The following is a 115,155-nucleotide window of genomic DNA, read 5'->3' on the forward strand; positions in this document are numbered from 1 at the left end:
GCATTAAAAAAAAAATCAGGATCATTCTTCCAAATTACAACTTCCAAATTGTTCCGCATTGTTTAGGGCCTACGTTAGTTTATATCTGATGGGCTAATTTACAACAGACACTCCAGAGGAGTCTGAGCTGAAGAGATCTTGCTTCTCAAGCACTGGGGAGAATGGTCTACCATGAATGTGGTTTCTGAGCTGGATCTTCTGCATTCTCTTCTTTGTGGGAAGGTGCAGAAAAGCAAGACCAAAGAAAGTAGCTAGTCACTCTTAACAGGCTGTGGCTTCCTTAGGCACTTCTGTAATGACCCGCTATTACAGGCTGGGAGCTCTCAGCGTTACTGCAGTCCAGTCAGAGGGGAGGTTAAGCCTTCAAGCCCAAGATCATACCAGAAAGCAAACTTGGGACTGGGTGTTCTCTTTCTCTCATCTGGATTTTCTTTTTCTTTTTCATGGATGTAGAGGACTGAGCACTCCAAGTGCTTGCAGGGTAGTTAGTCCTGCTCAGACTGCTTTCATCTGCAAAGAAAAAAGCCCTTGCCTTGAAAAACAACCTTATGCCACATGTAAAAACTGCATAAATAGCTAAGTTTTTGCTCTGGCTCGGCAGGTGGGTGAGAAGAAGTAAAAATGGGGGGCTTTTTGTGCTTTTAAAGCTGAATGCACGGCATACACCAGGGAGTAGGCTTATGTCTGCCACCACCGATGCTCTCCGGCAAGCCTTCTGCCGCTAACACTGATTACACATGAGATGATAAATCCTGTTGTGAACATACACAGACACGAGTGCACAACAGAGAAGCAACTCTTCCTTTCATATTAGTGCAGTATATCCACAAAATCATTACCTAAAATAACTTTGAGGTTAACCACAGAAAAAATAAAGCATTACATTTTATGAGGTTCTGCTTCAAAGTTATTACAAAGTTTAACTCTCTGTTCAAAATATTCCCTAACGCAAAAACAATATGAGGCCTAAAAAAAAAAAGCTTTTTGTGATGATTGGACTGTGCTTGTACATCAATTTATCTAACACCTCATAAAAATATGTGTATTTCTATCGCAAAACTAAAAATTTTCCCTTATGAGTGCACAGATGTATATTATACAGCCACTTCTCCCACTGTGTCTACTGTAGGAAAGAACTCGAGTGAAGATATTCCTTTTGCATTGCTATGTGTGGTGCGTGGTGTTCAAATGGCAGGAAAAAATCACGCTGACCTACCATCATTTCCATTGCCATTAAGATTTTGTATGTTATCACATGGAAGGGGAGTTTCTTGTTCAGACTTTCAAAAGGAAATTAACTGCACGTTCATCAGCATGTATTCCAGGTAATGTCAAGTGGGAGTTCAATGTCTTCGGAGGAGTGGAGAGTTGAAAGAAGACTGAGCAAATGAAAAAAAAAAATCCTTGTCTCCCACCCCCCCCAAAAAAAATCACATTCAAAACCGATTTCTATAAATGCAATAGTTTGAAACCCTTCCAGGATCTGAAATGCTATTTTGGTTCCTAGGCAGCAATAATTTGCACAGCACTTGGACACATTAAAATGGAGCTAAAAATGTCCTTGATTAGCTATTAAATTTCCACAGGGCTGAGGTGTTTCTCACTGGGGATGCTAGATCTGAACTTTTTATCATTGCAATATTAGTCTTCTGAATGTCAGATTATACCTACGATTATTACATGCAAACACCCTCAATCTGGCCACCAGTTCCAGGCATTGCTCACAAACAGTTTTTGAGGTGGGTTTTTTTTTTTTTTTTTTTTTTTTTTTTTAGGCATCTTGGCAAGATTTCTTCACCGTGACTTGCAAAAATATTGCATTCACTGAAGACTGAAGATGCTTATTTTTTCCCTCATTCTAATACAAACACAATAGTTTGCGATAAAAATAGTAATGCTCTCTGTAAATGCAAGGGACATGATTCAGTTGGCTAAATATAAGCATTTGGCATGATTTGGGCCACGCTGCATTTCCACGGCTTGACCCGAGCCCCAGCAGACCGCGTGCACTGCTTCGGGGCGTTCTTGAGCTGGAGAGGCAAGGCGTAGCGCTGGCCTCTCCCTCACTCGCACGCTGAGTCGTTTAAGGTTATTATGTTATTTCTGCGCAGTAAATGTGAACAAGTCACATATAGCTTGCGGATTTACAAGTTACACCGTTTAAAAAAATGACTATCCTGTCTTCCTTAGGGATTGCTTGTCTTCCTAGAGTCTGAACATGTCAGAGAAGCACAGCTCCATCCCAGCATTATCTAGGATTTCTTCAGCATCCTATTAATTAATATCAGTGTCGTGGCACCTCTGATTTTAGAAACATGCCCTGCCTATAGGTAATTGAACATAAAGATAGATTTCAGTGGGACAAATAGTAGTGAGCAGGGTATATAATACAGCAGTCCCTTTGTCTGTTGCTCATTTAAGCAAAATTAATCAAAACACTTTAATATGCTAATAAACAGCAAAATTATTCATTGAGATGCTTTGTTCCTTCACCGTGTCACAATGTCAGAGGATTTGTCACCAAAGCTTCTATACAGATTATCAGTGCTTTTTTGCATATAAAAAGAAGTCTTAAAGGGAAACAGAATAGGATCTTGAACTGTAAAAAAACTGACCATACATGTCAGATGTATAAAAACTGTGAATTTAACATACCTTGAACACAGAATATTGTATCTGAGTCTAGCCATCTTATTTTCCTTCCTGTACTCCACAACTCTGAAACTGCTTTTAAAAATTATATGATTAAACTGAAGAAATATTTTTTTCCTCCATGTACAACAACCTAATTCTTCCTGTAAGTAACTAGATATTTAAGCGTATTCTGTAAGTGCTAAGGTGGCTGGCCAGAAGCCACAGAGCGATTGCTTGCAGCATTCTATTTTAATGTATAAAATCTATGTTATGTAAAGAATAAGGTAGGGGAGGATGCAAGGATGCTCAAGGTTGTTTGTTCCCATTCTACCCATTTTGGGAATTTTACACACAGATTTCCTTACAGCTGTTCACATTTACTTTACCACTGAAGTACAGAGTTTAATAAAGGTTACGTGACCTACAAACTACAGAGCTTAAGAAGGCAAGTTCAAGCCATCTTCACCCCAGTGCGTCCAGCTCTGCACCACGTGTTAAACCAGTGGACACAGTTGTCGTGCACTCTTCAGAGCGTAGTTCCCCGACGCTCAGCAGCTCACCGCTGCCCGAGTCGGGTGGTCCTGGCCCCCCGGTCCCCTTTTCCCCACTGCAAGCCACAGGATTGCCAGCCCTGCTGATCAGCAGGCATCTGCAGGAGCCAATTTAACTCACTGGAAAGACACTGAGCAGAAAAGTAACTCAACGGAAAAAGTTAGATACAGTTCGCTGGCTGTGGAAGGGTCCAATAAATACGAGGACGGGGCAGGGGCAGCGCTGTGTGGGGAGCAAGGCAGAAGGATGTTAAGAGCTGAACTGTCCTGTTTAATTGGCTTCTGACTCTTCAGAAAACATGGGTCTGATCTTCCATCAGTTAAGTCAACACTAATTGCCATATGCATATATTTTAAGAGCTGAAGCAGATGCACCAGAGTATCTCTCCCTCTCTTCCCTCCTTTCCTTCAGGAATCTGCTTTCCTGTGGATCTATGACTCTAACCGAGCTATTATAACAGGGAATTTGTGCAGGGCTCCTTTCAGGACATTCACTGGAATAATACCTTCCGGAAAGGCTTTTGCAGCCTCTCCTGTGTTCCCTGCTGTTTTGACATCATTGGGCTACTGAAATTGTACTAAAAATGAATTCTTGCTATGAGCACGGAAGCATTTGCTGAAATTCAGTATAGGAACATTATTGTTAGTTTGGGGGGACATGAAGTTCTTAGAAGTGAGATGATATCTATCATTTTTAACGTTATTTTCCTGGTAGGATATTTTAATTAAGGAAAGCCTTTTAGTTCGTACTTAACTGTTACCTCTGGGAATGCTACCAGGGTTAGACATCTAACTTGTAAATGCCAAGTATTTGGTTAATCCTGCTTAGTTTAATAAAGCCTGTTTATTACTTCTACCCTCAAACTGTCTCAGTTATTACAGTCATTTTGCTTCCCAGCCCACATTTAATAAATAAATGGAAGAAGAATCAACTTAATTCTGGCACTGGAGTCCTTGGGGGTGGACTGTCAAAGATGATGTTTCCCCCTGTGGCTGTGCACTTGAGCTCAGAGATGGCAGTACCTGTAGACAGTTCAAGGGTGCTGATGCTTCTCATGCTCTGCATGGACGGGCATACTGGGTCACATTTCTTGCCCCCTCACCTGCAAAGTCACTGGGTGAATGGGTGAAGAAAAAGGAGTGGGGAGCAGAGCCGGAATGTACCGTTCCCCGTTGTCGCAGGCAGGCGATTTCCCTTATTCGTCTGAGTGACTGTCCATAATGGACGTTCCACTGCGGGTGACTCCAAAGCAAGTCTGCAGAGAAGAGGTATGTCAGAGTCTAAGGAAAATGAGAAATATAAGGCCATTTCCCACAAAAATCTATTTCTGATTCAGGGTGCCTTGATAATGGCTTCAGGGATGGAAGGAATGGTGCTCCAGATAGCAATGCTGCAAATATCCAGGTTGGAAATACTACTGAGAAAGACCAAAGATATTATCTTAGTTCCTCTGCCAGTGATTAGTAGCATTGCCAAAAGGTCCATCTTCACAATCCTATGCCACACACCGATGAATGAGAGAATCACATATTTCCTAGCCAGAAACCTCTGTGCTATTTGATCTTTCCAAAAGGAATCGATCCAAAAACCCTGGTTCTTTGCAAGTAAAAAGCAAGAGCTATCCCAATGTACCATGTGAGCAGGAATGCCTCTGCCTTTAAACAATCATGTTTCTGAAAGAGTACAGGTATACAGATCTTATCACTAAAATGAAATGCCAGATAGTTTCAGGCAAGAATCTGAGGTGTACTCTGAAAAGCACTCCTGAAGGGATGCTGTAAATAATCCCGTTACACAGTGATTCCACAATCCTCTTGCAGATCCCAAAGCTACCAAAAAGGCTTGAGGCTTTGGATCCCTGGCCTGATGTCCACATTCAAAATTATCAGTATTGAAGGGTTCCAAAACTCTATTGTTGGTTTCTTAATTGTGAAAAGCAAAAAGAGGTAGGCTCCTACATGGCATCTTCATCTTTTTGGAGTCCAGTGTCTTTCATGCAGGGTTCCCTTAGCCTCTGTTTTACCTGCTGGATTATCATATCACTTGTCTTTGGAGAAGGGAACCCACATTTTTCAGTTGCATATCCAGAGGTGTTTTGAAACTGCCTTTTCATCCAATAGCTTTATGAACCAAACAGCCTGATTACCTGCTTCCCCTTCCAAGGCTGGGTAAGGAAACATTTGGGGATAAAGCAGTCTAAAATGTGAAACTCACCTAGGTAAAAAAAGGGTTGAGATCCCACAGTTTCCCCACTATTACTAATGTGTTTAGCTGCATCACAGGCAGGATAATCCTTATTGTCTGGAAAACTGGGAAAGAAGACATATAAAAAAGAGATTTTGCAGCTGCTTGGGCTAAGAAACCAAAAAAACATCACTGGGAAATGCTAGGTATTAAAGTATCAAAGAGGAAAAAGGAGCAGGGGGAGGGGAATGAATAACACCTATTGCAAAGATACTTTATCAAAAAAAAGTGAAATATAAGCAAGCTAGATATGAGGTTTTTGGGCCAAGAGCTGATACAAAAATAGCAGAAATACTCACTCTGGAGTCAGAAGGTGAGGGAGGGTAAGTGGAGGCAAGGAAGTGCACGCTTGCTTCTGTACCATCAGTGCAGGGCATGAAGAAGAAGAACATGGAGCATGCATAATGCAGGAGTGATGCTAGAAGAAAAAGCCCAAGGGCAAGAAATACACACTTCACAGGTTTGACCTACAGGCAATTACACAACAGACAGATAGTTCTACTCTTTTGCAGCTTACCCTCTTGATTTGAGTACAATGATGTGTTTAAAAGAGCCTTCACTGGATTGGAGATTGGAACCACAGTCTCTGCTCTTCTATGGGATATGGTATCTTGGAGGCTATACAGTCACTCGCTTCTTTTTTTGAGTTCTCTCCCCAGCAAGGCAAACATTGATTAGCACACACTCAGTGGGCCAACCCCAAGAGGAAGCACAGAAAGCTCCTCTGCAAAACATCCTGTAATCCAGTGGTTCATGCATCCTTGGGGATGATGGATGTAGAAAGGCTTTCAGGGAGAAAGGTTTTCTATAATTCGTGGACTAAAAAGACAGGAGTGGCAGCATCCATTGCCCTGGCTGCCTTTGGAATGAAGGAACTGCCTCATCAGTTTTAGAATAAAAAGCCATGAACATCAAACGTCAGGAGTCCCAGGAGAATGTATTTAAGTCCCAGAGGGACAGAATCGGTCACACTTTCCTGTCTGTTGAGATATATAAGTGTGTGTATATATATATATATGTATGTATGTATGTATGTATGTATATATATGTATATATATCTGTATGTGTATATATATATATATATATATATGTATATTTGGTGCAGGCTACTTTAGTATTCTGAGGACTGGCAAACATGGGATAGTTCTTAGGCATTTTATGGAGTGCTAAGTGTATATCTGATCCTAAAAATGCTGCCTGACATTAGTAAGCTGCCAGCTCCTGCTACTCCTGCCAGGCTGAGTAATGCTGAGTAATCCTGGTGTTAGCAGCTGATGAAAACAGGAGTCATTTGACCCCAGCTGGGCTTCTAGCTAACGAAAGATAAATTGCCCAGTTCAATAGGTCATTTGCAAACTGGAAAAGCTTGCAACGACGTACGTGCCAAATACATGAGCAGCAAACGTGGTGCTGTGTATAAGTGTGGGACACACAAACACACTGCATGGGCAGCCAGCAAGCACGTGGTGCACTGTCTGGCACATTAAGGAAGCAAAAGCTAATAAATTTTTATTTCTACCTGCCAGGCCCTGCCGGCTGTCAAAGGATCCGTCCTGGTGCTGACCTCTGAATAAGGCACCGCTGTGTAGCTATGCAATCCCCACACTCCCAGATAAAGTGGCAGCAAGAGCCCTGCTACTGAGCAGAGGTCTCAGATAGAAAAGTTCAGCAGCCCGGGCTGAAAGAAGAGCACATCCCAGGGGGAAAAAACAGCACTTAGATGCCTCGCAGTGATGTTAGGAACTCTACTAGCTAGGACGACACCATGCCTCGTATTTGGTACCGTGACCCTTAAGGCCATTATGTGATTTAAGCTCTCAGGCTGCATAAGCGTTTTTTTTTTCAAAAATGAGGCAAGAGAAAAAAAAATCTAAAAAAAAATCAGTCATAATTGTGTGTCTTACACCTATTAAGACTCATTATAATAATACTTATAAAAGAAATTTAGGTGTTGCCCAAAATTGAAAAAACCCCAACGATTTCTAATGGAAGACTGATGGTTACAATCTTTACACCCTGCTCAGTCCTAAGAGGCTGTTTATAAGTGAACCAGGGAATAATATTTTACTCCTCTGACCTGTTGACCTTGTAACTTGTTGGCAGGGAAAAGCCCCTAGTTTGTACCTTGTGTTTAAACAATCAAACAGTTTATAATTTCACGTATACAAGGTCTGGTGGTGGGCAAGGGAGTGTATCCAAACTGTGATCAACTGAAGAGCAAGTCATGCTCAAAGCACCTCTGCAGCAGATAAAAGTTACCAGCGCAGGCGCCTCGGGGAGTCCCACCTGGCCAGCCAAAGATGCTGCCATGAGACTTGTGGAGGGGGCTCCAGTCACCACCGCTCCTCAGACAGTGACTGGCCATCCTGTCCATGAGCTTTTTGATCGAGATGCATCCTGTTTCCAAGGTCCCAATAAAGCTTACTTAGCAAGACATCCCTGCAGTCAGGCATGTAACACATCATCCGTAAGAAATTGGAAAGGTGCACCCAAGTGGCAGGTAGGTGTGTGTGAGAAAGGGAAACAGAACGAAAAAAAGGGCTTGGACAGCTTGAACACTACTGCTTTTTGCTTGAACAAAAGAGCAAGGTCCTTTAAAAACAAACAGGGAGGCAGAATAAAAATCCTTAGCCATCTTTTTTAAATAGGAAGAAAAATCAGACTGCGCTATTTAAGAAACAATTGACCAAAAAACTCCAGTTTCCCCAGTGACTGAAAAATATGATTATGGACTCTGTTGCTGGATGCAAATTAGGCACTTGGCACTTTCCTCCAGGTAGACTGCAGAGTTGGGCTGGGGGAGTTCGGAGCTGGGACAGCAGGATCTGCTGTTAGCGGCTACCTAGAATCACAGATAATTTGGACTGGAGGTGCTCCAGTCCCCAGCTCAAAGCAGGGCCAACTTCAAAGTCAGGTCAGGCTGGGAGCTTTATTTCTTTTTACTTAGTACAGAGCCCTTGCCCTGTCCAGAATTTGTGGCATACGTTATATTGGAAGCATCATCATTTGCCAGATGAGATCTCAGAAATCAGACTAAATTCCAACATACAGCTAACATTTAATTTACTTTGTGTTAAAATAGCTTTAACTTCCTGATCTAACTACTCTGCCTTGCCCCTGTAAGCTGCTGAACATGTGCTGTGTTTCAAACCAGATTAATGACTGCAGTAATATTTATACCTTAATTTGTGAAATATGGAAAGGATTTTGGAGTATTTTGTGGAAAGGGGATTGTATAAATGTTATGTGACATCAATAGTCTTTGCAAAGTGAACCATAGAGGTCCTTGCTGTATTATGTACTTGTTACTGGTCACAGACTTCTTCAGTTTCTGAATTTAAGAATATTTAAAATATTTTAAAATTTCTGAAGTAACAACAAATACTAAAATATTTTAAAACAGGAATGCTATTTAAAAATCTCTCATTAAAAACATGCAACAGTATAATGCATCACATAAAAAGTCAACAAATCCTAATGTTAAGGTTATACACAGCCTTTATTTACGTACCTTAAAAAGTATATTCAATCTTTACTTTATTTCCACGTATATATGCATTAACTTATCAATTCTTATCAAAGGTGTTTCTCACTTAACAAAAAATCATCAATAATTGGTCAGAATGGGCTAACAGATGCAGTATGTCGTATCTGCATTATAAATCTGAACGTCAAACCTTTGAGATACAGGGTTCAGATCTAGGGTTTCAAACCGAAGCTTTGTCATGTGAAAACGTACAACTTCCAGCTTTCACTCAGGTCTCCATCATCTTCTTTCTCTACTTTCCTCTCCCCCACCCCCAATTTATAGTGAAGGAATCAACGCACCTGTTATTTACAAGCGCCTTTCAACAGACTCTGTTAGGCCCAGCACACAACCACAGACATCCTATATTGTCTGTACCAACATCTATCCACTTAGAAAACATGCATACGATTGCTGCTCTTCTTTTAATGTAGTTACAAGAAGCCGTTATGATCCTTTATTTTACCTATATTTCTTTAAAGCACCAGATAGGTGAACGGAGGACAGTCAATCCAACTTGAGCTTGTGCCAGGGCCAGATCATGTAAACATAAGTTTCCTTGGCTGTTGTTTTGTGGAAATTAGTATGACTATGAGGAAGAAAAGGCAACAAAAGAAAGCGACACTGTCCAAATATCGCATCTGACTGTACGGACACACAAAAACATCAAAAGGGAGTTCAGGGGACAATTGCTGAGTAGGGAAGAGCTTGGTCCTGTGGCTATGTGAACAAGTTCCTGCTTTTTCTTACTCCTGATAAAAACAGTGTGTGTTCCTTGTAAAGGTGGTATAGCAAAGAGAGAATTGACTCAGTTATTGAATTTGCCCTCTGATGGGAATACCCAGAGGACCCAAAACTTCCACTAATAATTGAGTTCAGCCCTGGAGCATGGACTGTGGACTTCTGAGAGGGAAGCTGTGAACTGGCTTTCCTATTGAACCAAAACAGAGCAAATCAGGGAGATGTCCACAGATAACAGCAGTTGCCAGAACTAGAGCTGGAAAGGATTCCAACGGGCTTCCCAACCCACTTTCCCTGCCCTGAGGCAGGATCGACTAAACATGAGCATTGTTTGGGCAGATATTCATCTAATCTATTCTAAAAGTTTCCAGTAAAAAAGATTGCACAAGCTCAAGTCCATTCAAGTGCTAAATTATCATTATCATTCATTAGAAAGACTTGCTTAACATCTAGCCTAGTTACCCCTTGCTGAAGTTTAAGCCCCTGACTTCTCACTGTATCTTTAAGAGACATATAGAACAGTTCATCGTCACCTTCTTTTTGACAGCCTATTGCATACTGGATGATTGCTTTCAGACCTCTCTTCAGTCTTCTCAAAGTTAAACAAACAACTTCAATTCTTTCAGTCTTTCCTCATAGGTGGTATTTTCTATAGCTTTGTTCATCCTTGCTTCTCTCCTGTGAATGCCAATTGCTCCAGACTTCTTCAGAAATGTAGTTCTCAAAACTGGACACAGCACTTAACTGAGCCTTGGTGGGGCGGACTGGAGCGGCGGGACTGACTCTTAGGCAAACACCTAGAAATCCCCAGATCTTTTCCTAAAATTGATAACTAACTCACTTTTCCCTACATTTTGGGAGAAATGTACCCTACGTTTGGGTAGCTGACTGTTTTTACTTTGTGTAACGCTTTGCACGTGTTCTCACTGAGTTGCTTCTTACTTGTTTTATTCTATTGTTCTACTGAGTATAAATCCCTTTGAATTACAATCCCGGTGGCCAGAAGAAATTAAAACAAGACTTAAATATAGTGACTCTACAGAAGCAATATAAACAAGATCCAGAGGCTTCCCAGAAAAGAAAGAGATGACTCATTAACAGAAAATATTTGTTTTCTCATGCAATTACAAATATATCTAGGAACAATGAGTAGCTCAGACTAGAAGGGTAGAATGAATTAAAAAGGTGACTACCAAGCCGCTTACCACAGAATGGAAGGTTTCAAGGAACATGGAGAAAGCTAGGAGAGTTTTCAGGTTTAGATTATATATAAGGTGAAGTGAGAAAACTAAGAAAAATCCCCGATCTCTGAAAGAAAAAGCAAATGCATGAGAAACCATACTATCACAATCCAGCCATAGAATTTAACTGAAGCACAACACAACACTTTTTAACCTCATCTGTGACCCACAGAGGCCCCAAGGGAAGATGTTGACTTCTCCCAGCTCAAGTGTTACAAAAGCTTATTAAATTTAAAGGAAAAACTCCCTGAGAAGCTTATTTAATTTAACTTCACAGTTCAAGTGAATGGACAGGAAGATAAACAGAGACAGGGACTGCTGGCTGGCAAGTAGGGTGGCCCAGCTTTCAAACCGCTGTAGAATATATTCACTGTAAAGAAATGAAGTTCTTGTAAGTGTTCTTCATATGCAGTTTGGAGCCAGTCATCAGTATGAGCCGGCCTGGGGCACAACTGAGAGTCAAAAGGAGAAGAAAAGAGAAAGCTTATGGTAGAAGTCCTGAGCAGACTTGTGCTCTTCACATGACCAGATACCAACAAGAAATTTAGGATAAATCAGCAAAGAGCCAATTTCTAGACTCCACTGGATTTGGACTAAAATATCAGTGCAAGGAAGCCAAAGTAGTCTAGGAAGATACATAATTTTCTTCAGCCTTTAAGTAATTCTGTGCAGAAATGTAGCACAAGAGGAGGCAACCGCTTGTGGGGACAATGGAAGGTTACTCAGGAATATCCAGGAGCTTGTAAATACAGGCTTAACAAATACGTTTGAAAATAGCATTGTAATTGGATGCATGACACTTTTGATTAATTAAAATGTGAGAAATGCAGTGTATACAGCAGAAGAAATTGCCAAAAATTGAAGGGAAAAAAAAAGCAGAGAAAATCTCTTCAGTCAATTTTTGAGGTTCTCGAAACACTGAAACAAATAACTATAAAAACTATAGAAAAAATACAGCTAGCCAGGAAATAGTGTCATGAATGCCATCTCTGAGTTCCTCTCTTAATTTCTGAAACAGAAGGGGGTATCAAGCTGAGGGCACGAAGGTTAGAAGTAGAAAGATCTGTAATGTTTTCTTTTTACTTTGGATAGTTAATAGTGAGAGCTTGACTATCAATAGTATCAGCATCTGTGAAGTGCAGGGAAAGAGTGCATACTGGATTAAACTTGTCATCAGAGCAGATAGTGAAAGGAGAGGAACAAATAATCTAAAAATTAGCTATCTGATTAGTCTTGAATGGAGATGATGACTTGGAAAAACACACCAAAAATCTGGAAAACTCAACTCAAAGTTGGACCTCCACAATTTAAAACACAATTCTGTGCAATAAAGACAGCAGGAAGGATAACAAATTGTTTGTACTTATAATGGATAATAAAGACATACTTGATACCAGGAGAGGGTCTTAAAAAAACGGATAGTAGAAGTGCACTTTAAAGATGTCTCAAGAGAATCAACTGATTTAGACAGCTGTTTTCACTAAACACTCCTCTTACCATGCTGTGGAAGCTTCCCAGAGAAAAGCAAAGATAGGAAATGACTGAAACCCATTTTAAATCCTAGGGATATTCTACCCTAAAACCATTGTAGAATGGTAGAAATAGGAATGAATTCCTTTCCATTTCCTGAATACTTCTGACAACCTGCAAATACCAAAAGGAAATATGCTAGCCAAAAGTGAGCCAGTGAATACAGTAAATGCTGACACAGGATGAGACAACATATGCGGGAAGGAGGGACAGCTTCTTCTGATACAGCACTGTATATTTAAACGCAGTACAGCAAAATACATGAAGGGAGTTCCTATTTCATCTTTCAAAGAAAAGATTGATGTGGTCCTGCTGAAGAATGATATTAGGATCATAGGATCATGGGAAAACTCAGGTTGGAAGAGACCTCAGCAGATCTCTACTCCAACCTCCTGGTCAAAGTAGGGTCAACTATGAGCTCAGAGCAGGTTACTCAGGGCTTCGTCCAATCTGATCTACCAATAGGGAAGACGGAAGAGATATTCTAGGCCACTGAGGAAGCATATTAGGAAGAAATAATTCAACCTTCAACACATCCTTTGTCATGTGAGGTTGAACACAACCTCATTTTCAAATCAGATTAAACAAGAAGATGTGAGGATCAGGCTCTATGGTCTCCCAGAAATGAAATTAATTACTTTTAAGGGCTTTTCTTTATCATTACCAAGAATAAATGATGTCCTAGATGCTCTAGTAAATTAATCCTCTTAATCTACTCTGAGACTTCAAAAATACATGTTAATACAGCCTTTGTTCACATGTAAAAAACTTCGTTACATAAAAAATCTGAGGCCAGTGTTTGAACTGCAGCTATTCTCAAGTTGGACCAACGCCGAGGATCAGAGTCCTCCTGTTCCACAATGCTATGTGAACATAAAAAGATTCAAGTCCTGAGTAGATGTGTCACTGGTCATGCCATGTCCATACAAACATCAGCAAATAGCTGTGCTCTTCTGGTTCTCACAATGAGTTTTTAAAGTGTTTTCAGATAGCATTCTTCCCCACTACTTCAAATGGCAAAACCAAAGATTTACATATGGTCTAAGGAAACATTCAGGCCACCAGTGACACAATCGAAACTGAACCCAAAGACACAGATCAGTTCAAAAGGGGTCATTACTGCGTTCAGAGACTCAATTAAGGAAATTTCAACATCCAAAAAGATAACTGAAGTTAAGCAAAGCTAGCTATTCCTTTCTCCCCATCGCTTCTGTGATTTCCAACATTCGTTAATCAGTACTTTTGTCGGATTCTGCACTTCAAATAGTTTGTTGCTCTCCTAGTACCATTTCGTATGTTGTGAGGAAAAAAAAATATTTTACAGATCCAGTTTAGCATTTTAAGGGTTGAAAAGCACTTTCATGATTGCTCTTATTCCAAACTACCCATGTTTCACAGTCTCTTTCATGCTGAACCAAAATAATCTGAAACGGTAGTCATTTATTACAGTAAGAGTCTTGAGTTCTCTGGTGAGAAATTATTTCGCCACCCAAAAGAAATTCCTGGCAGTGAATACAGAACATTTTCACCTTTATTTGTTTGGGAGGAAATTTGTGGTCAGGACTGATCCTGCTTCCCTATAATGGCTCTTTAGATTCAAGCATGCTGAGGGGTAGCTTGCCAAAGGCCTGGAAAAACTGCACTTATAGTAATACGTAGATCAGAACCCAGGAGTGGTAAAACTGATGCCTTGTCCAGAGGACCTTAAAACTAACTGCAAACACTACCCTAAATCAAGGAGCTTGTTGCTCTCCTAGTACCATTGCGTATGTGTCCATAATTTGAAAAACACAACTTCTTCTCAAAACTTACATTGCAGTACAGAATGGAGGGCAGCAGGAGTGGATTGCAAACCAGGAAAAATCATCCCGAAGAGTCAGCATTCTCCTCAATATCTGGGATCTTATATGAGTAAAAAACTGATTCAGAGAGGAACTTTGAAGCCAAAACTTTTCAGTGGGTTCTGAGAATCTAACAATCCACAGAATCTATACCTCAACACAGTAGGACAAGGCAAATAGTGAAGACCAGACATTTATCCAACTAGCCAAGGAGAACAGAACCAAAAGGTTGAAAACCACATCCTAATATGTGTTTTATAGTACAGCAGATGCTGGGTGAATGTGCAATATCAAAGAGATCTGGTCTTCACCTAACTACACTGGAGATACGCTAATTCACTCACAGGCCACAATCAGAAGAAATTAAATAATTTCTTGATCACGAACCCAGAGCACTGGAAAGATTCTTGAGCTCATGGTATGCATCCCATAGGTTCACTGCCCCAAGACTTGAGACCTCTGTCCAGAGCAATCCTCCAAAATTATTCCAATATATATACCAAACGCCTTTTGCCCTCACACCAGTATATGCATAACACTCTCAGAAGTGTGTTATAAAGCACTGCCCTTATTGTTTGGTTGTCTTCCTTTTGTTAGTTTACTCTTTAAAATAAGAAGAAAAGTTGTAAAAGCAGAGGGGGCGAACCTAGCACCTAGAGATCATAGTCCTTCTCTAGAACACAAGGTAGACGAAATCCCAACATCTTCCACTGTATGACAACCTTCACAAACTACATGTGTCTGGGGAATTTTGACTGACACTCTTCTGCAAAGGGCTCTGCTTGCAAATTTGTTCTATATGATGACCCTTGCATTTCTGTAGCTTCATATTCACACAAATGTTAACTCACAGGACAGATCAGGTTCTTATTTTCTTAAATGTGTATTTGCTTTATTGTTAGGCTGAAATTGTATGTTGAAAAAATACACTACCTTGTCTGAATGTATGCATCCTAAGAAATATATAAAACATGGATGCAAGCTCAGAGATGTACAAGAACCTTGACTTCTGTCATCGAATAGTGAGATTAGCAAAAAAGCTGTACTGTACAAGCAGTACAGTACAAGAAAGCAGACCTACTGAAAGCAGTAGGTCATCAAGAGGAACGAAACAGATGAGAGGGGAGAACATTTTATGCTTATGCTTATTCAAGTCCATTTCAACACTTTTAACTGCTTTTGGATTTAGTAAGATACGTTTATGTATTTATTTATATAAAAAGAAAACTTGTGAAAATTTCTTTGTTGGAAAGGTGCAGTCAGTTCCCTACTTGCGTCAACTGGTACCATGCCACAGCCGCAGAAGCAAGACTCACCTCCCTCAGTCGAAGATCTGACCCACACTTACTTACAACGCAGAAGGTTCTGACTTTGCTTACATGACAGCTCCTAATTTTAAAACTATTAGAATCAATTTTTAGAACCAACAACTGACTCACTTCAGGGGACAGGTGGATTATGATTAATACGCAACATAAGAATATGATGTTTAATAGTTTAATGCTTTTAAGCACAATGCAAAATTGTTTAATGATACAAATTAAAGCTGCTGCAAAATCTCTGTAACTGTACACATTTAAAATTCAAATGATATTACTTTGATCACTTGAGATCTAATGCTGTAAGATACTGAACACCTCTTAAAAGTTTTGTGCCTGTCTTCAGCTTCTAGACAGTTAACAGACTTTGAGGATAGTTTCGTCTTCCACAGGGGTGGATCAACTAGGATATGGCAACTAGTAATGTTTTAGAAAACAAACTTTTAAAGAACAAACTTTACAGAACCCTGAAATATCAATAACAAATAAACATTAAAGTACAAGGCTGTATCCTAAAATTTATCCAAACAAATACTTATTGCTATTTCAGTAACAAAAATAATAAATTAGGCAAAAGCTCCTATAGTTCTGCCTCTAATGTAAGCTAAGGCTACAGTGTACAAACTGAGTTTGAAATGAATTGACTTGACAATACTCTCACTGTTTTTAAGAGGCACGTAGGCATTCAGTTTTCGTTTACTTGTCCTACTTTAAAATCCTAAGTATAAATTAATTAAATCCTAAGTATAAATTAAATACTCATTTTTAAAGAAAGCTTTCTTAAGTCTGTGGAAAATGACATTCAGTATATGATCTAACGCAAACCAAGCAGCTGCCTTCTACTCGCAAATTATAAAATAAGCTGAACGTAACAGGTAAGCAGCTGCTGATACAGTTCAAATAGTATCTTTCTGCTGCCAGATTATATTTATAGAAGCACTTCACAAAATACTTAATATTAAAATCTAAATATCCATCTAATTCAAATATATCTTCTGTGTTCCCAAAGGGTTAATATCGCCTTGCTGCATTTCTTACATGTAGTAATTTAGCTGTGAACAAAAGCAGCTCCCTGCTGGTTACCTTGGCTAAAGGAAACACAATGAACTGGTAAAAACCAGTTTTATCTCACTGCTGTTGCCTAGGGCTACAGACAAAATGAAGTAAAAAAATTCACATGCAGAGTATTAGGTGCTTATGAAAGATCCAGCAGCGCTGTTGCCTAGCGATTCGGGGAGGAATCAGCAAAGGCCAATGAGGTGCGCGGGAGCTGAATAACGTCCCTGACGGCTGCTTTACATCTCCTGCAATTCTGTCATACACCCCCATGATTTCCCAGCGGTAAGAATCACTTTCAAAGGAACCTGTCAAAAAAAAAATTTTTTTTAAACAAACAAACACATCACATACAGCAAGATTACTATTTTTGCTTTTCCCTTTGGGTGTTGATACTGATCTAGATTATGTATCTGACCAATATGAAATGTTCTTCGCATCTATTAATGATTATCATTAAAACCTTGATTAAAAGGCCTTAACAATTATCCTCTGATTTTGAAACTGCAAATACATGCCACTGAATTGCACAAAACATGCAAATGTCCAAAGCAAAGTTCATCTTCAAGTATTCTATACTTCCATAGGTACCAAATAGGTACCAAAATCAGACTATTTATAATGAACGACTTTGTCAGGAATACAGGTTTTTCTCTTAATCCTCCACTGTTCTGGGGTATTTTTGTTGTTTTTGTTTTATTTCAGTTTGTTTTTGCACTTACTGGTGCTCTGTTATACTGTAGATGTTCTGACATGAAAGCTGTCTCATTAGCATGGCTACATTTTGGAAAAGAAGCTACTTCAAAGATAAAGCTGCTTTTTCCTCAAAGACGAAAAAGAAATCTCTCTCCATTTAGACTGCTTGTGTGTTCTACTTCAGTGACATTTTTCCTCCATATTAAAAATAATATTCATATTAACAAAGCACATATAATACATATTTAGTAAGTGTGCTGAAAGAAAGCAGGAACATGTCACATAAATCTTTTCATCTTTAACACCTCTAATCCTAAAAGCGATATTCTTACCGTACAGAAGGACAAAACCATAAACATAAATACGGATTTTTTAAAAAAATCACTTTTAATTTATTCTCCAAGATCAAGCTGTTTTTACTCTAAGTTTGATATTTGGCCTCTACATTAAGCCACTCTTGATGCTTCAGAGGATGATGAAATACCTTCATGACACATGTTGTCTAATGTGCAGTAGGGGAAAAAGTGTGTCATAACTCCTACAGTAATTTGCTCATGAAAAGGAAACCAAAGCAAGGGCAACAAAACATTTATCTCCGAATGCTTCTACTGCCAAAAAAAGGCCTAATATTTCAAAACACATGACTACCTACTGTCCAAAAAGCATTTCTCTTCACCCACCAAAAATGTAGCTTTCATTTAACACAGACTTGCCATTCTTTCCTAGAAACCGACCTACTGAATCCACTTACTAATGCATCTTTATGAATTCGTCCACGTGTGACAGTAGACACTTGAGAGGGAGGTAAAGGAAACCATGTTCTAAGATGATGTGTGACATTTTGTCCATAGGACATCAAAACCTTCTGCCAGTTAGTGGTTAGTTTGAAATATGCAACATTATATTCTGTACTCTCAATATCCATGCAAACATTTGTATTAGAAAAGCTATTATATCATTCATATTTTGTTTTATGTCAACGAGCTCCTCAGGCAAAGTGTTAATGTGCTGGCTCTGACAAAGTCCCCACAAAGGCTGTCTAAAACCATCAAGGACTATGGGGCTACTATTCAGTTTATATGCCATCAGTAATACCATATTTGTTCATTAAATGAATCTGACAGCAGCATGAGTGTCAGGTGTCTGATAATATGATTAAAGAGTTTATAGGTAGTATACGTTGAAAAACAGACTTGCTTCATTTTCTCAGGAAGTGGTAACAAAAGAAGCTAGGCAAGCAGAAGTAAGCGACCTACAGAAATGTAGTTTACAACATTTGGGAGTATGCAGTGGAAGAAAGTTAGAATCCCAGCATCACCAAAAGGTATCTCACGACCAAATCTGGTAAACAGGAGAACAAGCTCTTACAAGGGTTAATCTCCCCCGTCCCCTTACCAGGCAGGGGGAGATTCCAGCTTGGGGAAGGAGAAAGCAAGCAATTTAGATCTCAGTTGCTCCTCTTTCTCCTCTCTTGGCTTTTGCAAGAAGAAGGGGCTCCATAAGGAGCCAGAACCATGTAACTAAGAACCTAAGGGAAGGTCAGCCTCACAAGGTAGCTGAGATGTTGAAATAGATACAGAAGATCTGGAGGAAAGAATATTAGCCAGAACTTATCTGGTAATTTTCTTTTTTTAGTTGTTTTTGTTAGTGAAAGTCTGTTTTAACTGATTCAGAAGTAAATAGGAAGAACATTTTGGACCCCAAATCTTGTCCAATAATACTGCGGAATGAGAGATTTGGCAACACCAAGTCCCTCATTCCTCAGGAAATAGGAAAAACTATTACCTTTGGACTGTTACACACTTACTCAGTTTAGGGATTCCCAGGGACTATAGTCCTTTATTAAGCCACAAGAGCTGGGCACTAGGCTAGTAACAAAGGATACTGGTATTGTGGAGAGAAATAGAATTATTTTATTTAATAATTATAATTAGATAAATAGACAAATAAATAGATACATAGAGATCATAGTTGCATATTTATCTATTCAGTTTTAGAGATGCTGCTTTGAGAAATAATGTCGTATGCTTTAAACAGAAACTAATGATTTTGCTTTGTATGCTGGGCATCTACTCACAGAAGTTAGAAAGACCAGTTTTCTAAGTGCAAATTACTGAAGGAAGATCTTTTATAACAAATTTTTAATAGTAATGAATGCCTGGCACATTTTAGAAAGCCTCTTTAAGGTGTGTATTTCTGTACCACACCAACAAAAATTTCATGGCAACAAATGAACAGGATTTGGAAATTAATATACAGGATTGCTAATTGAAAGGGTAGACTATGACCGTGTGTTCTAAAATGGAGAGTTTCTTTGCATTGTTTGCATTTAGAATTTTAATACCAAATTTAAAAAGTTATTACCTGTAAATATGAAAATGAAACTATTGAAGTGAATTCCAGAGTAGCTGTCTTCAGGTTCTTAATATGATGACTGTAATATATAGAACCAAGTAAGACTGAAATACCGCTGTAAATTCAAAACTGTCCATACCTTTAGCGGCACTTCCAAGGCTGTGGTTTGCTGCAGGGATTCCATTGTTCTTTTTACAAGAGCTATAAGGCCAGAAAAGTTGAAAATACACAGCCTGAGCTTCTACATTAGAAATGTTAGATTCTTAAAACAATCACCTGCTTTATATTCTGTTACATAATACCTTGATTTCTACATAAAATAATAACCTAAATATTTATTTTTTTTCAGATAATTTTCTTACGTTAAACTTTATCTGTTGTGGAAGAGTTCAATTCCTTATTTTAAATTGAATTTTAGAGCAAAATTTGGAGAATTCTTTAATTTATACATGCCAGAATTATAAATATACAGCACTGATGTATTCTACATAGATGTAGAGAATGTATGACTGCTGTATTTCTCAGCTTTCAGGGTTATTAATCTTGGTTAATTGTTTGGTGCCAAATTACATATTTTAATTTTCTTGTGCAGCCATAAAAATCTAAAACAAAAAGCTAGGAAAAAACACAATATGTCTCAACTATCTAAAATATTTTGGCCTTCAAAGTAAAGAGAACAGTTCCTAATTTTTAAAATTTTTTCCTGTGGGATAGTTGAGCTACCAAGGATCTAAACCAATTAAACTTCAGTGTGATGTACATAACTTAGCAACTCATCACATCATAACACTGTGCTCACTATTACTGTGACAAACGTTTCTAGAATTATTCCAAATCAATCACATATGACTAGATTTGTCATCCTTGGTCATGCCAATTAATATTTTGGTTGACAAAGATTGCTGCTGCAATACGGTTATAGCTCTGACAAAATTCAAAGGGATACTCTATGGATAAACAGCTTTAAAAAAACAAGTGACTCTTGGCTAGTGAAAGTGAAATAGGAAGACCAGGCTGCCCCAGCACAAATGGTGCTGAGCACACTCCATTGCTCTGACAGCAGAGCAGGCCATATGTATAATGTATGTCATCACGTGCCTCACAGAACTGAGAAATACCAGAGTATGTAATACGTGGTGAAAACTGCTAGGCCAAAAACCGCATGATTACTTAGACATATTCCTTGGAGTTATCTTTAAATACACATTACAATTCTTTTGTAGCCGAGCTTAGACACCGAGAATTAAGTGACAAGAATCTAAGCAGCTGCATATGATTGTTGTTCTGGGCATTGCCAAAACCTTTTCTGATGATGCCAATACCAAAGAGTAATACGTGATGCTGTGTGTCACATCCATGACACTGAGGCTGGTTTGCTAATATTGATGAGGTTAGCTAGCTTCTGCATGAACAGAAACAGAGTGCTCACTGTGCTAGTTCACTCAGACTTGCACACTAATGAGCTGTCATAAGATGCTTTTCCATGAAGTTCAAATCAAATTATGCAGTAACTCAAAAAATCTGGGGCTGAAGTGCCAAGGCTGAGGTAACTGAGACATGTTTACATGTGTATTCACAGCTATACCTATACATTTGCTTCATGTTGGACCCAAGGTAGCTTATGGTTCAGGGTAGGACATAAAACTGTTAAGAGCAGGAAAAATGTGACAATCACAGAATGTGAAAGCATAGGGAAGTGCTGGCCTAAGTAAATATCCATTTAAATCCATTCCATGTCAATACGGCTTTTGGCAGAGGAGCATTGGATTGTCTCCTTCTTGAGAAGCTCGCTCTGAATTCAAACAAGCTGCCGACCGCAGGCAGCCAGCAATGTAGCAGACATCAGGGCACTCTGACCAGGCAGCATGCCTTCAGAAGGCTAAGTGCATTGCCTGTCCCTCGGTAAAAGATTTTTCTGTTGGATAAGCTCTGTATGAGACTGTGACTGTACAAAGCTTTTGTGAGAGCATATTCTGCACGTATAGTGCAGAACCACTCAGTTTTACATGTTCTGCCAAACAGCACAATCTAACACTCAGCTGAGTGCAACTTACTGACCATTTTTTGAGCTGTTAGACAAACAAGCAGCAATGGAGCAACAGGAGGAAGAGGCACCTTGACAGAAAGAATGCCAATGGGCAGCCAAGGAGGGACCACGAATCAGCAGCTCTGATTCACGGGCTCAAGGATGTGAGTAGTGCGATAAAAGATGCTTTAGGGCACACAGCTAGCTGCACACCCACAGAATAAGACTAGTTCTCCACCTAGTTCTCTAGACCTTTGAATGTGACTATTTCTCTTGCAAGTTCTTTCCCTGTAATTGTTATCTCCTACAGGGGATTCATGATGGTAATGACAGTTGCAACACTCTTCTCCACTGGTCCACACAGTTTTCACTTTAAGGCATCTGGCACATTCAAACTGCTGCTTCATTCCTAACTGCTTTTAATGTTGAAAAGTGCAGATTAAAGTGGCCACATCAATGAACAGATCTAATGGCTCCTCACTTACTTTGACAACGCCTTAAAAAACTCTCTATGGGTTTGTTCCATTTTCGTCATTGTTTTTTTCTCTCAGTTCTGCTCCTTATTTTCCCTGTCATGTCATACTGACTTCTCTGTTTCTCCCTAGAGTTTAGTGGGTGGTACGGTAAATCCAATCATTTCAAACAATCTGAATTTGTTTTGCCAGCATTTCAGCCTTTAGAAATCATATCTTTAAAAATATCCAAAAGCTTTGCCTGCATCTATTTTACAACAGATTTTAAAATAAAATAATAACTATAATGATAACGGAAATACCATTACAAAATGGCTGGATTATCATCCTTGTTTAGTAGTCTGCTAAAAGAGTAAACAGTAAAGAAGGAAGCATTTAAACTAAATGGCAGTCTTTGCACAAAAATAAATAGGCAAACTGCCTCCAACTTAGGTTGGAAATTAAATGTTCTAGCTTTTAAAGAGATGAAATTCTGAAACAGTCTCCCATGGGAGTACTAAGAGCAAAAAAGTTTAATTTTTCATATGGAGATGATCATGTATGAATGAATAAGATCATATAGCATGGTGGTATATAATTACAAGGGAGGTCCTCTTTAGTTCTCCATATGTAAAGCCTGGTTCTCCCTCTACTCTCTAAAATGTCTTTGAAAAGTTTCCTCTTCCTCGGTGTTCAGAACAAACAATGCAGTCATTCGTAACTTTATCTTCTTTACCTCAAATAGCTTACAGAATAGCAAAAGTGACTACAACATTTAAATGCCTCTAATAAACTATTTTGTAATCAAACTGCTGCATCTGTCTCTATCACTCTTAACTTTTTTTTTCTTTTCTAAGATTTAGATTGGAGGCTTTTGGAGCAATGATTATTCTTGGTCTGTCAAGAATCTAGTACATCCAGAGCACAAAAATCACTGATTTAAAAAATGTTCCTTTGCAACCCGCCATATACTGCAATAGCACCTCTAAAATGCTGTTCTCCCAATCTTTACAACCTAGCTTTAAAAGCCGCAATTGTCCGCAATTATGGGATTTGCTGATTATGCTCATCCTGGAATTTTTTGTAAGTGCTAAGTATGTCATATTGAAAATATTATATATTTTGTCACTACTTCCCCAAAAATTGATCACAGCAGGTGGTAAGATCATAGAGGAACTGAAAATTTCACATATATTAGACTTTCTTGATACCAGCCAGGATAAATCTGGTTACTGAAAGTGCTGTGAATAGGAACGAAGAGAAGGCATGCATGCCTGCTGTGGAACAAAAGCTTGTTTGTCCCTATTAAACTGAAGACATTTTTCAAGCTCATTCACCTATGAAATTATGACTCCAGAAACATGTCAAAGCTGGTCAGACACATGATCTATGGAATAGGGATTTGCAAACTGAAGGCTATCTGGAGGCATTTTTAGTTTACGCACCATTGTCTTTCACGTTAGAAAAAGACAGCTCAGGGAACAGAATATGTCACTGTCTTGTGATGAGCAGTTCACTCTTTTGTTCTGCTGCTGTTTGGGTCCCCTTTTGAACAAGTGCACTTTTTATGCAGCTGCCTCATTACCCATTAAGTCCAAAATTATAGCAGAATAAAGGGAAATTTCATGGAATTTGTACATAAGTCCAAGAATTTCTATTGGCAGTTTTTTAAGAAAATGTAAGAACAATAATCTCAACTCATATCAACTCACATAACAACAAAACACTTTTTTTTTCCTTAACAGGTCATTTTGGTGTTTTTACACTTAATAAAATGTCTGAAAATTTGTTTAAAATATATGTATTACATGTACCAAATAAAGGTAAATACAGAAATCAACTCCTTTAATTCTGTTAACAATGTGTGATTACAAATGACTTCTAAAAAACACCGTTAAAAATTGCCCTAATGCACTGTGATATTGAATGGTCCACATGAAATAGTAGAGCAAACATATTTCTACAAGAATATATATGTTATTTCAAGTAGCAAGTGGCTTTCATTTAATTATACTTCTCATTAATGAATGCAATTAAGCAAACAAAATAAGGAACACTCCATAGTAATCATTAGTGGCAAAGTTTACCTTTCAAATCCACCAGATATGCAGTGAATATAAAAAAACATAAAAATGTGAAAAATGTAAAGAAAGGTAAAATATATATTCTTCAAGTCTCTGTCCCCAAAGTATATTTCCCCACTTAGTAGTAACCCATTCAGGATAATACAAGGGCCAATTTTTCAGGATATTCAGGATAATATAAGGGCCCTTTACACAGAGTCTGGAGAGGCAGTTCTAATTTGGATTGAAAAATCTCAGGAATGGACATCTCCACAAAATAAAAAATCGGGTCCTGCAATTCCTGAGTACCCTCCTGGAGTCCCTATGAAGACTTGCTGCTTGATTTAGGGACAGTGTCTACCTGATCACACAGACTTCAGAACCTGGAGGTGCTGAGCCCCCTCAGATCCAATATGCCAGGTCCTGGCATTCCCAAAATACCATCTCCCTTTCTGCTTCCTGTTTGATGGGTTGCTTGAGAGCTCAGGATGTGAGGAAGTCAGACAGACAAGCTGGCTAGAAACCTGGCAGATTATTGATGGTAAAGCTGACAGCTTTCTGTCAAAACCAAACCAATCTCTGCCAAATGTTTTGATTTCATCTTTCCAAGCACCTCCAATAAAAAGATGAGGATTTTAAAAGAGCTCTTCTTTATCTTGTTCTCTGTCCTAAACAGCAAACTAAGAGTATAGCAAATACTGTACTGTATCTTCGTTGACACTTAGACAATTTAGAAAAGTATGTGCTTTTAATGTATACTAAATACATCAAATATATCAAAATTTGGACTCTCAGGTTAAAACATCATTATAAATAAATGATGTTTTGCCTTGTCCATTCAGAATGAATAGTATGCATACTCTAATACTGTGGGTGTTGGATTCTGTTTGAAGAAATTATTCTTCCAAAAAACAGATAATAGCTCATTTATGTTACATACAGTATTTTTTTAAAAAAGTAAATGCAAGAAAAACAGCACTTCATTGCTTGTCCATTGTTGATCAATCATCTACCGGACACAGCACATTAGGTGCACTGTAAATTGGATTTCTGTATACTAAAAAGCCTTTTTGCAGCCTACAAAGTTCTAATTGGGAATACAGAAAGCACCAGCACTCCAGTTGCCTTGTGGCAATTCCCAGCCTGCACTTACGATAGTCTTAGAAGCAAATAGACATTTTAATGTTGTAAAACAATATAAATATGTCCCTTTCATAGAGCAAAGAGAAGTTGAGAAGGGTTATGTTTTGTACTAAGTTCTAACTGAAATAATATTTACGTATATGTTCTTCATTTATAAATCTTAAAAATATTTTCAGATTTCATACCCATTCTGCAAACAAGAAGACTGATATACAGATAGGTGATTTTTTTTTTCTGAAGAAGTAGATCAGAAGCAAGAACGGAATCAAAATGCAAATATTCCGAATACTAGGCCAGTGCTTTACTGAATCACATCGAATGCACGAGAGTAACATGCCACTGAACTGCAGTCGATTAAAGCCACCAACCATTGCTCCTCAGCTCCAAGTTCATGTCTTTCCCTTACCAAGCTGTGTTATTGTAAAACTGAGATTTCTGGATCACTGACCTGCAGGCTGGAATCTGCAATTAGCACATTTTATAATTTAAAGTTTCTGAATGAACCAAACCTCATCAGATATGTAAAAACAAAGCTGACAGCTAAAGAATATCAGTATATAGAAGAGTGAGGACTTAGAAAAATAAAGAAGAGAGAGAGAGAAAAAACTTTGGGTAATGGTATTAACACTGTATATGGACTTTCAAAGCACTGAAGTGAATTAGGAGCACACATCCTACTGACACTCCTTTTCCAATTTAAAACTCACATAACTCACTCATCTAATTTATTACATCAGTTAGCAATTCCTGAAATAACTGGAAAACATTAGAAGAGAGTCTTCAATTTAATCTGTAAGTAATCTAGGTCAAATGCTCTTAGACTGCCCTGTGATGTGAACCAAAGCTTTCACACCATGGACTGGGGACAACAGGGAGATAATTGGCTTCTTCTTCTTTTTTTTTTTTTTTTTTTTTTTTTTTTAAACAGTGATTCCCAACCTCTGAGTCTCACCAAGGTTCAAATTTAACAGCAGTCACTGCTTCCCTGAGATGTCAGTCAGCTAATTGGCATTATCTTGCATCTTTGAGAGATGACATCTACCAGCTTCTGAGCAATTTCTATGCATGCACCTAAACCCTAATTAGGAAAATAAAAATACAATAGACACTTTCTTCAAAAGATTGCCGATCCCTGAGAGAAAGCATGCTGCTGGTCACTTCATTCTTTTTGAAGTTTCTTGTAAACTAGGTGGGCAAAGTGAGGTTTGATGCCCAGGTTCATTTCCTAAAAGTCATGTTAGCAACTTGATCAGTTAGCAGCTCTGATTGGTGGCAACTCTGATCACTTTTATATGGTAAAAGCTTTGAAGCAGAACTTAGGGGTATGTTTGTGCTGCATAAATGTAGGGGCACCCTAACTAGTTACACTGTAGCTGCAAAGCAGGTGTATCTGGAGTGTTTGACCTGGAGAATTCCAGGAGATAGAAAGATTCACGAAAAGGATTATCATGGCTTGAGCAGCGATGATTTAGCTGAGGTTCCCTCAAAGTGAATTTGCCACACACAAGGACACAGGCCTACGGTATTCTGTGGAAAAGGTAAGTGCACATGTGTACACACACACACACACACACACACACTCTTACACACAGAGAAATCTGGCTGCATTCACTGATTTCTCTTCCAAGAGAGAATTGACCTGCAAGACTTGGAACTCTATGGCAACGGAGGCGATAATACTTCAGAGATTTAAGCAACTATCTTGCATTCAGTGACAAAATGTATTAATGCTTCAGTGTCTCATTTAAAACTATAATTATCACTGAAAATGAGTTTGGAAGTCTTATCAAGGTCCCCAGGGTTTCTGTCAGTACCTCAAACAAAAAACTGTTTTCCAATCATCTGCCTTGAAAGAAGAGGAACTGAAGAGGAAGTAAGCTGGGAGCTCCTCATCAGCAAAGATATAGACAGCGGAGAAGTTGTGCAATCTTATAAATAAACACATTATATATCATATGTGTTATCTGCAACAATTAGAGCTACTGTTGTTAATTATTCATATTCACAGCAATTAGTTTAACTTCCTTTAAAAAAAAATAAATGCAGTTTTCTGTCTCCAACTTCAGAAAAAAAACTCTAGTCATGCTTTTATAATGAGATAAATTATTACTGTTAGTCACAAAGTGGCTAAAGGTTTTCTCAGGTATACTGGTATTCATTTTGCTGAATTTGCTACAAATTTATATTAGTAACAGAAATCAAAATTTGATCCAGTGAGTGTAGAATCTATGAGTTTCTACACACATAAGCAAGCATGAATAACTTTTATCTTTTGGCTATAATGTTGTTAGCTTTACAGTTAATGCAAATTGATGCGAGATAAAATCTTCTATGCTGCCTTTCAGATCAATATACTACACTTTCTAAGACTGAAACTATGACACTTTTAGACATTGGCCTTTTGTAACTAGACATAGCAACCTCTGATAAATTGTATTGTGGCTTTTTAATTTAAACCAGATTTGAACTCTTGTATTCGAAGGTCAAATGTTAATACAGTAACCCAATTCATTACATCGCCCCTAATAAACTGAACTTAAATATTTTCCAGATCCTTTGTTTTGATCAGATGGAGGGTTAACATTCTCTTTATGAAGTAATACTCACAGGAGGGATCTGTGGTGAAATGAGACTGATGATACAGCAAATTGTACTATTTAAATGAATGTAGTACAGGAAGGGAGAAATTAATTTCCACTTAGATGCTTAGGTTATAGTGGAAAATGCATCTTGTATTGGTTCATTTAGCTTATTTGTGACCTTACGCTGACTATTTTAGCGAAAGGTATTGGTCAGCTTCAAACTAGATCAAAGTCAGTGAATAAATACTCAGTGCTAACAGGAATAACCCTACTACTCATTGCAGAAGAGACTCAAAGGCCTTATATGTGCCCTCTTTCTCTAGCTAAATTTGTACCAGATGCAGAGAGAAACTGGCTTAGGAAATAATGTCTGGAAGTAAGCCAGATGAAAGGATAAAAAGGTAGGCAGGAACTTTTACTAACCCATAGCCTTGAAAGGCCCATCATAAATTTCTCTTAATACAAAAAGCAGTAAAATAAGTTAATTACATTCAGAATTTCGTACTTCTTTATATAAGTATTTAGTATATAATATGTCCCACCCTTAAGTATTTAGGAAGTTATTTTTCAAGTCATTCTTTTTAATCTGATTTATTTTCTTCTGAAACTCTCTGAAACCTTGGCAAAAGCATTATTATTTAGCTTTTTAGGATTCACACATTGGATAAGAGAATCTTGATAGGAAAATTAAAAACAAATAAGCATTTTGATTAAATTTGGATGAGGTTTCATATATAATGCTTTGTCTACATCAGAGCCAGTGATAGAAAATCTTCAGAAAAATCTGCATGGTATATATTTTCTTATTTCTGAGAAGCACTATCATTCTTGCTGTTATATTAACTATTCATTCTTTCAGAAATATCATGCGATGGGGAAAAAAAGGAGTGAGAGAGAGGAGATTGTACTTACCCGAAAATTCCTGAATTTGAGAATCTTCTACTTCAAACAACAACTCATCATGAATCTGGGCAATTAACCTAAAAAAATATATATTTCTTCCAGAGAATTTAGATAACATATGCATGAATTTTCTAACAGCACTTTCCATTAATATCATCAACTAGGTATTGTCACATGCACAGTGAATACTTCAAAGAGAAAATAAACACCCTAAGAAAATGAAGCTTTTGTTAGTGGAGTTAAAGTGATTGCCACTCCACATATTCTGAAAACATATGGGCTGTGGTCTTAAATCCAAACTGCGCTAACTTATAAATGTCATTCAGATTTGATGATGTGACAAGGTATTGCCTAAAACCAACGTAATTCATTGTCAAGAAGCCAGCCCTCTTGTAAGAACTTATTGTACAGACAGAATATGTTTCATTGATATAGCTTGTTTGTCTCAGGTTGAGGCTGCAATAAATCTGGTTACAAAGGGGCAGTTTTACTAATATAAGCTAGGTCAATGGTAAGAGTGCGTGGCTCACTGGTTTCTATTAACACCTACTGTAGGTTTGGCCAGCTCTTTCCAGGAAAGAAGCCTTTCACTTAAGTGCAAAGTGTCCTCACACTGACAAACAAGTAGGTTGAAGAATGAAAATGTAGGTCTGTGCAACCTGATCTGCTGCCTCTACTGTCAGGACAATTGTCTTCATCAGAAGAACAGAATATACAGCTGAGAGCAGTAACATCTCAAAACTCATGCAAGTAAATCTACCAGAGCACTTCAATTAGAGCTGCAACAAATTTATACCGTTGCGCTGCTTTCCTTTTTGTCTGTATTCATTCTCTATCTATAGGTCTCTCACATATGGACAGTTTCTTAATTGCTCAGTGCTTACAGGAATAGTACCCTAAATTATCGGTTTGTATGCAAAGGTACCTTTACAATGGAAATAATAAATGTATTTGTCTGAATCATGTCCAAACCAGAAATGATATATTCTAATACATGCAATCTTTGAGTCCAGTTCTCACTTAGGCAGGAAAAATACCACGTATCTAATCAGACTGTATTCCTACAAGGTTTATTATATAACTTCTTTAATCATTGTAGTTACCACCTATTTCTGAATTGCTCTGTAATTCATATATAACGTTTCAATTAAAAGTCCACTTTAGGCTTTTCTTAATACGTAGCAGCTATTCAAGTAAATCATTCCTTAGAAATGGTTGAAACATAAGTATAGTTACTACTTATAACTTTTCACAGCTTTTGGGAAAATATCCTAAGATAGTTTCACACAGCCTTAAATTACAATGTGACATTGACTAACAGTGTGGTGAGATCTAATAATAGAACTTAAATTATTAGTCACTTACACCACAATCAGGAGCAGAGTGAAACAGATTAACATATTTCTAATAGGAAATTGGGACACAGGATACAAAAAGAAATAGATGAAAAGACCAAGATCATCTGTAGCAAGACAATATGGTTACACAGAGTTATAATTTCCAATGTAAGTAAATTAATTAAAGCAAGAGATTCCTCATAATCATTCAAATGACATGCAAAAAGATAAAATCAGAAAAACTGTGAATATTAAAACCTCTGAATATACTGTGGATCAAGGGAATAAGTGAAAATAATTACTTTGATTAAATCAGTGCAATAAAAATCTGATAGACTGGTTATTATTTGTATCAGAGTAGTGTGTTATGCCTCCAGTTGGGATTGGAGCACCAATATTTAGTGAGAAACAGTTCTTTCTTAGAAGAATTTACAATATAAATTATATTTTTTATCGTCAGTTCATTAGGATTTAGGAATAGAGGAAAAAGAATTGGATTTTCAAAGACACTTGGAATGAGATTAACTGGCCACTTCATCTCCATGCTAAAAGTAAAAGTGAGTTCAGGAGGATCAGGGTTGGGCTGGAGATGCATACTTTTATATAGTTCTACCTGATGCAAGTCAGAAAACCTGTGGAAGCACTGTGAACTGAAGGCAAAATATCTGTCTAGACAGTCCAAAACACCTGATCCAACTCTTCATGTTCTAGTGCATCTACTGAAAGCAGCACAATTACCTTGTTTCTCCATCTGGGCTGAAATACGCTGTTTCTCAATGTTCATCAGACGGTATAGCACACTATCAACGCAGTTATATTGCCTACAGTTAGTTTAGTAACTACATATTGCTGTATAATGCATCTACCCACTCTTAAATATCTTCCTTCAAAGCTCAGGATAATATTCGGTGTCTGTTAAAACACACAGCTAGAAACCAGCATGGCTGGTTCTCTTTCTAGCTCTGTTCTGCTAAGCAACACACGCACCTCATTTCACACAGAAAATGGGGTCATTTATCTCAGAGACATGAGATTTAAAAAAACAGGATTTCTAAACATTTAAATTTTCAATTGAAAATTAGTACCTAAGTGTTTAATTAACACTAAGCATGATGTCCCAGTTTAAGGCCAAGAAGGGGAATTGTATATACTATTTCCTCCTTTTCATCTAACAAGTCTGACTTTTTTATGTTCTCAAATCTCTTTTCCTTGTCCCTCTTAGGTCCACATTACAGATTCTGCTTTTAAAGGTTTATAGTTCAAGGCCTCCTGCATTTTTGCAGAGTCGTTAAAGTAATAATATTCTCATGCAATGTGCTGTTCTATAGCAGGGAGCATTCAATGTGACATCTATACAAATAAAAGAAAAATCAGGGTAATATATGGGTTAAAAATTCGTAGCTTCCCCCATTCCAGTGGGTGCACACACATCTATAACACACCTTGAGTGAACAAGTATGGAAAAAAATCTATGCTTTTGTATAGCTTGACTCACCTCCACTATGAATCTTGAAATAGCAAGCTCCTACAGCTGTCTCTTGCTATGGTAAACCAGATTGAAGACTACAGGTCAGGTAGGGACCAATATTCTTTTTGTTCTACACATTATAAGAATATCTTTGATATACACAGTAATATTTCCTTAATTATTTTATTGATTGCCTGAAAATTGGGGATTATTTTTAGCCAATGTGCATGCTATTTCTTTTAGTGAAAAACATGTCCTGCATCTGCATTAGACTGTGATGTGGAATGTGGTTGTAACTAGAGCATGCATTTTCAAACGCTGAAGCTTTTCTGTGATTGCCAGTTTAAACTTGATACCAATTTAGTGCACCCTGCACACAATATCCTTGTAAAACTATTGTGCTGCACTACAGAATTTTTAAAAGAAAATCCTTTTAATTCTGTTAAACACTACATTCATGATTCTTCCTGTTTACTATGAAGTAACATAGAGATTAAACCACTGCTAGGGGTGGCAGAAGAGACTATGAATGAATTGTGCTCAAGATAGGACACCCACTGCAAAAAGAATTAAGTACTTAGCAAATTTTCAGGTCTTTAAGGATCCACTCAGTTATCATTACTGTATCATAATCATACAAGTGATTTGATATGCAAAAAAAATATTGTCATAAAAAGATTTTTTCCTAATGTCTATTTATGAGACCACGTTGCCTCTAGTAGAATTTTTCATAGGACCAGGGCAGTTTGTTTTCCTAATAAAAGAACAAGTTAAGATTTTGTATGTTACTGCAAAACAGCACACTCCAGATCTGGACTTTTGTTTTCTAAAGCACAAAATTGCGAGTTCTTCCTTGACTACCCGAAACGTGCTGCGTAGAAACACGCTATTGAACTGACTTCGACACAGCAGCTATCACATCATTGCCTAGCAATTGTATTTCTTTACCATTAAAGCAAGCAACTTTTGTCTATCTGTAAATGAGAATTCTGTGGCATGATATGTTATAGAGTGTATGTCTGAAGCTCTGTTTTAAACCAGTTACGAGCAGTTATTAGCCAAGGAATACTCACACTAATGAAACTTAGGCTCCTCATTTTGTCAAGGAACTACGGGAGATTCTAACTAACATGTTCTGAAGTGACATCTGGAAGATCCCACTCTGAGAACCAGCTTTGTAAGGATCCTAGCTCCTAATATACTTACCTGCATTGGATACTTAAAAGTTGTTCAGCGAGAACAGCTCTCTACATTTTCTTTTTGTATGTTTTTGTGTCATCAGGGAGATTTTTACTGCTGTTAACAACACATCCCAAACATAATATTGTCTAGTTTTCCACACGGAAGATAACATGAAATAAAAAGCACCTACAGAGTGACCAAAAGTATGCTAACGAATTCCACAGTTTGGAAGCAGAGAACATGGCAACTCCAGACCACTAAGTTGCAATAACTGTCCCTATTGGGTTTCCTCATCACGGAGGCAAAACTACCATGGGAGGTCTCATTAATCAGAGGCAGTACAAATGAAGAGGATGAAAGACAGCCTAAACCACAGGTATAAGGTACTAAGTATATTGCTTAAAGCGTATCAGAGAGAATCTCATATATTACATTGAGCCGAGTGCTGTAAGACTTTGAAAAGAAAATAATTTAGAATGAGGTTTCATACAGTGGGAAGCCTTAAATAATAGGGTCTGATTCACATGAAAAATAAGGAATTAAGGGTACCTTATTACGACTAAGAACCAAGCTGAGGAGCTCAGATTAAAATAGCTTAAGTCTTACCTATGTCCTGGTGCTAATGCTTCCTATCAGTTACCTCTATGTCTTCAGAAAAAAATAGGTATGCTACCATTAGACTGTCTGATTCTGGACTAGAGCACTCTGGTATAAAATTTCCATGAAAACTGATTTCTTTATAATACAATGACACGCTGAGAATTAAACCATAACTGAAGACTATATTTTTTAAATTCCAAGGAATCTTTTTAAAAGAACTGAAAAGGGGGAAATACTTGAAATGCACCATAACTCACTTATTTGGGTAAAAATTCTGGTAATTATTAAAAAATCCTACAGAACTTTACTTAAGAATATAAAACAATATTAACAATGAAGATTTTTATATAGATATAATGAAAACTACATGTATATATACAAAAAAGTGACTAAAAGCACACTACTTCTTAAAAAGTGTTAATAACCACTTAGCACCAAAACAACCCATTCAGAAATACCTAAAAAATTAGTCCTCTTCTATCACATACAGTTTTCTTCTTATTTATAATAGCACTATGTCTCTGATTACTGAATTTAATACTATTTTCCTAAAACAGCAACAGATTTTGTATTCCAAATTACTATCTTTGTCTGTCTTCCTACAATATCCCACATTTTAATAAATAAAATAAGCATCCAACTAATAAAGTCACATTTTTTCATTTTGAAATTGAAGCCTCTACATGCTTACAGGGTGACTGCAGCACCGCAGTTAGAAGAGTGCACAGTTATAAACTTCGTATATCACCATAAACTAAAAAAAAAATCCCAAAAGAGCACAAAAGCCAGCAAGTGGTTAGAAAGAATGATAGAACTACTAAGGTGATTTTGAAATTAGATAAATAACACAATATGAAAAAAGTATAAACAACAGTAACAAATCAACAGTAGAAAGGGAATTTCTATTCTCTGTGTCCTGTCACTCAAGAGCAAGATAATACTTAATTTTAGCATGGGAGAAATTCAAATTTAACAATTTAAAATTTAATTTAAAAAGAATATTGGTTTACAAAGCCTGTAATTAAACACATTTCCAGAAAAAGCCAGAGGAGCCAACCATGTAACAAATATTTCTATGGATTTCATGAACCTCAAGAATTAACAAAAATAATTGCAATGATTTGGGGGGAAGACTTTGAAGTCTCATGCTTCAGAACTTAGACTCATCCCCACAATCTCAGAGCAAGGTAAAAATTTACAGACAAACAAGCAATCCCTACATACCTTACACCTTCCTCCTGAAGCATCTGCTACCGGCCACAGTCAGTGATAATGGACTAGACGGACGTTGGATCCAATTCTTCTTAGAAATCTCTGTTCCCCACCCTAACACTCTGTATTTATATATATGTATTTTTAGATACTACAAGTGCTCCTTGTTATTTAACTGATGCACAATTTCCCCACAAAAGAGCACAGATCCTAGTGGAAATAATGCCTAGTAAATTGTAATGTAACAAAAGAACAAGTTTAAGATAATTTTGTAACATTTTGTATATTTTTCAAGTTTCTCCTGAAGCTGCATCTATGAATATTTTTAATGCTGTAAAAGCTATAGTTACATATCATGCCTGCATAGATGTTACCTGAATGTAGTTTGAGCTACTCCTTTCACAGTTTCCTTAAGAAAAATCACGGAGGCCAAGATTTTTTAACTACAAAAATTCAGCTGACTTGTGAAATTTATGTTTTCTTGGTGACATTTCAAAATCAGCTACATGACGAATGGCCTTTTTGCATATCTGCAACCACATGCTGGGACAATGGGCAGAGTACCAGAACAATAAACATTTACTTGAAAATCCCAGATAATTGCTACAGAAGAAACATGAGTAAAAATAATTCTTTAATTTCTTGAGAAACAGATAAAGAGATATAAGATTTACTCTCAGAACTAAACAAAACCATTGTACATAACAGCAGCACTAACAGCTGACTGAATATATTTGGTTGAAGTTATGATATAATCAAACAGTTGGTTGTTACTATGTCCTTCCAAGTGAATCTAAAAAACTACCACCACTTAATAAAGTACTAATGCTTGAATCCCTACACACCTTATGAAAATGCCTCTAGGCTCTTCTCATGTGTGACTAAAACTGAAGCCACTTCCAACAAATGAGCAATGTGTGATTTTGTCTCGTGATTTGGGTCAGGAAAAGAAATCCCGGCCACCAACACAAAGCTTGTTCCTGGCATGACTAGGGTTCTGTCTTGCTAATTTAGCTATCTGTACAGAAGCAATCTGCATTTACAGTTCATCAACTCAGAAAATCATTAGGCTGATTAAAGCATTTGTTCTTTGAGAGAGACATACCAAACCTTCAGCATCCATTGTTATATATATATATATATATATATATATATATAAAAAAAAAAAAAAAAAAAAAAAAAAAAACAGTTAGGACCAAGAATAAAAGATTTTGCCTTTTCCTCTTACATACTGGTTGCTCCTCCTTGTATGATCATTCATTTATGTTGGGCCTGTCACTGAACCTGTTTCTTTAACTAGGCTCTGGACGTGCTGAGAAGTAAAGCTGTGTGTTTGTGGCACAAGTCCAGTGCTGTAGGAACAACAAATGGGTGAGAAAGGAGAACTGCTGGGTTCATGCCAAATTACTGAATATTTCTGTAGACCTGTTCAATTTAATTTGCATGTTGTTGGGATATTATCATCTTTAATGACTAGAAGCTTGCTGAGTCACCCATGTAGCACCATAAAGACATTGGATAATGTCTGTATTATTTTCAGGTTACAAAACAATAATTTTGATAGGAATATATATGGGCAGCAGTTTTTCTGTAAGTTGCCAGCATCCTAATTTCATACCAAGTTTCCATGCATCTGCAACTATCATGAGGTTTTAAATATTGAAAATAACTGTAATTGTCCATCAGAATTCACTGAGCACCTTTACGCTTTCATAAATCTCATAAATTTTTCCTTCAGCTGCTACTGTATGCCTTGATCACACCTCAGAAGCTTCTTTGTTATCACCTGCCTGTAGGTAACATTGTGTAGAGGTTCAGTGAATAGCATCAGACAGGTAGAGGCTGGCACTTGAATAATTTATGTCATTAGCTTACTTTCAGTAAGCAATCTGGCCAACAGCTGCAGAATAGCATCTTAACAAAGATCTGGACAATATGGAAGAAGTCTGAAGTCATTTTGGTTACTTGCCAGTGTCATGTGAAATGCACAAACGTGAGCCCTGATGCCAGTAACAAACCCACAGAACTATCAGATCCTTATCATAAATATTACATTTATTGCTGCCTTTCCTCTTCTTTAAAATTATTTCCAAGCATCCGATTGACTTTTTATTGTCAACAGCATGCATTGCTTGGTTGTTATTTGAATTAAAAGATGAACAAACATAGAGAGAAAAAAGCGGTTGCCACTTGTCTGAACATCTATTGCTCAGTCACGGTGGAATTTACTGTTTGTTCATGAAGCCTCTCTGATTATCTTCAAGAAAATGTAACCTGATTACCTTTCACTCATTTACAGATGCAATATCATATGTGCAAACAGTAACTGAAAATCTACTGGTTATTAGTTACACAAAAGATGAAGCTATGTACTGTTGGGTCAGAGGTGGCTCACATTAGAACCATTTATGATACGTGCAAAATGAATGCAGCTCTGCAAGTAAAGAAGGCTGTAAACACACCTGTGAACTAATGTTAAAGCTTGAAAGAGCATGTCTAGAATTTACTTTTTTTTATTATTATTATTTATTTCTAAGGAAATGACACAAAATGTTAGCTGTTAGCCACTACCTGGCTGTCTTGTACAAGAAACCATCCCTCAGTGTAAATAAGGGGTTCAACATATAAAAGATATTTCTCTTTGATATGTTGTTCAAAGTGAAAATCCTGTTTCCAAAATTAGAAGTTCTAATAGGAAAAAAAAATACTTAAAAGGAGATGAAGATACAAGAAAAGATAGTAATGTGCTATCTTAGAAATGAATATGATCTGATGTGATGATAATAGGAGACTGATTGTATTTCTCATTTTGGAAGTGCTACTGTGAATTCCCACTGTTACAACAACAGCACCAATTCTGTATACACTTCCTTTTAACAATATTTTTCTAGTGCTTTACAAAGGACACTAGGATCATTACCGCGATTTTAGTGATAAGAAAACTGAGAAACAGACCACTGAAAAAACCTAACTGAATGTCACCTGGCAGACAGTGACTGAGTAGAGACACAAATATGTGAGTTCTACTCCAGTACTGCACTGACGCGACCACAGCAATGCTTTCAGACGCCTCAACCAGCTTCTGTTCAGGTGAGTGTCCACAGAACATATAACGCTCTTGGCTCTGCTGACAAACCTGGCTCTTCAGTACCTACTACATGCTACAGCAAGGAGCCACTAGTAACTATGAAAAGGCTTTCCTATAGCAAGCCATCCAGTTGTTAATGGCTGGCAGCAGTTCAAAATCTCGGTTTAAAACAGTCTGCCTTTTAATTTCCCTTAGTCTTGGTGTTTTCCAGCTGTGATATTTATGGTAGGAATAAGAAGCATAGGTAAGGATACTTTTGTGTCCTGTACAGCACTTCTATGCTTTTGCAATGCAGGGGAATTCAGCTTGTAAAACATCAATATTTTCTGTCTGTTACCTCTAAAACCACTTGGTGACACAAATTCTTTAAAAGAGAGAGTACAGAGAGCAACCACAGTAATATTTTCTGTTGAGAGAAGGAAACATTCACAAATTTTCCCAGAGATGGCATTAGTTGCAAAAATCTTTGGTTTTCTCTAAATTTCAAAACGCAGCTAGTTATTGGACCTAAGGATCTCTGTGCTAGATAGGAATTGAAGAAGGGTATGTGCTCTTTGCCCTCTCATCACATCAGCCTGATTTCACCATTAAAGACTGTTGGCTGTTTTGTCCTAAATGCCAGCTGCTGCATTGCTAATCTAACTCCAAGTTATGCGTGCTAAAGGAATTTTCAACCAGACCATGGATGCCAGATTCTGGCCTCTTCTTTCAATCCAGGCAGCAAAAAGAATTTCAATCAGGGCAGAAACTGGTCCAAAATGTGCTATGCAATTTATTACAGTACCTCATTCAGTATTTAATGTATAGATGTATCATTGTCTGACTGCATGCAGTATCTCTGCCAAAGAATCATTTCCCATTCCAGATTCAGATTAGATGGCCTCTTCTTTCTTTCTTTTTTGCTTGCCTCCTTTGAAGTCCACTTGCAAAAATTTATGTTCTGTTTGATTGTATACTACAGAATCAGAAAAGATGAGATCTTTTTCTGCATGTTTGTGTTCAAAGTATCTTTCTACGATGGCAAATAGTGATGCTTACTGACTGTCTGCACCATTTATTCCAAACTTTATCACATGAAAGTTAGATTTCATTATTTCTGCTGGCGGTGTATGAGTCTAGCGAATGCTCTGTGATCTCTCACTCAACTACACAAAGTCACGACAGAAGAGAATTGTGATGACCTAACTTTTCTTTAGAAAAGGAAAGCCATCTACACAAGATTAAAAATTTTTCATTTATTTTGCTTGAGCACTGGTTTCCTGATTCCTGTTTTTTTCCCAGCCCATTGAATGTTCAATTGCCATTATACAATACACTTAAAATACAGGAAGGATATGATCAGTGGGCTTGATTTCAAAGATCCTGAACAACCACTGAACTAGATCTGACAGAGTTTAAATAGCCCCAAGGGTAATTCATCATGTCAGGACTGATTTACAAAAAAGTTCATTTTAGCACAAAGATCTAACTTTGAATATATAAAGCCATCTCAGAAGTCTTTGCTCATTAGAAGAGTCAGAGGCATACACAGGATTTCCTTGGCTGCTTAAAATACCAGAAATACCTTCATTTCAACAATTTTCATTTTAAAATTAAACATTTTTACAGTCGTAAATCACTAACCTGGCTGTTAAAGTTGGAGAAATGGCAACAGAGTTAAAAATCTCAACCATAGCCATTTTACAAAGATCAGCTGCAGATCCTACAAAAGAAAGTGAGCTGCTTTTAATTTAAAATACGTAAAAGGAAAAAATTCTCTTTAGAATCATGGCATAGCAATAAAAAATGTCCAATGATTTTGAACTATTGGCATTGGCCATACTAGCAGAGTCAACTGATGTAATATATTAAGCAGATTGTAAGATTAATAAATAGTAAACTAAATACTTAGATGTTAATATAAAACCAGAAAATAACAACATTAATTTAGAAGTTAATTGAAGTTGAATTTAACAAGTCTGGCCAGGAGATAAGAATTTCTTTTTTATAAAAGCTGTTGAATTTCTGAAATGATTTTGCTCTAAATTTGAATTAAAATTTATCTAAAAATCAATTAAAACTAAATGTTGAAAAAAAGGTTAAAACATTTTCTCAGAACTGCTCATTAACCATAAAACAGGTGGAGATCCACAGCGGATTATTGAGATGTCCATGCTCAGTTGTGAATTATCCTAAATATATATCTTGTTTTCCGGTGCAAATGACGTGTCAGATTGATTCAGTGCAATAGATACAGGGCCTCACTGATATAGAAAGTAAGAAAAGATGCTTCTGCCAAGATCAAGTAGATACGTTCTTAGTGATTGTGAGCATAAAACTATAAAATTGTGTATTTTATCCACTGTAATAATGTTCTACTATGCATTCTTCATGAAATAAAACACAAAATAGCTTTCAAAAGGAAAATATTTTATTTTGTTCTGAAACCTGATTTTTAGAAAGACAATTTAAATATTTTAAAATCTTTTCTGGTTGACTTTGATGCAATTTTGTAAGTTTAATTGATACAGCATACTTTAGGAAAAGTATTTTGATTATATTTTTCTGACCAGTCCTACAATCCTTTTTTAAATCATTCCTTAATGTTAACATGATAAAATAACATAATAGGCCAGACAGATATTTTTCCATGAGACACTGATGGATATAGTTATTTTCCCAGTGCATTTGGAACTTACAAAATAGCACGTTACCAGAGAAGATGGTACCTTAATAAAATATGTAGTTTGTTCTCAGAGTTAGCCAGAGCCGAATCATAACTGGAATATTATGCTGTACATTGTTAAAGACTGTTGAACTGGTAAACATTCAGTAAGCAAAAAACATTGTGGCAAATCCAGTTACAGTAAGTTAAAATTGGAATTCTGTAAATTCCTCTCAATATTTGTGATGCCACAGATGAAGTCTTCTGATATCAATGCCTGCTAGCAAATCCAAGATGCCAGCTCCTTACATGAATTAGACTAGTATATATAAATATAAAATACACAAATACCATATTATATGAAGTTTAACACCACAACTGTGACGAAATGTTTTAGGATAAGTTAGAAAGTTTTTGTAATCTTTAAATAGTATCTCAGAGCTGAAATTCTGAAATTAAAAGCTCTAGACTAGAAATAAATTTTTAATAAAATTTAAGAATATTGAATATTTTGTAATTTTTATTTTATCACACCTTCCAATATCACATGTTATGAACAATGGCTACACAGTTTTTCATCAGATTTGTCCTCCAGTATTATTTGAACCTGCAATGAAATACTGTAATCTTATTATTGTAGGTTATGATAAATGCATGTGCAAATTCTTGCAGAGAGTCCTGTGATGGTTTTGCCTCAGTTCCTAGCTCTTTGGACAGATGGACATAAGCAGGCTCTGATCGGAAGGCTCTGTACATTTATTCCTGCTGCACTGTACTCTCAGCAGGGCTTACTGTACTAGCTCAAGCATTGTGCCTTCAATCGGAGATGCCTGCTGGCCGGCTGGACAGAAACCCAGGTAAAGTGAACACGAGACTGCCTGCAGAAGGTTGTGCTGCCAGGCTTAACGTTACAAACGATTACTGATCACTAATTTACTAATCACTTTATGCTGTCTTTAATTTGCCAATGTATTTGGCAAATTTGCAAAGTTGTTTCAAAAAAACCACCTTTAGTCTTGCCCTTCATAGAATTGTTTCTGAATGTTCTTCACAAAGAATGAGTTGGGTTTCAAAAGAAATAATAATAATACACTGTTCTTGCAACACTGTGTATTTCTCAAACTAAACCTGACAAATTTGTAAGTAGCAAAATCACAGAAACCCTGGCTTTTGGGTAACAAATTGTCAAAGAAATTAGAAAGGAAACTGTTTTAAGGCAATGATACATCTGAAGCACCGAATCTTATATATTCGTATGTAAGATTTGTATCTATACCTATATGTAGCTACTCCAGAATAGGACGTTTTTCACCCTGTTTATTTGCAGTTTCCAAAGCAGCTAGGATACACAATTTAGCTTGTTTTTAAAAATGGAACTCATGCCTCAGCTTCATTCTTCTGAGATTATGAAACTAATCATCTACTAGAGTCAAACACAGACAGACAGACAGACAGATAGAAAATCAGATATGTAGGTAAGTAGGCAGGCAGATGATAGTTTTTTTACCTTGAACAACAAAATTGACAGCCTGCCTCTCTGCTTGGGTCCGCAGTTTGTAATCCCGTGCATTGATATTAGCCAACGGTCTTTTACGGCCCATTATGGAAACTACATAACCTTGTAAGATTTAAATAGAAATTAGCATTATTCAAGTGACTAGTAATTAGACTTCAAAAATTCTTTTGGAATATGTTATATATTTTTATAGTTACTAAATGCAATTTAATATTTATGCCTATTGAGAAAAGTCAAAGCTTCAGAAATACTTAGATGTTGTATGGTTGCTCTAAGAATTATTTCATTCGGAGAACCGGTACAAGTTACACATGGAAAACTTCTGTTCATTAGAAGGGTCATTAGTAGTCTATTGATAGGAGTGTCTCCTGAGTGCCTACTTCATTAGGAGCGTCTACTGATACACCAGTAAATTTTCTCAATGGGAGATGAAACTATAAACACTTGGCAGAATTGGTTATTAGTTGCAGCCATAATAAGAGCTTTCTATGCAATGAATTACTTGGGGGTAGTGAAAAAATCAATCTGTGGAGCAATTAAATCATCGGGAATTTGTTCCAAACTTATCAAATAGTTTTCAGTCAATAGTTTTTTCCATTTTATTCATGTGATAAATCCATGTCCCTTTCACAGCCTCATTTCCTTAACAGTTAGCCTTTATGTTTGGACGCAGTTTGCAACATAACTCTTTTGAAGGGTGAATGAGAGGATTTAAGAGAGAGAAAGAGTCCTGAGGATCCTCCTGTCAACAAAAAACACACAAAAGCCTATCTCAGTTTATCTCCAAAAATTAGACTTCTTATTCTGGTTATGTCAGAAAAGTGAAAAATCTTCCATGTTAAAAATATATTTTAACAAAAACTTCTGTTACACTCCTGATTGTCTCTGACTAACCACGATTCATCATCAGATAGTATGGAAGTTCACACTGCTAAACTGTTTCATCTCATCTTCTTTGACAATCCAGATATGCAAGCACCGTAAGCAGACATCTGACCTTTCTGAAGAAAACACATACCCATTCTTATGCAGAAAGGATGAAAAAGGTTGTGCTGAATTATAAAGGCTTTCTGTGAACTACTATGCTTCCAGGAGTGTTGATATCAAAAGTACCATTTTTGGTTCAAAGAATTGAATTATCTGGAGGTCAGGATATTCACTGGCAAATCACTCTTCCTAATTTAACTACAGTTTCCTTGAAGAATAGTATCTGAGAGGATAGAATTCTCACAACATTGGATTCTCAGAGGAAAAAAAAAAAAAAGATTAACTGCAATATCCTGTAACCGCTGTATGGTGTGTTTCCACAATAGATTCACACTTGCAACAGACATAGCTGATTAGCATCCTCTGAACAAATACCATCTCTCATATCATAGCAGGAGGATACGCTTCTATGGCCAAAGGTTAGTCTGCATATACGTGGTTAAATGAGGTCTTAACATTGTCTTTTTAACATGTTGATAATTCCATGAATAAAAATATCTTCATCACAGATGAATGTTATTTATCTGCTACCTGCAATAGCAAACATTCACAGCACCTAAATAATATTATTATATCATATTATATCTTGGTATGAACTCTCATCAATAATAAAAAAGACTAAGATGTACTTTGCCAACAAAGTGGACGAGATTTTCAGTATGGCTTTGACATAAATTGCTTCTTCAACTCAGAGTCCAGTTGCACTTTTCCCAGACTTTCTGCAAGGATTTAAAGTGTTTGTCCTGTCTCTGAGATCATTCAAGGTCTCCTCAGCTGCAGTTTTGCCTGAAACTTTGAGTTTGGTCAAATTATTCTCACTCCAAGAGGGCTTGCTCCTCAGTGAAGCAGATTCTGTTCACCTTCAAACTGTATATAAGTGAAGTTACTTTATAATTAGCTCACTAGGTTGCAATGTTTTTTTCCAACAAGAATCTGAGGTAGATTGACAGGAAAAGTACTACATAACGTTGACCTGCTGCAGAATTTTTGTGCCTGTAGAACTGAAACAGATTGTTCTTCCACCATAATGGTTAAACTGACATGCAATGGTTAAATGGTTAAACTTTGGTTGATAGATGGGAGCAAGAGGAAGTGTAAGTATTAACTGGACAATGTGTGCCAGCTTTCGACAGCAATCAAGGACATGAGTTAACAACACAACACTCTCATTTATTAAATAGAGCGAACAGATTCTTTATCACAGAAGTCTGGTTATATAAACTCATTTGCCTTAGAGAGAAGAATGCGATGTTACTTTAAATAGATCAAAACAAATTTACATAAAGTATCTAATATTTTACTAGATATATTACGTAGGCCTTATTTATAGCTGAAAATAGGTTTTCAGTAACTTCTTTCTGTAGCAATAACAAATGAATAAATGCAATTATGTTACACAATGACAGTTCATGCTTCCTGAAGATTTTTAAGCTCTACTGCAAAAAAGGGAATATTATGATTTTCATGACTAAAAGTATGAATGAGTTACATGTGTTTATTAAGCGTTTGCAAAATGTTGCAGCAGCTGGCCCCAAGAAGCATTCTGCACACTTCCATCATCACAGATATCACCTGAGTTTCAAGAATATAAATTCTGACTGATGCAAAGAAGAAAAAGTTTAAAAAAATGGCTTTGTAAACTGGTTCTTTGACTTTATGGCTGAACTTCCATGAGCCAGCAGCCAGGTAGTCTGCTTCTTAACTAAAAGATTCCTTGGGCCTTTTTTGTGTTGCAGTGCATTATATATCAATATGATGCAGTGTAACTTGACATTAAGTGGGGTTCAGTCTGGGAACAGAAGTCTTATTCAGTTAATATGTTTCTGAGCATATTTTCTGTTTCTGAGAAAGACTGGTTTAAACGTTTGCCATAACTTGCAATGAGTTACTAGACATCAGTCATTCATTTCATTACCACAAAACAGACTTACAAATTTTAGCTAACAGTAAGTATCAATAAATTAACAATGAGTATGATAGGATATGTAACAGTGCACTGCTTTGTAACATGCAGGTTTTTTCCTACAGGCCTGCTACAAACTTTAGCCCTGAGGAGAGGTTTATTGAAACAACACAAAGTCCATTTTCTATAGAGTTGTGTTCTTTGCTCCCTGATTTTCTCTCTGAGTGTACTAGCCTAGGTCCACTCCCTTTCCATTTTCTTTGATATCCACACCTGATAAGAGATGGTACAAGATACAGCTTGTTCACACTTTTCAAAGCAATTTTGGAGACCATGCCCTTCTTTCAAATCTGTCTGAAACTCACTCATAGTTTCAAAATCCTTGGTCAGGTAGGGGACTGGCAAGCAAACATTAAGACAGGTAAACAGTGCAACTGCAAAACTTTTTGCTTAGGGAATTAGCCTAAAAGATTGTTTAACAGTAAAGAGTTCTTTGAAAAGTGTAATTTTTCACTCAGCTATAAAATAGCTTAGCTATTTTATAATCTCACTGCAATTTCTGACCAATTATTGCTTTGCAAAAATCTGAAAGTAACTTTAGAAATGAGTAACTTGCACTGAAAATCACATCCAGGCAAGAAAGATGTTTTCTTGCCAAGTACCAGCGATAAGAGTGTCTGGGGTAAATATAAGTACCTGGAAAGAAGTAGCTATGGATTTAACTTAAAAGAGAACAAACCTGTTTTACCAGGAAATGATAAAATTTTCATAGCTTATTCTGTCTCTTCACTTGTCCTACAAATATCTGAAATTTGGTTGAGCTGAATCTGTCTTTATGATTGTGACACAGTACTGATCAATAAACAAAAATATACTTACAGAAATTGGATTACCTTTTTTTCGACATTGTTCAATGGTCATCTTTGTAAATTCATGAACTTTCTTGTACTTTTGCATAAAACTATCTATAAAGTGACTGGCTTGAAGAGGAGTAAGTCCAAGGCATTCAGCAAGACGCTCTTTACCTGGTACATAATAAAGCAGAACAGAAACCCATTTATCTATTACTACCTAGAACAGTAGCACCATTACATTCCACAGTTAGTGGATTATTAATAATTCATTTATTTCTAGAAAAGAGCATGGATTTGATACACTACAATCGTATTTCAAAAAAGCAAATATTTAACTTTAAGCCTGACTGGTTTACTAAAGAGATGGGTTAAGCGTGTACTGAAATTCCTAGCTATAATTTATACTTATAATGTGATTTAAATCTTCCTTCTTCATAGAATAGCACCTGTGGCTTTAAGTATCATTTACTAATTAAGTGTTGAAATATGCAAAATTGGAGGGGCAGACAAAGAACTTGAAGTCAATTTTAAATAAATAGAAAGGTGAATGAAGGTCTAGAAAAAAGATGGAGATGTGGCTGGTTGAGTTTGACAAAAAGTTTTGTATAGGATATAGAAGTGACAGAAAAGCTTAATGGCTGAAACAATCAGACAAAGTGGCCTGATCTTAGAAGGTATTTAGGAGTCTCAGTCACAGATTTCAAACAGCCATAGACTCCTAAAAGTCTGTAAGAAACTGCGTCCAACTTTTGAGATAGAAGTGCTAGAAAAGGAACAACAGAATTGAAAAGTATTTGGAGAAAGGAAAAATATCTGCTGGACAGGGTATAGATGCACAGTATTAGTTTTATCTAATAGCATTTATAAGATAAAGACAAGATGGAAAAACACTGAAGACAGTTTTTCAGAGTATGAAAATGTAAGCTGAGAGCTACAGTTTAAGCACATTTATAAGCCAAATAGTTCCACTAAAAATAAAAAACACATCAATGTTAGTCATATGAGGTTTGAAAGACAGATATATTTATGTCAGCTACACAGCAACAAAAAACAGCACTGTGCTGCAAATAACATAAGCTGAGAGGCAATGTCTCAAGGCACTACAGACAGAATAGTTGCTGTCAAAGTAATATTGTCAAGAGAAATTATCCAACATTTTTGAAATAGAGAAGATTTCAGCCACCTAAATGCCATCACTGTCAGCCTGATGTGCATTTCAGGACAATTCTGTAGCATTTTCTTCTCAGTCATGTCATACCAAGATTCAGGAACACCAGCCGGACAAAGTGCTAGAATAAGAAATTCACAACACATCTAAGATGACTCTTAGCTGAGCTAAGAGCTAAAAGCACAGGACTGCGCTTTTATTTGACATCTAATTAACTGGGCTTTTTCTTCATTATTCAGAAAATGACACATCTACCTGCTAACACATATATCATTAACAGCCAAGAGATTGCTATGGCTTCATTATAGCACTGTAACATCTAATTTTGTCCACAATCCATCTAGAGAACTATTGATAAACAGTCAAAATATTGCATAAAACAGCAATAGTAATAAGGAAATCTGAAAGGTTCTAAGGAAGGAGGAACCTTTCAGTTCATGGGGAGCAAAAAGAAGGGACTGTTCAGCCACACAACTGCATCAGATCATGTTCAACAACACGCCATGCTAAGCAATGCTCATGAATAGACTAAAGCTTTCCTGAGCACTCCCCTTAAATTATCTGTGCCTGGGGAATTGTTAGCAACAGCCTAAGAATTGTATGAGTTGCAGTGTTCTCCATTCTGTAATGTCACCTTTCAAAACTGAAAATATCTTTATCAGTTCTCTGTTTTTTCACTTTAACATTCCTCTGTGTTATATATAATTCAGGACTAGAACATACTGTAGTTGAATAGAATTAATTCCTTATTTTACAGATGCTTTAGTTGTCTTTGCTCTACTTTTACAAGATGACTGAGGCATATACAGGTGAATTGAATTGCTCCAAATCAAGCAAACAGACTGTAATACTGCCATCCCTCTCAATATTTGGTATACTTATTGAAGTACCAATTCCTAGACATGATAACACTCATCTTTCTTTATTAGACTATGTTTTATCCCCCAAGATTATAGAAAAGATCTTGAAAATATGAAAAAATTGTAACCTAAAGCTAAGAAAACAGAAAGCAAATAAATCAAAGATTATTATTTGTTAAATGAAAGATTTCCATTGAATCCAATAAGCATATAATACAGACAAGTTCCTTGGGGAATGGTTCTGTATTTTTTAATTCCAGAAGAAAATAAAAAGTAATTCATATTCTCCAGTTGTATCAAAATGTCTCCTTATAAAAATTTAGCAATCTTCTGAAGGAAGGGAAACTTTGGATGGAATCTAATCTAATTTAGGTATCTAACACTTTTTTAATCTGCCAATTTCCATTTAAATAGTTTTACAATATTACTCTGTGTTACAGAGCTCTTAATTAGAATCTGATCATACTGGCACTGAATGGAAGCATCTTACTATTTTACAGATGCTTCAATGGCCCTCATTTGGGAGAGATGAAGCACAAACAAGTACATGGAGATACCTAAATAAAGCACTGTTACACTGAACTTTTCAGTGGCTGGTACCAAGCAAACGAAGGACTGCCAACACAATCAGCTTAATCTAATCATCTAGACCCTCTGTCGCATGAATAGAAGGCTCCAGTGAAGGAGGCTCCAGCCCAGGAATTTAAACATTTCCTTTTCTCTACTGACGGTATACTTAAGGGCATTCAAAAGGTGGTGATTCGCTATGACTCAGAGTTAGGCATCTTCCTGTACCGCTGAAAATGAAGGGAACCAATAGGAAATGTGTAGCATCTGTATGTTCCAAGAGGTAGGGGTGCTAATGCTTGCATTTTGCAAAATAATCTAAGCATGAAAGCACTCTGCTAGAAATGGGAGATTAGATTCTAGATTCAGACTGTGAAGGACTGAATCCACATTGCAGGAAGCTAGAGCTCCCAGACCTGGGCTTTTTCAGCTTCTACATTTTAAAATGCAATATAGCTTAATGTAAAATGTACAGGTATATATATGTAATGTATACACATATCTATATGTAAAATAAGTCTAGAGAGCTGAATCTGCAGCTCTCCCCCCCCCCACCCCCAGCTGAATGCTCTGAACAGTAAATTCAGTCCCTTGGTCAACTCTGCCTTTGGTTCAATAACTATTGATTGCTCATTTCAAAGTGTTTCAGGTTCAAAAGGTGGTCTAGAAAGTGTTCTTATCCTAGAATCCAGGATGTAGTATTAAGTCCCTCTAGGTTGAATAGAGCTTGCAACCTAGGGATGAGTTTTCCAATTGTTCTTCTTCTCTACAGCTTTTATATTTCTCCAGAGGACTTGCATAAAGCTTAGTTAGTTGCTCACTAAAGCAAATACATGAAATCTTTTATGCAGGTGATAAGTACTTCTTCCCAGAAGACAGAATTCTGAGCATGTATGAACAGGTAAAGTTACGTATCAGGAAAGTTGGGCATCTTTCAAAAAATGGCAAGCAGTTTTGGAAAGCATGCAGAATGTCTCCATTTCAGTAGGTTTTAGCTATCTAGACAGGAATTAGGCAGAAGTGGTTCTAGGAATGCTTTTTGCAGGTCCACTGCAGTTGTGGAGAAATGGAAGCAAACACCAAGATCCAATGTGTTTTGAGACAATACTGGAGTTATTTCAATTTTACCGCAGTTATTCTCATGTCTGTCTGTATACCGAAAGAATGCAAAGTCTGCTCAAAATTATACTAATTTTCTATAAAGACAAATACTTCAGTTAGATCAGCAGCAAAGAAACATAAAATTGAAGTAACCTTTGTATATGCCAGTGTGATTATATTAGTTTGACAATTCTCATACTGAGTAGACTATTTAATGATACTTGGTAAATGTCAAAATACAACACTCTGACAAAATTTTACTCATCTTTAGAAATCCGGTCCACTTGTATAAGTTATGTAAAAAGTGCACTTTCATAAAGCATGAAATAAAATCTGTTGCAGATCTTTTTGTTTTTGTACAAATCCCTACCTGCTCCATAAACCACCGAGTAGACCATACGCTTTGCCTGTTCTCTATCAGTCTGCTTCACTTGTTCACTTGGAATCCCCTTCCTAAGTAATCAAAAAAAATGTTATACTTTCAGCCAGAAGTAATTTATATTGTTAGTCCATAGAAAATGTATTTAAAGTCAATAAAAATTTAATAAATACAGACTTATAAGATATGAACAGAAGCACTTAGGAGCTTCCATCTTAGGCTGCGAATGTACAACTTCTTTATAAATTTTGGCAGTGACAGTCCCTAGTAAATGAAACTCTTTAAACTTCAGTCTTCATCTTCTCCTTTCCCCTTTTTTAACAAATTCTTGGCTGGGAAAATTCCTTCTACTATATTATTAGTTCTTTACAGTGAAGGGGCTCCAATATTGACCCATGAGAAAAGGTAAATCTTTGTAGAAAGGGCATTTCTTCAAGACATGAGGCATACAGAGATTCTATTTTCTTAAAATAGTAAGTTTATTATTATAATAATAGAAACATTAATAATAGAAATAATAATTATATTATTTTAAGCTTACTTAAACAAATGCTGCAATAGCACTTTTCTAGTAGATATAGCTAACCCTTTATCAGGAATAATTATTGATAAAAGTATGCACTGAATCTCTCTATATGCCTCACAGAGCTCCTCAACAGAGATGCTTCATCAAAAAGCAGCAGTGGCTGTTTCTTAGCTTAACTGGCCAGTATAGCTACTTTACTAGCAACAAAATATCATCCTTTTCAGTTCCCATTCACTCACCAAGTGATACAAACAGTCCTACCAAAGGGTTGGTGGAGTTGGTAATTTACAAATTAAGAGCTAGCACTCTGTAATCATCGGGTACATGCCTCCCTCCCTTTTTTTTAATCCAATGTTTAAGAAAGAACACTGACAATTATTGACAATTGACAACACTGACATGTTTTGGTTTAAATGAAAGTGCTTTTGCAAAAGTCTTGATCATCTACTCATACTCAGAAAAGAAATATCCGACTCAAATTGCATTTGGAACTTAAAGATGACTTGCTATCAGAGATAGCTTATGAACAGCTTATGAAAAAGTCTCCTCAGGTTTTCTCATGAGTCTGTTTAAGATGGTTCAATTGCACTTTCCAAACCATAGTGATGCCATAGTGATGCTTAATCAAGAAAGATTTGGCTGACAAGCTTTGAGAAAATGGCATATTTCTGTGCAACTTCTTTCACTATTATTATAATACTCAAATATCTAGAAAAGCAACAAAAATATAAATTTGTACTTGCTTGGCCTATATGCTGATTTTACCCAGGCCTATACACAATATAATTAGGCACTCTGAAAAAATGAACAGGTAAATCTTTGGTGAAAACAGATTTAGGCAAGTACGGATTTTTTGAAGGCAAAAGTAAAGCTGAATATGTTTTCAATATATTTAAATCAATCACTCTGGTAGTTAGAAATTCTTATAATTAACCTTCTCTGTTGTGTCATTTCAAAAAGTCAGGGCTCTTTAGAATAAAGTGGGTTGAGATTTTCAAATGTACCTGATTAAGATGAGAGTGGCAAATGAAACTATCAAATACAGATTTAGGAAACCAGACATCATCAAGGATTTCCTGAAGCAACCTCTGTCAGAAAGTCTGCAGGAATTTCCTGAAGGTCCTGGCAGAAAAATATGTATATTCTTGAGAAAGCCAGAATCCCAGAATCAGGAGGAAAACCAGAATCTGATAAGGATTCCCTAGAGAACTGTAAATAGATGTTACCAGAGGACCTTTCCAAGCTAACGAACCAAGACTGCAGACTACTGAAGCTAGTGAAACAATACAAAATGTAACGCTATTTTCCCCAAATAATATAATTTGAACTAGAAGGCTTGGAGAAGGCAAAATACAGCAGTATAGCAATAGGATGTATTTACAAATTTACCTATTCCTGAGGCTAGAGACAATTGAGTGCCAAGGGGTATGCAAAGAGTCAGTGTGTTAGCTGCTGTCCTCTCCAAAAAAGAACTGTAACTGAAAGAACAAAGTGGGTTCAGAGGCAGGGAATTCTGCAGAAGAACATCTGTACTGATGAGGTGATGGTACAGAAGAGGCCATTCACCAGCACAGAGCTGAAAAAGTCCTGCTGGCGAGGACTGGAATGGTTCTTCAACCAGAGGTTCTAAAGTAGTTTTAAGACTGAAAGAAGACACTGGACCAAGAGTATGTGCACAGTGAGACTCAATGCTGGGATTTTAAAACTGATTTTGGTTCATACCAAAGTGGCTGACTAGCAAAAAAAGAGATAGACTTACTGCTCTAATCTTGACAGGCAATGTCAGGGGAAGGATACTGTCTTGTGATAGAAAGCAATGTCAGGGGAAGGATACTGTCTTGTGATAGAAAGCAATCACAATATAGCCTGGTCTAACACAGTTGTTAGTGCTTATGTACATGTGTGATCACAGCAATATCAATAGTCATTTAGCACTTCCTAGTCTTTAGTTATTCAAGAATATATATATATATATATATATATATATATATATATATATATATATATATATATGAATGAATGAGAAGCAATTAAAATTTTGGAGCTTGATCTCAAACATTTCTTTCAATGATAAAAACAAAATGGTCAGTCAACACGTCCTCATGTGTTAGATTGGGATAGCGGAGCACTTGTCAGAGAGGCATTAAATCTGGCACGCTGTATAATTTGTAAATTTATGTATCACATTCAAGAACCCAGAATAATAAAAGAAGAAATTGCCATATAAGTCACAAGCACTTGAACAAATAGAGTCATTAATCTAAATTGTTCATTTTTCTTAATAATGAAATTCTTTCTTTTTTTCTGTGTGATTGGTTTCTACATAGCATGCTTGATTCCATCTGTAATTCAGGGTGACATCCCTGCAGTCTGAGGTAAAGATTTTTCCTATGAATAACGTAATGGCTTAAGTGGCTGCATTTCTTATAACTGTAGCTGCTATGTTAGCAATCCTCAATGTTCTTTCTCCTTCAAGCTGTTTCCTCTAGAAATACACTTATTTTTATGATAATAAATTATTTTGTTTTAAAGAGTACTCTAAGAATCTATTTAAAGTTAAAAATTTTATTTTGATTTGGGATTCGTCTTGGAAACACCATGATATTCAGGAAAATATATTGTTATCTGCTTGCTTATATAAGATATTTTTAAGCTATCATCACTAAGAAAACTATCATCTAATGCATGCAAATACACAATACTGAATTGTGGTATAATGTAAAACAGATCTCTAATGGAGATCCATTGTTTTAAAATAAACTTGCCTCTGAAAAAGGAAGCAGAATGGACACAAAAAAGCTTTAGGTATCAGGCCTAGACAGTAACATAGAGGCAGATTTCAGCTCACTCAATACTGTATGTATATCTGGAAGAATGGGAAGATGTTAATGTATAGGAACATAACAGAAACTGATGTAGAAAAAAGCTCAGGATAAGATTAAATTTGCTGGAGGTTTTGTTGGGGGAAATAGCTGTTTAGGATTTCTTCTGAAAACATATATATACAGTCATTAGCTCCGGCATGAACCACCTGTATTCTTCTGTTTTATAGCATCCTTCCCATTTCTCTGTCTCTCAGATAAGCAATCGGTTCAAATTCATAATCAGTATTATCATCATACTCAAATTCCTCCTAACTTGCCATCTCCAAGTGTGCAATATTTCACTTCTTACATGCCTGTGTTCTTAACTTCCTGTCCATGCTTGCACACTTTTCCCAGTCTGTTTCCATAACTCTAATTTGCTTGTCCATTGCTTTCCTTTGTTTAATATTGCTTTGCAAGTACTTTGCTTTGTAGTACTTTACTTGATACACATCTATTAGGTAAAATAAAGAATTGACTTCTGTGCTGGAAGACACTTATCTAGTTCAGGTTAACAGATCTCATTATCCTTGGAAGAAGTTAGCAGAGCTGAACACCTGGAAAGGACTATGAGGAGAGCAAAAACTTAGTGCAGAAAATTGTTAAAGGACAGATTTAGTCAGAGTAGAGATATATAAGCTCCTTAAGAGGCAAGTCTACTAAGAACTGAGCTGTATGGCAAAAAAAGGAATATCTGCCTAATTCTTAGAGTTAAAAAATGAAGAAAAAAATTCTAAAGAAACAGTGAAGGATAAGATCAAATTGCTAGTAAGAAATATACATGGCAGATGTAACTTACTACTTGGCAAAGATAATGTGCTGAATATTTTCTATAATTTCTCCAAAATCCTGTACATGTTTCCATATATTAATGTGGTCTAATGGAGGGTTTCTGCTGCATTAAATCTTACATTTATGACTACCAAGTTTCTTTATACCTAAGGAAAACCTGGCAATCTGTGATACAAACAAACTTAACTATCAACTTGACAGAGTAGCAACTTGGATAGATCTTTTTTCATATCTGTACAAAATATTTAAAAGAATCAATAAATGTGAATTTTAGTATACAGAACTTAGCAGACACAGCACAAAGGAGTTGAACACAATTAAACCAAAGGGGGCCACAGGCCATAAAATCTGAGTAATGCCAAAACAAAACTTTGAGAACAGGTAGAAGTGGAAGGAAATCAATCTTAAAAATACGTGGTAAGACAATTCAGCATTTCTGGGAAATATTGTGTGGTGACGGAAGTTCTCTGTTTATGTGCAGAAAAAGGCAGAACAAACTCCTCAAACACAATAACTGGCAGATATGTGTCGCCTTGATCTGCATTACGTTACAGCCAAGCTAAGCTCAGTCATAACAGCCATGAAGCTTTTGGCTCTCTCTTGCATATGCCAATTAATCCAAGTCCTAGTTGGGAGTTGTTGATGTGGGAAACAAGATGCAGTGCCATTAAACTCATTTTGTACACAGTCACGTAATTGAGAAAATAGAGATTTGCTCATATGACTGCTCCTTTACACCTCTTTTCTGTTATTTCATCAGTGAACTATACAAGTCCGTCATTTTGCCTAGAGCATGTTGCATAGGATTGCGTCCAGGTGGGTTTTGAATATCTCCAGAGAAGGAGACTCCACAACCTCTCTGGGCAACCTGTGCCAGGGCTCTGTCACTCTCACAGTAAAGAAGTTCTTCCTTATACTCAGGTGGAATTTCCTGTGTTTCAGTTTGTGCCCATTGCCTCTTGTCCTGCCACTGGGCACCACCGGAAAGAGTCTGGCCCCAACTTCTTAACATCCTCCCTCCAGGTATTTGTAGATGTTAATAAAATTTCCTCAGTCTTCTCTTCCCCAGGCTGAAGAGGCCCAGCTCTCGCAGAGGTTCCTCATAGGGCAGGTGCTCCAGCCCTCTAATAATCTTCATAGCCCTACCCTGGACTCTCTCCAGTAGCTGCATGTCTCTCTTGTATTGGGGAGCCCAGAACTGGACACACTACTCCAGATTGTGGCCTCACCAGGGCTGAGTAAAGGGGCAAGATCACCTCCCTCGACCTGCTGGCAACACTCTTCCTAATGCACCCCAGGAGACCACTGGCCTTCTTGGCTACAAGGGCACATTGTTGGCTCGTGGTCGACTTCTTGTCCACCAGGACTCTGAGGTCCTTCTCTGCAGAGCTGCTTTGTAGCAGGTCAGCCCTTGGTCTGTACTGGTGCATGGGGTTACTCCTCCCTCAGTGCAGGACCTTGCACTTGCCCTTGTTGAATTTCATGAAGCTCCTCTCTGCCCAGCTCTCAAGCTTGTCCAGATCTCTTTGAATGGCAGCACAGCCCTCAGGTGCGTCAGCCACTCCTCCTAGTTTTGCATCAGCAAACTTGCTGAGGAGGCACTCTGTCCCTTCACGCAGGTCACTGATGAAGAAGTTAAACAAGACTGGACCCAAGATTGAGCCCTGGGGAACTCCACTAGCTGCCACAGGCCTCCAGCTAGATGCTGCACCACTGATGACAACCCACGGAGCTCTGCCTTTCAGCCAGTTCTCAATCCACCTCACTGTCCACTCATCTAGCCCACGCTTCCTGAGCTTATCTAGGAGGATGTTATGGGAGACAGCGTCAAAAGCCTTGCCGAAGTGAAGGTACACAACGTCCACTGCTCTCCCCTCATCTACCCAGCCAGTCATTCCATCACAGAAGGCTATCAGAGTGGTTAAGCAGGATTTCCCCTTGGTGAATCCATGCTGACTGCTCCTGATCACCTTCTTTTCCTCCATATGTCTGGAGTTGACATCCAGAATGAGCTGTTCCATCCCCTTTCCAGGGATGGAGGTGAGGCTGACCAGCCTCTAGTTGCCTGGGTCCTCCTTCTTGCCCTTTTTGAAGACTGGAGTGATGCTGGCTTTCTTCCAGCCCTCAGGCACCTCTCCAGTTCTCCACGATCTTTCAAAGATGATGGAGAGCAGCCTAGCAATAGCATCTGCCAGCTCCCTCAGTGCTTGTGGGTGCATCCCATCAGGTTCCATGGATCTGTGGATGTCAAGTTTGCCTAAAAGATCTCTAACTGATCCTCCTCAACCAAGGGAGTCTTCCTTTCTCCAGACTTTCTCTCTTGTCTCCAGGGTTGGGGATTCCAAAGGGCTGGCTTTAGCAGTAAAGATTGAAGGTCTCACTCAAGAGCCAGTAATAAGATACATGCAATTAGCCAGTCTAGATGTTTTTTATTATACATAGTTCTAATGTACACTTTGATACAGAATGTAAGGTCCAACGAAAAATAAATTTCTAAGTGATACAGACAAAAATAGGAGGGTGCTGAGTGTGGATTTTATGCCTCCTTGAAACAGAGTTATTTAGGAACCAGTTATCAGCAGGCTATGACTCCTTCTCTATCTAAGAGGTATTTACACAATTATGCTGTAACTGAAAAGCATGTTCTAAACAAAAAGTACATAGATTGCCTTCCTCATAAGGAGAGAATAGAGGCATCAGTCTGAAAAATGAAACTTGTCTAAACTGCTTAGAAGGTAAGATATTTTTCCAGAAAAGGGAAGAGGCACCCACAAAGGCTAAAATCCTGACTACCATCTTGTCAGAAGGGAAATAGCAGGTGAATGAATAACAGAGAGGTCTTTCTGACGCAACCCAAGCATACAGAAATTAAGCAGCTGCCTTCTTGTATTTCTCTTTATCATTTATAAACATATTTACCTGTTGTCTGATTCAGATATTATGCTAAATGCTTTTATTTTCATTTTTACTTTGAACTGGTTTGCATTAGTAAGATTTAAGGTTACAGAATGACACAAAGAAACTCCTCACCTCCAATAAAAATGAATGAATAAACTAGAGCCCTGGGAAACCTTAACAAGTACCTCAGCTAACCCACACATCCTTCTTTATATCAAAAGGGTAGCATTCTGAGTTGCCATTTCATCTATATCCTACATGTCCACTCCCACTCCAGCCTCAGTAGAGGCAGAACTGACTTCCAGTTGCTATTTCTGATATGGGACACTCTCTGGCATGGATCATCCATGAAAATACAGCAGCGCACACTTGAACATTAGAGGTGAGAGGGTTATAACCTCCCTTTCAGGGAGAGCTTAAATTTGTATTTAATTTTGAGTTTTTTTATATATAAGCTTTTGCTTTAGTTAGTTGAGTTCAACCTCTCTGAATGAAAAGCTACAGCAGTGTCAACTTGTTGTCATACTTTCTATAGTACAGATAGCTCTGCAAGACTTGTCGTTGTATCTCTTTTCCCTTTTGTATGCAGAATTCTTGACTTACATCAGTTAGAATAGAAAGTCCTTGATATCAAGAGAGGGGCTTGAGAGAGCACATCCCACCTGCACTTCACCTTTTGTCTCTTATTCACCACCACAGGAGTAAAAAAGGGCTTTCTTCTAACATTCTATCTACATTTTTCTTTTCTCTAGGGTATTACCTGGATAGGTGACATTTATTCCTAAATCACATGATTGTTAAGGAGATTAATTAAATAGCAGGCAATCTAAAGGAAATAAACTAGCAGACAATCTGAAAGAACAAAAGGAATCAGGGTAACTAGCTTAAATCTTCAGCTGCCAGTGCAAATGTCAATAGGGACAGGTAGCACCACCGAAAAAGCAAACGTAAACTGATTAAACAAGCCTCCGCAAACTGGGATGATGCAGAATTTTCAGAGGCCACTTTTATGAAACTGTATGTCAGGAATAAAATTCAAATTAATATTCTTGAGTATTTGCTTTAATTATCACATTTACTTATAATCAAGCCTTTCTGTAAGAAGTTTCAAATAGTAAAGGAGGAACAGAAGCCATTTGGGGAGATGATACAGGCAATTCTAGCAAAGAGTATCAATTAATTACTGGCCCTGGCCTAGTTAGGTGTCTCATAACTTTATAAAAAATAGATGGACCTGCAGAGCAGGCTAAACACAAATACCAGGAGAATGACAATAAACAGCAGACAAAGTTCTTAATATGTAACTAAAAGATGGTATAGCTGCAATCTCATGTATTTCACAGAACTAAACATGAAGCTATAATGTACAGTTTGTTCAGGAAAACAAGCAAGGAAAATGGGAGGAGATGTCACACTGGATCAAACTGCACCTACATGGTTCAGGAAAAGAAGCAGACTTGTTGAATTTCTTGGTTAAGACAATGAATAGAAAAAAAAAACACATTGCTGATATATATAAGAGGATCTTTAATTGACAGGTTCCACAGAGAAGGATGAGATACTCCATATCTCATCTCTCTTAAGCTTCACTAAAAACATCACTTATAGTTTAGATATCTATTATGCCTTTGATCTCACTGAATTAAAGGCAAGAGTAAAACAGAAGAATAAGATTTTTTTTAAAAAAAGAAGTTGGTCTGAAATCACAACTCCAGAAGCACAGGAGTCTTAACTTCTGCAAAAAGATAGAAGTAAATTTTCCATTACACCTAGATCTAGATCAAATAAGAAAGGGTCTTCAATTCTCAAAGTCAACAGGATATTACTGTGCTTTCCACAAACTTTATTTGATTTATTGGCATCTAATTAGCTTAATTCCCAGGCATATTGTATGAAAACCATCCACCAGTAGCTGTTTATAATCTCTGTCAAAATGTGCTGTAGCACTTCAAAACATTTTGGATATGTTGTGGATCTACAATATACATTCTTTTCACATTCTCCATTTTATCAAGATTTAGCTTGACTCTGAACTTAAAGTTAAATGAAGTTAATGAAATAAATTGAAACACTTTATGAAGCTCTGTTGTTTTTTCATAAAATGCAGTAATTTATCAAAGTCACTATAGATGAAAATGACTATTTGCAGAGAACTTTTTAAACTCAAAAAAAGCTCTCCATGAAATTAGCAAAGTCAAATTACTGTCAGATTCTGTCCAGCACCTGGGGACTGTTCATCCCTCTCAGAGCTCTGCATTAGTTGTGGTGGTGAAAATCGTAAAATTTTATTTTGCATTTATTCCAGAATTCTAAGAAAATATTTTCTGTGCAAGAATAATCTTCCAATCTCACATAAAATTAAGCTGTCTGCTTAAACTTTTTGTTAATAACCTGGTTTCTTTAAAGCTATTGTTTACTCAACTAACAACAGAAACCAATATGGTTCCTGAAGGCTTTATTCTCTCCATCTGCTAGTGTAAACAAATGTCACAGTTGCACTTCTCTAAGGGACAGTAAACTACAAGGTGAAATTTCCATAGGCTGCCATACAGACAGTCTGTCTGAGTGCAAAGCAGGACAAGTGTTCAATTTCATTAATATCAACTTCTACAAGTGAACTTTTAAGACAGATAAAAATTCTTTTGCTATAAAAGTAAAATAGCTTTGAGGTTCTGAACACATTAGACCTTAAAAATATTTTATTCTGAGAAAGCAAACTGAATCTCCTCCCTTTTATTAAGCTTCAGCATTTACACTGCTTATTGGGGAGGGGAGAAGGGAACAAGGGAATAGGAGGTAGAGAAAGCAATAACTAATTAAACTGCATACATGCTCTTTGAAAAACATATGGCAATAATTAAACATCACAAGCCAAAATCTAGATGTGTCTTCTGTATCTCAACAGAAAAGCTCAAAAAAAAAGAAAAAGAAAAAGAAAAGAAAAAAAGAAAAAAACAAGGAAAAGAAACTCTCCGGGATTTAAAGATTTAAAACTAGAAATTTCTAAAATTTTGGATATTCATATGCTGTTGACAGCAGGAAGATGTGTGACCTAAAAACCCTAATCTGAAATTATGATTTTGATTCAGGCTCATTTCTAGTCATTTTCTCTTATCAATAATGAAAATTAATGAATTAATAGGGAGAATTCCTAACTGTTTTTGCTTGAGCATCTAAGTCAGAGTTGAAGCCTAAGGTTGGAGTCATTCTTCTGGCCAGGCAAGTCCCTTCCTCTGTTCAGAATCTTAAACCATGAACCTTTTCTTATTGTTTAGCAAAGGTGTCTAAAGTGGTTCACTTAAATTTTTCCTCATTTCAAAAATTAATAATCATGAACAACAAAAATGAAATAAAGAGAACTATTGAATAAATAGAGAGATTCTAGTCAACAGTGTGATGCTTGGGCAATTACCTAGGAAAAGGATTCAAGTCTTCATTAATAAATATTCCACTCTTTAGTCATGCTGGGACAGCGCCAACAGGAGAGACACTTTAAAATATCCAGCGACCTGATAAGCAGGGTGTCCAAAGAGAAATGTAAAAGCGGTGTTCACATATATCCCTGCCAGAGACCCATTACCCCTAGCTGGATGTTTCCTGTATCAAGTACTGACTAGTTTAAGGAACTCAACTCCACCAGTGAAGTAATTGTTCTGCAGACAAGTCTGAGAATTCGCTCTGGTCATTTTGTGGCTACAGCTTAAATCTGAATTCCTATTAAAAGATTTTAGTATTATTGTTTCAAAATCCTTTCCTTTTACATCATTGGTTGACTGCCCATTCTCAAACTAAAAATGCAATTTCAGGATGTATCAAGTAAGTTATTTCCCATAATGACAGGAAAATATTATTACTGCTATACAATGTGGTAACATTTTATCTGGGACGCTTAATACAATTTGGTTACCTCATTCAAGAAACATGAATTTGAAACGGATACAGTGAAAGGAGATACGATGTCAACACTAAGAAATTAAACCTGCCCCAAAATATTCTGTAGCACTGAGACTAACCAGAAAACAATGCCCTACACCCATATTTTAACTGCTACCCAAACATGGTGCTGTAGGGCTGCATTCAGACAGCCTGGTGGAAATAATTCTTGGCCCATGTTAACTGTGGAACCATGCCCATAATCTGTTTGGGGAAGCTGGGGAAGCCAGCACCTTCATTGGGACCACTCTAACAATTTGCCAATACAGACATTGAATTGCAGTGATCAGGATCATTCCTTGGCACTAAGTGTACCGGAATAGAGGTAGCAGCTCAAGTCTTTGCTTCATTCATCATTCAGCTAGCCCAATTCCATTGCTGTTCAAAGTTAACTCATGTTGCTTGACCACAACACAAATATATCTGAGACTGTGCTGTGGTGCAGAGATTTCAGAACTAGCTTCAGAACAAGTTAGCTTTGATAACTAAAGCAGTTTAGTGAAACAGCCAGTCAGTGCCACAGACGCTCATTTTCCCTGCCAAGAAATACAGATTAACTTACATGGAATTCCATGTTGCCTAACTAGCTACTCCTAATACTAGTTCACTCAGCTATCTGGATTACAAATATCCTAAAAAACTTTGTCTTGTTTCGTTGAAGAATGAAGGTTGAGAACACAATTGATTGCCTTCCTGAAGTATTTATACAAAGCAAACACCAGCGGGGAGCTAATGGGCAATGTTGCTAAGAACATTCTGGGTATGTAAATTGTATGAATAAATATAAGCTAAAAAGTAAAAGGAGGTTTCCAGTAGAAGAATGGGGAATTGGACAATTTTCCGATAGAATTAACTGGGCTAAAAAAAGCAGCAGGTTTTAAGCTGAGGCCTCACTGATCTATGAAAGCGAGTTTACAGTGTTGTCACCTGCGGTGATTTTATGACCAAAAAGGTCCTTCCAGTCTCATGCTCCTCCGTAAGACCTGGCCTATTATTATCAAGCACAAAGCACTAACCTCTGAGTGTGAGATTGTGCCTTTCCTTTTCCTGGAGTTTCTCTTCTGAATTTTTCTCTGTCTCACAGTAACTATCACCTTGTCAGCATCTTTTGCTACCATAATAGCAAAATTCTATTTATTCTCACAGAAATTCAAATTTCTTCTATATTACATCATAACTTTTGCAAATTTCTCTAGAACAACCCTAAGAAATGACTCCAGAAGGATGCTTCTTTATCTTTTGGGGGTCTCTCAGTTCTGCAGTGCTACAGCTGCAGAATCTGCACATGGTACAGCCTCAATCACAATCATTTTACCAGATGAGATATTATTAAACACCAGATCTATAATGAATAGTATCTCCATAATTAGATCTACTACCATAGCATTCTTGCCCTCAAATGTGGTTTGATTTGGAAGAGCATGCCTTCCCAGCTGAATCTGTGTCTGTCTCTGAACTGCATATATGAAACAAACCCTTGACCTCTCTCTTTTTGTCAGTAATACTCTGAATAGAAAAGAAAGATAAAAGATATAAAATTAAAGATATTTTGGATCATTGATCAGAATAGAAATGAAACAAGGAGACAACAGATAAGTAGTCATAATTTTCCAGTTAAAAATACCGTAGCAATTGTTTCTTCAGAATCAATTTCAATAAAAGAAAATTGAGCAGAAGCCATGAAATTAATTTTAAAATGATCACATTATTACAAAACCAGGTAATCCAGTGCTAATGACAGAAGTGTTATGTTACCTCTTAGTAAAGCCTCTAGCAGGTAGGACTGAATTTAGGACCTCCAGAAATGTACAGTAAATCAATACTTTTTAAGTTAAATAGCCAAACGTCAGAGCAGAAAGACCACTACACAATCATGTATTTCTAAATGTGGACTATCCAGTAACAGGGATATTTGGTTACACTTGCTTAATGTGACTATCCTATAATATGTAAGAATGCTTTTCTTCCCTCTTTTTAAAAGTAGGATTCTGTAAGTTACCCCAAGTATTTGCGGGTGAACAGCAAGTATGCTGGTAATCTGTCTTACCACTGCAAAACATCATTTCACAGTCCTGTATCTCTTCAATGTGCCTATGCATTCTAATTTCTGATTAGAAGCATATACTATAGTCTAGACTACCTAAAAAATCTTTAGACAAAGATACAGTCCCTAGATACAGTCCCTCTTAAACATCGAACAAAACAGAGATGGACTTAACTGGGGGAAAGGGAGCTGGGCAACCTGGTGGCTGCAACTTGCAACCATTTGTCTGTTAACAGTGCAGGCTAAAGCTCTTCCTGTCTCCTTGGTCTCCTTTATCTCCCTGGATAAAGGGATCATTTCATTATTCCTTAATTATCTAATAATGCCCAACTGACATCATCTGATTAATGTAGGCTTTTTCAAGACCTTGTTGATAATATTTTCATAAAATTAATATACAGGAACAAATAATCACATCTGTTTAAAGAGCACTTACTTACAAATATGATTTTTGCCTCTGTAAAATTCGTGTATTTCAGTCTTGATTTACTGGCCATTGTTGTTGCTGTTTAATATTAGCCTTGAATTTAAGCGTTTGAGCTTGTATTAATCTTTTCAGCTCTTTTGTATCAAGCCTGATGTTTGTGGTTGAAAGTAGCACTAATTCAAGGGAGTAGGTAGCTTAAGTGAACACAATGTTTGCTACACTATACGTTTATAAAAAGTAACCTAAAACAGATAGGATTTGCTAAAATGAATCTTTAAACTACTTGATATAAAAATGCATAAAATAGGTATGGGGAAGTGTAAATGTACTTAGTTGACATGCCACCAAACGTTTGTGCGTATTTGACCTTCTCTTTCTCAAACAGATCCAGTACACGATCTTACTGTACAATTCAACCCATGATGACCTATTTGATTTAATTCAGGAATCTCCAAAATACTTCTGCTTGTTTACTTTGTTCCTCACCACAGAGCAAGGTATCAACTTGTCAGGAAGTGTCCTGAGTTGCCAAGTGGCTGGAAAAACAAGAGTCTCTATATCACCACAGTTCCTACAGAACTAAGTGCAAATGTGCAACAGCTTGGCTCACTTGGCCATTACTAGACATAGTCAGTTCATTGAGCTCCCTCATGTTTGGCAGGTTGTAATGAAATTTTCCCCACTTCCTAAAAGATGGCTTGCAAAGAACAAAAAAAAACTTTCTGCCCTGTCATCTTTTTATTCAAATCCGGTGGAACTTCTCTCCTTAAAAAAAAAAAAAAAAAAAGGAAGATAAAGATATTTGTCTTTCATATACAGTAACACCAAGTAGTTCTGTGCTTGGTTCCTCTCTAGGCTTTTTCCTAAATCATTTCCAAATTTAGCATGTCTCTCTCTTACAAAAGAGGTTCACAATAGGTATTACCATCATCCCATCCACACATCACCTGACTTTTATATTCAATACATTTTGTTAACAGTTCCCAAGACTATGGGAAAACAAGTGTTCAAGCTCCTCTGATTTTGGCAAAGGTTATGTATCACATAAGTGAAAAACACTTAGATGTCTTGAGGTGTCAGCCAACCAAGCCTATGCTATAGAAATGGTAAGAAATGTTTTTCAAAATTACTGGTGAAGAATTCTATAAAGCCCTTGCAATTCCATAAGATATGCCCTTTCTTATTTCAGATATTAGCTGCCATTGCTAAAACGAAATAATGCACTTTCTGCATCCACAACAGCTATCTTCAGGTATTGGCTTTGGATAATAACCATCTGGTTCTTGTTGGCATCCTGTCTCAGCTTTCTAAGGAGTTCAAACACAAACTTCTGTGATAAGAATTTCCCATTAGCTTCTCTTAGATGGTTCTGTGGTCAGCATATCTTTGGGGTTTTTTTCCCCCCACCCTTTGAGATGCACTCTTTGGCACTGTGTAAGGAGCTTGGGTATCCAACTAAGGGTTTTGTATTCTATTTCAGGCTCAGGAACTGGAAACTCAGGAGGTACATCTAGATTGCAAATACCAAAGATGATGTCTACACTGCACACTGGAACACATTAAAGGCTTATAATGACTAAGCTAGTTTCAGAACCTTAAATAGTATATTTACATTTGTATGTTGCTGTACTTTCAGCTCATCACCATCAGGACCCATGATGGTATATCTTTGTGGTACTATGCTGCGCTAGGTGCAGCTAAATTAATCGCTACTGGGGATTTCCAGTTCTCTAAGCCAAACTCTAAAGAAGCAGAGAAAAGGATTTAGCCACACGTTTAAAGAACAGCAAAAAACAGACAAGAATTTGCTTGAGTAATAGGAACACTGAAACAATACTATCTCAATTTAAGAAAGCATTCAGGCAAGAAAGTATGGATCATTCAGGTATGACAAATCCCACATACTTACTATGTGCTTCTGTGCTGAGCTAAATTAAGATTTCTTTCCTGGATTATGACCAAATGTGACCAAAACCAAAATATATTATGACAGAGGAACATCAGCCTACTGAGATGAGTGAAAAAGAACTATTTGAGAGACTAGTAATCACTGTATGGCTAATAAAAAAAAATTGCAAAGATCACCTAAAAAAATGTAAACTTGTTTTTCAACTTTATCTTTGAAACTGATTTTAAGATATTTATTGGCCTATCTAGTTATAGATTTTTGTTGTATTCAAATCTTAGCATTTTACTGTCTTGAAAGCTTAAGCCATGCTTTCTTTTCCCTCTCAACAACAGCATTTTTAACAAAAACTATTTATTATTGATTTATTGTGGAAAAGCAAGGTTAAAGAAGTGAGAGCAATTCTATTCTGAGATTTGTTGTCATTTGGATCTCTTATGGCAGTTGGATCTCTTGACTGGTCAGACAGCTGCCAAGACAGCTCTCATCATCTTCAGCACTTTGGTGACAGTTCTGCTCTTCCAAAGGAATGTAACTGTCATAGGACATCATGGCAACATAACACAAGGTGATCTTGCAGGTAGCTGGGATCAGTTATATAATGAGTTTTCAAAAGCAAAAGCAAGGCTTTAAACTTTACTGTGTGTTCAGTACAAAACAGATCATCAGTGTAATAGATTCTTGGGTAATTTGAGGCTTATTCTTCATAGGTCTTAACACAGTATTCACCATAAGATAATATAGGTAATAGCCTATGATAATCATTACAGGATAGACTAAAAGTAGGAATAGTACTGATCACATATGAGTGAATAGTAAAGTCCATTTATATCAGCTTCTTTTTAGCTAGAGTAACTATAAGTTAGATGACTAGGATATCCAAGATTCAAGATAGAGATGAGACTTACTGCAAATGGCCTATAGACAAAATTTTTATTTTATTTAGATTAAGCTGTTGTATCATCTGATTACTTTAACCAGATTAAGATATTTTTTAGTAATTAAGATAATAAAAGGAGGATCAGGCAATGAGTTAGCATTCCTTTGACCTTAGTCTGTGTTCATGTGAACGTTCCCATTTACAGATGCTCTGAAACCTCCTTGAAATTTGGTCTCTGAGCTTAGATAAAATAAGTAAAATTTCTCAACCAATAGATTAATTACCTATTAGTGTTCTCCGAAATAATCTGTATCATTTCTTCTTACATTTATTTTTGTGTTCCTTTTTTTTACCCACATACAAGAATAAATACTCTGAGTAAATTTTCTTTTTGAAAATTGAAATATGTGGTAATTTTTGTTCTCAAAAATCAAAATCATTTTCATATATGCCCACCAGCAAGACTGTTCTCTATTTCACTTTCTGCCTGTGGAGAGACTATAAAGCAGGTTGTCAGGGTACAGGAATCTGGGTGCAGGAATTCCAGAGAGTAAAGGCAGGAACTCCAATAGCCTTAATTTTGTACCACAACTTGGCTCTCTTAACTTTAACATTATTTTAGCCAGGTTTCTTCTGGGCAAAAAGTGCCTCTTCCTCTTCTCATATGTCAATAAAACTCATTAATTTTTGTAAGTAAGTCTTAAATTTCTAGCAAGAAATTTACTTATTTCATATTTAAAAGTATGTTAAAGGCAACTATAAAATAATTTATTTAGGCTTTAAAATTATTCAGAATTTAAGACACGGTAAATAATAAAATAAGACTTAGCACTTACATTTTAATGTTTCAGAGATCTACCTTATAGTAACTGAAATTCCTCAAGATGCTTTTGCCCTACAAGTCATATTGTACTTGTGTGGGCTCCATGCCCACAGGTCTGGATATTCTGGAGACCAAACAATATAGTCTTGTCTAACATTCAGAGGATATTCTGAGGGAAGCGTGAAACAAGCTCAGCTCCTACTCACCTTTTTGAGAAATGAGAAACTACTCTATTAGGGAAAGACACTAAGTCACAAGATCCATGTAGAAAAAGTACTTGAAACACAAAAATGAGAGACCAGAAATTTGTGTTAACACCAGTCTCCCACAGAGCTTAATCTGAACAGCAATTTCAAGATGGTCTTGTCAAACAGAACATACAATTCTTAAAAGCTATTTGAATTCTATATCTACAGCAAACAGTTGAGCGTAATGCCTGGAAGCCCAAGCTGGTGGAGGCTGCATTATTTCTGAAACTAGCTATCTCTGAAAGCTAGCTAAAGGTGTACAACACCGAAGCTTAACTAACCGATCTTGCAGAGAGGATTGCTTATCAGCCAGGTTTATTAAGTAAGGTAATGGTGTTTCAAATGACACTGAGCTTTAACATCTGAGTCATTCTGTTTTGATGTGTAAATACACAGTTTGGGCTTATGCATGCTTGTGCATCTACACTGAACTCCACGGACCAGGGAAGATGCCATAAGAATAACGTTTAATAGAAAAACAGGCCCAACAGATTTCCAGGAGAGACATATCTCTAAGGTGCCAAAGACAGATTGAGTCTTTGCAGAGCATGCCTAACCAAATTAAGAAAGGAAAGCCTTTATATGTAAGAGGCCTTAATTCAATCAGAAACTCATATAGCTAAGCTTTTTGCAGAAACTGCCCACCACATGCATTTGCTGCCAAATACTATACAAAGCCTGTAAAGGTTTGATTTCAGATAGAAAGCATTAGCCTACAGGACAGCTAATGAATAGAGTAAGTTTTAGTGGGGGAGCCATAAGGCTAAGAAAAAAAATTAAGTGAATAACTTGGTATAAATTTATATTGGTACAATTTATACCAATTCATTTTCCAATCATCTGAGATGTGTTAGAAAAGATACGTAATTAGTAGCAGTGTGCCATTTTTTCAAACAGAATAAAAGATTTGGCATATCAGTTGTGCTTTACAAGGTGTACAAATATTAAAGCCCCAGAACTAAGACCCAGTGAAAATCAGGAGATGAAGAGGAGATAAAAGGTTTGTTGTTTGCTTTCTTATTCCTTTCTCTAACTGTTTTTAATACCTATGGGGGAATAAGATCAACTAAGATAGAGTCAAAGAACTGTCTGTACTAAAGATACTGCATATGAATAGAAGGACTCTATAATAGCACTGTAAACTCCCATCACCATGAAAGATGGTTGGGGCACTTCAAGTCTGAAGTGGAAACTTGCAGGACAGCTGTGCTGCTTCCAACAGATATAGTTAGCCAAAGAATTCAAAGTTATGCACGAGGGGTAGAAATGTATGCAAAGTAAGAGTATAAGACAAATGAATTTATATTATTATTCCACCACTAGAGAAGAGGGAACCAAAGCCAAAAAATACCAACTGTTTCCAAAAATCAAGGGAAGTCAGAGGCAGAGCAAGGACTGGACAGCCCCAGTTATGGCACAGATTCCTCTCTAATAGCTCAGTCTGATCATTCTAATTACTTACATTGGTTTAGGGTTCAGAGTTGAGTATCATTTTACAGCTTAAAATCTTGTATATATAATTTCAGTGAATCCAGCTTATTTCATGCCAACTACACAAGACTTTTTTTCTAAACACACGTAGATGTCATTATTTAGCATTCTTTTTTAAAGTAATGTATAATTGTACAGCTACTATATTAAACAAAAATCAAATCCTGTATCTTCCAATAATCGGGTAATTATGTTATCTAGCAGATATGCTTGTTTTCACAGTTTCTATTAGCTACACTCAAAAAAAAGCATACATAGTCTTTTCCATTAACTACTTTTAGGTGAGATGAATCCCACTCCTCATGTTTCTGTAATTAATAGCAGTCATATAATACATACAATAGAAAGTTAATTCTAAGCATTAGTTTTCCTGAAGAGGAAAAGAAGAGTCAGCAGTTCTTTGCAGAATCATTATGTAATGATTTTGTAGACATATCATGACACTTCTGTCTGATAAAAATATTTGCCTGTAATATTTCATTAAATTTCAAGTTACTGTGTAGCAACTATAAGAGGTTGGCGGCTGCCAAGAGCCGTGAGATTGCTGAATAGAATAATATTTCTGGAGCCTTGCCCAGAGTTGAGACAAAATTTGACTCATATTCATGCATACATTTGCAATATACCTCCAAATTAAAATAAGGATTTAACTCCATCACAAGGTTCTAGTGATATCATGTCAAGCTAAGAATTTATTATAATATCAATAGAAGCTTCTAAGTGACTCTAAAGAGCTACAGTGATCTTCACATAACTCTATTCTTTGGGATGTTTGTGACCTTGAGTTCTGTCCTCTCACACTACACATCCCTCAAGCACTGATTCAGTTGCTGGTAGGAGGATAATTATAATTTCAGCTACATTTCGTTTCTTTTTCTACTTCACAGTATATTAGCAAATACTGCTATGAGTAGGAACTACTATGTTTGGGAAGGTTATTCTTGCAAAATTTTAGAAACTGTAGAATTAAAGTGAGCTAGATCAAGACTAAAGAATTCATCACGTCTATTTTTGCTTTCCTTTTTTCACCTAGCAATCTCCCCCCCCCCAAAAAACAAACAAACAAAAAAAAAAAAAAAAAAAAACAGGGACAAAAGATTTAAAACAGAGAATGAGAAAAACAATGAAAGTACGGAAATTACATGATATGTACATGTCTGTTGAAATTGGAAACTTCTGGAGACCTGCCCCATCTCTTATTGAGTACTTCTGCACTTTCTAGCACAAGGGGAGTCCCAGTCTCAGCTGAGATTTTTGGGTATCACAATGGTGTAAGAAGTAATAAGAAATACCTTCCAATAGCTATATAGTTAATGTTCTTTCTTTTTGATAGTTGATCTTTTGATTTGCACTCATGAGTTTTGTAAACAATAATAATCAACTAATGATTAGTTAACAAATGAGCAGTATCTCCACATACAACTGTAAGCTTTCTAGAAGGAGACTGTATGTAGGCAGTTCACCCTTATATTAGAGTCCACTATTATGGATATCTCTATTACTTGGGTAATGGAGCTAAGAACTATTTTTTTAAATAATTCTAATAAATGTGACTAAAGCATCACATTTTTTGCAAGTATCCCATCATCCATCAGAAGATGAAAGTACTAAACCCTATGAATTCAAAGGAATCCCATGAACTCTAGTCACTCTGCTTTTTTTATAGATGTAATTTGATTTCAATACCTCTGTTGGATAACCAAGTTGGTTTCAAAAATGCTTGTATTTTTACTGAAAAATGCTATTCTACAATCTTTCAGCTTGATAAGCTATTTAACTGCTGATTCAGAATTCTAAAAAGTTTTAGTGAACACAAATACAGAATAAAAGTATTAGTATAAATTATTCACAATAAATTATTCCTTTAGTTTTAGTCACAAAGCTCATATTAGTCAGCTGGATTAAAATATTTGGACATACAGTAATTATGACAGTGGTGAACAACTCAAAAAGACAAGAGGAATTATAACTCCCAGTGTAGAAAAACTATTAGATTAACGATAAATACTGTAACAAAACATTGTCTTTTATTACCACTATAGAGTAATACGATAATTTAAGTTATTCTTGTTATTTTGTCTAATTAAAATCCAAAAATAAAACATTTTCTCTTACCACTGAGAAGCCAGTGTGGTAAAGATATCAGTAGTTTCAGGTTCTTCGAACAGTTTCAAAAGTTCTGGATCAGATGACAGGTCAGCAAGGATCCTTAGTTCAATATGGGAAAAATCTAGCAAATAGTGTTAAAATAAATCTATTGCTCTAAAATAAAAATGTATCTGCATTTTAACCAAACTTTCACAAATCAAAGTGACTGTTTAGTCATTTCCTCTTGTTCAACAAAAAAAGATATTTATAAAAAGCTCATCATTAAGAAGTTATAGTCCAGCTACAGATCACAAGGTGCCCAATTCCTTCATTATCTTCAGGTGTCAAATAATGTTATTAGCTCTTTTTTTCTACAAACTTCTAATGACACAGCTTACATGTCAACCACTTCTGGGACACTAGTCTGAAACACAGTAAGGAGTATACCTCATATAACGATATTAATCATTAATAAGGTATTCGATAGTCTTTAAAAATATGTAATGTCATGCAAAAGAAATTGGAAGACAAGATCACAGAACTGAGAATAGTAATATGTACGACAATAATATCAAGAATTTTCTTACCTGCTGCTAAAAATGTATATCCTTTGCTTGAAACAAACAATGTTCTTGGGGAAATAGTTACTATTTCCTCTTCTTTTCCTAGAGAAGAGACAAATATACACTATTCCCAAACTCAAATCCAAAAATGTTGGCATAGAAGGGGATAGTTGTTTAAAATTTAATGGAATTCATCTGATCAATGATTACTGACAGTTGACAGTGGGAAAAGCATGTCTTGACATAGGAAAGAAAAACTCGGAAATGTATTTTTGAGAAGCCCATACTATCTATAAGATTATTAATGAATCTGACTAGATTACTTACAGACAGGCCTATGTGCCACAGTATGTACAGTGCTACAGGTATACACAGCCACTACTCACACATCTTTTCCAATAATTTTTTAAAAATTCTTACAAAAATCCAACAGGCAGATAAAATAAAACTGCCATTAAAGTTTTTTATTGCCTCAAACAGATTCCTGTTTTATGATCTGTACTATAATTTCTAATCCAATGACGGATTAGTTGTGAAAAGGCAAATCCACTCTTATCTAAGAACCAAGTACAACAAATGAGCAGCATCTCCACACTATGGTTCTTTCAAGAAGGAGAGTCTATCTAGATCACTCTAATAGAAGAGTGAGTTTCTCTGTTATTTGGTAACACTTTTCTAGGCTCTGCTTTGATCCTCTCTAAATCATCTCTGCTCATACCCATTTCCTTTATCAAACATAACATATATGACCAACTTCTGGCGCTTCGTTGCAAGCTTGATTAAAATGACTTGAATCAGCACCTCAGGAAAAGCTTTATGAGCTGAATGTACACAAAACAGTTCTTAGGATGCTTAGCAAAGTTAAGATGCAAAGTTTTCATCTGGAAAAAGAAACAGTGAGTCTGTCCAAGGGAAAAGAAACTCTAAAAATTTATGAGTATTTAGGCTGGTGCTGAAGCAGTAGCCTTCTCAAGGGAAAAAACAGCAGAATTGGTTTAAATGCTAATCTATAACTGCGCATCAATGAACTGTACTCATATGTTGTAGCTATTGGTCTGTTACAAAATACAATATTTTATCACATAACTCTAAACTAATTAAATAAAATTGCCTTTTCATGTTAATAACAACATAATTTACCTTTTATGTAATGTTTCTTTATAATTTTAACTGGATGTTTAGAGATACCTTGAATGTTCTATAAACAAGAAGAACAAAAATGTTTAGTAAGTTAAAAATTACAAATACTTGTTTACGAACAATTTATAAAAGGAATAAAAAAATTAGTGATTTTAAAGCCAGAAGGACTTTATCATATAATAAATAAGATTAACAACCTTGCCTTTCAAAAGAAAATATCACAGGTCCTCTAGCTTGTGATATTTTCTTTTGAAAATATCTAGCGGAGGATATTTTCTTGTGATAAGAAAATATCACAAAATATTTTGATATTTGCCCTTCTTTGATTTTCGCAGAACTTATAAGAACTATTTGTCATTGTCAGACTTTAAAAATCCTAATTTATGGAGCCACTATAAAAAATTGAGTGACCCAAATGAAGGCCATTTTCTTTTAACTTTAGTTTTTTTAGATATGGTGGCAGAAGCCTCTGCATTACTATCAAGAAAAGAATACACTGCCTTAAGCTGTGAGAACAGAATTTTTTTCAGAAGACTCCCTTTTTGAAATGCATGACAAAATATAGAAGGAGCTATTTATTAGGAACAGCACATCAGTGAAGGTTAAAAGAAAGAACTAAGTTTATCAACAAACATAATGCTAGACTTGGTATAGCATTACTAGACTTTATTTCTAATGATCTGGGTTCATGTATCTTCAGTAAAGCAAGAAACATCACACAGTATCTTCCTTCTGTTACTTTGTGTCATCATGCCTCATCATCTAAAAAGGTGGCACATGACAATAGATAATGTGCATCAAGCTCAATTTTCGTAATTCCATGCAATTAATTTGCAGATGCCTCAGGAATTAGATGAACACACTAGTATTATATAATACTTGTGAATTTAGGAGTTGGGAACAGTGGTATATAATTTCTGAGATATAAACAAGAATGATCACCTTTTATGTCATTTTGAACTCAAAATCATTATTTTAAATTTATGAGGGATGCAATTAAATTTCAAAAGCTATTGAAATTAAAAGGGTAATATTTTATCAACATTTAAAGTGGAAGTAAAAGAAGCCCAGTCCTCCCCAAAAAAACCAAGATCATTTCTAGTCTTAGTATTGTTATTAAACATTCACAATATATTAAAGTTGAACCATCTTTCACAGTAACAAGACACAGAGAGATAGGAATCTACCACATATTACATGATATTTTCACTGGGCAACAAAATCAGGAACACATCTCTCAAGCCACCAATACAAAGCTTGACACAGAAGAAACAACACTCTGAATATTTTATTCTTCAGTTTCTAGTAATATTTAAGAACACAGCTGCACCAGTGGTCATTGTAATGCCATAGTCCATTATATTGCTGTCCAGTATATTGCTATTTAATCTGTGTGCAGAACTAACATTTCCATTGAAGATTACAAGATAGGGAGGATCAGTGCTTGTTAGTATGGATAACATGCAATTTAAGCAGCCAAAGAGGCTAACAAGTTCTCAGAACTTTAGAAAATTAATTCATTTACTATGTGCCTCGACATGAATGTGGGAGCCTAAATTTATCCATTTTTAAAAAGTTTTGTAATAATGTTTTAATTCTGACCTCACTCAGAATTGGCATCAGTTAGAGACCATTTTATGGACTTTTCATTGACCTCTGTATTGGTATTGACATTTGCTTAATAAGACTACCTTCAGCACAGGTTAAAGAGCTGTTTACAGTTATTCCCATGAATTATTGCTCCTTAGCTCACTAGTTTCAAAAGCCTGAACAAATAGAAATGGATATAAATTTATTTCAACATTTATCTTACAATGGTATAATAAATCACTATATTGCTGTCTTGTTTTCATTGAAAGCATATGGAAGAAGCTTCCCTCAGGAAAATTTTAAAGAATTTTTAGAAGTGCTACTAATAATTCTGAAAAATGTTATTATATAATTAAAGTGCAAAAATGTACTTTCACTTGTAAATTAGTTAATAATTCATGATTTAAATAAATCTTCAGAAAAGAGGTAATTTAAGAAACATGAAAGTGGTAATGCTCATTTTTAAGCTACTGGGATAGGTTGATAGATTCTTCTCATCTGATCAGTCATTTGTTAAACCGTCTATAGTCAGCAGACAGATAGGAATTTCCAAAGGGTGATTCAATTTACCTGTGTAAGATCTGTTGTAATTACAACAATTTAGCCTAAGATTCCCCTGGAGATCTAATACTTAAATTCCCAAATTCAAGGAGATAAATTTACCCTAGATATTTTAATGGATGGAGAAAAAAAGGAGACAATAATCTCAGAAGAATCTTCCAAATGGAAAGTCTTCCTTTACTTGAGTTGAAAATTCGGTGACAGTATTATTATATCAACAGCAGAAGACTGATATGGCTTTTTGTAAGTAATTATTGCCACCTTGGACTACATAACGTAGTCTATATTTGTTTGTGTATATTTATTTGGCGTATACTCCTGGATACCTCACAGATCCAATCTGAGATGTGACTGTCATCCCTTATTGTTAGAGAAGGGCGTCTAAATCTTGTTAGGATTTACAGGGAAACAGAATTACTTTCTCCATATAATTACGCTTCAGTGGGCAAGAATGAATACAGTCGTAACAGGAAAATGGGAAAGCTAGTTACAAAAGTTAACTATTACTACTTGTCTTCATTGTTTCCAGACAAGTAAAAAGCTATTCTAGTGGATTATTAACAGGAGAACACTAGCATTAGTTTAAAATCATCAGTAGCTGCATATGGAAATGCTTAAAAAGTGTTAATCACAGATATAAAAAAAAAGAGAGAGGGAAAAATCAGACTTGATTGTACTGCCTAATTCAGTTAGAGCACATCTTTTTTCAAGAAGCGCAAGGAGGAGGATCTGGAGAACGACAGATCAGTCAGCCTTGATTCCTGGGAAGGCAATGGAGCAAATAATCCTTGAAAACATTTCCAAACATATTAAGGACAAAATGAAATTGAGAGCAGTCAGCATGGATTTATGAAGAGGAAACTACAGCTGACCAACCCGATAGCCTTCTACAATGAAATGATGAGCTCAGCGTATGCTGTTTATCTTGACATGAGAAACCCTTTCAACCCCATTTCTCGTAACATTCTCGTAGAGAAATGGATGAAATACAGACTAGGTAAGATGAACTACCAGTCTGAAAGGACTGTGATCAGCATCATAGTCCAGCGGACCTTTAAGTCTAGCTGTAGGCAAGCCGCTAGTGAAGTACGCCAGGGTCAATACTGGGCTAATATTGTTTAACATCTCCACTAAAGACCTGAATTATGAGACCCTGAGCAAGTCTGAAGATGATACAGAACTAGGAGGAGCAGCTGATGGACCAGACAGTTGGGCTGTCATTCAGAGGGACCTCAACAAGCTGGAGAAATGGTAAAACACTGCAACAAAATTCAACAAAGGGAAGTGTAAATAAAGTCCTGCACCTACACAGGAATAACCCTACGCACCAGTACAGACTGGGTACTAGCCATCTGGAAAGCAGCTTTACAACAAAGGACCTGGGACTCCTGGTGGACAAGAAGTTGAACGTGAGCCAGAAATGCACCCTTGTGCCAAGGAAGGCTAACAGTATTCTACGTTACATTAGGAAGTGCTTCCTCTGTACTCAGCACTGGTGAAACCATATCTGGTACTGTGGCCAGTTCGGGGTTCCCCTGCAAAAGACAGACATAGACATACTGCAGCAAGTCCAGTGAATGGCCATAAAGATGATTAAGGGCTTGAGTATGACATACAATGAGAGGCTGAGAGAGATGGGGTTGTTTAGCTTCAAGAAGAGAAGGTTTGGGGCTTTTTCAATCAATGTATATAAATGGGAGAGTGTAGAGAAGAGTGAGCTAGACTTTTCTCAGTGGTAATGGTCACAAATTAAAATACAAGAAATTATATTTAAACATAAGAAAACACTTTTTTACCGTGAGGGTGGCTGAACACTGGACCAGATTGTCCAGAGAGGCTCTGGAATCTCCATCCTTGGAAATATTCAAAACTTGACTGGACACAGTCCTGGGAAACCTGTACTAATGAACTCTGCTTTGAGCAGGTGGCTTGTTGATTACTAAAGGTCCCCTCCAACCTCAAATATTTTGTGATTCTGCGATTCTGTTTTTATATGACATTACTAAATTGATTTGTTTATCCTTGTGCCAGCCTGTTCTTTTCTGTACTTCACATAATCTCTGACTGAGCTAGAATCAAAGCACTCAATTGAATGAGACAACGGAAAGCCCTAGAAAGATTCTGGTTTCATTCCCAAATAAGATTTTTGTATGAGGTACGCTTGTAGCATAATATTACAATATATCAAAGATTAAAGACAGATACAAATACTTTTGCAGAATTTTTCAGTCACTTGGCACATCATGTCCTAGAATGCAAACTCTGAGGCAAGCTATTTCTTTTAAAATAAAAAGAGAAAAGAAAAAGTGAGAAACAACCATATTACAAAGCATTAGAATGAAAAAAGCCCTCCAAGGAAAAATTACTTAAAATCTCACTTGAAAAGGGAAAAAACTGAGCAGCATGAAAGCAGGAATAAAGCAAAATCAAATTCTTATAAGCAAGTGACCAATTTTACCACTGTGCATTTTTTTCTATACCATTTGTTCAAAGTCTAACCAGAACTCTTTTCTTTTCTGAACACAATCCAGTCAAGCACCGAATTCATTAAAGTCACTTTGGATATAATAAACATAGACTGGCTCCTTTTCCTGGATCTCCAAAGCTGACACCTTTTTTTGATGGTTAGATCTGCCATGCAAGGATCTAATGCTCAGAATCAACTTCTCATACCTTATAAAAATTCATTTACTTAGACGTATTTTCCCAGTATCCAGTAGGTTGTCACATCTCTGTATTTTTAGCTAAATTTTTCAAAAAGCATCATGCTGGAAAAGCAAAGCACATAGGCATGACAAAAAATTTTTTCATCATGGACTGCTAAAATTGTAGATTTTATAAAACAGACTCCTGATGCCTGTTCTTTAACATTCCAATTTTATTGACCCTATAATCCATCCTAATGATCCTCTTGTATTCCCTACTCTAGTGTTTCCATCCAGTTTAGCAATCTTTTCTTGGTTCTGAAAATACCTTTATTAAAAGCTGTTCTGCTTTTGTCCCTTGTATCAGATGAAGACCATCTAGATTCTTGTCTCTGCTGTTAGGTTCTGTATGTAGAGCCATTCAGAAACAATGGTAGACTTTATTTCAGCAAGGAAACTCAGAAAGACAAAACTGACGGACTCCTGATGTCTCTATTAAAGCCTCACAACACAGCTTTCTCACAAGGTGTTCAACTCTTGCAAAAAGAATGCTCTAATTCATAAGGAAAGTTGTAATTATGACAGAACTGTTCTCTTCAGACAAAAACTTAGTTTGACAAAATGAAATTCAAAATATTTTTTTAAATTCATGGCATCTATTTGATGCCTAGCATTTTATTGCTTCTGGAGCAGTACAGACCATCATTTGTTACAATGATAATAGATTGGTGGATGACTACTCCTTTGAGCTTTATATTCTATATCCCCAAAGCTATTTCTTTTTATTCTTGCAGTGTTTTTTTTTTTCCTTTTTTGCTTCTTTAAAATTTCTTACTGAAATTTTGAATTGTCTTCTTTTTGAATTGTCTCTTCTTGCTCTAAGTGGGACTGCATCTGTTGGGAACCCTGGGGGGATAAATTGTGCCCTCATAGCTCAGTTAATTACTTGGAGAAGAAATGTAAGCACAAGTTCAGCGAGCTACTTCCTTAATCTTCAACACTCTGCTTGCTCCTTTGTTAAAGACCAAAGCTGCTGGAGGAATCGTGAGGAAAACTGCATGCTGCCTAGAATATTATTCTTGCAACGAAGAACAATGAGACTTTTGAGTCTTGAGGGCACCCTCAACCTCAATTCACTCAATTTAACTGGCATCTCCAAAATTGATGGCAAGACACCCATGAAAAATTGCACAGCAGAAATATGAAAAACTTGATGATTTAGCTTTTGGAAAATTCAGATGTTTAATTATGTCCATAGCGGCATCTATCACAGCAAAGGAATAAACAGTTATTTGGTATTAAGATTTCTACATGAGAAATAATTTCAGGAGAGTTTGAAGCTCTTATTTTTTAAACTACAGCAAGTAGCTCAATAAAGATAATATGAAAATGAACAAGGTCACCATAGCAATACTAGAGTTTTGTGCCTTCATTCCCAGGCACATCTTAACTTGTGTGCAATTGCCACCTAGTGGCTAGTTAAAAATTAAAGACATATTTTCCTTTACTAAACCACAGAATCATACAGTATCAGAATAGCAGAATCATGCTAGTAAATATTTCTATATTTTTGATACTAGATAATATTTTTAGCAACTGCATATGATTCAGAAGTAATGAAGTTGAATATAACACTCTTCTTTACCATGAGCACAGAATTACCAGGGTTTTATATCCGTCACTCAAGTATGAGACTTGACCTACCACCTTCTCACAAGCTTAAGAAGCTTTCAGAATGAATATAAGACAAGGAATAAAAAAAAATGACAAAAATATTGACTTTTTTTTAGATAGTTGGCCATGAAAAAAGAATAGTATATTTGACTACCTATGACTAATCCCCTTTTGCTATACTCTTCCAAATTTAGAGTCTGCCAGTGACATCAGGCAATAATGGCAAAGTATAACATTAAGAAGAACTAGATGAATGGTTTTCAAAATAACAAAAAATATTTGACCTTAACAGCTTAGTAGTTTGACATGTTCTAGCACAAATTTTGACAAATCATAGGTTCAGCCCAGAGGCTGGGTTTTTTACTGAGATAACTAACATCTGTACAGCAAGCAATTGTGTATATACTTGGCCCTTCATTCATCTTACAAAGAGCCCAAAACGGCTTGTATATATAGAATAGATTAAATCACCTATTTTATTTCATTGTTCTAACAGATAATGATACTCAAAATATAAGCTCAGTTAAATTAATGTTTATTAATACAAGAGGCTCTTAAACTCTGGGATGTAGGATGTACTCCAAAAAGATATGATTTATTTTGGTGAAAAAACAGTGCTAAGGCATAGGAGGTAACAATCCTCTGATTATCAGTTAAAGCTAGTAAATATTGTACTAATTGTATTAATTCCTCCCAGCAAGAAGTGGTAATTCTTTATTCAATATTCAAACTCTGACAGGAACCTGGGCCCTCTGGAAAAGCTCTTTTTCATATTTTTGAGAGTTCTTCATTGTCCAGGATATTAGAGTTAAGGACTAGCAAACTGAGCAGGTCCTTAAACTATGAGTTATTGTTTAAGAGTCACAGCTAACAGATGATCACGGTAATGCTGCAGAACTCAGGACAACAAGGCCATGTGGGAGTCAGTTAGATGATTCTCTGTCCTCTTTCGTCTACCTTCAGTGACCCTCATACAGGCAGCTATCTATCTGTGTTCCAGCCAGGACAGAACACTTCCTTCTACAAAATTCTGAGTCAAATTTCCTGAGATTTTATAAAAGGATGCTGAGGAAACTGAATTGGCAATTTTTTCGCCCTTTGACACAGGAAAAAACTGTCAACACGGAAAGTGGACCATAATGGAGATGTAGAGATCCTTTCCCTGGAATTGTTTAGGAAGCCAATAACAAAGATTTTGAAAAGACGTACTTTCTGAAAACTGGACACCCAAGCGAAGAAGAAATAGCTCTGGCTGCAACTAACATTTGATCTTCTTCTGTAACCCCTTCTCCATCCATAAGTCACTCTTTTCTCATTCTTCTTTTTCTCTCTACTTCATGTTTTCTCTTGTCAGAATTCTTGGCTCTTTTGACGCCATTTTCCTGACTGACAGACAGCATGGGAGAAGAACAACATATGGCAAAACAAACTATTTAAACGCTCCCAAAATCGTTGAAGAACTGAACAGGAAATTTAAAGCCATTCTTTGGAACAGCAAAGAGCAAGTGCATATAGCAATGCTCTGAGTATATGAAACATAGATTTTTAAGAGAATATAAGAGGACTTTCAGAATAATACTTTCTTAAATTGATTGTTCTTTTCAATATTTTCTAAAGTGCCAATAGATTGAAATAATCTAAAATATACTAAAAGAGCAGACTGTAAAACATGAAGAAAAATAGAAAATTCTTTATGTATATTCCCCTCTCAGACATATTTCTTATTCTGATCTTTTAAATTCTAGTTTGTAACTTCTAAATTTAATTTAAATTTGTCATATTAAAACACGAGTTTTTATAGTCACCGTAATGCACTACTTTCATACTTCTAGTTTTGTAATTATTCATCTCTAGCGCAACTTTGCGCTGTTCATTTTTGCCTTTTTCTTCGATTTCTCTTAACGGAGAAAAAAGAGAGGCCCCAAGCTGGGAAATTAAAACCTGTAATTCATGGCAACAATGACAGAAGATGTTTGATGAAAACAAAAATCAGATGGACAACATGTAATCTAATTCTGATCTCTGCTAATTCTGCTTTCTGCCGTTCAATAGCAGAAAGTCAGTAGAAAAATACAAACCCAGTTTCCCTGGAGTATCTGTAGCCATGATGGAAGGTAAAGGAAAGTATTAGTCCTTTCTTGCTAAAGGGGCTTACTCCTGCTTCTTAGCAAGTTGGTCACATCTAGCCCTTTTGTGAACCTGAGATTAAGGTAATTCATTATAAGCTACCAGTAGTATGATTTGGGCATGATTCCAGCCTGAATTATCCTCCTTTTCTGTTTATAGCAAACAGAAAAGCAAGGAGATTAGATAGATTGTCAGAAGAATGCATGCTTCATAGTCTCTTAAAACTAGAGCGTTTTCAGATTTTGAAAAACAACAACAGAAGAAAACAACTTAAAAACAGAAAAATGTTAAGAAATATTTTAGTAAAAACTAAACTGGAGTAATTGAACTTTGAAGCATAAGGGTAAGTATGTCACAACTAATTGTAGCTTTGCTATGTGGGATGGAAATTAAAATATCTTTTCTCCTCCAGTTAAGCCCTGATTCCTTGTTCATTGATAAACTTTGAACCTAAGAAACAGTCCTCCTTTTTGAACTAGTAACATCATGCAAAGCAAAAAGTAGCAGACAGAATAAACAGGGATGGTCAAACTGTTCTAAGAAAAATAAGATTGGATTCATCACAGTAAATGGCACAACCATTCTAAAGACAGTTAAATTTTGTCTTTATGTGACAAGTAACCTTCACATAATTCTAATTTCAAAATTTTCAGGCTGTGCTTCTTTTAAATATAGATATTCACTATGAAGGTTTGACAGCTGTAAGAAAAGAAATGTCAATCAAAAAAATGCTAGCATAGGAAATGCAGAGCAATATTTTTTAAAATAAATTTTTTACAGTATATTCCTAATTAGGTAATGTTTTATGTTTATGACGGATGTGATAAAACACTACAAAGAAAAAAAAAACGTTCAAGCTGTACAGGCAACTTGCTCACAAGGAAAGAAAACACATCTCATTTTTTAGATAACATGAAGATGTCTAATACATATATTTTTTTCAAACATAATGGAAAATTCACAGCTTCATCTTATGATTCCTTTCACAGCATCAGATGAATATCACTGCTAAAAAAAATTCATTAACTTCGTGTAACTAAAGTAAGGTGCACAAGATGTGACCTGAACCAATAACTGTGGTTAGTGGAACTTAAAGTTGTACTGAAGTCTGTACCTCCTAAAAACATAACTGTAATGGCTCTTTTCAGTAATAAATCATTTTGGTTTCTTCTCATCCCTAACCTTTACCTTGTGCACATAATGGAGCAGGAGAATAAAAGCAGCTTTCCTCTTTCTGAAGCTTCATAAAGTATAGGAACTGAAGAAAAAAAGTACTAAAAATCTTCCACATCATAGAAAGCTACTCCTGCTCAACTTCTGAGTTAATGATACAGTAAAATATGAAACACCTATCAGACAAGAAGCAAATAACCTATACTAAAAAAAAATTCTTAAGAGCAGCATGAAAAGAGAGTTGAGGCACATCTAGCACAGTAAAACCTTAAGGTTTCTAGCCAGTCTCAGAAATTTTATAACTTTTTCTTAAATTTACAGTCTACTTGGTGCTTCTGCATTCCTGTGGGTACTTCAAAATAGCATGAAAACTTTAAAATAACTTATCACAGCCAAGACCTTGGAGCTTAATTTCTATTCATTCATTTTGTTGTTTCTTTGATAAATGCAACAGTCCCCCCTTGTTTATACTGCATGCATTCAATCACAGTGATTTCCAGTAATATTCCTGCCCTCCTTCGTGCTTTATGTGATAAAATCTTATCCTATAGTATATAATAGTATGTTAGATTTATATCATCCAGAAAAACCAGCACATTTTAAAGAAATTTCATCAGCAAAGGATAGTCTGTCTTAGCCGGCTAGAAATATCAATACTATAAATATTGATCTTCTACAAAAGATCCAATTATGAACCTGCAGGAAGCCAATCTCTGGCTTGTCCTAGAGTTGGATTTGAAAACAAGATATTCTTGTTAGATATAGTGAATCTTCTTGAATATATTGAATCTTATTGAAAAAATTTCCAGCTAACAAACTGTTCAAGCAAGAGCATAGAGAACAGAGTCTTGTTTTATCTTTCTGAGTAATGAGATGTAACAGTTCTACAGGTCAATGGAAACGTATGTATCCAACAGGATTCTGGGCTTCAACCACCTCTGGGGAAAAAAAATCTTATTTTTGTCTACTGAGGGAAAATACACATGATGAAAAACAAAGTAATCAAATGAAAAAAATGTAATCCTAGAATGGAGCCAAAATTCAAATTTTTGTGATAGAAGAAATATGGTGGTATGATGATTTCAGCTGTGAAGACCCCCAGATAATCCACTGGAATACTGCATGAGTAAGAGACTACTTCTTGGAAAGGAATGCCACAATATGAAGACGCATGCATTTTCTGCTTGGCTAAAGGCTGCTTTTAAACTCATTCGACTCAGAAGTTCTCCCTGAAGACAAGGTAAAAGAATGATAAGAGGAGCAGAGGAGCTCTCCTCTGCTAACTGCAAATTCAGTGATTCCAAGCTGAAGTAGGGGCAGGAGGCCTGAAGCTGGAATGGCACATGCAAGCTGGTCCTAGAGGTCACCAACCTTGAGGAAGCACTTGGGGCTAAAGACACGGCAAGTGTACAACAGTGGGTGTGTTTAGCTTGTTTGGAATAGTAGAAATACAGGTTCTCTAAGATCCAAGTAGCTAATAAACCCCTGTATCTTCCCTCGTTATTCTGTAAACCTTCCCATAGGAAAACAAAATGTCAGTTATGATGGTGACCTCAGAACAGCACCTTCAGGCTTGTAGGCCTTCAGGTTGTAGGCTCAGACAAGGTCTATAACAGAAATAAAAGGGGACAGATTCTGGTCTCTAGTCCTTGTGACATGTATCACAGTATGGCTCATATCCATTCTGATAAATAGGCACATTATTATTTCCTATAATATAAAGATGATAGATGACTTACTGCACATTGCTGAAGATACACTTTTTGAGCAACTGTCTTACAGATGAGGACAGTGAAAATGAACTCAGCAGGAGATGGGCTACATCAGTTCTTAAACTCCTCAGTACAGAGGTACAAGGACCTCAGGGGATAACAACAGATGGCATTCCCAAGCACAAGGAACATATGCTCAGCCAGGAGCTGAAATGTGTTTGGACAAATACTGGAAGAACAGAGATTGTGATTACAGATATTATTAAAATTACTTCACTTTAAAAAGCTTTTAATTTGTAAAGTACTGAAAGGCAGGTAGATAGCTAAAGATCACTGTTGACCAAAGATGATCCTAATTTTGTTTTTTGTTAGTCATTTGCTCCAGTCATATTCATCTTAGAGAAAAAAAATGCAGTAATACTAGCTATATTCCATTACGGATTTCTAAAAGGTGATCAGTGCATAGTTTTGGCTTCTGCCTGCAGACCTTATACCTCTGCATCACTGGCAGAGGTCTTCCAGGAATAAAATGAATCTGTATATGCCAAACTACATTAATAAAAGTCACTCAACAGTGGTAGGTGCTCAAGTGCTAGTAATTTAATTTACAGTATCTTAGAATTTTAACGTAATAAATGGAATTACGCAGTGCCATTATCTTGCTAGCACAGGCAAGACGTTCTCTGTTTTCTAGAAGTATAAGCTTCTCTGAGGAGCTTTTTGCCAGAAACTAAAGGAGAGCGAAGGAGGAATTCAGCCTCCACAGTGAATATTTCATATTGTGCTAAAAATACTTTAGCTTGTATTACCCTGAGTTGTATGGAAGCTTTCATTTTTGAGCTGTTAATTTTAATTGCTCTTTACATTTCTGTGCTGACATTTAGCTTGTAGAAGAAATAATGACAGACTTCCTATCTATGCTGCATTATGCAAGCATTTTTTATTTTGATTTCTGTATAGAAGCAGATTTATACTGACTTCATATTATCTTTAAGTACCACACAAAACATAATTGTACATACAAAGATAAACCTAAATAGAAGAGAGGTTGTCTACATGATTGAACTCCTCCTATTACCACAGAATTACGGCTCAGATGACACTCCAAGCTTTACCAAGCCAGATGAAAAATACTATGCTATAAAATGTAGTTTCTGCATTGGATACACTAAATTCACCATAATATTCATAAACATGTTATATGAACATGTTATACAAACCTACTGCAGTGTTGATGTAATGTAAATTTGTATCATAACAGCAGCTGAATTGAAGTCTTGACAATATGCTCTTTCATTCAAGTGAAATTTCACTATAATACCAAACAAAAAACTGGAAGAAGTGAGGAAGAAAGAGAGGAAATAGGGAATTTCTGTCTCCAGTGTTGTAAATACACTTCTTTACAAATGTCAAAACCTTTGCTAAAATATATCTCTAAAAATAAAGTAACAATAAGAGGGATTGTATAACCATAAAAACTCTGAATACAACAAAACAAGATACTGTCTTAATGATAATAGTGCAGTCATGATCAATATGTGACTCAGTAGTATTGTCTGAAACATTAAATAGAAGCATCGTAAAAAGGAAAAACACATTTTGAATCCAAGAGATACTCAAAGAAGAGAGGCAGACCACAATAAAGAGCGTGCATGCTCTGACTTTCTCTATGAACACATCAGCACATCTGAGTGATATGTTCTTTGTATAGACTAAAAAAAAATACCACAATTAATTGCTCGGATGAAAAGGTCCAAGGAAATGCATAGCCAAAAAAAGTTCAGTTTTTCATCTCTGCTAAGATAATCTTAAAAATTCATTATTTTGGTGAAGCCTATGTCAGAGCATAATTACCTACAAGTGCTTTAGTTAACTTAGGTAACAATAAAGAAGAATTTTGACTGGATGTTTCAAATAAACTTGGAATATGTCTGACTGACTTGTCACTATCCCCAGTGTTTTCAAATAGGTATACTTCAAAAAAAAATTATAGAAAACACAATCAAGTAAGATCAATGCAAATATAAGGATCACACTGCAGCACTCTCTGTCCGTTCCATGTCATATGAGAACTAGATAAAAAAAATGATACTTGTAATAGTGCAGTTTTACAAGCACCCAAGGCATTAGTTCATTTCTGCCGAAAAAAGAGATCTCACCAGGTCTCTGCTCCCAGACACAGTGTCTGGCTGCTTACCATGCACCAGCTCCGATACCTGCCAGGCCCTTCTAAGAGTTGTGAAAGAAAGGGCCAGGGGAAGCAGGACACCTTTTCAGTAGTGGCGAGATGCCGTACAAATTTGAAATACCTTGTGGAACATTCTGTATATGCTGGACTATTCGTGATTAGAGACGATAAACTGTCTCACAAAGTATTGGTAGATCACAGGTCAGCCTGTAGCCTTAAGGAGGCCTATGACAGAATGCCTCAAATGTGAAAGTTGTTACAATCTATCAGGGTCAAATTTTGATAGCATGATTCTGATAGTCCAGTCTGGTTGGTATGCATGTCCATGGGTATGCTAAGGATGCAAAACCTGCTAGGATAGCATTATCAGAGGACTGAGATCAGGCAGAGGGAAACAGGCAGCATCTCATTCACACTAGCCATAAATCATAGAATCATCATAGAATGGTAAGGTTGGAAGGGACCTCTGGAGATCATCTAGTCCAACCCTCAGCATACCCCTGTATGGGGATTGAACCCACAACCTTGGCATTAGCAGCACCACGCTCTAACCAACTGAGCTAAACCATAAACCACAGGATAAACTATCCCAAAAATACATCTGAGTTTTATCTCAGAAGGAACTAGTCCATTCACTGCAGAAGACAGCCCAGAAGGAAACTAACACACCTACATTGTGAACAAAGACTTCCACACACACTGATAAAAAATTAATTGACCAAATAGACTTATTTTTGATGGCAGTTATACAGGACGACCTCTACTTCAAGAGATTTTGTCTCTTGCATTAGAATTGAAATGAGATGGACAATCTATTATTCATATTCCACAGGCTGCTAATAACATTTTCTAATAAATAAGCATAAAAATCTCTATCATGTATACAATGTCAAAAGGTATTGCTTATATCTGCTGGGTAGACTGAGAGGTATTCAACACTCAGCATTTCAGTTTTCTTCTGGTCTATGTTTGAGCACATGAATATTCAACTATACTCTAGTTAGTTTCTATAATGATATTCCTGCTTTCCAAATTAAAGGCTAATCTGCTTTTCTGACTGATAAATTAATTATTTTACTTCTTGACCTTTTGGGACAAGATGGTAAAAACAGTTTTCCTACTAACAAATAGGAATTCTTTCATTTTTTTTCACCTGGCCTGAGAAAGTAAAGCAGTTTATTTATCACTAATATGCCTTTTTGTCACTAAAAGGAAGGAAACGCCCCTTGAAGCCTACCCATCTATGCTTTTTAGTTTAATGATACAAACATCTTCTGAAGTATGCAAGCATAAACTCATTAGCAACTCATTAGTGCTCTCTGCTGCAGCAGCCTGTGGGGGAAAAACCATAATACAGAATATCTGATTCTACTACAGAAGTTTACATCTTAAATCAAATTATACCACACAGTTATATGCAATCTTTATATCTAGGCTAGGATTCTCTTCTCATTCTAAAAGAGGCTTTACCTTAACTGGCTTTATGCCTCCCCTCCTCTGTCATGACTTACTTTTGCTTTAAAAGGTGAGAGGCTGGAGAATGGTATTTTAAGGTAGGCTTGGAAAGTATATATTAAATCTTTATGAATGTAATATGATCATTTTTGACAAGCAATATAATAAAGGAGCATGCAAATGTAGACAAGACCAATATATTTGTACAAAATAATCATTAAAAATAAAATATTCAAATAAGGAGCCTAATTAGCTGTTCCTAATAGTCAATCCATCATAGAATGGAAAAAATTACTTTATAATGTATCCATATTCTAGTTATTTGATTGAAGAATTGAAGAGTTTATATTTATTTTTAGTTTCCCAATATGCCAGTTCTCGTGAAGTAGCAAACAGACATTTACAATGCTATAGCAGGAAATTACAATAGCAAATGTGCCCTGTTTAATGATGTACTATATTATTAAATATCATTTTTTGTTATTTGTGAAAAACACATTAATTACGAAACACACATTGCACAGAAAAAGAAATCAAAAGAAATGGAGCACACAGCAACACTGAAACTGACGTTTAGGTGGAAAACAACAGTAAAGTTCTACAAAAAATAAAATCCTCTAAGTTGCTGCAAGTCTAGTCATAAAAATTCACATGAATAAGCTTAACTATTGAGAGTATTTTGCGGACAAGATCAAAAATTATACATCATCCATATATCAGATGTGGATTTGTTTGGAAACAGATCACAGAATGAAAACAAAATTCTGCTCTGTGCTTTATGTCTGGTCATTTCCCCTCAAACTTATGAGATCAAATTCTTCTTAGGTTCTATTTAAGGTCTCTAAGGAAAGAGGACAGATTGATCCATTATCTCTATCAAATCAAAAAAACATAAAAGGAAACCTTTGTCTGGAACCCTGTCTCTCATTATAAATGCTGCAAATGGAATGTTTTTTTTCCTATTTAAATTCTTGCTTTATCTGATTTACACTCATGTTTTGCTTTAATCACTCTTTAAAGAACTTTTAAAAACTGTTAAACTACCTAAGCAAATATTCAGCTAAAATTTGACATAATATCATAGTGACTGCAGAAATATCTACAATATTTATGATTTTGGCAAGAACCTCCCAATCTCTCACCACTTAGTAAAGTGACCTGGCATTGCGGTTATGTCTTATATATCAATAAACTAGCCCTATTCAGAAACAGATGGTTTAAGTTCAATAAACATTCCACACAAAAATACCATGCCAATGTTTCCCCTTATAATAAAAACTCAGCTTAAAACAACATTGGATCCTAACTGTAGCAGCATTATTTTGGAAAAAAACAACCTTTTAGAAAAGCAGAGTTCATGCTATTTATAGCCTGCTAGGCCGAAAGTCACCTTAGAGTGTATGTGGTCCTCAAGATGGCTATCTGTTCAGCTCTGACTTGTAATATCTGTACAGCAGATCAGAACATTTAGCAACTATGACCTTCATAATCTACTTTTCTGTTCCCTGCTGTCACTTCTCCCCACCTGAGTGCCTAAAAAGTGGGAGCAGTAATAACATTCCTCAGTTTCATTGTTTATTCAGAATCACAAGACAAAGTTTTTCACTCAGCATGAAGCATAAGCACTTTCTATAAATTTTTTGATGACAAATGGTATGCAAATACACACCATGAAAGCAGCAAGATGTAAATGAATTCTGAGCTGCCAAGGTAGGTAAAAGAAAAGCTAAGTCACCAGTACTGTGACAAAAGAACCTCCCAGGACAGGTTTTTGCCAGCACTCCAAAGCTCATTGTATTAGTGAGGACTTGCGAGGAGCCTCATGAGTCCTCCCATGCTGAGCAGGCACAACTGAATGGTTACTTCTAACACCTCTACTCCTAATTGGTGCTGCAGGTAACCATGATCTTGCATCTGAGACTGCAGAAGACTTCCAGTACCACTTTTACCCATGATACTTAAGGCTAGTATCCATATAGATTGATAAGCAGTATTCAAACCTGCATGGACAAGAACTGACAGTACTTTCGGGCACAGGTTAGCAGGAGAGCAGCTTCTCCAATTCCCATTAGACTTCATGAGTCAAACTCCACTTCAATGTCTACGAGGTTGCCACAGGGCTAGTGGTCAGAACTTTGTCATGATTAAACCAAATAGAAAATTTCTCCAGGTAGGTAGTCACTTTTTCTACTGCTCTTCCTCCTCCAACACCTTGACTTGAGCCCATGGGGCGATCTGCTCTCCTATCCCAGTATCAGGGGGCTGCATACTCATCTGCACAGCTACTGGCTCCAAAAGAAATGAAATGCAAAAGGCTTCACCTGTTCCTACAAAGAGCAGTATATTCCTTAAATTTCAAGCAAAATGTTACAATAAAATAAATTCATCCATATACTTAAAAAGGTCACAGTGGCAAAACTCAAAGTTTCTAGCTGTCCCGAAACTCAAATAAAAGATATTCCAGCCAGAAACACAGCATTATAGCAGAAGCCACAAAAGGAAGCACAAAGAGCCTAAATATCATAGCCATATAAGCCAGCAGCTGGCAGATTACTAAAACAACAACTCTTGTCTGCTATGAAGCATGAAGCTGAATTCTAGAAGAAATGAGCTGTTGGTCTTGCTCTTGTTACTCCTCTTTTTTCCAGAATCCCCCGGTAGCTTCCAGAGCTTACCAACCCTTTACAGAGAGCAGTTCATATACACCAGGAATCATTAAAAAAACATATTCAGCAGAGATCTGGAGTTTGCATCGCTCACAATCATATCTTCCTGCTTTAAGTAAACTTCTGGTAAAGAATATTAAATTCTACTCTAAAGATAATGGAAAATATTCATAAAATTAAATGTTATAGAAGGAAGCACCTGTTTAATAGACTTTTTCAGTCTTCCATTTACATACAATATTGCAATTGTTAGAAGAAAACTAGAACAAACCCTTTCATGAGTTAAAAACATGGAATATTTTACATAAATGACATTATTTTTAAATTCAAAGTAAAATGTATATCTTCTAAAAGACTCACTGGATGTTTGGCTGAAAGTCTGCCAGTCACAGTTCCTGTTTGATTCCATGTAGAAGAAATAAATCCCTTTAAATGAAGTAAAGTAAAAATCAAAATAAAAGTAGACATACATGTAAAAAGAATATATTTCTCTGAAGTGAAAGTAATGCAAATATTAGTAAAGAAAATTCACTGCAAACAGGATTGCAATACCAACAATAAATCATTTTTGATACAAAAAAAAGTTTAACTGTAAATGCTGCAATTATTTCATGTAATTTTATGACTTCTTTGAAATACCAAATTTGGCTGACCATGTGTTGTATTTTTACCTTTCTCGTGCATGTTAGTAGTCCATCTACATATGTTGATTTTATCTTATGAACCTAAATCACATAAAGGCAAGAAAAGGCAAATTCTTATCCATAAATATAACAGATTTTCAAATTATATTCTTCAAATGCTTATTATTTTTTTTCTTTAAAAAAAAAGGATACAAATACTTTTACCTTTGAAAATAATGGATGACTTGAACTACTAATATAAGTCAGGCAGGTGCTGGGTTATACGCCAAAGCCAGGTCTATGCAGATACTAGCAAATAAACTATCAGAATTTACATTTGTCAATCAATGAATGACACAAAAAAAGCTCCCAAAAGCTCCACTTTTTCTTTTTCTCTTGGAAATGCATCTACTGAAAACCCAAACATTAAGCAAAAGAGCAGACTAAATAGGTTGTTCTGGATTTTCAGGAAGCTCTGTCAGGTGAAAAACAGCATAATGAGTTATCTCCTTCACTTTCCTCAGTGTATTTCTTCAGGGCTCAGAAAAAGATTTTGAGAGGTTTTTATAGCACTAGTCAAATTTAACAGCAAAGTTTTCCAAATGCTTTTGCAACAGTGTTTTGATAGCTATATTTACATAGTGCAAAACAGAAGTATAACTTTTAAATTTAGAAACTCTTCAGAATACCTAAAACCTCAAAAATAAAATAAATATTTAAATGAATTTAAATAACAGCCTAGTCAACATTTTTTCATTTAGTTGTGAATATGTTATTTCTTGCTAATTTTTGTTTCAGCACAACTACAATATATAAAAAAACTCCGCTCACCTGTCGATATTCTAAAATTATCTTAGGCAAGGGATGAAGATCTTGCAACTTACTTAGCTGCAAAATAACAAACGTGAATTACTCTTATGCTTTTCTGTTCATTGGCATTATTTAACTGTTTAAATTTAACCTTTAGAACACTGATTTGTTTTTTACATTTAAGTACCAGTAAATAGAATACATAATTATTTTTGGAGGAAGAAATTCTTTCTCCTAAATGAATTGACTAAATAATGGGCTAGAGAATTATGTTCTTAGTAGCAATCTTCCTTAGGCCCAAGGAAGCCTTCATTCTTTCCCACCTTCAACAGGAAGACTGGAAAGTATCCTGTCCTTCCAATTTCATCCCTTCTCAGAGAGAGATAAAATCTTTTCCACAAGGACTTTGAAAACACAGAGGGGTGAGAAGAGTTGGTGGTGGGTTTTTTTTTTTTTTTTTATTATTTGTTTGTTTTTTGTACTAGATAGCATCTATCTGAGATGGTAACATGGTAAAAGAATATAAAATAATTTACAAAAAAAACACATCTAGCAAAGACAACAGGGTAATTTTTTCTGTTTCTAGGAGACTTTCAGACAAAAAGAAGTTGAAATTGTCAAATCCTAAACCAAAAAAATCAAGCATATTTCTGTTTAATTTGCTTGTAAATTGCCACAGAAGGTTATTAAGAAAGTGAATTAAATTATTCAAAGAGAGATTCGGTATGTATTAGTACAACAAAGATATCAGGAACTACAATAGGCTAGGGTGAAAAATAGATGTGACTATACCAGAACAGAGATTTAAAAGGATAAGTTTCTTTCTCACTGCCAGGGAGAGACAATATCTTAATTACCTTTTATTTATCTACTAGAATGGTTTCAGTTTACCTTTCTTTAAATTACCCCACCTTATCAATTGTTGGAAATAGAAAACTGGTCTAAGTAAAAACCTTGCTTTGATCCACCGCAGCATGGCTTATGTTCCCACAAAAAGAAGACATATTCTATTTTGCTAACCCCACTCATCTTCCAAGGCTTATTGTTGCTCTCCAAGATTACATATTTCATCTATAACACCTCCTTCTCATCAAATGTGGTGTGATTCATATCATTATGCAGTTGATATTACCCCAGAGACAGTATCCAGATACTAGTTTACTAGTTTGGCCTAAAAGCTGAATTTCCTCCTACACGAGAAACAAATACAACGTTTTTTACCTTTCCCAAAGGTATTTGTTCTCAACTATGAGTTTATTATTTTAATTTGATCCCCATGTAAGCTGGACTAACACAATTGCTGCACTAAATCATAGAAATCAATGCAGCAACCCACAGGTCTCTTCTGCAGTAAGAAGGAATTTTATTATTTTAGCAAAAGGAAGGGACATCCACATATGCCTCTAAAAGTTATCAAAAAGTCTGCAGCCTAATCATGACTTCATCATTTTCAGACAAATGTTTTTGGCCAGGTTCTTGCACTTTTGGGTGAATGACTGCATTGTTGAAAATGATCTACTGCAACAATAACAGAAGAAAGAACCGAAGAAGTTTCATAGAAATAATAATTACTACACTGAATTTGAAGATACATTTGATCTTTTGTACAGACTTATCAAAGTGTCTAGACTGTTTAGTCATTAGCATTCTAGGGGAATATGATTCAGCCATGAGTATGCAGATCTCACACCAAATATACCCTCTCCTAATGAAGGCAATTATCTCCACAGAGGACAAAAATGAGGAAAGTTCATGCACATGAAAAGTAAAACATGGACTATACAAAGAAAGTGACGATTCTCATTTCAAACTACAAGTATTTCCCACAGAACTGTTTCCTTAGATTAACAATGAGTTGAGGATCACAAAAAGACAATGACAAGGTATTAGCCCAGATCTCCTAACGTAAGAAAGGTTCGGTTGGTAGTTTTCTTACAGAGCAGATTTTAAGTTAACATTCTCTTCTTTCACCTCTAATCTCTTCCACCCAACCAGTCAGTCATCTATAACTTACAAAAATCTAACAAGTGAGAAAGTCTCCCAGCTTTGAAGAGGTTCATAAGTGTATCCCAGTACTATGACTTTTTAACGATGGTTATAGCTAAAGTTTAGATTCTACATTTGGTTTATTTGTTTGTTTTTCTTCATCACAGAGAGCAACCTGAAGACAGAGAATACTGCACAGTCATCAATTTTTTTTTTTTTTTTTTAGAATGCTTTCAGTTTTTGAGGGAGAGAAGTCTGAATTATATTGCAAAGCAGAATTCCTGTAAATGTATTCAGATTATCCTGGAAAATTTGGAAATAACATTAACAATCAAAAAAACATAAACATCTCATTCGTGTTCCGTAATGAGAGAGAAATCCTGAAAGATGAAAAAATACCTGAATAGTTTATTGCTAGCTCCAAAACTGATTTAAGAGAATCCTGTAGATAGATAAGACTAGGCTTGGCATTAGATCAGACCTCCCTGTAGAGTCACTGCAAGGTGCTATGAAATTCTAACAACTTCAAGTCAGAAAATCTGTCTTTTTCCTTTACTTCTGACAAATCTGTATATACTATAAAGCTGCCTTTCTACATTACACCTGATAAATGTCAAGGGCAGTAGAATTCTTCTCTTACCATTCTTGATAAATGCTCTCTAAGATGGACAACCTCCCTCCCCTTCATTCATGGCATAAGTAAAGGAAGTGTGATAAGTACAATACAAAAATAAATCAAGATGGGTAGGTAGACAAATGACAATTTTGCTGAAACATAATTTAGAACAATTTCTAAATTACACATAAAGTTTAAAAACCTCTTCCAATCTTACCACAGCTTCTGAGGTGGATTCAACTTGCTGTATCTCAGTTCTGGGAATTTTCTCGCACAGCATATGCAGTTTCAATTTTTCAAATAATATCTACATTAAGAAAAACATAACCAAACAATTTCAATGTTTCACATACTGAAAACAGAATGGAACATTATTTGGTGTCTGAACTTAAAGTCCAAAAAACAGATTTCAAGGAAACTCTAGCTGACTCTGCCTCAGCAGGGGGAGTAGACCAGATGATCTCCAGAGGTCCCTTCCAATTTCAACTAGTCTTTGATTCTGTGAAAACAGAGCATACTGTAGCAAATAGAGAACATGCAGCTGAAAAGATCAAATTGTTATTATTTGATCTATTATTTGTAAATTAGTGTATTTACTAAAATCATTTTTCTTTAAAGCCACTTAAATACAATTTGTCAAAATTGCTGAATTTATGAAAAAAATGTCATGTCCTCCATTATAAACAGAAAAGATGATAATCACTACCTAAGAAGAATTCTTAAGTTTTAATGACAACTTTCTATGTTTTATAACTCTTCACTTCAATTAAAATTGCCTAATAATAATAGTATAAATATTACCTCTCTGAGCTGACTACTGCTCGTCAAAAGGAATTGTTCTCCAGCAGCTTGATGGGCTTCCTGCTCAAGCTCCTTCAGTCGCAACTATAAGTTAGTACCTCTGAGTTACTCTGCTTACTTTATTATTTTCTTCACTGTTCAGTTACTTCCTAGGTTAATAAGCATATTGGACTTCTACTTAAAAATTGGTACTTTATAATGCATAATCATTGTTGGCTATCAACATTTGGTCAATGGATTGCTGATGTACTCTTTAAGCTGTATTTCATCACAACTTGAGAAGAGGATTTACTGTAGTAAAAAGTATCAAAATTTGAAGGAGAATAATTTAGACTATCCATGGACTATGGAGGTCTGTGAGAAACAGAGCTATGCAAATTACTTTGGTAAACTTCTGGTAAGCCTGCTAGACTAGTAAGATTACCTAGTCAGACTTCATAAAAAGCATATTCTTGTTATGCTACAAAGTAGTGTTCTCTTGTATCTATTTTAATCAACTGGGAAACAACAAACTTAGATCCATCAGAACATGTAACTTATAAAGACAGTTTTTTATTGGCAAAAAATATATAGATAGCAATCTCTTCTCAGCAAGATGGTTACTGATAACTGTAGGTTCAGAAATATTCAGTAAGATTTCTATTCTACAACGTACCTGATCTAAAAGAGGTTGTGAATTTGGAGAGCATTCTTTGTACAGGACAAGGCTAATGAAATAAATGTGTCTTTTTCTTCTTGTGCAAATAAATACAGAATTATCCTAATATGCAAACTTTATTAGCTATATTTATATTAATAAAAATCTAAATAATCTAAATAAAAATAATAAATCTAAATACAAATCAAAATCAAAACTTTTGGTTGGAAAACATGACAAAATAGAAAAGATTTCTTCTTTTTAAAATAGTTATTCTCCATATACAGTCAGAAAAATTTCCCAAAGAAAATATAAAGATTGATAAAATTTACCCCCAGAATCTCTGATGTTTTTTTCAGTTCCTGTTTGTTCACATGTATTTGGTGTGTTTCCATCACTGTAAATACAAATATATAATGAGAACAATTATATCAGTTCTATTTAAAAATCAATGTATTGTTATATAATAAAATAAGCACCACAATGAGAAAGAAAAATTTGAGATTCTATTTTCCATTTGACAATGACTTGCCTGAGATCCTCATTAACTCAGCTGTGTCAAATTAAATACTTAGAGTATTTATGACGTTTGCAAAGTTCAAGATGAAGCACGTAAGTAGTTTGACTTTTAGAGGGACTTGTGACAAGACACTTAAATACATATTTGGATTCCTAGTTTTGGGCACTTACAATTGATGATTTTGATCTTACGTGCTTCCTAGTCTGTAAAATGGAAACTCCGGAACTCACACGTGTTATGAGGATACAGTAACATTTAGTATTCTGAGTTATAACATTCTATTAAAACATAGTAAGTAGGTGCATGAAAATGGTGAAGATTCATATTTTGAACTGAACTTTCATACCTGCCAGAATTTTGATCAGTGGAACCTCTAATGTGCAAAATAATTTCCACAAACCTTGAACCTGTAAAATAAGATGGAAACAAACTTGTTAGTATCAAACAATTTCAGCTTAAAACATATATCTGTAAGTGTCATTCTGTGGATCTATTTTCCAGTAAGCAGTATTTTACTTTCTGAATAATCTCTTTTTATATGACCAGGCTGTTTGTGGAATTAAATACTACTTAGTATAAATTACAGTGTCTGAATACCAACCATTACATCATTTTGTGGAGAAAGGTACAGGAACAATACTCTATCAATGAATGTCTTATATTTGCTATATCAAAGACTAGAATCCTATGAGGCACCTTCCACCAGAATTTGAACATAACACTAAATTCTGATACTCTTCCAGCTACATGATAATAAGAAAGAAAAAGCTAAAAGAGCTCTTGAAATGCATTCTGAACTTCAGTAATGGTTAATACAACCATTCTCTCTACAGCAATAGATATGCTGAGAGTTTTCGACCACAAGGAAGACACTTTGTAAATATGTGTAAAAAACAGCTACACGGTGTTTTAGGAAATAAAACATCATCTCATATAGCTTCAAAATACCAAATGAAAATATAATCACAATATTCTAAACATTTATTGTTGTTATAATATTCATATAAATGTGCAAGTTAACTGTTGTATAGGAAAACTTTATTTTCAAGACTAACCTTCAGGCTAAATGCTTCCTTCTTCTAGAAAAAAATAACAGATTTAATGGACAATATTACTTTAATGTGGACCAGCAGCATCAATCAGTAAGGACTGAAGCCCTCCATTTTACTACAGGGAGATTCTGATCTGAATGAGAGGTACATCACTAACTTTTTTTTAGTTCATTTTACTACTCTAGAAGTTACATCAGAATATCTGCTTTTCAAATCTTACCTGTAAGTCATGAGTAAGGTCCATCATTACATTATAAAGCTTCTCCAAATGTAAACCTATGTTTTGATACTGAAAAAAGACTATTTTATTACTAACATAAAAATCATTCAGATCACTATCTGTTCTAAAAGGGATTAAACTGTATATTTTTCCATATTTGTCTCCTATTATATTTAGCATTTGAGTAATATTCTTAGAGCTCTGACAAACACAATTTGCAGATGTACAGAGGAATACAGAGATGAGCAGTTCCTTTATTTATATTCTGCACAGATTGAGTATGGAGAAATAGTACTGCTACACTGCCTTTGATGTTGAAGCAAGAATTCTATTGCTGCTTCTAAAATAAGAAAAATCTGCTTTGCAGTTTCATTTCTGCTGGCAGCATTGCCCCCCTTTCATGCGCAAACTATTCACTTCCTTTTCTTCTGTTCCAGCAAGCCCAGAATCCAGAATGAAAGACAATTATGCTAGGCATAGTGGTAGTATCTGCAGATCCTTGTCCATGACAGTTTGAAAGAAATCTATTGCAAATAGAATTGCAGGATGCTTTGGCTTACTATTTTGTTTGACAACATCAGTTTAATATACTTAATATGGAGGATCCATTAGAGTTGAAATCAAATGTGAAGCCAATAGAATATTCATCATTTCAGAAGATAAACTGATTAAAATTACTCTTTCTCCTTCAATAGGAAAATTGCTGAAGGATGACCTAGATTTGGCTAGATTCTTCATGAAATGGGTATTCCAAGATAATTTCCATTAAATTAACACACAGAGACAGAGTTAGAGCTAAATTTAAAGTCTGCTTTCCAAGTGAGTTAGGTCTTTCTGTCAAGAATGGCAAACAGACTGATTGACAGGAAACCAAATGGCCATGAAATCCAATGGAAGACTTCCAGACTGAAAAAATACCAAGTCTGTTCTTTGGGCATCTTGTAAGTAAACTAACTTTGGGTTTATCATTCATCTGATCTGTGTTTTAAGGAATCCTAACTGTTCTATGCTCATTTTATTATTTCCATTCCTATCCTGGAGCTGATGGAACACTAAGGAAGGGCTCCTCTGCTAGGAGTTGCTTTTTCTCTACAGACCTCAAGCTGTCCTACAACTTCCTTACCTTACTTCTTTCGTGAAATATCTATAATTAGAACAAAAATCTTCTAAAAAATAAAAATATTCTGCTCTCCTCACTCAGATTGAGCTAGAAGGCACCTTCCTTATCAGAGTAAGCTCTCAAAAATTATGCTACCAGTTTTGACTTTGCTGCCCATTTCACATTTTCATGGGTTTCATCATTCAATACATTTAGCATCTTTCCATTGTTCTTTCTTTGATGAGAATGAAACAAAAAGGTTACATTTCTACTTGTTATCAGATTTACATTCTCCTCTGTAAACCTGCATGAAAAATAAAGATATTACTTCAGTTTGAATGAAACACCCAGTATTTTGTAAGTAAGAAAACCAAGATCCTATCAACTGGAAGAGCATAAGCAAAGTAACCAGGTGAGATACCAGTCTTCCCCTTTTTCAAAATTAGATTTCTGAAAAATAGTGTTAATAAAATCACTTTCTTTCATCAGGAAAAACAGTAGTATTAGCTGTAGGTTTTTTGCAGTATTTTGTAAGCAACAGCAATATTTTAGTTGTTTTCTTCTTTTTTTAACTTGATCACAAACAATTTAAAACAAACTACTTACCAACGCATTTCTCAAAGAACCTGTATCTGAATTTACTTTCCCCAGTGAAAAAGATTTTTCAAAATACGTCTGTATTAAACGTTCAAAAGAGGGAACTGTGTCACTGGGGTTTATCAGCCAGGCTGCAATTCTTGGATCTAACACGACACTGTCAGCAACTACAAAAATACAAATATTATTTTTGATTGAATCAAAATATTTCAATTACTTCCAATATTGAGAAATATTTCCAAAGATTTGCTCAACTTTCCTATAGACACAGGTCATAAAGAGACAAGCATTTACACTACAAGAACATTGAACTGGCAGCTGCAATTTAAAGTCAATACCATGAGTACATAGGAGTAAGTTCAACACTAATGAGAGTATTTTGGAAGAGATTTTTTAAGGCTTTAGAATCTCAGTGCGCCTTTGGTTCTTAAGATTCCCTCTGTAAAAGCCTCTCTTCCTTATCACTGACAAACCTCAAACGGTTTATGGATATCTCCCTCAGGTACCTTTTTGTTGTTGCTGTTAATTTAATTGATATCCATAAAACTGGTATGGCAGGGGGAGTAAGTCTATTTCCCAATAATCAGACTTCAGAGATCTACAATGCACGTATAAATTCACATACGGAGTGCACTGAGTGCTGTTCTCGGAATCAGAACCTTTTGCCCTGCATGATCTTCTATACTTCTCCTGCACATTCATTCATGTTCACCTAGATACCTAAGATGGAGCAAGCCTAGTGCTATTTCATTTCCCTCTTAACCACAATAGCAACATCATATTTACTGTAGTACTACAAAGAAGAGGGGCAGAAACTAGCAATTAGAATTCTTTGAGTTATAGTCAAGGATTGGCATAAGCAACTACTAAGTAATTTTAACTTCAGATGACATCACACAGGTACATTTATAAATTAGAGAACTCCAAGCTACATAACCTCACAAACTCAGTTACGTCAAAGCAAGCTTTAATGTCCATAATGTAAGTTACAGCTGCAGGACTAACCCAAATAAGAACTGTACCAGTCTTGTTTTCCTCTACTGATACAACCATTGCTGAAGGGAAACCCACGATGTTAGGATGGAAGACATTTTGCCACTGAAATAGCTTGAGCTCTGCTAGAGTGCCCTTGGAAAACTGAAGGATACTTCATGTGCACGGCCTCACACAAAGACATGTAGCTTACTATTCCTTTCTTTCATTGTAAATAGCTGTTCATCTCAGATGCTGACAGATGCTAAGGAACAGCCTCAGAAGTTGTCTCAAGTATACACTCCTGAGAGTACTACTAAGGGAGTCCTTCCATCATTCAGAGGACAGTCTTGGCCTTAGATCATGCAGCTTAAAGTACGTGAAGGTCAGAATTCATTCTGAAAGCAAGCTTAGGCTGGCTCTACAGAATTTCTACTACTCTTTCAGCAGGAAGTAATCATTACAGGAATTAGATGAATGCAGCAGAGAAGTTTACCAGCAACACAGACGATGCAATGTGAAGAGGCAGATGAAGCAACACAGTCTGACTGATGGAGAAACACTCCAGGCAGCAGATGGCTGCTGGAAAATGTCTCTAAGGCTGCAGAAAATCTCTTCAGCCAGTGGGCGCTGGACATTCATAAGCTCATCTACAGACTGCATGAAATAAGCACTGATTTCTCCAACAATAACAACTGAATCCTACTACAGCTACATGGAGAAAGACTGCAACAGAACAGCCTTTGTGAGATCTCATAAAAATCCTTTCTTCGTATTTCTGTTTACAATGAGCATAAAAAACAGTCTCTAGTTAAAAAGAAAAAGGATAAAAAGATAAAACACCCTTGATTCATCTGTCTCTTCTTCCCTGACCAAAATTTTCACCAACAGCAAGGGTAGTAGCAATGAGAACTAGCCAACAAAGTCACAGGATGCTTGACTCAAGCAGCAAGAATATATGAGAGCAGAAATCCCTGACAGCTTTAGAGAGTAGCCTAGGAAATAGACTTCAATTCGTGACTCAGCACCACAGTATTTAGTAGGCACCAGAGTGAAGCATAGTGGGATCACATCAAGATTAGACCCACTCAGGCAACAGGGAACTAAGAAGGTTGTCACAGAACACTAAAAATATTTCTTTGAAACTCTGATAATCTCTTCTATGGTATAAGGATTAACTAAGAGTACAACAACTCGAACAACTTTGTCACTTAGACAATAAATGGAATAATCATGAGGTCAGCAAATAGAAAGTGGCCAATAAATGTCCTTATAAAGCTAAGACCTCTTCACAGACGTTTCCCTTTATTTCTGTAATAAAAATAACTGGCACAAAACATAGAACTTCAGAAATGAAAAAGTGGAAGCAATGAGTTACATACAGAGGAAGACTGCATACAGCAGAGTACTCTCTCTCATCATGCAGATGAAAGAGTTCTAGTGACATCAGAGAAGCTTGGCCTTGTACTTGGTCAAGCTAAGATCTTCAGTTTGGAGGAGGGAGGTGCCAAGAAAACCAGCACGTGCATGCTCACTGACAGAGCCAAAGATTCCACTTTCAGGTAGCATCACACATTAGTCTCTCTAAGTTCATAATGAAATTTCAGTGTTTGACTTCCAATGACAGAATTTTATCTTTAGAAAGAAACAATTTACTAAATGTACCTTTTACCATGACAGAGATGTATGTGAGAAAACACTAGTATATGACTTCAAAAGCTTAAAAAATAATAATTCTTTTAGATACTTGGAGCTTGAGATTCAAGTTCTGTGAATCTAGGTCTACTATTTCTCATGTATACAGGTTATAAAATTTTCACTAATGCCAGTACCATTATGACTTTCTCATAATGTTCACTATTCCCTGTCCCCTAGGGCTAAGTGCCTCCTGTGCAGATCTTAGGACCTAAATAACTGGAAGTTTATTGTTATTTTATATTGCTATATTACTTTTCAGATGCTGAACACAATCTGAAGACTCTACATAGAAAGTGTGTCCTCTAAAGGGGCACACTTTCATTTTTGTAATGTCATTGATCCATCCACCGATGCAAGAAAAAAAAAAACATTATTTTAAACCTTAATTTATCTTTTGTTTGTTGGGATTTTTTTCTAAATCCATACACAAGAGTCTTACTTATTTCTATCAACTAACCAAGACCTCAGTCAAACAGTTCCTAATTTTGACAGCTACGAGCATTTCTGGAATTTATTTTAGTGTCTCCTCTTGAGCAGAGGGAGTTTTCCTAGAAATATAAAACATGAAGCAATTTGACCTTTTCAGCTACAGTCAGCATTGTGTTGAGAGCTTTTGTTTCTACTGGAAGATAACCCTACATTATTCAGCAATTTGATTTTTATTCCTCGAAGAAATGCATCATCTTTATATGCCAAGCATCTGGCCACCACCTCCCCAAAAGGGTTTTCTTTTCCATGGTACTAAGACTCTGTTTTCCAAAATATTACATAACCACAAATTTAGTTACTTCTACACCTAATACTTTTAACAGAATCCACCACCACCACAGAGATTATAGGATTCAATCATAAATTAGATCCAACAGTTACCTTGTTTCCAGCTAATTTTATTACCATAAACTAGAAGGAGTGTCCTCAGGAAATCTTTTGCATTGAAACAAATAACTGGAACTTTGCAATGTAGCATTTGAAACAGTATTTGCCTGCACAGAAGAAATTCATTAATATGCACTATATAGTTACAAGATTTAACACATTTAATTTCTTTTATACATTTAATTAGTATCACTAAACAGTTAATACAAGGGGTTTCTTTCTTCCTGTAAGAATAGAACAATATAGTTTAATACTAAAGTTCTCAATTTAATAATATCTGAAATGTCATTTTGTTTTAAATGAAACACCTTGGCGGATGTGCTTTACCTTGCAGTCCTAAAGAAAATAAATCCTTACTTGACATTCAAAATTAAATGAAAGCTTAATACAAAACAGCAACTGGCATCCCTATAACACTTTAATACACCCAAATAGGATCATAGAGGATTCTGACTGAGTTAATCAAGGATAGTAAAATCACAATTTAAAAATTACTGGATATCTAAATTGCCACAATTACCTAGTATTAACATGCTGTTTAAATGCAGTATGCTTCATCTTATGCCACGTTTTCCCACTCCTTTTGAAAATGTTTATAGTTCTCTGTCCACGCTATTTGAAATAGAAATTTATATAAATTGTGCTAATTCTTAGTGTAGTATATTTGATGAGCTCTATTTGGGGCAAGATAAGAAAATAATCATTACTTAAAGAGCTTTCAAGATCATTTATCTTTGGTGATACAAAACCACAGTATCAAGTTTTTGGATAGATCAGAATTTTTGCAGATCGTAAGATTATTTTACACTGAGTAGCTCCAATTCTACCATTCTTACAGGAGATTATTCGCATTCAAATAAAACCTATAACTAATACATTTAACTTGTTTTTTTGTTGAATTTTTATTGTTCACAAGAACTTGATTTATTGATATGTTAATCTCCATTCCTAACAATCTATAATCAAACTAACAACAAATTAAAAAATCGGTCTTTTTATATCTCCAGTATTACAGCTGGAGCAATAAAGGTAAGTGAAGTGATTTGTTTCAAGTCATATGGAGCAACAGCAGGAGATAGGAAACTAGCAAGCAAGTCCAAGATCTTAAATCTTTGATGCTTCACAATTTACTTAATTTGGCGTATATTAGCCCAGCCTTGACACATAACTAATGCAGCTAAGATGGACTTGAAGCATAGGGAGATTAAGCCTGTACCAGTCTGCAAGAAACTACATAACCAACATCACAGTTGCTAACAACATACATAAAGCAAAACTTATTTTTTCCTACATACTCTCACCCAATATATTTCTTCTGAGTCTGTTCTTCTTGTTTCCAAACCGATGACCACTCATTTTTTAAATAAATTAATTTATCTTTTTGATTAGAAGCATCCCAAGTATTGGCAGTTGAAGAGTAACTGGGAGAGCAAAGGCAATCTGTCTGACTCTTCACTAAGACAACAATTCCTTTTACTGATGAAGTTAAGACCTGTTAAGTACAATTACAATAGTGTTTCCTCTAACAAATTTTATAGAGTCTTATATAAAAAATATCCACATATGTTTTAGGATATGAAACCTATTAGGTACACTGGAGTTACTGCATATACTATTAACATTGTAGAGTAGCTTCAGCTGTGCAACAGAAGTCCACTGTAACAGACACGTCACAAAGTAGGAAAAGATGCTAATTCAGACATTCTCACTTTAAGTACACAAATGACTATTTAGCCCAAATGGTTCCATTTTCTTCAAGATATACTTGGTAAGAAAATGTAGTTAGAAGTATTAATGTTTATCTCCTTTAACATTGATATTTTGGTAAAAAAAGAACCATACAAAATTGTTCCAAATTCTAGACTCTAACAGTTTTCTGTTTATCCAAATCACATGCAAATTTCAAATAGCTCTGCAAAACTAATTCTAACCAAAACAGATGATTCACTAACCTGCTCTGAGTTGAGCTGTGAAGAACCATCTTGAAATACCATAGTAGTTATCAAAGCCACTGCCTGTTTGATAGTTGCAAGCAATTCTCTTTTTTCTTCATATCCCAAACTTCTAATATCACAAGGACAATTTTCAGATGATTCTGCTTGTCTAGAAATCCAGTTATATCTTCCTTCATATGAAAGAGTGCAGTTCTTCAGACGAAATTTTCCTGTTTTCTCTGAACATGTACATGCATCCTGCTTTCTTTTAAGGGAAGTAGCTGCATTCTTTTCACTATCCTTCAGGCTTTTTGCTTCTACTGGAAAGTTTCCTTCTCTATGTACCTGTTTTGGTAAGGCTAAATCCTGGTAACTTACAAAAGCACTAAAAGCAGACAGTGGCAACAGAGAGCCTACTATTTTGGTCTCTCGACTGCAAAACATTTTGTTTACATGCACTGTCCTGATTGTTTGATCAGCGGTACTTTTTTCTGTGCTGGCAGATGTGTTTAATACAATCGCAGAATCATGAATCTCCTGGAAAAAAGGGAAATTTTTCAGTGACCTAATTATTCAACTTCTTAGGAGTCATAAAAATAAACATACATGAGTTAATTTGAAAAAGCTTTCCAGGAACTGACATCCTATGAAAAAAAATGTTATTGATACTATCAAATCAAAGAGTTAATTGGGGGGGCTACATTACAGAACATAGAATTCTAATAATGAATTTGTTGATTTATATTGCTTGCATTCAAAACCACTGTTTTTTTATTGTTTGTTTAATATCGACAATGCCAAATTAACAGGCAGAGAGTTATCTAGTCTAGTAATCTGTCTCCTAAAGTGTCTAGGACACTAGTGACCTCTGTCTGAAGAAAGAGGTGACCATTCATTCCCATCTTTAGCTTCAAGTGTTCAGAGCTTTTTTCATGACAACTTAGTTTCTTTAAGAACTTCTGCTTTAGATCTGCTTTGGACAGTGACTGCTTTGCAAATTCAAGTACATTGTGTCAACTGGATCTCTACTGACTTCTTTGAAAAACTTACAGAGTGTAAGATGCAGCAAAATGTACACAGAAGTCATACAGGAGAAGTGTTATCAGGTATATGGATAAATAATATATTCCATTCTTTTAAATGAATAAGCTCAGAACAGCTGTCAAGCTGATGGGTCTTTTGTACTCCAGACACCCCCAAATCTCTTTTTAGCAATGTATTTTCTTTTCTTGTGCTACTGAACAGCATTGGGAGGAATGTAAGAATGTGCAGGGATGTGTCAAGGAAGGCTAAAGCCCATTTGGAATTAAATCTTGCAAAGGATGTCAAGGATAACAAGAAGGGCTTCTTCAAATACATCAGTAGCAAAGGGAAGACTAGGAAAAATATGGGCCCACTGCTGAATGGGATAGGGGCCCTGGTGACAAAGGATGCAGAGAAGGCAGAGTTACTGAATACCGCCTTTACTTCTGTCTTCACTGCTAAGGGCAGCCCCCATGAATCCCAGAGCCTGGAGACAAGAGAGAAAGTCTGGAGAAAGGAAGAATTTCTTCTGGTCAAGGTGGACTGGTTAGGGATCTTTTGGGTAAACTTGACATCCACAGATCCATGGAACCTGATGGGATGCACCCACAAGCACTGAGGGAGCTGGCAGATGCTATTGCTAGGCTGCTCTCCATCATCTTTGAAAGATCGTGGAGAACTGGAGAGGTGCCTGAGGGCTGGAAGAAAGCCAACGTCACTCCAGTCTTCAAAAAGGGCAAGAAGGAGGACCCAGGCAACTAGAGGCTGGTCAGCCTCACCTCCATCCCTGGAAAGGGGATGGAACAGCTCATTCTGGATGTCAACTCCAGACATATGGAGGAAAAGAAGGTGATCAGGAGCAGTCAGCATGGATTCACCAAGGGGAAATCCTGCTTAACCACTCTGATAGCCTTCTGTGATGGAATGACTGGCTGGGTAGATGAGGGGAGAGCAGTGGACATTGTGTACCTTGACTTCAGCAAGGCTTTTGACACTGTCTCCCATAACATCCTCCTAGATAAGCTCAGGAAGCGTGGGCTAGATGAGTGGACAGTGAGGTGGATTGAGAACTGGCTGAAAGGCAGAGCTCCATGGGTTGTCATCAGTGGTGCAGCATCTAGCTGGAGGCCTGTGGCAGCTAGTGGAGTTCCCCAGGGCTCAATCTTGGGTCCAGTCTTGTTTAACTTCTTCATCAGTGACCTGCGTGAAGGGACAGAGTGCCTCCTCAGCAAGTTTGCTAATGCTACAAAACTAGGAGGAGTGGCTGACGCACCTGAGGGCTGTGCTGCCATTCAAAGAGATCTGGACAAGCTTGAGAGCTGGGCAGAGAGGAGCTTCATGAAATTCAACAAGGGAAAGTGCAGAGTTCTGCACCCAGGGAGAAATAACCACAGGCACCAGTACAGACTAAGGGCTGACCTGCTACAAAGCAGCTCTGCAGAGAAGGACCTCAGAATCCTGGTGGACAAGAAGTCGACCACGAGCCAACAATGTGCCCTTGTAGCCAAGAAGGCCAGTGGTCTCCTGGGGTGCATTAGGAAGAGTGTTGCCAGCAGGTCGAGGGAGGTGATCTTGCCCCTTTACTCAGCCCTGGTGAGGCCACAATCTGGAGTAGTGTGTCCAGTTCTGGGCTCCCCAACACAAGAGAGACATGGAGCTACTGGAGAGAGTTCAGTAAAGGGCTACAAAGATCATTACAGCACTGGAGCATCTCTCTTATGAGGAACGGCTGTGAGAGCTGGGCCAGTTCAGCTGCAGAAGAGAAGACTGAGAGGGGATCTTATCAATTTCTACAAATATCTTAAGGGAGGATGTTAAGATGATTGGGCCAGACTTTTTCCAGTGGTGCCCAGTGACAGGACAAGAGGCAACAGACACAAATTGAAACACAGGAAGTTTCACCTCAGTATAACGAAGAACTTCTTTACTGTGAGAGTGACAGAACCCTGGAACAAGTTGCCCAGAAAGGTTGTGGAGTCTCTTCCTTTGGAGATATTCAAAACCCGCCTGGACACGATAATGTCTAACATGCTCTAGGTGCCCCAGCTTGAGCAGGGGGAATTGACCTAGAAGATCTCCAGAGGTCCCTCCCAACCTCAACCATTCTGTGATTAAGGAAGAAATTACATGCTACTGTTATGATTCAGTGTCTTCATCCTTGATTTCCTTTAGCAATTTCCTTGGTATAATACCGGTCTTGATAATTTGTTTATTTTGCTACTTTCTTCTACACCCACTTCAGCTGAGACAGACCATTTGTCTTGGTTTCTATAAACAAGGACTCCGAAATGGCAACCTTACTGTTTTTTCTCAAGAGAAATGTGTATTCAACGATTTAGGGATATATATATATATAGCTGTATCTTCCGTGAATAATCTTTTACGCTTTGATCATGTAACGGGTCTTGCAGGTGCTGGCAAGCTTTCTACTTCTGACACATTTTGGGGTGGTTAGGGGAAGTGAGGAGGCGGGGAAGAGGTATTATTAGTTACGTTTATTCCAAGTTATTCCTCAAATTCTCAAATCCTCAAAATCAAGTCCTCCTTATTTGGACTATACTGTTGTGGTTTTATATTTAACTTACTCAAATGAGGCAACCATAAAAGAACAAATTCTGATGAATTCAGCTTTTCACATGATATTTCTTACACTTCTCTCCATTTTGTTGCTTAGCTTTTTTTTTTCCTCTTGGCAGATACTATGAATTTGTTCTAAGCCTCCAACATTCTGTTTTCAATAAATCCCCACACTACCTCCAAAGCTTGCTCTGAGTGGGGAGGAAAGAGAATTCCCTATTGTTTCTTTTAAAACGATTTTCATTTCTTTTTTTTTTTTTTTTTTTTTCCTTTTTGGAAATTAAGCACTTCTGTAGTGAATTATCTACCTTTTAATGACCCTGAAAGATTATAGCCTCAGTCAGAGCAGGTAGATTTTGAATTTGATTTGATTCTGTGCAAATTAATCTTGTGAGTTCTTTAGGAAATTTCACTGTTTTGTGAAATAGTTGATTTTTCGTCTCAGCATCATGCATACGTATAGTGTTCCTTGTGATCTTACAATCAGAGCCTAAGCTGGTGCTGCCCCAATTATCCATTCCCATTCTTAGGCTGGCTCTTGCATGCCCATTATACCAATTCAAGGGATATGATTCAGCAAAAAATAAACTTTGTACTATGAGCTCAGTTTTCAAGTGAATTAGCTCTTTAAATTAGTTCATTTTATATTTATTAAGCAACTAGTCCACTCTTATGAAAGGAACTTGGACTTACGGTGCTACAACCCCCCTGCTGCAAAATTATAGCTTAAAAAGCTTCATCTTACATACAAAAGAAAACATACAAGTTTTCTTCTTTTTTTTTTTTTAAAGATATGTTGTATCTATTCCTTAAGCTTATTTTTTCACAAAAATATTCTCCTTTTGTTAATGAAGGACAAAAATAGTGATTTCCTATAGGGTTATATCCAGTAAATAAAATAACGCTTTAGCTTCACTTACGCAGCTTCTATCAGGGCATTTATTATACTAAATGATGTACTGATTTAGAAGTTATGCAAAGTCCACAGAATCTAATCACTCTGCTGTACGCCACACGGATCATATCAGTTATGGATGATGTGAGATGACAGTTCACAAAACATAAGCTACTTGCGCATTACTGTGAAAAGAAGCCTGCTGCATTTCACAAAAGTTTTTTTGGAGTGTCAGTGATTTTTCAGTGACAGAAGTTTAAGAACATTTTCAAACCCTGATAACTATCTAAGTGTGGTTACCTCGTTTATTTCTGATCAGCTTGTCAGAACAGACTAACTTCCTACAAAAATGACAACAGAAGTGCAGCCAGGACTCTCACAGGTATACCGATGCCAAGGGCAAGATAAGACAATAGAGAAAAGCTTTTATCTGAACCATGAGTATGCACAAAGCACAGTGATATATCTTGTTAGGAAAGAGTAAAGCCTTCTATAAAAACAGTGTTTTAGTGATTTCTTCAGTCTTACAGTATGCCTAACAACTTGCCTTTTCATTTTCCAGATGTGCATCACCTAGTTTATTTTCCTTTGTCTTCTCTATACCTTTTTAAAAAAATGGAAAACATAATATAGGAGAAGGTGACAGCAAAGCACATAATTGAGGTTACATTCAGTGTTACAATATTTACACTTTTATCAAACAAAATATTTGCAATCAAGTTTTCCATGGCAACTGTTTTCCTATGCTCAAAATGGCCCTTAAGTTCTTAAACATGCATATACAAAAATGTGTTCTTTCTCCATTAAGAAAAAAAAATACTTTACTACAAAGCAGACAAACATTGTTTTCCTAGCATTCAGAAGAGTCTCTCTCCGAGAGCAAGGGGAATTCAGACATATCAAAATTACAGAAAGCTAATATACTGTGCAAGAAACCAGATAGCTAACAATGCTAGGCCTGAGAAATAGCCCTGGCCCCAGCACAATTGTTAGTTTGGGCACAGCACTAAACTGCCAGAGATGCATAGCCTCCAGCCCTGAAAGCAGCCTGCTGTAGCAGTTTAAGGAAACCATTGTAAAAGAACCTCAGGACTCTGAACCCTGCTCAACAAAATGGCTAGGATATGCCATCAACACTTCCAAGTGGCCTCTAGCAGCAAGTAAAGGCTGGAATAAAAGAACAAAGGGTAACAGTATGGCAGTAGTTAGAAACTCAATAGGAGAAGAGGAAGAGGAGGGATAAACAGAACTCTTAAGTAGTGCAAGCTCCTCCAAAATTTGGAATTAGTTAGAATTTCTTTATCTCCAGTTTCTTTTCTTGTGCAGTCAAAAGAAACCTCACTGGAAAAACATGAATTTTGTCCCCTTCTGATTCCTGGTGCACACAGAGTAAAATATTCCACTGCTCTTTCAGTTACAAAATTTGCATTACCAGCAGCAAGTCATACTGTGAAACCAAACATTTCAAATGTGCTGATGACCGACATCAAAGAAAGTGCAAGGGAATTTATTCCCATTTACTGAATTTTTAAAGTTTTGGCAATGCAAACCAAGACCTTCTACTTAAAAGACTAAAAAAGATTTTAAAAGACTATTTAGTTTAGTCTCCAGAATAAACTAGGTTTATTACTTTATATTATATGTAAGTTCATATTGGTGTATGCATATAATCAGTTATTCGTAATTGTAATCAGCTCAGATCTCTAACCTAAGCTTTCAAAATAACAGATATAGTGTATCTGTATCTGTAGCTTCAAATATTTTAGATATTTTTCTTCACAAGACATTTAACAATGCCAGCTACTGTACAAAGTAAACTGAGCATAGTAGCTCAGTTTACATTCAATGCTTTTAATTTCATCACATCTAGATTTCTTTTCATAAATTCAGCTTACAGAGACAATAAGAATCACATTTATCTCCTTCAGCACACAGTATTCCACACGACATGTATCTAAATACTTAGGCAACCTCCAACTTTTCATTTATGAAAAAGTATCACCAGATGGCAGTAGAAACCCATTCCTGCCTTCAAACTCATTTTTAAGGCTGGATGGGCCTATTACAAGCACTACTGCCAAGATAACCATAGAATTTCATCCACTATTACAATGTCACAGGCATTTTTTCTATTTGAACACAGTATTTATCATTTAAAGACAATTAGGATTTTTTCTAGTAAGTAGAATTTAATCTTTAAAGATTCTATCAATAAAATATAGTTCAATACAGTCTGAAACAGACCAACTCCATGTATTTTTTTTTAAGGAAGTGTAAAATTTTTCCATCTAGATCCACTTTTTAATTAGCTATAGCTATTCCTAAAAGCAATTCAAATTATACATTTGTTCTTATGCCTGTATGCCAGAAACAATCATAAGTAATTACTAAATGGAAAACAAGAACAAAAAAGTCATGTGACATGCTGCAACACTAAATGCTTACACTGTTCTTTCACTCCCCAGTAAATAAGGACTTAGAAGAACCACAAAGATGACAGCAAGCTCATTTGGCTAAAGATACTAGATACCTTCATGGTATTTTCAAAAAAAAAAAATCCATTTTTTCAGCTTGACAAGGAGTTAATAGATCAAGAGCAGACAATATAACCCCGAAATAGGTATCACACAGTAGAGTTCATAGCTGTAAAACAGAAAACATCGAACAGGAAAAACAGGGAGGGGAAATCAACAAGATGGCAAGAGAAGTAAAAAGCAATTAAGTCAGAAAGTCAGAAATGAAGTCTCATTTTCTGTTAAATAATCTCAATTTTTTTGGTCCAAATGTATCATTTTTACAAAAACACATACTGTCAAATGTAAATTACTGATTCACACAGCAATCAGCTACTACCTTTTCACTGCTATACCATCAGGTTCCACTAATCTAATACTCTGTTATTAAAAGACAAGTCTGAACTGTTATTTAGGTAAAACTTAGGCAGCAATGAACACCAGGCACACAGGAATAAATGCTGGACTTAAATCTAGTTGACCAAATAATTTTTAGAATATAGTTTAAAACAGACTACTGAAATTAAGCACATAATGAAAGTTAGATTTTTGCTTCTTTCCAGGACTCCCAGACTGACAGACTATGAAATATATAGAACTGAGATTTAAAAATTTGCCTTGCAAGATGTTCCTAGTATCCATTACATTCTAAGATGTTAGACTTTGCTCAAAGACCTGCTTAGGCACTTCTAACACTACCTAATTTGCTCTACCACTGGGACTTTCATTAGCTCTTCTTCCTATAATTTCACAGGGAGCTCTAGGCTATGCTTTACTAATGAATGTGCATTTAAAGAACAGACATGAGTCTAGACACTTCACAGGCATCTTACAAGTTCCCAGCTTTTCTAGTGATCTTTAAATACCCAGTCCAAATTGTTAACAAACATTTAATTTAGTAGATAGTTCACAGTTTGAACTTGTCATCTAGTTTTATTGTGCGTAGCAATAAAAAGTTAGGAAGAAAGAAACAGTGAAATTGGGGGTACTAACTATATCCTAGGTCCTTGCACTGACATAGCAGTAATGATCAGAAAAGTCCCAGTGTACTTCTCAAACAATTACAGCTTAATTCATTTTTTAACACTTGTGAACCTAAAAGCTTTTTTTGGGGGGGGGGTTGCTTTGTTTGTTTTAAATACAGTTGGGTATTGTCTGAAACTCCACAGAATCCCAGTAACATTTAAAATGTTCTTAATAAAAAAGAGTATCTATAGATAGGTTGCTTAAAGTAGAGAAGCTTGTACAAAACCTCTTTTGAGTTTAAACCCACATGCGGGATTTACAGAGCAAAGATCAAAAATCCTCAGGAAGTTAGAAAACGATGATTACTAGTATTTCTTAATACCTTAATATCTACAGAGTGAATTAAATCAGCTTGCTAAGGTCCACTAAAAAATCAGAGTCCCTAAAAAGAATTATTACAGCTAAACTAGCATTTAGTAGACACAGTCTAATCTTAGGAAAGTGAAGTACCCTGGAACCATCTGTATTTCAATTTACCATCCATGACCAAGTGTACATTCAAGGTATACAAATACTACTGCTACTACTTAAATGCCAAGTTGTGGGATGGGATACAAGGGGGGAAAGGAATGAACACTTTGAGGAGCGTGAGAGAAACTCATTATATCAGGATATAATACAATTTTGTTAAAATAATTTGCACATAGTGAATGTTTTTAACTTTTGAAGACCTAGTACTAAGTCTTACTGTTAAATCTATCTAATTTTGTCATCTCTCAGCTACAATTATAGCTCAAAATCTTTGGAATCAGTTTCTGTTTTTTCAACTGAAAATAGAAACATTTAAACAGACTAAGTTTTACTCACTCTGATAATTTTTTCTGCTAGTCTGAGCTTCTCCTACAGGAATAGACCGCAAAGCTGACATAATCCTCAGAGCAATATCAGATAAAGGCACTTTAGAAATCTCACATCCTACATGTGATGTGTAATGCTCCATTTTTATGATTAAACCTAAACACAGAATACACACATGAATTATGCAAAAATATTAGAGCCACAAAATATAGTCACTTATATAAGAATTAATAATAGTTTATTTCTGAAATACACCTCCCCACATACAATGTTTTTAAACAAGTCTATTTTTAGTGTATGCATACATTTACTGTGTCATTGGTTTGTGCTCCAGTGTTGGAGCACTATAAAAATGTTGCTCGAGTTATGAGGAAATAATTTTGTAGCTTCAGGAAATAATTGTTGCAAAAAAAATTAGCACTATCAAAAGATGAAACAAAGAACAGTTACCATCATGATATTCAGAGGTAAGTATTTTTTTTTAAATTAGTGATGTGTTTTCTAGGGAAAAGACTATTTCTTAAATTGTCATTGATATAATCAAGTACTAATTTAAAAATATTGAAGTAGTTATAGATCATTTGTCAATTTAAGAAATAGCTTAACAACACTTAAGTCTCTAAGTTTTTACTGCCATTACTGCCTTGCATTTTACCCTTTTTTAGTAACACTTTATTTTTCAGTTTACCTGTAGTCATACTCTAACACTTGCATACAGGGTAACTGAATAGCCTCTAGATACAAGACATTTGGGAGAATTAAAGATGTCCATACAGATGAGTGTTGACCTTATAGAGCTAGATCAACACATAAGACTTACCACAAACACAAGATACCTAACATTTTAAAAATTCTTATAGGGCTCAACCTGTACAAAAGTAAATTGCTCTACCAACAGTTGTTAAGTAAATTATTTCTATACAGGGCTGTAATTATTCACTTTTTACTCTGTGCTTCTCTCACTTGACAGTGTATCTGCACACTGGATTAAGTTCAACCATCAAGCAGCAGACAATATTTCTCTCTGCTCACAGAGAAGTATTTTTTCTTAGCTCAGGACAACAGGTAGATCAGAAGTTTGAATATTTACATACAGACACTTGTATCTGAATTCAAACAGTTATACCTATAAAGCTGCATTAGTATTGGTCAGCATGCATCTAGCTCAAACAATACAAAATTGTCTGTTTGGACCTATATACACAAGGTCTGTCCCAAAGCTCTCTATAATAGTCCTAACTTACAAATTGATTCTCATTTGGAGACTGGATGTTGTAGAAGCTGAAGAGCATCTCAATTCTTGTTAGTGACTAGCATATTACTAGCAGCAACCAGTCCCAGATAGGGGAAAATCCCAAGACTAGCATTGTGCCAGGCCTTTAATGAATAGCACAGCATTTAAGAACCCTAAACAAAGTAAAATAGGGAGGTATCCTAGGAGTGGTAGATACTGCATGATGCGAAGTCACAAGGAATTGACTTTCATGGAGACTACTGAAGAATATAGTGATTTTGGAAATACTAGATCTAGAAATATAATTTTGTTGGGCAAAACAGTGCACTGTAGGGTGCAGGTTGATTTTTTATTTGACAATAAGTATGCAAAGGGGGAAAAGGGGAGAGAATGGCTTTCCTTTCCCTGAGATTACAGGAGTCAAAAGTATAATCTTTCCCCATACCCACCTTTTCCTAACTCTT

General features: G+C 36.1%; 1 protein-coding gene across 1 annotated transcript; it reads right to left on the bottom strand.

Moving 5' to 3' along the window:
• Positions 1-16,923: 16,923 nt before the first annotated feature.
• On the bottom strand, positions 16,924-113,599 carry POLN (DNA polymerase nu). Its single transcript, XM_062574633.1, has 25 exons — positions 113,467-113,599; positions 109,668-109,723; positions 105,032-105,162; positions 104,644-104,998; positions 103,993-104,183; positions 102,686-102,798; positions 99,155-99,312; positions 97,450-97,518; positions 96,524-96,584; positions 95,990-96,054; positions 95,021-95,104; positions 94,437-94,526; positions 91,639-91,695; positions 90,856-90,909; positions 90,545-90,610; positions 72,394-72,451; positions 71,278-71,355; positions 70,718-70,832; positions 49,762-49,844; positions 45,735-45,866; positions 41,943-42,053; positions 39,415-39,493; positions 28,914-28,981; positions 19,875-19,936; positions 16,924-16,992 (listed from the first exon to the last, which is right to left on the bottom strand). The coding sequence occupies exons 1-25, from the start codon at positions 113,597-113,599 to the stop codon at positions 16,924-16,926; spliced, it is 2,538 nt and encodes an 845-aa protein (XP_062430617.1).
• Between the last annotated feature and the right edge of the window lie 1,556 nt (positions 113,600-115,155).

Source organism: Rhea pennata, chromosome 4 (genome assembly GCF_028389875.1).
Source record: "Rhea pennata isolate bPtePen1 chromosome 4, bPtePen1.pri, whole genome shotgun sequence".
In the NCBI taxonomy this organism is placed as follows: domain Eukaryota; kingdom Metazoa; phylum Chordata; class Aves; order Rheiformes; family Rheidae; genus Rhea; species Rhea pennata.

What these genes read in the sequence shown, in the direction of transcription:
- POLN (XM_062574633.1), bottom strand. Translation starts at nt 113,599, where the DNA reads ATGGAGCATTACACATCACATGTAGGATGTGAGATTTCTAAAGTGCCT. An exon ending in AAACATCAGAGATTCTGGGG is followed by an intron (nt 95,105 to 95,989) that starts GTAAATTTTATC and finishes ACTAACTTATAG; the next exon opens with TTGCGACTGAAGGAGCTTGA. An exon ending in GCAGTAGTCAGCTCAGAGAG is followed by an intron (nt 94,527 to 95,020) that starts GTAATATTTATA and finishes TTCTTAATGTAG; the next exon opens with ATATTATTTGAAAAATTGAA.